We start from the raw sequence: 134,967 nt of genomic DNA on the forward strand, positions 1-134,967 counted from the left end.
GCTTGCTTACGTACGTATGTATGTATTGTTTATATTAATTAATCTTGCCCTCTCTCTATAGACCCCTGGAGTGATGTACATAATGAAAAAACGTATCACAATAACTCTTCATATGTTTCAGAGCTACAGGCACAGGGAGGGGTAACATCTGCAAGAGTAATGCATTCCTGTCTTGTGTTAACCAAGAAAAACCTAGAGGTAAAACTGGCTGGAAAGAACAAATGGGATGAATGAATTGTTTGCTTTGGCCAAGCTCTCAGAAAGGATGGTAAACAACATCTTTGGAAGCCAAGAAATCAGCAGGAATAACTCAAAATCTTCATGAATAAGGAAACATAGTGCTATCTGTTCCACAAACTCTAGTTACAACCAGATCCTGTGCATGTTTTTCCCAGAGATAAATTCCATCATCTTGATGGGGGCTTACTCCCAAATAAGTGGGCACAGGGCTGCAGGCTTAGCTTTTTTTTCCAGTAATGTGCTGCTTTCATTTTGCTTGATTACATGACTCTGCTTGAGTGGTGTTGTATTAGCGGTGTGGACATACATCTACATTTTGAGACCTGAGATGAATGACTGGTGTTCCTCTAGAAGATGGAAAATGTGGAGATGCATATCCGTTGGGGTCAGCCTTCCTGCCTTTCATACTCAACAAGCACAGCTGAATTTACTGAGCAGACAGAAAAAGAAAAAGAAAAAGAAAAAGAAAGAAAAAAGGGGGGGAGGAGGGGAAATATGAAACCAGGCAACAGAAAAGGGATCATTAGTAACAGTCGGAGACAGCATTCACTGTTCAAGCCTGAAAGTAAGAAACAAGATTTATCTGTAAATAAACAACCATGCTTTCACACAAAAGGGGACAAGCCAAAGATGGATCACCTATGATCAGCCAAGGGTGTCTCACTGCTGGGAAATCAGCCCTGCTATGATGCACGTCTTGTGTGCATTAGGATAAGTGTTATTTCCCTAGGATCATTTTGCATAGGATTGATAACAAAATAGAAAGCACTACCACGCTATTATGCAAATACATAGTGCATCCACATTTTAAATAATGTGTGCAGTTCTTGTAGATCTTCCTCCAGAAGAATGTTGGACACATGTGCTCCACACAATACATATATGTGCAATCAATGTGAAACTATACACATTATTTAAAATGTGGATGCATCATAGATCTATATCTCCCAGACAACATCCTGTGGTCCTGTCTCTAATCTCCGTATATGGAACATTTTGTTTTCTGTTAGTTCAATGACATGGTGGTGGCCATGTCACTGTATTGTGGGTCTGTGGTGTACATGATTTGGATGGACATACATGCTTTCTTTTACAGAACATATTCTGTGCATGCATGTGTGCATGCACAGTGAATATGTGTGGTGTGTGGGCAATTTTCACAACCCTCAGTCAATAGAAAGAGATTGGGGTGGAGATGAAAGTACCAGTTCTGCTCCTTCCCTTCCATACATGGATTCTACACATTTGTAATGGAAAAAGAGATGGAAAAACATGAAAACCTCAAGGCACTAGTCTATCTTCCATTTAAAAAGCTGTCGCTTTTAAGGCTTTAGAAATTATGTTACAATATCCAAGCTGAGATATGATTGATGTTTTGAAATTATGGATGGTGTAGAGAGAACAGTACAGAAAAAAATATTCTCTCACTACACTAGCACTGATTATTACCCGCTGAACTTGATTGGAGGGCAAATCAGTTTTAAAAAGAATTTACATTTACTAATTTAAAGAATTCACTATTGCAGGCAGAGGCTCCAGTATCAATGTCTGCAGTCAAGATAGTCAAGAGGATCCCCTCTTGTGCACATGGCCATACACAAGGAGACACTAAGTAAAGGGAAATCACAGAACCTGACTTCTTGTTTATTAGTTAACCACTTACCCAAGTGTAAAGCAATAGTCATGGCTGTTCTTTTGACAGCAGTGCTTGCAACCTCAGCTCCTGGCAGCTGGAGGTTGAGAAAGTGGGCAGGAAGTTTAGCAAACATGCCTACTGCCAAATATTTTGGTTTGAAGGGAGGGAGGTATTGGTTTGGTGCTTGCTGTGGTTGGTTGTCTGCTTTGGGAGTAGTTGCTTGCTTTTGGAGTAGATTCTGTTGCTCTGTTCCTGCATTTTTAGAATATAATTTGACAGTTATTAAGTGTCTTCTAGTACCTGAAAAAATGAAAGGAGAAAACATCCGAAATAACCCCAAAGTGCCAGTCTCTTCTGTGCTTAATGGCTGACTGGCACATGGAAGATATGAAAATAGTAGAGGAACCTTCTCCAGAAGCTGAAATTTAAAAATAAAAAACCCAGTTGTGTATATTCTTAATATTGTTCCCCCTACATATTTTTATTTCTTAGAAGCCAGTCCATCTGTATTTATTGAAATATCTGTGGTTTAGGCAGTGTTTTTGAACAGCAAGAGCAAATCCTTATAACTTGCGCCTGCTCAGCTGAAGCTTGCCAGGAAGAACAATGGATTCCTAAGCATTCTTATGCCCTTACTTCTGCCCATGGCTGAAGACTCCGAAGGAGATCTGGGTTTCACAGGCTTATTGTCCTTAAAGGATCCTCTGAAAAAACCTCTGGACATCATTATCGAATCAATGCTTTAGGGGCAGAAGTAATGGACAAGGAATACTTTAATACTCATTCTTTCTGTGTCCGCGGCACTTCTTTCCACGGCACTTCTTTCTTTTACTCCTTCTCTTTTTCTTTCCATCACCCCTCTCTCATTCTTTCATTCTCTCCACGCCATGGCTATTCTCTCTGTGTATTTATTTGTTCAAAGGCAGTGAGGCCTGTGGTAAGATTGATGTCTCATTCCACCATCTTGACCAGCCGTGAGCCCCATTCACCTCAGTAAGTCTCATTAGCTTCCCGAAGTACTGGCAAGAACTTCTGGCGATGGTTACAGAACACTTCAGTGAGCATGCACAGCTACACTTTATGAAAATCTTCCTATGTAACATAAGAAAAATTAAAATATATAGAAGACTAGAGACAGGCATGAAATGAACCATGAACAAAGAAACCCGAGCTGGTGGTTCATTTTACAAACCAGTTTGGGGGGCCCCAGTTTGGAGAAGCAAAACGAAACACCAGACTTTTTTTTCTCATTGGCATTTCATTTGCTTTAGCAAACTGAGACTGCCCAAACTGAAAGCAAATTTAAATATTACAGTGTGTTTGGCTTTTTTAAAAAGCCTTTCAGTTACCACAGACCTTGGCACTGATTGCGGCTACTGTGGCCACTTCACACTGACCCACTCAGCAGTGGCTGGACTGAAAGTTATTATAATCTAACAACAAGAGGTGGTAATAGCATTTGCCTTATAGTATTGCCATTACATAGTTTCTCCATCTGCTTCTCCACTGTCGAGGCAATTTGGTCACATGGCCAGCAGATGGAACACTTTCTCCTGTTGACAGACGGTGATCGTCCCAATGTGTGGAAATGTTGATTAGCAGGCCAGTAATTCAGTCAGTGTAAATAAGTGTGCATCTTGGTAGAAATCTAAGGAACACTGAGTGTGTTTCTCTCTCTCTCTCTCTCTCTCTCTCTCTCTCTCTCTCTCTCTCTCTCTGTATTTGTGTGTGAGAGAGAAAGAGAGAAGAGAGAGATACGAGATTGCACCAGTCTGTATCTTTTGAGTTTTTGTATAATGGATTTCAAGATGAACTGTGTGCAACGCTTATAGAAATCTGTCAGCATGTCTCTGCTTTATACCCTTGTACAGTAGACTGCGTTCTATTGAACTTCAATATGCAGTTTTAAAAAAACCCTGGCAAGGGTATCACAAAGGAATTAGCTTTTGCTTTTTTTAATGATTATAATATACTTTATTATTTTTAACATAAAACAATAGTGGCTGCTGTTAAAAGAGATCTCAGGACAGCAGATGTAAATGGTGACAACAACAAGGTGATAACCCACAGTCTCTCCCTCCCTCCCTCCTTTATTAAGTAATTGGAAAATAAATTGAGGAAGAGATTTTTTTTTCTTTTTAAAAGGAGCATGATTGCAGACCTCAAATGGTAGGAAACTAGGGCAAATGCCTCCATCTCATTCTAAATCTAATTATTTTTCTGGGACTGCAAAACCATGAAAAATACTAGCCCCGACAAACAGAGACAACACAAAAAAACAAACAAACAAAAACACTAAACCGTACAATACTGGTATAAAGGAAGAGTTGAGCTGTACAATCTGGTGCCCTCCAGATGTTTTGAACTACAATGCCTATAAGCCACAGTTAGTATAGTCAATGAATGGGAATTGTAGGCATTGTTGCACAGAACATCTGGAGAGTAACAAGTTGCCTATCTGGATTATAGACTTAGATGCATTAAAGGAATGGGCTAAAGCCCAATCTGCAAAGGTTACTGGATAGCCCTGGCCTCATCCCTCTTTGTAATTCCAACCTCAGTGCATCTCTGAGGTCAAAACTAGTAGAGGGAAGCACCTGATGCAGCCAACCGAACTTAACATAGCATCCCTGTTCTCCCCCACCTTAAAGGCTACTTTAAGTTCTCCTGGCCCTTAGAGGGTGTAAGGGGTCTGTTTCAGATTTTCGGGGACGGGGGAAATAGGGGTGGGTTTCACAAGAGAATGTGTGACCTGCGACATTGAGCATTGCGCATGTGTGGCCCTGGGCTTTTGGAGATTGCACATCCCCGGTGTAAGAGGTGCAGTACAGACAATGTGCCACATATACCTCTCTACTCCAGCTGAAGGGAATGGACAGGGAACTCTGAAGGGAAAACAGCCAAGGCTCAAGAGATGGTATTGCTGCTCCCCTAGCATTCACCACCAAAGGCAGCTGCCTTACTCTTTATCATGGTAGGGCTGGTCTCTCATTTGTGTTTACACTCTTCATCTGCATTTGTGTCAGTGAGACCATTGCCATTCTGTCCCAATGGTGCATTTAAATAAAAATTCTTCAGTCACCATCCCATGCACTTATATCAAGGCACAAAGTTCTATAGACTTCAATGAGTTAAGCAAGTATATGATTAGAACCTAAACTACAAAGTACAAGAACTACAAAGCATGTGAACAATCTTTGCTGAACACATTTAGTCTATATGACATCTTAAACAGTGTTCTTTTGCAGTATGGCTTTCTTTTTGCATTTGTTTGAAAAGATCTGATTTGACTAGTTTTCCGTACATTTAAGAATGGAAGACATTTTCACCTGGATGTGATTTTTCCGCATCTTTTCCGAATGTGTGTACAGAAGCACACTTTGTTTTCATAGGCAAGTAAACACCCAGACACCACTTAGTGAAGGATGCTGCCGATTGCTAGAGGCAACTGGTGAATGAAGAGTAAACTCCAGGGCCCAATCCAGTGCCCTTTGGGGCCCCTTCAGTATTATTGACAGATGATGTAGAGACAGTCAAGGTGCATCAGATTTCATGTCATGTGTTATTTATTTGTTGTTGCTATTTGCCATCACATCATTTTTTGGGGGGTCTTGCAAGCTACAGTGCATGGTTGCCTTCATACGGTCAGTCCGTCTCCGAACACTGAAACGTCTGTCAGTCCTTGCCTCGCAGTTGGAGAACCAATGGCTGAAATCCAGTAGTAAGTTGCAATTAGAGTAGGCCCAATGAATTGGGCGGGGGAGGGATTTAGTCATTCAATTCCTCTGAAAGTTCCATTCATTCAATGGGCCTACTCTGGTTGTGACTGAATTTCAGGCAATGTCTGTAGAGTAGAGATGGACACGAGCAGCCAATTCAGTGGCTTTTGTCAGTTAGTTTAGCAGCTTGACTTCCCTGTTCCGCCTCCTCTGGGTGCTGCTTCTGAGTGGGCGCCCAGAAGAAGAGGTGGGCCTTTGATGTCTTAAACACCGATTTGGCCAATATACTAACTGGCACATTGGTGTTTCATGCCCATCGCTACTGTAGAGGCAAAAGAAGCAGGTTTGTGCAGATATTTTCCCTCTGCAGGATTTCTCTGTCTGGGTATTTTCTGAATGCGTATGGCTAGGGGAGATATGAATGGGAAGACAAAGAATTTAATTAAGGAAGTGATCCCTGTTCAAAATTTCACCCTACTTACCATTGCTATGGCATCATACTAATTCATGAGGACTAGCGATGAATGGAACAGGGGCTGACTTTTATTCTGTATCTGAATGTATGTGCTCTGGAAGTAGCGTGCTAAAAGCACTCTTAGAATCCATTATCTTCAGGTCATTTTTATGTTGCTTATGTAATAACATAACTTAAATGCCAGTGTGAGAATGCTGGAAAAGAAAATAGTCCTTACCTCACCTGTTGGAGGTGGAGAATGTATGTTCAAAGCAGCAATGTTGTTCAATCATCTATAAACTAAAACACAACGAATAGCCAATTCAATCTGTTTTTTTTTTTGCTAAACCAGAATGAGAACTGGTTGCCCAGCTCAACCTGGAACTGATTTTAAAATAAAAATTATGGGAACTCTATTTTTCTCAACCGTGGCAAGAAAAAGATACCTGAAACTGCATGCGTAGCAGCTTCCACTTGTGTAAAGAACGCAGGTGGCATTACGCAAGTGGAAAAATACAAAATATTATTTGGTTTTGGAATCGGTGCTTTTCATATCAGCAGCACTACTGCCACAAAGGACCGTTTGAAGCATCTTGTCTACATAATAGCTCAAATGAGAATTGATTCTGTGTTGAATGAGCACCCAGGGGATAATTCTGTTTTGTTGTGTGTTTTTTTTCCCTGATAATAGCATATGGGCGCTGCAGAAGCTTGCAAAGCCTCCCGATACAGCAAAAATCCTGCCACTTGTCTGCTGTTTTCATGCCACCTATGAATCTGGTAACGCTCTGATTCTGGCTGCAGAGCCTCTTACAAGTACTGTTCAAAGATTTATGGAGCTCAGTGGATTTAACCATCAGTGGAAAACAATTTTGAAGAGAAAAAGAAATAAATTGATATGTCTTGGGAGATGTGCTAGGAATTTGTGGTCGATAAGACTTCCCTCCCTGAGTAGGTTTTGTGGATCCACACATTTCAGCAGATCCAAAATGCAACAGCCAGATTGCTTACTGGGGCTGGTCACAAGGATTTCCTGGCAGAATTCAAAGTGGTGGCTCTAACGCTTAAAGCCCTAAACAGCTTGAATTGTTGTACCTTGCTGCCCTTAATGTGTTTTGGTGTTGGTTATGTTTTTTAGTGTAATATTTGTCTCATTTTTTTGTACAGTGGACCCTTGACTTACAGACGCCTTGACTTACAGACTTTTTGAGTTACAGACTTCTCTGGCCGCAAAATTTAGGTTTGACTTGCAGCCTGAGAATTGACTTACAGACCAGAAAAAAACCAAAATGGAACAAAAACGGCCTGTTACGGGATTAATCGGTTTTCAATGCACTGTAGGTCAATGGAGACTTGACCTACAGACTTTTTGACTTGAGAACCGCCTTCCAATACGGATTAAGTTCTCAAGTCAAGACCCCACTGTATTTGGATACTCACAATTATTAGCTTTAATCCTGTCTTTTAATGTAAGCCTCCTTGGGCCCTTTTAAGGATAAAGGTGGAATAAAAGTTACCAACAACCAACCAACCAACCAACCTACCTCTTTAGTACAAACCAGGGCAAGGAACTGTTCTTCGAAAAGCCTTTTGCTGGCCAAATTAGAGATCTTAGTGATCCAGTTTGTGAGTGTTCATTTATTTGTTTTATTTATTTACAAGATTTTTTAGCTGTGCTATTACCAATGGTCTCTGAGCGGCGCACAACAATATTAAAACTTTAAAAACATTAAAACCATTAAAAATAGGCAATATTATAATAATATCCTACATTAAAAACAATCATTAAAACATTAATATTAATAAATCCTGCTACTCATATGGCCAGCTAAAGAATACTATTTAATTCAAATGCTGGCTAAACAGGAAGGTCTTTGTTTGGTGCTGAAAAGCCAAAAGTGTTGAAGCCAGGTGGACCTATATAGGGAGAGTGTTCCAAAGTTGGGGGGCAAGAGCTGAGAAGGCCCTATTTTGAAATGCTATTCCCCTCACCTCTTTCAGGGATGGCACCTTCAGAAGGGCCTCCTGGCCTGATCTTAGAGGACGGGCAGGCTCGTATGGAAGAAGGCAGCTGCTGTCGCCGCACCATCTTCAAAGGCTGCCCCATGTACGGTGCATTGCAGTAGTCCAATCTGGTTGTTACCATGCATGTGTGACTGTTGTCAGGCTCCGCTCATCCAGGTTTATGATATATTCTCCGCAGCTATAAGAAGGCACCCCTGGACACCGAGTCCACCTGGGCTTCCAAGGTCAGACCCGGGTCACAGAACAGTGTACCTTTTCCCAAGGGGACACGGAGTCTGGAAAAGTGGAAGGAATCCTTGTAGACTATCGCCACGCCTCCTCCCCGACCCTCCAGGCGACCCTGGTGTTGGACCAAGTACCCAGGGGGACACAACTGAGATAGAGGAACTCCTCCTCCTTCTCCCTCCCGGGTATCAGTAATGCATGCCAGGTCGACCCCCCTCATCCAAAATGAAATCATGGATGAGGGAGGTCTTATTTTTTTGCCGACCTGGCATTTACCAACAGTACCATGTGGCCCAGGGGGGTGGCTGATGTGGTCACCTAGTACCGTTTGGCTAGGAGTAGAGCTAGAAAGGGGGATAGGTGTAAGGTATCTAACCTCCTTTCTCCTACACGGGCATCCTCTACTCCCACCGCCATATCTTCCCCTGCCATATATTGTCTCTCTTGGTTGCCCTAGAGGCCCCTCAACACCCCCCCTGTTTCCCAGCTTATTCCCCAGCCAGTTCCCTCAGGGAATCTGGCAGCCGGCAGCAGCCCAGCCACAGTCCCACTGTCTCTCTCACACAGTGACCTGTAGAAGGCAGATCTTATTCAGCTCACCTGAGCACAGGGGATGTTCATGAAGCCCTCTTGTTTCTCAGGGAGACATGCCAGGGCCCAGCTTACCTAGAACGGCACAGTAGCTTCAGATGGCAATGCTGAGTATCATTAAAGAGCAAAACATTTTAAAAGTTATTTAAATTGATTTTGCTGTAATTTTTATTTCTATTTTTGGTGGCCCTCATCTGTGGCTTCTGTCCAATGCACATCTCTACTCAGGTATAAGTTACAATGATAGGAATGATCCAACTGGACTGAGTACATGATATGGTCCCTCCAAGGCTGAGTTCAGTTCCATTAAAACATATTTTTTTTGTCTGCAAAACTCAGCTCAGTTCTATGCAGGGCCTCTCAATGTAGAGCTATTAAAAACCTCTTGTCCTTGTTCCTTGATGAGAGATACCAACAGCAGAGGCTTAATGGGCCAAATGGTTTCCCACCCTTGCTCTGCAACACCCTCTCTGCACCAATTGTTTCTGGCATTCTTTGGCAAAAGAGCAGGATGTCTTACATGTTCTTTTGTATCGGACGATGAAGGTCATCGATTTTATGACAACACTAGAAAAGTCATGAGATCGACCTGTACATTTTACAGGAAATCAAGTGCTTGGTTTCATTCTCTCTTTCCCTCCAGAGTGCTCTTTTAATTTATAATAAGAGTTTCTACCTGAGAACATATTACAACTAATTAAAGCATAAACCCTGAGGGTGTGTGTTGTGGGACAAATATTTGCTTCTCTGATTAGACCTCCATATGCCTGGCTTGTGACTGAAAATCCAGGTGCTTTCACTGTTTGCTGCCTCCTATATACTTCCCCCTTTTCCCACCCGCGCAGACTTCACTTGTCTTAATTTCCTCTCAATTACACCCAGGCATTAACTAATACTGCCTAACTACAGCCCAAAATAATTATTGCTATCTGTTCCCTTTGTAAATATAACTCCAGAGCTGAGTGAGAAGAATAATGGCATATTTACAGACGGCAGCTAATTAAACGCAGCTCCAATTGCCTTTGGTTCGCCAGAAGGAGCCATTTTCGCCAGGCAGAGGGAAAGATGTACGGAAGCTTGAAGGTACGCTGGGAACAACACAGCGGAACATCACTCAAGGTTCCCAAGACAAAAATTCTGTTCAAGACAAATTTACACTGGCAATAAAAATCTCATTAAGGAAGATATGACGATATCACAACTACAGCCTGACAGTTAAAAGAGCTTTTCATCCTCCTCACCTACCCTGTTTAGTTAAGGAACAGTATATATTTCATTGCTCTGTACCAGCTGTAGTTAAATGTGTCTTTCAAAGTCTCCTCACTTTAGTATGCTTGCCTGATATTGGGGCACCTTCAGGATGTGACGCCTCTTTGTTAGCAGAATGGGGGCATTGAAGGTAATTAATTCGAAATAATTAGTTACCTCTAAAACACTGGGAGTTTAAACAATTATTTTTAAAGCTGCTAGTAAATGATTTCATATCATGAAAGAAGATTTTGTTACTTCTCAATCTTTGCTGTTTCAATTAAAAAGCTGCTCTTAAAGACTCAAAAAACAAACCACAATGACTTCCACAGGTTGAATAATGATTAACCTTCCTGATGATTTTAATTTGTTACTTTAGGAAGGTAACTTGGGCAAAGGGCAGTTTGAAGTTCTGGGTCCGGCTGCTTGATCATTTGGTTGTGTTTGAGGAGCGTGAGTATTTGAAATAATCATTTCATGTTTTCTTCTCAGTGTATACCTTGCGGTGTCTAGAGTAGAGATGGGGACAAATATAAAAACAGATTGGCTTTTTCCATGAAAATAGCTGATCTGTTAAATATTCGTTGATCCGAATCTGTCAAATTTTAAGTCTCAACGAATATGGATCAATGAATATTTTCCCCGTTTTATTCTTCTCCGTAAATTAAAAAAAACATTCTGCCTACTGACCACTGATCAGCTGATCAGCGGACTGACAGGCAGCCACCCACCCCACATCCTACCCCCTTCCTCTCCCTGCCTTAGCCCACCCGCCCCTGCCAACAGCCCCTTACCATAATCGCTGCTACCAAGGTCTCCATCTGGCCTCTACAGCCATGGTGTGTAAAAAGGGAGACTGGCTGCCTTTTGCAAAGATGGCAGCTGCAGCTTCATTTAGGGTAGTGAAGCTGCAGCTGCCATCTTTGCAAAGGGCAGCTTGGATTCCCTAAAGGCAGGCCATGTGGTGGTGGGGGTGGCAGCAGGTGTGTGGGTGTTTTTTTTAAAGAACCCCCTATGAATCGATGAATAACTTTGTTATTCATTGTTTCATGGGGGCAACTTCATGCTTTGTGAGTCATCAAATTCTTGTCCAGATCTATATCCTCCTGCTACATATTCATTTTGTATTTGATACTGAAATCTGGTGACTGCTCGATGGGGGGTTATTGGAGTAGGATGGATAAGCTGGCAAAGAATTATCAGAATTTATGAAAAGGTTGATTTGCTTCTACACAGCTAGCAGCAGAGGCAGCAGTAGACTGTTATCTTCACCATTATTTACATCTGCAAAAAGGTGGTGGTTATTAATTTCAGAGCAATTACATGGAATTAACTCTTACATTATAAGAATGTGATGCAAAAAGACCCACAAGTTTTTCCGTAGGTCCTGTATCTGAATGCGACAATGAACACCACAATTCTATTAAATTCCATTCAGAATTTAAGTTGGGTGTAAGTCTGAAGCCTAACAGCTCAACTCTGAGCATGTTTATGCAGAAGTGTATGCAATGGGTCTCACTGCTGGATAAGTATCCATAGGATGGCATCCAGTATATTTCTATCTATCTATCTCTGCCTCTGAATCCGACATTTCTTTTACCCTTTCTTGGCAGCTATACTTTTAGCGGGCATTGGGTCTCTTTCCTCCCACCTCCTTCCAGGTTCATCTAATCCCTTTAATTCTGAGACAAATGAGCATAATGGGAGTAAATTTTGCTATTTATGTTAAATTGATTGGCAATTACATTTTGCACAGGAGGCTTGGCTTTGCACACCACCCCAGATCTCTATTCAGGTTTTTGGCACATCAGAAATGTTCCTCGTGTGGAAACAGACAACATGCATTAATGATATGCAGTCAAAATGGATGTTGTTAGTCGGACAGCAGGCCCCTGTATTTACATCCTAACTGGTTCCCTGTCAATGGTTATAACGTGAGCCATTGTAAATTGAAATCTATTTCCCTTATAGGCCCAATGTTAATATAGCTTCAGAAAAGATTTATGCCTTCAAATCAGCAAATAAATTTGACACCCCCAGTCACCTCACTCCATTCTAACCAATCCTCTAATCTCTGCTTTGGTTTTGGAAAGCAAGTGGAGCATACGTAGGTTACTGTTGGAATGGCTTCAGAAGTGTTTTATTTGTTTTATTTTTTTATTGAATGTTATTAATTTTTCAACAACTATTATATATAAAAACAGAACTAAAGAAAATCTACATATACACCTAATGTGTTCTCAGCACTGAGACCAATGGAAAAACTTTATTGCCTTCCTTTTATGGAACCCATTCCCCTTTGAGAAATACATTGACACTTGCAAAGGTGCACAATCCTTCCCCTTTGCTAATATACCAAATCAATAATTTCCCCTCACATATCTCTAAACATATTCTTATTTGACCTTCCTTTTCTTACTTTCATATTACATGTTAATTTATCATTAATAGCAATATTCCACACTTCTTTATATCAAATTTGTTGGGCAAGGTGTTACAAAGCAAGCCTGCAGTCCCTTGTATCTATTTTCTATACGATTCCGTCAAAAAGCACAGTACAGAGTTATTTTGACCCAGTAGATTGAGAATAGGCTGGCTGTAGTCTGAACAAATCTGTCCATTTCAATTTTGCTCCGTTTCTCATTTTCCTAACCATACATTTGTATGGATGCACTTTTGCAATTTTTAAAAAAGCCTAAATGCCTATTTGCATGTATTTTGTATGCATATCTTCCCACACTGACGTACATCTGTCATAGTACACACAATGCACATTTCATCCCCTCCCCTCCTTTTAATGTATTTGACATTTATTACTTCTTTGGGTGATATGCTTCATGTGATTCTCTTCAACCATCCTTACTAATTTTGATGTTCTAGAGCAGTGGTCCCCAACCTTGGGCTTCCAGATGTTCCTGAACTTCAACTCCCAGAAATCCTGGCCAGCAGAGGTGGTGGTGAAGGCTTCTGGGAGTTGTAGTCCAAGAACATCTGGAGGCCCAAGGTTGGGGACCACTGTTCTAGAGCAGTGGTTCTTAACCTTGGGTTACTCAGGAGTTTTGGACTGCAACTCCCAGAAGCCTTCACCACCAACTGTGCTGGCTGGGGTTTCTGGGAGTTGCAGTTCAAAAACATCCAAGTAACAAAGGTTAAGAACCACTGTTCTAGAGCACAGAACAGAAATAAGTGGAAAACTGAAGCAGAGAAATGACAATGCTAAACCCTTTATTACTTATTTCTTTTGTTTTATCTTATTAGACATCTACTCCGCCCATCTAGACCAAAGGTCTACTCTGGGCAGCATTACAAATTTTAAAAAACAGTTAGACCAATAAACATATACTATAAATCCAAGATGGCAAAAATGTAGATTTTAAGATACAGCAGGAGGGAAAGCCTGCCCAAATAACCAGGTCCTAACTTTACTCCTGAAAACACCCAAAGAGGGAGCCAGGCGGATCTCCATGGGCAAGTTGTTCCATTGTCAAGGAACAATATATATTAATGTATTAATGAACAATATTAATCAATACATATTTGATAAAATGTGTTGAACACTATCAACACATACTTTTCTTAAAATATATTGAGATGCTAAAAGAAAGATACTTTTTAATGAGACAAGAGATACCACCAAACACAGCCAGTCTTGTCTCAGACACTAAGAGAGATCTGGTTGGTATTTAACAATGGGACGACCACCAGGGAACATCAAGGATCATCATCAGGTATTGCTAGGAGAGAATCCTTTCTGAAGCCCAGGACAGCCCATGTTGCCAGCTGGAGTTGGTAATACCGACCAAGATAGACCGTATGTAGGACAACGTCCTATGGACCTTCTTATTTTCCAAAGCTTTGGACATGTTCAGACATACCAAGAGGCAAAAGAGTTAAAAAAGGGATGCTGCCTCTCTTCATTTAGTGGCTAAATTCATAGAATTGTTTGCAAATTTTTTCCACTGTCTTTCTGTCTCGGCATGGCAAGTCCTTTTCATTCCCATAGTGGCAATGCTCAGCAGCCCTTGAAATTATTTACCAAGTGAAATGTAAGTTTGAAAATAACAAAGCATGGTGCGGAAGAGAAGATTCTGTTTTGATTTTTCTTGGTTAGAAGAATGCATCTCAATAGATGGGTGTGCTGTCAACTGCCCAACACATTGGAGAACAGCCAAGATTTTCCCCCCTTTAACTGATAGATGGAAATATTAGCTGGAACTGCAGATAAGAAAGGTACACTTAAATATGTCCTGTACGCACTCACCTGGGAATAAGTCTCACTGAATGCATTGGAGCTCACTTCTGGATATACATGCTTAGGACTACACTGTTGAAAGAGGAAAAAAGATGGTCTGAAAATGCCATAAGACCAAGATTCTACCTGATGCAGAATTATTTGTCTTTCCTTAGAGCCCCCCAACTTGCTTTGCTTTGGTTTGAAATCAGGAGCACACTTGGTAGAGGCTTAGAGAGCTCTGGAACATATTTCCAAGAGTTCTGATCATATTTTTGAGTGTTCAGTGACTTGGAATGACAGTTCTCTACAGTTGGCTTTCTCCATATTCCCAGATGAACCAATCAATGTGGCAAATGATCAAGTGACATCGCCGATTTCTAAAGTATTAGGGAAATACGAACCCAGGGCTATTAAACTTGCACAAAGTCTTCTTTATGTTTAATCTTTCCTCCAATGAGCTCAAGGCGGCATACAGTGGTGCCTCGCAAGATGATGTTAATTCATTCCGTGAAAATCGCTGTCTTGTGAAAACATCGTCTTGTGAAGCGCGGTTCCCCATTGGAATGCATTAAAATCTATTTAATGTGTTACAATGGAGAAAAAAACATCTTGCGGAAGCAACGGTCTAAAAAAAAAAACCATCTTGCAAAGCATAGGCCCAAACATTGTCTTGCGAAAATCATCTATAGGAAAAACCGTCTTGCGAAACGCAACAGTGATCGCAAAAAAACATCGTCTTGCAGATTAATTGTCCTATGAGGCAATCATCTTGCGAGGCACCACTGTACATCCTTACCATACTCTTACAACAACCCTGTGAGGAGGGCAATTAAGACAGACAACCCCACTTGCCCGATTGGTGGGTGTCATTAGCTCACAGCGGAATTCCTATTTAAGAGAATTTCCTCTTCAAATTGGCTTTAACTCTGGCTCCCAAACTGTGTGTACCTAGAGAGGAGTCCCAAATGCTGTTATTTTTTCTTGATCCATGGAAGCCTCACTGTGAGTTCCTGGGATGTGGTACAGTACAGAAGGTTGTCACGCTGTGCTGTTTATTGAGAGTGATGGGAGAAGGAGGGAGGAGAGAAACAAAGCTGCTGTTGAAAAGCTCATTAATAATTTGGCGGCAGTTTGGTTTAATAAGAAAGTTATTGATCGGCCATAACATTTTCCACCACCAGTAGGAAAATTGCATATAGTTTGCAAATGTCAGTTACCCGTGATTTCAGTGAATTAACGGAGGAATCATAGGGAGCGCCGTCAAAATCTTTAAAGCCTCCCTTACATATTTTGCTGATGATTTATCACTACCTTTTGTTTCTCCATCACTCTGGGCGGCAGACTAAACTGTGCTGATTCAAGCATCTCTATAGTCAACAAAGCTTTGTGCCTACGGAGAAAAATCCTGCATGCCTTTGCTCAGGTAAGATGCTCTCTTCTTATTGCTCCACGATATTTATTTACACCCGTTCTGAGCTGTAGCTTAGAATTTATAAGGATGGGTGAGAATGGCTGGCAAGGATGAACGTTCCGGTCTATTTTTCACTTTATGTCAAGTGCACATGCCTTGATTCATCGCCCTGTCCCATTCCACTGCCATGCTAATTTGCAATTTTGGGTTGAAAAATCAACACACAGGCATTCATATGAACTTTACCCAAAACTTAATGTTTCAACAAGCGCCTTCTTGGAAACTAGACCTTTTTGCAAACATTTTAGTAAACCATTTACACAAAACTGTTACTTACTCATTTGAAATGTACATTTCAATCCATTTTTTCCCTCCAGGGAGTTCAAGGTGGTTTCCATGACTCTCTCCACCCACATCTCTTCATTTCCACACCAACCGTATGAGATAAGTATATGGAAAGAGAGGGACAAGCTCAAGTTTACCAAGGGAAATTCACAACTCAGGGCCTGGTCACATGGACCATTTGAATAATTTTTCCCTCCCTTTTTATATCAGTATATAAAGTCATGTGGTATATATATATATATATATTGCTGGGCCTATTCACACAGCTGTCATTTCAATCGGTATATTTCTTGTTAGGTGTACTGGTTCTGTAGGCTATATGTATTTCATATAGATCAATTCATTTTCTGTTCACTTTCTGAGTTCCTGCTGCCCTAATATGTTTTTTTTTAATTCCTAAGTGATATATCGCTTAAGCGGCATATACACACACAGATAGGAGGCACGACTGGACAGGCAGTTACTCCCACATGTGGCACCACTTCTCCTGTTGCAGTTGTCAGGGAAATAGTGGCATTATAGCTTTTAAAAGCCACCCATGTGGTTGATCTGGGAGAAACGAGGAGAGGCAAACCGTCCAGTGGGACTGAGGGCTGGGCTGTGGCCTATCTCTTCCTCTTCCTCTAGCTCTGTCAGGTGAAGATGACGGGGTGGGGGAAAACACAGCGGGGGGGGGGTATGTTGACCTTCCTTTTCAGGCAGGCTTCTCTTTCATGTTTGGTGATCTGAGAGGAGTTTTAAAGGTATTGTTGTGCCCTGTTGCTTTCAATGTGTTTTAATATTGGTTTTGTTTACCATTTTAATATGTGTTTAATTTTTTTTAAAAAAAATGTTTGTATGTTTCTTGTTTTTAGCATTTAAATCCTCTTTTTTTTTAAATGACGTAAGCCATTTTGGGGCCTTTTCAGAAGAAAGTCGGGATAAAGATCTTTTAAATAAATAAATAAATGGTGAGGCAACCAAGATGCAAATAAGGCCCCCACCAGAGACATCTCTCTCCATGGCCACCACCCACGCTCCTCCTTTTTCTCACTGCTGACTTGAGGGCAGGAGTGGGGTTGGAGAGCAGCAAAAGGCAGGGAAGGTCATTCTGCTCCAGACTTTTGCCAAAGATGGGGAAAAGAACCCAAAGCCACAGTTCTCTCTTTCCAACCTCACTCCATGCCATCTGAATCCCCGAATAGACAATCACTCACCTTGTTGCAACTTCCGGTTGGGCAGTGGCGGCTGCAGACAGCTTGTTACTGAGCACCGGGGAGTATAAGGTTTATTTGCATGATATAAGCTTTTAGCCTCCCTTTTACTGCCTGGGAAGTTTATTGCTGTCAACAAGATAGTACCTATCAAAAGAGTGCTTTTTCCCTTTGCTCTTGCTGGCTGCTGAGAGATGAAGGTCATAAGGGAATGCCTGCAATAACAAGGCACCGAGCCAATTAAGATGGGCAGACAGTTACAAACTCCAGAATTCTAAGAACCTGAAGCTATATGGTTATAAGGATCTACCCATTTTGGATTAAATTGTTTAGGTCTGAATAGCTATTTGATGCACCATCACCTGTCGGCTTTCTTCCTCTTTGAAGTATATGACTTTGACAGTGGTTTGCAGAAAGAGGCCGGGTTGTGTCTCTCCAGATTGCTGGACCTTGTGTGGCTATAGTGCACTGAGATTGTTTTTGCAAGACTCAGCCTAACAAAAAAGCAGAACATTTGGTGTCTGGGAAGGAGGAGCAGTTGCTGGTTTGTGGACACTGGAGAAGCTGGTGAAGAGGACTCTCTGGAATATTCTACAAGATGGGTTGGGGCCATTTAAGAAAACTGAGAAGGAATACAGTACTGGAACAAGAGACAGAGATTGGATGACAGTTCACTGGAGGATTTAAAACTCTCCCCAGAGCTGATGAGAGACTGTCTGATCAGGCATTTAGAATATCTTACCCCTTACTTTTTTTCCTCATTTTGCTTTTGGTTGTTTTCTGCTAGCATAAGATTTGGTACTTTTAAATCCTCATTAATTTAGGATTAATTTGGGATTAAGGGTCTATTGGCAAGTAATATGTCTTTAATTTGGATTGAATTCATTTCTGAATAATGGTATTCACTAGATAGGAATATAAGAAACTGGGAATTATTCCCATACATAACATTACATTGGGACAAAGAAGTAGGAGGCAAGATAATATTACTAATGTTTTCCCCCTTAGAGAGGGTGGCATTACCAATAACAAGGTCAATAATGATGATAACAATGATCTTCCCACATTCCCAATTTAGACTTGTCGATTGATTATAAAGGTGGTATATACGGAATCGGGCAGGGAGACTCAGAAACTGATTTGGCAACGGAGCTGGCCACTGCAGAAAATAATTTGGCTTGGGACAAGATATTAGTGAGCAGAGGTAGAAAGGATTTGGATGATTTCATGATAGCTCAGATACAGGAATTAGAATGAGGGTATATTCAGCCAGACACAGAGCCTCCCTCAAAAGTAACTGAGTAGAATGGCAAGATAGATATTAGTACATCTTTTCAATGGGTAGGGTTATTTTAGATAAGATGAAGGTAATAAAATTATTTCTCTATGAATCTCTATGAATCTCATGAATTGCTAAGAACCCTAATTGAGTTAGGGAAGCAGACTAAAAACAACAGTGAACAAACTAACTTAGCTGCTGACACTCCCCAAAAACTGCATCTCAGAGCGAAGGAAAAGTCCTTAGAAAAAAAGGCAACTAAAAATAGAGAAATGAAAATGAAAAAGAGCAAAAATATAAAGAATTCAAAGAAAAAGAAACAATTAGGTCATTGTTTATCATAATTTATTTAAATTGGTAGAGGTTAAATCTAGAAAGAAGGAAAAGGCATCCGGTCCTCATAAAAAAGATAAAAGGAGGAAAAGTCATAATGTCCCTACAGTTATACATTTGAAGAATGCCCTCCCTGATAAAGAGAATATCAAAACAGGAAATGACCCATGGGATGATGTCCTAAATATTAGCACTGAGAGTGACAACCAAAGAACAATACAACGAATGCAACCAAGGACCAAAGCTCCTTGGAAGCTAAAACTAATGGACAATATCTTAATATTCTGTGGATACCCAAAACGGAAAGGTACACTGTCTCAGAATGAATGCAAGTGGAATTTAATCAAAATTCTACAAAGTTCAAACCTAGATCATCTTTCACCAACCAAAATCTTGAAGGTGGAATATTTGTACTACAGCTATTCTCATGCCCGTGCGGTAGTTACATTTAAGGACAACATAATAACTAATAGGATCTACAGTAAGAGAAAAGAATTACAGTGGTGCCTCACTTGACGACGTTAATTTATTCCAGTGAAATCGCTGTAGAGCGGAAACATCAAGCGAAATAAAAATGCCCATTGAAATGCATTGAAAACCGTTCAATGCATTCCAATGGGCTGAATACCTGCTTGTCCAGCGAAGATCAGCGAAGAGCCTCCATATGGTGGCCATTTTGGGGTGCCTGTTAAGTGAAAAATGCCTCCTAAAAACAGTGGGGAGCCATTTTGAGCAGCCGGCGGCCATTTTGAAAACCTGTGATCAGCTGTTTGATCGTCGTAATGCGAAGAATTGGTTCCCGAAGCAGGGAACCGATCGTCACAAAGTGGAAAAAAACCCCATTAAAATGTCATTTTGCGATCGCAATTGCGATTGCAAAAACATTGTCGTGAAGCGGATTCATTGTTATACGAGGTAATCGTTAAGCAGGGCATGACTGTATTCAAGAGAGATATAACAATTGTCAGATACTTTAGAAATACCATGCACCCTGCGCCCTTGTTAAGTCTGGAGGATAGAATGATAGACAGGATTAAGCCAGCTTTTGGTATTGAGCTGCCTAAAGAAGATCTCATCAATCTGGAGGCAGAGCTCAGTGGGCAAACGATAGAAGAGCAATATGGCAATAGTGATCCCATAGGAAATAAACAGGATAAGAATTATTTTATAGACAAGATTAAGTCAGATTTTAATTGGTTAGAACGTGACGTAGAAACTAATCTCCTCTCGACTTTTGGAAATTTACCAATAGGTGACCAAGCTTTTATGATAAACTGATTCGAATATTTGGAGGCTACATTGAAGGATTTGCAGTGGGGCTCCTCTGATAAGACAGGACCAGGGAGCCATCCCCTTTCCACTCACAGGTCTCCAGAAAATATACTGGAGGAGGTTAAAAACTACACTCGTCTGGAACCAACTCTATTAATAACCAAAGGTGGCTTAAATTCCAACTTGATTGTTCCCTCTGACGACCCAGCTCTTAACAAGATAACTGAGGAGATGGTTCCATCTTCGGCTATGTCTAATAGAAAAAGGGCATCAAAGGATATACAAGGATCCATATTAACTTTGAACCAGATGAAAGGGAATGCTCGGAAGACAGCAAGTGTCATTGCAGAGGCACAATGACGGGTACCAGACCAGCATACAAATAAAATTGCCCTCATATCATGGAATATAAATGGATGGATTAGACTCTTCCAGGACCCTGAATCAAGAGAGTATCTTTCCTCTAAGGACATTGTATTGATGCAAGAAACTTGGGTCCAGGAAAAGGTGTTAATCAATGGGTTTCACTCACACTCCATCAGTGCAGCCTTTGGGGTAGGCCGTGGAAGATGCAAGGGAGACTTAGGAGTGTTGACTGCCACATCCTTGTGTGTAAACACAAGGCTGCTGCCATCCTTCAAGCAACACTTTGAACATCTGGATTTGCTGATAATAAATGTGTATTTATCCCATCCAAAGATGAAATCACAGACTCTGGCGATATGGACAGAATTTGAAGCCTATCTAGCGGAGCTGCTTCATTCTTTTCCCAACACATATGTGGTTCCGGGAGGGGGCTTCAATGCTCGTATGGGCCCTAACAATCAAACCCTATACTCTCAACATAAAGCATACCCTCCTACATCTGGCCTAAATGGACTTCCATTGGTACATTTTAGAACAACCCTACTGGTGACATGGAACCCCCCCCCCCAATAGGATGGCCAATGTTACCTCATGTGAAAAGAATTTTTTTAAAAAAACCTGTTTAAAATAACAGCACAGGTGACCAAGCCCTCATCAAGGATTATAATCTGGTTCTCTCAAAGCCCAGGCCAACACTACAGCCACTACATAGCACTGCCTCTCTTTTAAACTAAAACAAAAAGCGTTACAAAATTTAGAGAAGTACAAAATTACCTGAACATTAGTTCTGAAAATATAGTCACGTCACTTCACTTCCCAACTGAGTTCTCAAGAGTCTCTAACCCCCGTTTTCAAGTTTTCCCCTTCTCTCACATTTTTTCTCAAGAAAATTGCTCTTCCTTCTCTTCTTGGAGAAATCCACTGGCCTATCATCCTATTTATTATTATTCTCACAGACAGATCAACGCCAAAGACAACCTTTCTTTCTCTGCCGTTCACCTTCTCGTTGGGCCCACGGAGGAGACGGTACAACAGAGGCACATCCAGAAACCTGATGGCCTGCCTGCCTGTCTTTTTCTTCCTACCATTTAGTTGTAGTTAATTTAGAATTAGATTATAGCTTGCTCAGTCCCTGCATTCTAACGACTTCACACTGCATTGCACTCACAGAGGCATCAAGCAAAGCAGAGGTGACCCAAAAGCCTTAGGGATCAATTTTAAGTATTGCTGTATAATGAAAAACATATTTCCTTAATTTTTTCCCCCATCGATTCCGTACAAACTCTTCTCTAATGTGCCTTTGGCTTTGATAATGCAAAAGGAAAAAGAAAAAAATGGGGGGGGGACTGTCAGTGGCTTCTCGTTTTATTGGTTTCAGGAAACAACAGCACCCATCTGGAGAAGAAATGTCATCATGATGTTCACTGTGTCCAAACAGTGAAGAAACAGAGAACAAAGTAATGCCTTTGTTTTTGATTCAGACTGGACCTCATTCAGTTCCTTTTGAATGATGGACTGTCCTCCCTAAAAGGGTATGTGTGGCTACCCTATTCCAAAGCCACTTGCTCACAGTGCCTAACTCTTGTGGCTCCTGTGGACAAATTTCACTTTTGGGGACAAAAAGGGGCATCCAAAGGGGACTGGCCAATCTTTAAATTAAACACTTGAACTGGGAAGGGAAGCATGGGCAATGCCATCACCAAGGCCCTACTGCAACTGCTGTCACCTTCCATCTACACCCTTCCTCCAATCCTCACTTGTTTTCCTTCTTTTCTTCCCCGTTCTGCTGCCTGATTGTTTTGCTCTCCATTTACTTACTTACTTCTCCTTGATCTATCCACCTGCCAGTCCTTAGGAAGGAGTACTGGCTACCAAAACCAGCTGGCAGTGCTTTCCACTGATCTAAAGGTGCAGCAAATCTGTGGCTCTGAGTTGCCTTCAAAGCCAGGCATTGTGAATAGGCAGCTTTGGAGCAAGGTGGACACACATACCCTTTTAGGGAGGGTCCTCCCTGTTTGTGTGTTTGTGTCTGTGTGTGAGCCACTTCAGTTTGCCCAACAGGCACATTGGCCCTGGAAAACAAAACAGATATGATAAAAATAGCAGATGGTTACTTTTGACCAACGGGCAAAACAAATAAACAGGGATGGCTTAGTGTACTGTATTCTCAAAGGCTTTCACAGCTGGGATCTGATGGTTGTTGTGGGTTTTTTGGGCTCTTAGATGGCTTAACTAACTACCATGCTTCCTCGGGAGGTTCGACATGTCCTCATGTTACCACTCAATTCTGCTGGAGGCAACCTTGAAGACAAATCTGAATCACTTTCTTTGGGGAAAACACTTGAGAAATCTAAAGGAACACTTCAAAAATTTCATACACGAGTGGCATTTTTCAGCATTAACTCCTTTTCCATGGCTATCCATTTCATTAAACGGAAACATTTTTCTTCCTCTTCTGCCTGTCCTGTTTTTCTATTCTACCTTTCCACCAAAAGTGGTCTCAAGTTTATTAAGAACTAACACAGCCGTAAGCCTACTGGATTTCGCATAAGGTTTGTGTAACTTGCTGCAGACAATTTGACAAGGGTGTAGACCATATGCCTGGTCACACACCCAACTACACAACCAAGATTGTCCCGACAACTTCTCAATTCGCTGTAAAAGTCACACAATTCGTGCATGAACGCCAGCAGAATTCCAAATCTAATTACAGTAATTTATTGTCATTGTAAGTCTGTACATAGTATACACATACGACGAAATTCACACAAGACACCCAGAGACCAGACCCACATGCACACACATAAAAAATCCCCAAACACTCCCCACTGACTAAAAATCCCCCCTCCTAAAAATACAAACATCTACACCACAGCCAACATATATGAAAATGGATGCAAATTAAATTCAAGATGTAGGACGGGCAATAGTAAATAGTTCAAATAATAATCAAGTTCAATAATGTGGCATAGTCATTAGAATTATTAGGTTCAATACACTCTCAGCTATAAAACTCACTGGGTGAGCTTGAACGTATTTAGTGGATCTCTCTATTAAACAAATTTACCTTGAAAGTTATTATGAAGATATAACAGTATGTGGAGAAAATGTATATTCCCACATTCCCCTGGAGCAAGTGTAAAGAAAAGGCTAGGGAGAACAGCATTTTCCCCTTAGATGAGTAACTCACCAGATGTGAAGCTTATTCATAAGATGGTAGGTTACAAAAGTGTCCTTAAAAATGTTTGTGTTTGCTGCACAGTGGTGCTTGGAAAACTTTCACACACTGGGCACTCCTACAACACAGTGTTTGTACCCTTAAAATAATAAATCAGTTAAGGGTTCTGCACATTACCCTTGTCCTTGCTGAGAACAACCACAGGAACTTCTCATTTTATTACCTCTTAAGTGAAGTACATTTCAAGTGAAGTAATCTCACTGACATCAACTCAAATGGCATCAACATCATGATATGCTAAGACTATAATGTTTTTAAGTGAAGCATAGCTCCCATTCATATATCAAGATGAATATGCATTGACCCATGTGAGCCGTCTACTTGCATAAGCAATGTCATGTTGAATCTCTATACTTTTCAGATAATTCAGGCATTTGCAGTTTGCACCAGACCCTGTTCATGGGTACTTGCTCACTTTAAAATGTTCAGGGATGTGTAAATCCTTGCTTGTCTTGGCCTATTGCATGAGAGCAACACTAACAGATTTCAGTTCTAATTGCAGATGTTTATTAACAGTTTGACCCTGAGATCACAGGAAAAGTTGGATCCGAATCAGGGAACTTTCTTCACTCTCTCTACAGGCTCTGTGACTGGGGATGAGATTCCCGCCCCACCCAACAAATTTCAACCACCTGCCTTTCAGTTGTAGAATTTTGGTCAAATAATTTAGCCTTTTTTCCTTCCAAATATCCAGCATCTAATGCTGTGCTTTCAGTGCCAGCCAAAAGTTCTTCTTGTACTTTCTCAGCGAAACCTCCTAAAGGAAGACAAGAGGATTCTGAAGTCTGCTGTTTGCTCCATGGACAGTCCAAATGGCTACAAATCCCATCATACTCTCGTCTCAGGACAGATATGTTTCTCCATGTATGTGCAGAATGGGCAAGTAATATCAATGTAAGACCACACTGACTGTGGGATTCTGGGAGCTAATACAATTAATTATCTTTCATCACTTTAGGCTTTCCCATGCCTGATGTCAATGCCCCTTCAAATCCATTCCCGTATGCTTTTTTCTTCATGACCACACTCTTTCTGGCTACTAGTATATTCCTTCATGACAAACCCTTCAGTGTCTTCATCTGCCTTGAGTTTCCATCTGGAAACTATTCCCATCCATTCTCTCAGGGTTATAAAATTTGTTAACCCTACCATTAGGACTGTATACTGTACTTACTAGATAAGGATGTTATTTAGAAGCTCATTAGGTGGACATGCAAAAGCATTTACTTGCCTAATATCCTCCTTTATCACTATGGCAAGAACAAGGCATACTAAGAACCCCTCTTATTAGCTAAAGTTCCAATCTAGCATGCTGCTTATATTGCTGTAGAAGAGAACTCAGCAGGCACAGCAGATAGAGTGTTGGGTTTGGACTCACGACCCCTGGGTTCAAGTCCCTGCTGAGCCACAGAAACTCACTGGGGTGTGCTAATGATAAGTCACTCCTTGATCATCATACATATATCAAAAACCCAATTAGAGTCTCCATAAGTTGGAAGTGACTTGACAGCAGAGAGGAATGCATCCTTTGGGCTCCACCATTTGATAAGGAATGCCAGCCCTGTGCTACCAAATTTGAGGACTTTTTAGCCTCCTGATGCCATGCATTCCCCAGATAGTTTTCATAAACATCTTTCCCAAATGAAAACCATATACCTTGGCAAAAAAAAGGTGGCAATTTAATTTCTTAAACCTGAAAATTAAAAGAGTGGAATTTCAGATAAAATGAACATAGCTGATTTAAACTGAATGTTTTCCATTATAAATGAATGGATTGTGGTTAAAAATGCACAGAAAGCCTAACAATTAGTAGATCACAAATGCATCTCCATACCCCAAGACAAGGACATTCAAGAAGCATCTACTTAACAAACGTTGACTTTTCAATAACCGGGAAGCCCTCCTCTCTTCCCCTCTTTTCAGAGCAAAATCAACAAACATAGACATGTTTAAAGTTTCAGCATTGAATGTGACAGGGTTAAATTCAAAACAACAACAACAGCAACAACAACAGCAACAACAACAGCAACAACAACAGCAACAACAACAACAACAACAACAACAACAATAATAATAATAATAATAATAATAATAATAATAATAATAATAATAATAATAATAATAATAATAATAATAATAATAATAATAATAATAATAATAATAATAAAAGTATGCCAGATAATTATATAAGGAACAAGAGAACATACTATTTTTGCAGAGGACACACATAAAGAAAGCAAAGCGAAGTTTTTAGAACCAGTGAAGTTAGCTAACTAGCAATAACAACTGCAATGTGTGTGCATCTCTCTCTCTCTCTCTTTTTTTAAAATTATTTTTAACAAGGGGGTGACAAAAAGGAAAAGGGGAATTAAGGTTAATGGGGAAGAGGAGAAACAATAACATACTAACGTCCATTCTATACCTATTGCTATATCAAGATTCCAAGTTACTCTATTTACTCTTTTCTACCTTCCAGGTTTAAGTTCTCATTTCAATATATGCTCTTCATGCGCTGCCTGTTGACTCAGTCCATTTGTAGAATAAGTTCCATCTTTCAGTTGCCTTTTATAAAGAACAATCCTTCATCACTTCTGATAAAATGTCCATTTCTGCTGTTTCCCGTATCTTCTCTATAAGATCTTCTTGTTTCGGTACCATCGGACTTTTCCAATTTTTGTCACAGAGAATTCTGGCTGCAGTAACTATGTATATAACTATATATTCCTTTGACTTATCTATGTTATCAGGTATCATACTCAATAAAAACAGTTCTGGGGTTAATGGCACCTTACAGAGCAATATTTGTTGCAACACAGCATGTACTCGTTTCCAATACTGTTTCGCTACACTACATGACCACCACATATGATAATAGCTTCCCACATGTTCTGCATATTTCCAACACACATTTGATACATCTGTACACATCTTCGACAATTTTTCTGGAGTCATATGCCACCTGTAAAACATCTTGTATATATTCTCCTTAAAATTAACCGATCTTGTAAGCTTTATAATATTCTGCCATATTTTCAACCACTGATCAATATCAATATTATGCCCTATATTTTGTGCCCACTTAGTCATACATTCTTCAACCATTTCATCTTGCATTCTAATTTCTAACAGATAGTTATACATTTTCTTAACAATTTTGTCTTTTGAACCTAATAAAAGCTTATCAAACATTGTTTGTTCTGAGTAGAAACCTTCTATATTGTCTTTTATATATCTAGACTGCAGCTGTGCTCTGGACCACCAGTCTGTATAGATATTCTGTGACTCTAGCTCTTCTTTAGACCTGAATTCACCATCTTTCTTAAATAAATTTTGGTATCTTAAAAGTTTTGCTTTTGTATGAGATTAGATTGTGTAAAAGCCACTAAATGTGTGTGCATATCTCACGGACAAATAGAACCAGTTGACTAAGAAGCAACATCATGATAGTCATCTGTCAAAACAACCTTATAGTGATTTTATATTTAGACCATCCCTCCCCCCTTTTCCTAATCATTGCAGGGATGGTCATTCTAAGCACTGCAGATGAGCAGTCAGGAGGGTTTAAGAAACATTATTTATGAACTTTTTGCTGGAGGGTTTAAGAAACATTATTTATGTTTCTATTGTTCTGTTTGTTGCTAGCCATGTGCAGAATGGTCCATTCACCCATCGTTCCTATTTTGGCACTGCTTGCACAAGAGAGTATCCACTATCCCTTTGTGCAACTGTAAAACCCCATTGTTTGCAACAGAGCAATCTCCAGTTTGTGTGACTGGAAGCCAGAGAATTGCCAAGCCTCTGGCTTGCATCTGGAACTGTCTGGACACAAAGCTGTTACTTCCTACATTTGTAAACAAAATACTGGTCTGCCTTTCGGAGAGTAGTTCCTATCAGAATTTGGCGAAGTGGCTTCCCTTAGAATATGATGGTTGAACTGGAACTGCCATCATTCGTCACCATTGGCTGTGGTGATGAGGGCTGATGGGCACTGTAGTTCCATGAAATTCTGCAGGGGCGTGGTTTACCCACTAGTGCTTTAGAGAAGGGGAACATGAAAAGGTCTGAAACAGTTTCCCAGTTCGAGTTCACAGAGTGAAGGAGAGTTTGGAGTTACTAGTTGGAACTGGCTGTGAAAAAGATTTGGGTGGATCAAATTCTGCAGCACAATAATTGCCAATATGGTGCACAATTGGAAGTATGAAGGAGCATTGCAACTTCTACTGGACTGTGTTGCATACTTCTAAAGAAAACCATAACCAGAGAGAACGTAACTGGTGGTCATTCTTGTTGGGATATTCTTGGAATTGCAATCTAAAAGAAGTAATCTTTCGATTTTGAGTAACGGCACCCACATCTGGTAATTTTACTGAGACTCCAAGGAACAGTGAAGCCTACAGAGCTAATCTTACAATTCCATTATGCTCAAGGACAGGAGGAGGCATTTAACAGTATTCAGCTGCCAAGCCATCCTACATTCTTCTTCTAAAAACTCCCTTCTTTCAATCACTCCCTTCCCACTGAACTATAATTTGCTGAGAATCAGAGGCAGCTCAAACTCTCCCACTACTTTATGTGGGAAGCAATATGCCACCCTCCAGTCATTCTCTCCATAGCTTCGGAGAGAAAGGTAATCCCCACCGCATGGCATTAACTTCCCACTTTTCCTCCCACTGCTGTAGAAAAAGAAAAGGTTGTTAGAGTGGAGGAGCAACTGATTTGAGATAGAAGCTGCTACTTTTTTATATATAGAGGGGTCCCTGTAAAGTTCAGGCAGATGTTTCACACAACACAGGCCTTGGGTCTGTGAGGACTCCCAGGAACCCAGCTTTTTTAAAAAAAGCAGAAACAGGCACTAATTCAAATACGGACAATGCTGTCTGTATTTGTTTATGACAGACACTGACTTATCCATTTTTGTAAAATTATTGTTCGAAACCATTGGTTCAGTGAGATGGGACACAGGAACCAAGGGCCATGAGTTGGATTCCTCAATGAGGAATCAAGCCTGCGTGGTCTTGGGTAAGCTATATAGTCTCAGAGTATCCCCAGAAGAAGAGAACTGTAATCCTTTTTATTTAGAAAATGCTGGAAAGGGTCACCATAAGTGGGAACCAGCTGCATACCATGTAATTATTTGATTATAGTTTGCTACAGACAGTCAAGTGGATGAAAGACAGGAAAAGTCTGCTTGTTTTTCACCATGAGCATCTTCCTTTATTTTATGTCGGAGCAAGTGTTGCTTTACATGTTGTGCAAAGCTGTAAAAGAATTTTCTTGAGTGGACACAAGTCCAGTACACGTCATAGATAGCTTCCATAAAAACTTGCCTTCTATGTCTGAGGAATATGATGGGCCATGGAAGGATCATCCTGGAGACAGCAGCTTCTCTCCAAGTCTAGAATTATAGGAGAAGACCTCGACTTTTACTGCAGGAATCTTGCTGTGCCTACTGCTTGAACACTGAGAAATAAAGCAGCAGCACAGCACTATTTATGATATTATGGATATCACATTTCATTTCTTCCCTCCAAATGCTTATTCACTAGTCATAAACAGAGCTAGCATGCAGCTAGGTAGCAGGCCATGGCCAATAAAATTCAGAACACAGAGAGATCTAGAAGAATCAGCTGCAGGATCCACTGTGCCTACATCGGTCTATCTCCTTGGATGACTGTGACTTATTATTATTATTTATTATTATTTATTTGATTTATACCCCGCCTATTTGGACTACCAGACCACTCTAGGCGGCTTAGGCATTTTCAGTGGGCAAAACCCTGTTGCATACGTTCGCACCTGACATATCTTGGATCAGATGCCAGAAATGTTTAATGAACACTGATAAAAAGTTTCCTCCCCCTCCACTGTTTTAGGTTCCAAGGCTCTCTAGGGCTCCCTTTTGCTCAAGGGAAAGCTATGAGACTTTAAAAGTAAAAAAAAAATCACCACTGGATCACCACCACTGGTGATTACACCAGGCACTTTCTTATGCGATAGAATTTTGCCCACTGTTTATCTATTCACTGGAATTATATCTCTTTCCTACCATTTTAATTGACATAATTCCTTCCTAAGGAATTTTGAAATTTTAATTTTGTCTCTGCTATAGTTCAAGAAAATCCAGAAGCTTAAGTACCTCACCAAACCACAGTTCCCAGGAGTATATGGAGTGGGGCCATAACAATTGAAAGTGTTATCAAAGTATGTAGAGATTTAATGCAGATACACCTCATGTTTAAAAACCAGGTGAGAATCCCAATCAACCTATCACTTTTCTTCAGGAGATGAATATGTCGCCACCTGCCCTAAAGCCTTGTTCAGATAAAGTTGTATCAGAAACCAATTGATGATTTTGGATGGTGACAATATGATGACGTTGTTGTGGGTTTTTTGGGCTCTTGGCCGTGTTCTGAAGGTTCTTCTTCCTGACGTTTCGCCAGTTTCTGTGGCCATGGGCATCTTCAGAGGACTAGAGTAGGAACTCTGTCCAGAGAACTCCTGTTCCTCTGAAGATGCCGGCCACAGAGACTGGTGAAACGTCAGGAAGAACAACCTTCAGAACATAGCCAAAGAGCCCGAAAAACCCACAACAACCATTAGATCCCAGCTGTGAAAGCCTTCACGAATACAATATGATGACAATTTTTTTAAAGGAATTATTTTACCAGCCAATTTAAATCCACTTCTTCAGCTAAGGACACATTTTTACCACCTCTAATTTTCAAAAGACGAACTTCCTTCTTGAGATTTTACTCAGAGAGAAAGCGCAATCATGTAGGTAAGAGGTCGCAGTTATTCTAAACCACTGCACACAGGTTGCACAAACCAGAAAATATCCTTTGAGCCAGGGCAAGAATGAACTGGAATAAAGACATCAACTTGGAAGGTCAAGAAAGTGTGGAGGTGAACCGCTTCTCCAAAATACATCACAAACTGGTTACAGCAGGCTCCTGACATTCAATTGGTCTCTCAGTGTGGGCACACATGAGTAGACATGAGTGTCAGAGTCGTGGAGCCCATTATTTACAAAACAGGAAGTTCTAGATTCAATCGCTTACATCTTGAAGTAGGACTGAAAATCTTGAAGAGTGGCCACCAGCAAGTGCTAGATGGACCAGTCATATAATTCAGCAGAAGCAATTCTAGCAGATGACTGGCTTTGTATGAATGACATGACATGGCAAATGTACCAGCATCATCACAGAGTAGTCTCTGAAGTAAGCCTTTGCGAATATAAGTCCTCATCCTTGCTCAGCCATCCTTGTTGGAGACTTTTCCATTTCTTTGGAATTGTTCCAGTTTCTTGTTAAGCGGTTCCCAATTTTGTGTAACCCAGGTGTTCTTGGCCTGACATTCCCAGAAGCCTTCACCACCAGCTGTGCAGCCCAGGATTTTGAGGAGTTACAGTCCAAGAACACTGGATTACCAAAGGTTGGGAACCACTGCACTACATCAGGTACTTGCTATAAGATGTTTTCTTTTTTTTGGTGCAGGAGGCTGACATTTTCTTCTGCAAGTTCCCTCAATCCCCATATGCTATGTCCAGGATAATATAATAGTTCTCCGACTATGCTACTATTCTCTCACCTTTCCTCCCTCCTTCCCTCCTTCTCTCTCGGAAACAAATTATACTTGCACCTCTCTGACCTGAAGTGCTCCGTACTTCATTGTTATCCCATTGAAGGAAAGTTCAGTTGGCAGTGGCTATTATTGTCTATTTCTCTCACAAATGTTCTGCTGCAACCTTATTAATTATTAGCCTCATAAAACACAGGTTAATTTTACCCCTTTAATAAATCTGCCTCTTCATTTACTTAGGTGATTTTGGTAGTAATCCCCAAACGTCCACTACTTTCCTCATTCTTCATACACTGTGGTTGTACAGCGTGAAGTGGTGTTCAATTATAATTGATGGAGACCATAATTCAGGTCAAATTATAACATATAAAGCCATATGATCATTCAGGAATATAATAGATTTCTGCACTTAGGTGTCATTTGGATTGATTGGTTCTATTTTCAGAGCCTTATTAAGGGAGAGGTTTAGTTCAAAATGAAGGTTTTCCCCTTCTTTGTCTTTACTTCTTTGATTTTTCAATGGTGTCTGTGCAACTTATATCTAAATGTAAGCCTCTTATGGAATGACTATTTGTAATTACATGTAAATCTGACCTCTGTTTATGTCTATAATTATAAGCATTTAAAAATTCATCAGCTCTTTGACACGACATCCTGTTTTCCTTTTGTTGTTGCCCATCAACAACCTTATAGCACTGTAAATCTGATTATATGTGACAGCAACTGACAGCTCACTTATGTGTTCATGTCTACAGGTGATGTCATAGCTGCTGAGCAATGATGTATAGTTGATCACCAGCTATAACAGGTGATGTAACTTGGCATCACCCGCCTCTAAGACCCTAGCCCCTAGTAAACAGCAATATGCCATGTACAATGAACATGTGGACGCAATGTGGTATTGCAACCTGTGGGGGTCTAATCCTAGCAATCTATACAGAGCCTACCTGTGTTTGAAACAGTGCTTGGAAAGCTGCTTTTTAAAAAATAATTACAATCAGTTGCTATAGTCTATAGGAGTTCTATCTCCTTGACCAGGCTTCCTATCCCTTTGAGAGGAGGTCTTGAGGGCCTGTATTGTGTGTTGGGCTTGCAAGACAGATTAGGGATTCTGTTGGTGTACCGCCCACCCTGCTGCGTACCAACAGTCTCCCTGCCTGAGCTGACGGAGGTAGTCTCGTACCTGGTGTTGAGGACTCCCAGGCTGTTGGTGCTGGGGGACCTCAACATCCATGCTGAGGCTGCCTTGACTGGGGCGACTCAGGACTTCAGGGCCACCATGACAACTATGGGGCTGTCTCAATGTGTCATCGGCCATACCTTGGACCTGGTTTTCTCAACGAGACTGGAAGATGGTGGTTTGGATGTAGAAGGGCTGGTTGTGACCCCATTGTCATGGTCAGACCACTTCCTGGTCAAGTTTAGTCTATTAGCTTCTTTTCCCCTCTGCAAGGGTGGAGGATCTATTAAGATGATCCGCCCTCAGAGACTAATGGATCCAGATGGTTTCCTGAATGCTCTGGGGGATGATCCATCTGATATTTTCGGTGCTCCTGTCGAAGCTCAGGTCACCCTATGGAATAGGGAGATGACCCGGGCAGTTGACATGATTGCGCCTAAGCACCCTCTCCCTGCTCGCCGAGCCCAGACAGCTCCTTGGTATACTTCTGAAGTGCGTGCGATGAAGTGAGAGGGGAGATGGCTGGAGCGCAGGTGGAGGAAATCCCGCTGGGAGTCCGATCAAACACGACTTAGAGCCCATTATCAGGCCTATTTCGTGGCAATACGGCTGGCGAAACAGTAATATTTCTCCAGCCGTATTGCTTCCTCAGAATGTCATCCAGCAAAGCTGTTTCGGGTGGTCCAGGATCTTCTTCAACCAGGAAATCTGGTGGAGGTCCTGGACTGCTCATCAGCTCGCTGTGATGAGTTTGCCATCCATTTCAAGGGAAAAACCACTCAGATTTGCAGTGGATTGGACTCCACAGTTACTGCAGAATCAGAGGATGTGTCCAGTGCACCGTGCTTAGGTCAAGTATTAATGGATGAGTATCAATTGTTGAGACCATTTCCCTGCCCTGAATGGGGTTACACTCCCCCTAAGGGACAGGGTCCGCAGCTTGGGGGTGCTCCTGGACTCCAGTATAACACTGGAAGCCCAGGTGGACTCGGTGGCCAGGGGCGCCTTCCTTCAGCTGCGGAAATTATACCAGCTACAGCCCTACCTGGATGAGAGGAGTCTCATGACAGTTACACACGCACTGGTAACATCCCGCATAGATTACTGCAATGTGCTCTATGTGGGGCTGCCTTTGAAGATGGTCCAACGACTGCAACTGGTCCAGAATCGAGCAGTGCGGCTGGTGATTAGTGTGGCCGCCAAGGAACATATCAAGTTACATTGGCTACCAGTTGCTGCCCGAGCCCAATTCAAAGTGCTTGTTTTGACATATAAAGCCCTAAATGGCTTGGGCCCTGGATACCTGAAGGACCGCCTCCTTCCATATGAACCTACCCGGCAGTTAAGATCTAGCCAGGGGGCCCTTTTGAAAGAGCCGTCCCTCAAGGAGGTAAGAGGGATGGCTTGTAGACAAAGGGCCTTTTCGGCAGCTGCCCCCACACTATGGAATGCCCGCCCGACTGAGATTTGTCTGGCGCCGACACTAATGACATTTCGGCGCCAGGTCAAAACCTTCCTGTTCCAGAAGGCTTTTAATTGAAATAATATTAGCTGAAAGCAGACCGCCGAAGAATTGATGCATTTGAATTGTGGTGCTGGAGAAGGCTGTTGAGAATCCCCTGGACTGCAAGGAGAACAAACCTATCAGTTCTAAAGGAAATCAACCCTGAGTGTTCACTGGAAGGACAGATCCTGAAGCTGAGGCTCCAGTACTTTGGACATCTCATGAGAAGAGAAGACTCCCTGGAAAAGACCTTGATGTTAGGAAAGTGTGACGGCAAGAGGAGAAGGGGACGACCGAGGATGAGATGGCTGGACAGTGTCTGCGAAGCAACCAACATGAATTTGACACAACTCCGGGAGGCAGTGGAAGATAGGAGGGCCTGGCGTGCTCTGGTCCATGGGGTCACAAAGAGTCGGACACGACTAAACGAACGAACGATTCAGCCTAGAGTTTTTTCATATTGTGTTGAGAATGCCTGATTTAGAGAGCACATTTTAAGCAGTAAATGCCTAGAGAGCCATGGGAGTTGCTTTGTATTTGAGTGAGAAGTGGTTCTATTGACCGAAAAAGGAATCAGGTTCTGATATTTTCCCTTGGTTGCTGTCTGTGAATAGGAACAAACACAAGAGGGGATCTTATAGACCATCTTTACTACTGAAATTGGGAGTCACCAAATTCTGTTGGCCTTTCCAATGTGAAGCTTTCAGCATTTTTCCTGCTGGAACTAACTATAAGTAAGTACTTGTTCATCGGGACTTAAATAAATTTGGTCTCAGTGGTCAAAAGCTGAGAGATTAGTGAAAGTAAAAGCGACCCAGGTCGTTTGGGTTTTACATAAAAAACCTATGCATTTCTGGGAAGCTGGTTATCTGATTATACTACCATTCTCTCACCTTTTAACAACGCATTTTGCATGGACATTTTTATGCTCAGACCCAGCTTGGAAGCAACAAATTATGATCATATGCATGTGTTATGTGCTACCATGTTGCTTCATGTACTGTCATTGCAAGACAAGACAAGACCATATCCTGGTATTTTGAACTGTGGTCACAGATGTAATATCCCACATTCATAAACCAGATGTTTTTAAAGGATGGAATTAATAGAGAAGTGACTTGATTGAACATGAGTTGGTAACAATACAACATGTGACGCAACATGCCAACAAGGTAAGTCAGGCAATTTCGTCCTTGATAAGCTTTCAGTGGACAGCCGAGACAGTACAGTTTCATGTGGCTACTGGTGTCTGAAAGTTCTTTGTTGGCTCTTTAAAGAACGTTAGCCAGAATCCTGTTGGCTAGTCATGCTGGCATATGCGCAGTGACTTAGACTGAAGTAGCAAATTGCCTCTGGCTAACAAACCCATGCTTGCCTTCTTGTTGCACGCCCATTTCATGGGTTGGTATGTAATGAGGGATACAAGGGACAAGCTGTTAAATGGCAGCAAATTCCCACTGGGGAATCAGTTGGATTCTGCACTTTGGCTTTTGGATTTTTTTAAAATTGTCTTTTTATCCACTTTTAAAGATGGTTCTCCTTTTATTGTTGTGCATTGCTTCAGGAAACCTCATGACTTGAAAAGCATTAACTAAATGCCCTTTCAAAACTTACTTTGGGAAGGCTTGGAAGCATAACTTTAACTTTTTTAAATTGAAAATCAGGTGTGTTTTTTTTTAAAGGAAATATAGTACTAATTCTACTATAAAAGTAACTTTTCAAGCTCTGATCTGGGAACTCACAGCCTGTGTGACACAATTAAAGATATGAACAGATATATCGCGTGCGTGTGTGTGCGTGTGTGTGTGTGTGTGTGTGTGTGTGTGTGTGTGTGTGTGTGTGTGTGTGTGTGTGTGTGTGTGTGTGTGTGTGTGTGTGTGTGTGTGTGTGTGTGTGTGTGTGAGAGAGAGAGAGAGAGAGAGAGAGAGAGAGAGAGAGAGAGTTTCCAGATCAGAGCTTGAAAAGTTACTTTTATAGTAGAACAGATATATATATTTGCACTGTTTAGGAAATAACTGATTTTTGCTGCCCAGGATCTTTACATTTTTACTGTAATGAACAACTCCAATAGCAAGCTAAAATTCAAGTTTTAGGGGAATCATCTCGTTTTACATTTTCTTTCCCTAAATATAACTTTGATCAGCACATGGGCTAATGAAAGATTTTTTTTCCATATCATAACAAAGAGCTCCTAAAAGATTCAGCTGGAATTTGTCCTCTTTAGCAAAAAAGTGTTTTCAGCTCATGTAAACTTTGATTACACACACACACAACAGGCGGTGCGTGCTTCTGAGCTGATGCAGGATTCTGACAGCCTTTTAGCAGGTAAGAATATAATTGCTGGAGTTTAAGTAAGACTTTAGAAGGTTGTAAGTTTTTACTATCAAATGGAAAATGGGAGTATGGCAAAATGTAAGAATCTATGACGAAAGGTTATCTACTGTAGTCTACCAACCCTACAGTAGCAACTGCTTCTGCACTAAACTGAAAAGGAAGTTTAAAAAAGTCAGTCTACCGTGTACTAATTAGGAAAAATATCTCTCTGTATCACACCATCAAGGGCTTTGCTTGCAGGCCTGACAGGGAGTGAGATCATTGGGCCAGACATGCCCAATGTCTAATTTAAAGAATTTGCTTAAAAATCATTCTTGCATATACAAGAACTGCTGTGAAGAGCACCAAGCTCATCCCTCATCTCACAAGGAGAGAAGAAAAAAATGAGCACAAGAAAGAGACAAGCCAGAATGCATATTCATACTGTATTGGAGAAATACTATGTTAATTTCCCCACCTTCCAAACCCTACTCTTGACATGATCATGTGGAAGTTACAAGGAGAAGTTGTAAGGCTTGGTTTGTTTTTCATTGGGGGGGGGGGAATGAGAATTTAAAGGGCAATAGGACTTAAATGTAAAATAACACATGCATGTTGTGCAGAAGGTGGAAAGAGAGACCCTGTTTCCATTCCATCAAATAATGCCAGCATCTTGGGTCATTCAAGGAAGCCAAGAGGTGGGCATCCCGGACAGATAAAAGAAACGCTTTTTCACATGGTATAGTTATTCAGTTTCCAGAAAGGTAGACTCCTTCAGCAGCAGCAGCAGCAACAACAACAAAACCAAAACAGACAGAAATGAGAGCACTGTGATGTCTTCAAGACAGCAAACCTATTTCAACGTGAGCTTCCATGAATGACGAATCCCTTCTTCAGATGCAGGGAACCCGGTCTGTGTGTGATCCATACAGAGCACGATGGAATTCCATCAGCCAAAAACGCAATGACAACCCTAAACTTGGGCAGCTTTGAAAGGGGATTAGATAAATTCATGGAGACTCTTAAGGTTCTGAAGAGCTGCTTGTCATGATGGCTATATATTCAGTTTAGACAAGGCAGCATGAATTTCAGTACCTGTTGCTGGGCAACACAAGCAGGAGTGTGCTGTTACACTTGTTGCCTGCTGTGCATTTCTTCAAGGCATCAGGCTGGTCATGCTGGGAGCTGATCCAAAATGAATTCTAGCCCATATGGAAGGATTCACAGTCAGAGATCTTCATAGAGTGGTAGAGTCCAGAAAGAGTTTAGCAACTTAATAAAATGTCGGTACGCATGAACGGGAATCGAAAGAATGCATACAACTTCCCCAAACAGTTTTTATTGCCCCCACCCTCCTGACTGGGCCGGATAGCTCACTGGTTTAGGTATCTGTCTGCAGAGTCAGAGGTGGGGTGTTTGCTTTCCCACTGTGCTTCCTAGAGGGGCCAGCCTATGTGGCCTTGGGCAAGCTGTACAGTCCCAGGGCACCCAAGAAGGGTCTCATGAACCACTTCTGGGTATTCTCTGCCTGGAGAAAGGATCAACATCAATCAGAATTGACTTGATAAGGTAAAGGTAAAGGTTCCCCTTGACAATTTTTGTCCAGTCGTGTTTGACTCTAGGGGGCGGTGCTCATCCCCGTTTCCAAGCCATAGAGCCAGCGTTTTGTCCGAAGACAATCTTTCCGTGGTCACATGGCCAGTGCGACTTAGACACGGAACGTTGTTACCTTCCCACCAAGGTGGTCCCTATTTATCTACTTGCATTTGTATGCTTTCGAACCACTAGGTTGGCGGGAGCTGGGACAAGCGGCGGGAGCTCACTCCGTCACGTGGATTCGATCTTACGACTGCTGGTCTTCTGACCCTGCAGCACAGGCTTCTGCAGTTTAGCCCACAGTACCACCATGTCTCTATGATTGACTTGATAGAATGCAAATATTATTATTGCCCTCCTGACTGGGAAAGAAAACCCAAACCAAGTCCCAGACAGAGAACTGCAGTTCCTTGAAGCCTACAGGACTATCCAGCTGAACCTTGCTTTAAAGGGAAGTGGTGGTGCTGGTGGTCCTAAGGCTATTTGTTTGTTGTTTTTCTTTTTTTAAAAAAACCCATAAAGACATCAACTTCATATATTTGAAAACAAAATGTGAAAAGAAGACATTTCTGAAGGTGTGTAGCTCATGCCAGCTTCTTGGGGCAAAACTGGCTCCTCGACACTTACAGCTTGCTCATTTCTGGGTCTTAAAGATGCTGATGGGAGCCTGTAAGTTTTGGGTTCTTTTTTTTAAGAGGAGATGTCAATATACTGACATGAAACAAGGAGGCACTTCTTGAAAGTTGAAAACATATTTGGGTTGCTAGGAAATGCTTCTTCCACAACCAAGCAATGTGAACTTCTTGGGGAAGGGTAAAAAACTATTAATTAAAGCAATTTAAAAATCAGTTTTTAACTTTCACAAATTAATTGCAAACGTAGGTGAAATGGCCCTGAAATCTGTGCTCTTCCCTTTCCTTTGGTTGTTGCTGTTTGTTTAATTGGATGTTAAGATGTTTCAGCTGAGGCCTGCAAAGGCATAGCTGGGGAATAATTACCATTGTCCTCCTACTCCCCTTCTCCTCCTCTTAACATGTTTACATTATGCTGAACCCAATGAATCAACTTACTTTTGCAATATGCACCATGTATTCATTTGTCATGAATTTTCCATTAAATCTTCAGGTCTAGCCTGAGGAAGATGGATTTTCTTTGAAAGCTAGCTGTTTGTTCAGTTTTTTTTAGTTGTCTAATGAAGGCATCACTCACTCCTGAATGCTGAATAGGGGTTCTGGAAGTTATAGTCCAAACTGTTTTCCCCTGCAGCTCTGGTCATAACATTTTTGGTCTCTAAACAGCAATTAATGTGAGTTCTTGTGAGATGTCAAAGAAATCTCGATCCAGGATTTCCAATAGGCAGACTCTGGTATCCTAATGATCAGCCTTGCAGACAATGTTTTAAGGATGTTTGCTAGTGCACAAAGTACTTGAATGCATACTTTGTCAACTGATTCCTGGCTACCAAATGCTATAAATCTTAGCATGGTCCTGAATCTGGCCAATGTGACTTAGCAGAGAAAACTCTGTCTGGTTATGCCCTTGTCTGATGCTTTTTGGCACTGGGTGGTTGACCTGGGATTACTTTATGCTTTTGATCCTTTGAATTTTGCCTTTTTAATGTGACCTTTTGTCCTTGTTAAACTCTGTCATCTGTTATTCTCTATGATCTTTAAACCTCTGCTTCTGAAACTTAACCCATGTCTTCCCTGGACCTGAATGGACCACCAGTTCTATGAACCAAGAAACCTAATAGGATAGAAGTTTGAAATGCGCTGAGCCCTAGCAACATCTTAGATCAGAGCTAGTACAACAGTAATCAAATTTTGTGAAATCCCTTGAAGGGACTTCTGAGATCTCAAGCTTTTTTCCCTTATATTCTTTGACATAGCAGTGATTTGTGGTTGTGTTACATCATAACTGGATGATGGAGCAGCAGACATAGTACGAGCATCTTCATCAGAGGCAAGTACGGGTGGTGCCTCGCTTAATGATGTTAATTGGTTCCCAAAAAAACATCGCTATGGGAAAACATCGCTAAGCGAAACACCATTTCCCATAGGAATGCATTGAAAACCGGTTAATCCGTTCCAATGGGAATGGATTACCGTCCTTAAGTGAAAATCCCCATAGGAAACATCACTAAGCAATACAATGTTTCCCCCACTGGAATGCATTGAAGCCTATTCAATGCATTCCAATGGTTTTGTGATGTCCGTTTTTGCAATTTTAAGTGTGTCTTAAAAGGTTCAAAAACGGTTTTAAATGCTTGGGATCGTTAATGCACCTTCTAAAACCTTTGCAAACTTTTTTTGGGTTTGTTCTGAGTCTTCGTTAATTTTTGGTGAATTTCCCCCCCATTGGAAAGCATTGAACTGTCGGTTTGACAGCTGTCAAACCTGCAGTTCAATGCATTCCAATGGGGGGGGGGAATTCACCAAAAATTAACAAAGAGTCGGAACAAATCCAAATTAAGTTTGCAAATGTTTCAGAAGGTGCACTAACGATCCCAAGCATTTAAAACCATTTTGGAACATTTTAAGACACTTTAAAAATAGCAAAAACGGAACATCGCTAAGCGAGACAGGGGACCTAAAACTGTCATCGCTAAGCGAGGCAAGGTCCCGAACATCGCTATGCGAAATTTCCCCATAGGGAACATCGCTAAACGGAGCGCAAAATCGCTCCAAAAACCTCATCGCTAAACGAATACATTGTTAAACGAGGCTATCGCTAAGTGAGGCACCACTGTATGAGTAAATCAAAGGTTGTACTGTCTAGGATGGATGTTGGTCTATCTAAGGTCTCAAAAAATGAAGACAGGATGGGGATTCACCAGGATGGAGTCCTTTGACCTTGATAAGTCATGTTAAGCTGTTTCCTGTGATTTTAAAGGACCTGAAAAACGGGATTGGAGTTGTCTTGTCTAAGGTATCTGTAGCGGTCACCCCTGGCATGAATTTGCATGTACCAAAGTATTTGCAGTGCATTTTTATGTACCAATGAGAGCTGTTGGGAGGTGGAGCCAGAGAAACTAGAAGTGTGGGATGAGTCAGAGTCTAGTTGGTTCAGTCAGAGACAGAGAAGATAGAGATTGGAATGAGAGGCAGATAGAGAGATAGACAGATAGATAGATAGAGCTGGTTAGGAAAATAAGTAGAGAAGGTGGTAATGATATTGCAAGCAATTATAACTATGCACTGAGAGGACTGTTGATGATTTGCTTATGTATAATGTATATATGAAAAACTTCTGTTATCATTCAATCTGCTTCACTTTAATAAATAAGTTCTATTTCTGTTCACAACACAAGTGATCTGACAAACATCATTTATGTTGTGGATTGAGGTAATCCACTGGTGACAGCGAGAAGAAAATGTGACATGAGGCTTTGTGAGGGAAAGACAAGCAGGGGCCACTAGGGCAAATGCCACAATTGGTGGCAGTGGCAGGATCCAAAATAATCCAGTGAAGCCAAAGTTTAAAACTGAATTTTCTGGAGTTGTGGGTACCTTTTAATCAGAGGTCTGTGGTAAAGAAGTGGGTGACCTGCTAGAACTTTTGTGGAAAAGCTTAGTGGTGGGGCTTCTGAACCCAGATCTGTGGGAACTAAAGATAGAGAACCAACTCTAAAGGAACATTTCTTTTTTGTTTACCTCAAGATTTGAGAGACCCAGTGAGCTAGCTTGAAATCTAAGGCTCTGAGAGATAAGGGAGCAGTGTTGGATAAAAGTGGAAGCCAGAGTCAGAGCAGATGTGAGGTGATAGAAAAATAAGAGCAGAGGCTTGAAAATAAAATTATTTTGGTGTCTGAGAGGAAGAATAGCTCAGATATTGAGAGATAGTAACTAAAAAGTTGTTAGCTGGAGAACAGCCAGAAAGAGCTGCTGAGTGAAGCACAACAACATAGTTACTGGAATTAACAGCAGAAAGACAGATCCTTTTTAAAAGCAGTACAGACGTTAAAGACTAATTCACTCAAACATGCGACCCAAACATAGCCAAAAAGGAAGTAAGGAGGCAGAAAGTTTTCAGGAAGTGGAGGGAAATGGAGACCCTTTAGCTCCAGGGGAACAGGAGGAAACTGATGAAAATGCCTCAGAAAGACAAGGTGTCCTAAGCTCCCAAGATTTTGAAAAATGGAGGTTAGAAAGGGAACTCGGGCTTAAAGAACTGGAGACGAGAGAAAAAGTGAGGGCTGAAGAAAGGGTTAGGGAATTAGAAATTAAAGCTAGGACTGAGGAGAAAGCTCAGGAACTACAGTTCAAGGAATTAGAGACTAAAAAGAAGGAGAGGCTGAGGTCAGACAAATGGAATTAAGAGAAAGGGAGCTGAAATTAAAGCAAAGAGAAAAGGAAAGGAAATTTGAGCAAAAAAACCAGACAAATGGAATTTCAAATACAGATGAAAAAGTTAGAATAAGCTGTTCAAAATAACAATAATACAGTGGTGCCTCAACTTAATAATACAGTGGTGGCTCGACTTACAACCATAGGCCATTCCAGAAGATGGATGTAAGTTGAAATGGTTGTAAGTCGAAGCACCATTTTCCATAGGAATGCATTGAAATGCAATTAATCTGTTCCAGCCAAAGGGAAAAAGAAACACCAAAAAAATCACTGGAAGAATAATTGGAAATGTGATTAATCCTTTCTAGTCGAAGGGGGGGGGGAGAGGAAAAGCAATCAAGCATGCAAGATTGCAGGGTTTGTTTCCAGTGGAAATGCACAGAAAAAAATGGAGCAGATCGGAAATGCACAGAGAACAAAGGGGGCAGGTCAGAAATGCAAAGAAAACAAAGGAAAAAGCAAGGGAAGCATGCAGGACCCATTGGAAATGGGGGAAAACCCCAAAAGAACCAAACCCCCCAAGACCCATTGGAAATCGGGGGAAAGCCAAGAAACAAACAAACCTCCCAAGACCCACTCCAAAAAACACTCCAAAAAGTAACAACCCCCCAAGACCCATTGGAAATGGGGGGGGGGAACCAAAAAAACAAACAAATCCTGCAAGACCCATCACAGCACAGATATGTAACCCCCCCAGCTCAAAACCATGCTGCAAAAACACCCAGAACAGTTTTTAAAAAGCAGAAAACACCACCTTACCTTACCAGGCAGCCCAAAGCCTCCCTGCAAACACACACACACACACACACACACAGAAGCAGAAGGAAGCAGTCTGAAGCCCCCTCCAATGCACACTCTCTAACTGCTGGTGCGAAAGAGCTACAAAGAATCAGCCTCGTCTCCACCTACAGTTAGAAATTTGAATTTCCCGCCTTTTCCTGTTCGTAAGTGGAAGCTCTCATCGCAAATAGAAGCAAAATTTTGTGGCCAGAGCTGGATGTATCTTGAAATGGTTGTAAGTAGGGACGTTTGTAAGTAGAGGCACCACTGTAATAATAACAACTCTAGTGAGGGAAATCTCTCAAAAATCAATCTAAAGAAATTTCCCCAATATAGGAAAGGAGATTGCCCTGAATCTTTCCTGATTTCATTTGAGAGCGCATGCTGGGACTTTGAGATTAAGGATGATGAAAGGTTGATAGTTTTGAGATCACAAATAAGTGGAGATTTAGCAGAGCTTTATTCTCAGATGCCTCTGGAGCAAGCTAGAGATTTTGGGGCATATAGAAAAATAGTATGGTCTAGATTTGGCACAAATGCAGAACACCTTGGAAGAAAATTTCATTCCCTTACTAAAAAGCTTGAAGAATCTTATGCCCAAATGGGGGCTAAATTGATTCAATGTTTGGACAAATGGATGGAACATGAAAATATCACTTCTCTAGATCAAATGAAGAATGTAGTTGATTTAGAACAATTTTATTCCATTTTGCCTTGGGAATTGCATTATTTGGTCGAAGACAAAAATCCTAAAAATGTATTACAGGTATCTGAATATGCTGACTCCATTAGTGAGATTAGGGATCCTAAGTTTTCTGAGGTAAAATTTTACAGGCAAAACTGGGACAACAGTAAGAAACCCTTCAATAAAAATTACAAGAGTAAAATGTCAGGGAAAGATGGCCAGCTTAGTACCTCACCCAAGTTGCTAGGGCTTAGTCCACCAAAGCAAATGAACCCTGAGGAAAAGTTTGACAGATCTCAATATGATCAAAGGACTTATAGACAGTGTTATAACTGCGACAAGTTTGGGCATATTTAATCAAATTGTATGAAGAACAATAAAAATAAAAATGGAAAAGATGATAGTCAGACCAAAAAGGTTTATTGCATAAAACCAGCGGAAGTCACTGAAGGAGGCTGTAACAATGGTTCTGTCTCCATGGCAACTAGCACAACAGAAAATTCTGATCTGCAACAAGCCTGTCACATTCCCGGGGGGTTTCAACAGCAAAGCCCAATAAGCCACTCCAATATCAGAAGTTTAGAATCAATACCAAAATGCCAAAGCCAAATCACAAACCATAATCTGAGGTCAGGGTCCAAAGCCAAATCACACAATGTAGTCCAGGGTCAGAGTCCAAAGCCAAAGGTCTAGGAAAAAGGTTCAAAGTAGTCAGGAGCATGGCTGCAAGCCAGAGATTTGACTTGTTGCTTCCAGGAGCTTCCCAGCAGTCTGGGAGCTGGTTATATAGCAAAATAGTCATTGAACTGCTGGAAGCCTTTCATTCTGTCAAAACTCAGGACTAGCTGACCAGATGTTTCTGCAGGCAGCATTCAGGTGATCCTCTGATCTTTGCGTCATAAGTCTTTGCTGAAGTCTAGCCCTTACTCTGGCTACTGGGGGAAGAGAATCTGATGGTGATTCAGCTGTCTGTGCTTCTAATTGCTCAGCATTCTCCTCAGCTATAGTTAACCCTTCAGGTTCCGATCTTTGGCTGAACTCATGACAAAGCCAGAGTCATTCAGTGCTTTCTTATAAAGGCAGATAATATTTCACTACAGAACCCTAGTGAGAAAATTCTTATTAATGAGAAGTCTTATGTGGGGGTTGTTGATTCCTGTTCCCACATAACCCTGTCTCATCCTGATGTGGTTCCTAAAGAACAAATACAAATCAAACTGTTACAATCAAGGGAATAAGTTCTAAATCAAAAATAAGTGACTTTAGAGTCTATAGAGACTGAGTTGGAATTTGGGATGTGGCAATTTCTGATCAAATTCCAGCACCTTGTTTGATTGGATTAGATTTCATTAGGCATATGCAGAGTGCTTTTGTAGTAACATGTTCCCAGTGAGAGCAGTTAAGAATCTCTGAGGGAAAACTGGAATCCCTAACTTCTGAAAGTAACCTGGAAGGCACCAGTTTAAAGGCAAATTCTGGATGAAATGGCAGAATTTATATTTATGAAAAACCCTAATAATTCATCATTTGATAAACAACAGAAGGAGGATACCACCCTTACACAGTGCTTTGAGAAAGCTAAGGAAACTCCCTCTTCATTAATGCATGAATGCCCAGAGAGATATATAATAGATAAAAATCTGTTATATAGAGGAGTTTTGTTAGCACCTCAGAGGAGATGGAAACCTCAACTTATTGTGCCTGAAAAATATAGAGGCAAGAGCTTAAGCAAGATGCATAGTGATGCTTTTGGAGCTCACATGGGAATATCGCGTACCAAACAAAGGGTTGCAAGGAACTTTTACTGGCCAGGAATGGGCCAGCAAGTTAAGCAGCTTTGTCAAACGTGCTATATGTGCCAAATGAGTGGTACTGTGGAGGACAAGACAAAGACTAAGCTATGCTCATTGCTAGGGATCTCGACCCCTTACCAACGCGTAGGTCCGCAAAAATCCTTAGCAATAGAAGGGCAAAGCTGGAGGAGTGCTCATGAAAAGCCTGGTGTGATGAAAAGGCTGGTGTGATGAAAAGGCCCGGGAGCTTTCTGTCCTGAGGATGAAGTGGGGATGCTGAGACCCATAGAGGGGAGTGAATTGCAGTTGGCATGGTCACGACCTGTAGATGTGTCACAAAAGAAATTTGCATAGAAATCTTGAGGTGACCCATGATAGTGGTTCCCCACCTATTGCAGCTAAAGTACTTGTGGGCAAGTTTGTGGGTGAGAATGAAAGCAAGAGCAATAAGATCACAAAGAAGGACGCAGCCATAGATGTTCGGGAGGAGGAGAAGAAGCTGCCTACCCTTTCCCCAGCTGAGAAAGTGAAGCCATGAGCCAGAAAGAAAGCAGGTTTCACCCAGAAAAGGTGAGCAGAGGTAATCCAGTGGATGTCAGAGTGCCAGGTGACTGTCGATGGTTGGAAGAGAGTGTGGACCTCAAAACCAGTCTTTGTTGCACCGAACTCAAATCGGGAATTCCTCAGCTGTGTGGGTGCATTGAGCACTGGACTTGGAGCTGGGCTGTGCCAAGTGGATGACAGTGAGAGTCTATGCCCAGTGACTTTTACCAGCAGAAGACTTCAACCTCGGGATAAACATTTGTCTGCCATTGAGAGGGCATACCTGTCTATTGTATGGACCTGGAAGAAACATAAGCCATACAGATGGAAAAGAAGGTTTGCCCTGTGCACTGACCACTCACCTTTGAAATGGTTGAGAACTTTGCAAATGAACAGTAGCAAATTGACCAGATGGTCCTTGATTCTCCAAGATTATGACTTTGAAATTAAAAACATCAAAGGATCTTTAAATGCGGTAGTGGGTGCTTTGTCCAGAAGACCCAATGATTAAGTGTAAATGTAAATGTTTATGTTTTTATCCATAATGCATGATTTAATCTAGAGAAAATGTTTATGAATGTATGTTTTTCAGGACTGTATAATATGGTAAGTTTAAATAGTAAATGTATTGCTTGATAGAAGCTCATATGGCAAATATTGGTAAGTTGTTGTCATATGTGCATGTGCATAGCTGTTTGTTTATGAGGGCAAGCTGCTGGGTTTCTCCTCATAGAACAAACTTTTTAAGGGGGGGAGGAGTTGTAGCGGTCATCCCTGGCATGAATATTCAGCAGTGTATTTGCATGTACCAATGAGAGCTGTTGGGAGGTGGAGCCAGATAAACTAGAAGGGAGGGGTGAGTCTAGGAAGTTCAGTGAGAGATAGGGAAGGAAAAAAAAGTTTATGGGGTTTGAGGCGGAGAGAGTGTTTAAGGAGTGATTAGTCAGAGTGTGACCTGTATTAATTAAGATAGAAGAGGTTAAAGTAAAATTCTGAAGCTTTGTGTAACTTTAAGAATGTGCTTAAGAACTAGTCCTAAAACAACTTGTAATCATTAAACCTGTTTCTGTTTAAAAGTTGAGTACTGGACAACCTCAGCCGTTCATAAGAATTATAGGTTGATAAAGAAATCAACTGGTGGCAGTGTGTTAAAGGGCATGTTGAGATACTCGGGTGAGCTCTGCTTGTTGATACAAGCAGGGGCTAAGAGGTAAACAGCACAGTATCCTTTAAACAAGGCAGGGAGTTGGGATGGTGATCTAAGGCCATTAAACATGTTTGAAAAGTGGGTAATAAAGTCCCAACCCAATTATTTTGGAAACAATGTGAAGATAACAGCAGGTCTTGCCTTCAGGGAAGTATTCTGACTGATTCCCTAAAATATGGGAAGTAGCTTGTTCTCTTTTTGAGTCATGCCAACTTCATATCCTTCATCTGCCTCTAATTCACCCAAATACTTTTGAACTCATAGATTCAACCCAAAGATTCTGAAACTCTCGTTCTGGTTTTCTAGCATACCTATTTGCAATGGAATGATGTTGGCGTTCCAGCAGTGATGGTAAGACACCACAGGGAAGAAAGAATGGAGAGAGGTTTAAAATTCAACCCAGGTAAGAGTTTGCAGGCTATAACGTTCATCTTAAATAAGAGGTGAGCATTATGAATCCCTAGACACCTATTTCTGAGCCAGAAATATGAGTCTCAGATATATCACTGCTTTAGGCTCTGCGATCACCTGAAGTTTGATTTCAGCTGTACAGCTCCAGCAAAACCCTTAATTATTGTTTGTCTTTAAGCACTTTAAGTACCTACTGGACACTGGTGTTTTGCAACACTGAAGAAGAGTTTCCTTTTGTTCTGAACAGAATATGCAGCAGGGAACAAATCCCCGTTTCCAAGCCACAGAGCCAGTGTTTGTCCATAGACTGTTTTCGTGGTCACGTGGCCAGCATGACTAGACATGGAACACTATGTACAGAAGGCTCCAAAGCCAATCCTTGGCATTTCTGATGGGGAAAAAATAGCTAAGCTTGCTAATGAAAGGGAAAGGCCACTGTCTCTGCAACTGACTGAATACACAGGGGAACCACCTGTCAGTGGTTCTGCGGTGTGGGTTATTTCAGTTTCCTAGCCTTCATCAAGTTGAATCTGCAACATTAGGACACCCTACCCAGGTGAGATGAAAAGGAGAATGATGGGGTGACGGAAATGCCTTTTGCTACAGATCATGTACCCCTGAATTACATTGAAAGAAATCCAACCTTATGCTTCCTTTTAATAAAATACCTTTGAAAGAATTGGTAAATTAGCAGGAGAGATGTGCTGGTCCGTTAATTCATGATCCGTCACATGATTTGCAAATGGGATGATTCAGTAGATGTGACTGCATGGATTTGAGAAACCATAATATGAAAACCCTAAGAGGGAGAGAATTGCCTGCTTGGTGCATAAGGGGAGGGAGGACAATGAAAAGAGGGAATGGCCGAACAGGTAGAGAGAAAGAAGAGCCAATGAAAAAAGGAGGGGGGAAAGAGGGAAAGTGAAGAGATGAGGAGACAAAGTGTGCGGGTTTCTCATCCATGTAGATCTGATGTTGCTTGATTAGTTCATTGGTGAAGAATGACAAAGACTGTAAAATGGGCATATCTGTGTGTCTGTCTAGAAGAAATACTGTCACAAGGCCTCTAGCTGGCTGACACAAGCTCCTCGGGAATAAGAGGCTCCTCAGAAGTAAGAGAAATCTGTAAGTGTAAAGGTGATGGAATTCTTGAAATTCTAACCAAGTTTATTGATAGTTGAGGGTGGACTATGGAGAACAAACTATAAAAGCCTTCATCTTTCCACTGGTGGAACAATAGGTGTGGCACAGAGATGTAACTCAATTGTTTGGTGAATCCTGATTGTTTGTGATTTCGTATGTATGTATGTATGTATGTATGTATGTATGTATGTATGTATGTATGTATGTATGTATGTATGTATGTATGTATGTATGTATGTATGTATGTATGTATGTATGTATGTATGTATGTATGTATCTCTCAATATACTCTATTACACATTCTATTATATAGGTAGGAAAGGAGAAAAATGGAACAAATAAAAATCACAGTGGTTTAGCTAACAGGTTTCTAAGCTGGGTGAAGCTGGGCATGTTCTTCCATTTGGCACACATGATCCTTGTTTTTCTGGAAATACATTCTCAGAAAAGCCAAATGGCACATATCAGCACTGATAATCTTCCCAACAACAACACAGTGGATTATACAGCAGTTGAATGCTGTGGGCAACCAAGCTTAATCTCCCTTCAGTTCAGTTTCTGTCACAGATCAGTTGATAATGCTAGAAGCACAACAGAAGCATGAAGAATTATAGACACTTCATGTACTTTGCAGATGCCTGATACCGAAATTAATGACAATGCTATCCAAATAATCAGTGGGGAAATGATTTCACACTGCCACCTATCATGAAACTCAGGAGAAGAAGAGAGAAACTGGACAATGAAGTTGGCAGTTTTTATAATCTAGAAATTAAGTCTGTTTTGAGGGTATTTCTAGAATGCTCAATGGTGGGAATTATTTAGAAGGCTGGAGCAGTTTACTTTAAACAGAATGGAGGCTTACTTTGAAAGCTTCCTAAGCTACTCACAAAGACACATTTTTGGCCTACTAAGTAACAAATGCAGTTCTACAACTATAATGAAAAACTGCAACATTAAATTGTGCCTATGTGTAGCTTTTTTATATGAAAACAAACAAATTATTTATTCTTTACCAAGGGTCAACAAATCACCTAAAGAGCTGCTGAAGGGACGAATTCAATATGAATTCATTTCATTATAATTATCTATCAGCTATTCTTCTGAACCTTCTTTCAGGCCAATCAACTAGCGCTGATATTAACAGAGCAGAGGAGCATGTGTGATCTTGAAGACAAATGGAAGATGGAGAAGGATGATGAGCATGACCTTCAACCTGCCTGCCCCTGACATTTGCAATGGCCACAGAAAAAAGGAAAGGCCAGGGTGCACTTTTAGTTGTGATATTTCTCATTCTCCCTCTCTCTGTCTCTCTGTCTCTCTGTCTCTCTCTCTCTCTCCCTCCTCCCAAACAATTTTTGGACAGTTTTCTGTAAAGCAAAACAATCCAGCCAACCTGCCTTTCACTTTCCTTGCAGCTAACACATGCAGCAATAAACACCCTTTTAGAAAAGATGGTACTATTCTATTAACGGATCTCGACAAGAATGATTGATGAAAGACTTTCAAAAAGGTCACCTCTTCTTTGTTGTATGCATTAGAATTATCTCTACTTGTTCATCACAACTAGAGTACCCGGGGTGGATAAAAATCAATGGTTTTTAAAAATCAAATTGTCAAAAATCAAAATCACAATTTAAATTGCAAAAAAATCAATTGTTTTGATTTAAATCTTCAAAAATCATTTTTTTTAAAAAAATTAAATTGTCATTTAAATCAAATTGGGCTATTTAAATCAAACTGATTTAAGTCAAATCCATCCCGGAAGACCCACTGAATCACTCACCTTGGAAGAGGATCAACATAATGCTAACTTCAATGCAAAGGATCCAGGATAAGAATAGGAAAATTAGAGCCGAAAAAGCTTAGGTAAAACTGATAAAAGGCAAGATTTAAGATACAATATTCAGTCACATAGGCGCATAAGATCACTGAAGAAAAAATCAACATAGCTTCTGGAAAGAATTAATGTTTTGCTCATGCACTGTTTTGTTGTGGGCTTCCCACGAGCATCTGACTGGCCACTGCTGGACCAGAATACAGCATTTGTTCTGTATAAGCATGTCTGGATTAAATTACACCTATCATTACACCAATAACATATTTAGTACTATATACAAATCATCTTTCCATGGACAAAGTTCCTTCTCCTGTCCTCTGAAGATGCCCATGGCCACAGAGACTGGCGAAAGGTCAGGAAGAACAACCTTCAGAACACAGCCAAAGAGCCCGAAAAACCCACAGCAACCATCAGATCCCGGGTCCATTCCTAAGGCCTTCAGATCCTGCTTGCAGATCTCCTTGTATTGCACCTGTGGTTTCCCTCTGGGGTACTTTCCCCACACTAATTCTCTATACAGGAGATCTTTTGGAATCCGGCCGTCAGCCATTCTCACTACTATTCATAGTTTTCAGTATCCATGGGGAGGCTTGGAACCAATGCCCAGCAGATATGCGGATCCTACTGTACTGAGTGTTATTATCATGCCTGATTTACTGGCTCTTGGGACTCATGTTAATGCTTGATTTTGGTATGTGTCTGTGTTTTGACTCCCACTTGGAATCTCCCTGCCTGTTACTCATTTACAACTGGACCCAGTTACATCCCACACTATTATTGAACTGTGATACTGAAGCCTCATACATGGAGAAACAGGACAGTCCTTGCATATGCATCAAGCAATTGAAAAAGTATTCCCCCAATGCTACACAAACACACACATACACAGAGCACGCAGGTATGTTACACCCTCAAGTAGCTTTCCATGCTTGGCACAGCACTTTGTGACCACTTGAGTAACTAGCCTAACGTGATCAATTATGCCAGCCACAGCACAGCATCGAGCAGTTCACTGTTCAGTTTTCCTTCATTCGGTATCGCCTCTTTCCAGGGCTACTTGTGTGGCATAAAAGAAGTTCATGATGCTAGGGGCGATTAAATTAACAAAGAGAGAAACATGAGCTGAATTTTCCATGGATGATTATTTAGTAACTCCCGGCCTCACTTGAGGGGTATTGTGTTTTGGTTCTCTTCTGTTTCTGGCGTGTAACTTTCTGAGGGTGAGGTAGAGGTTAGAATGCTGGGCAATTCCCTTTAGATCCCACTCTAATTAAAAAGTCTATCTGGATAAGGATTGGAATATTACAAATGAGCAATAAATTAAAGAGTGCAACTTGTGTTCTCAAGGCTTTGAGCTAAACAGATTGCTGTCTCATGTGAAGTGAGAATATCATTAAATACTTACCTGGTGCCAAAATAAATCAGTTCTTCAGAGAATGTGGGATATTGTGCTTCTTCTGTAGCCATAATTCAAAAAGCCAGGAAATGGCTTGATATTACTGTACAATATTATGTCCATGTCAATAGCAGGTAAAAAGGATGCAAAGCTTTACATAGCAAAGGGCAGCCTGAATGTTGACAACACCAATGGCAGTAGTACAGATGGTCTACAGGATCCCATCTTCTGTTCACTACCTTTCAAAAAGTGGCACCAAGGGAAAACCCCAGAAGCTGATATATATAATATAACATGGAATTTATATATTTGGCAGAATTTGTCTAGCAGCAGATATCAGGATAACTGATACTTCATGTCTCCTTGAAATTTTTGCAATTTGTTTTTCAAACATTTCTCACCTATGTCTTCTCCTTAATTGGGTGGTCAACAGTAGACTCCAAATACCATGTTGCTTTTGTGGTGGTTTTTTTCCCCCAAAACTATATTAATCCAAATGCTCTTGATGGGACAACCAAGCTCTTCCTCCTGTATTTCTAGGCAGGAATATGTTTTTTTTAACATATACTGTGACTTTATATCTTTTTCTATTATTTCTCTTCTTTTTGAACAATTTAGACCCTTTAGCTACTGTATTCCAATCATGGGAGTCATCCCATCAAGTTTCAGTTATCCCTATCAATTCATGTTTACTCTCGTGAATTAAAATTTCCAGTTCTTCTTGTTTGTTTGTTATACTCCTTGAATCTGTATATAGACGCTGGAGATTGTGTGATTATTATTGGACCCCATTAGAACTACTTGGTTTGTTCCTCTAAGCTTTCATTTATCTTTACCTCTGAGCTTGCATCTCCCTCTCCCTTCCATTTCAATTTAAATCCCTGAAGTTATTCATGTTGTGGCCAAGCACAGTCTTCCCAGCTCTTGTGAGGTGCAAACCATCAATTGCCAGCAGCCCATTTTTCAGGAAGCATAGCTTGTGATCACAAAATACAAATCCCTCACATCGACACCATCTTCATAGCCAGTTATTCAGTCAGAGTATTTTGCTTTTCTATTCCTCCTCTGGTAGGACTGATGAGAAGACTATCTGGGCCCCAAAGTCTTTGAGTTTGCTTCTCAGAGGTTTTATTTCTTTGTAGTTCCTCTTGGCTGTGTTTTTCCTTTGGATGAGAAAATGAGGTATGCATTTGTGGGGTTTATGAGTGATGACAATCCTTCTGTTACATTCCTAAGCCATCTTCCAGGAAGACAGCATACCTGGTAGACCCATAGATCTTCCTGGCATATTTCAGCTTCAATCATACACAGTAGGGAGTCTCCTGCTGCAACTATTATTCTCTTCTTCTTTTGTAAGATGAACGTTCAACAACTTTGCTTGGCTGAGCGTCAGCCTCTCTCATGTCCTCCGGCGAGGTCTCCTGTATGTCTTCCTCTGCATGCTGTCTGCCAGACTCCTTCTCAAGAATCTGAAAATGGTTTTGCAGTTCCACTGGTGAAGAGTGTCTTCTTTTTTTGCTCCTGACTGTGACTCTTTTCCATGGTGCTTCCTTCACTGTATTTGTTCTCTCCTCATCCTCTTTGTCTTGCGGAACTTCCAGTACCACCCTTGGCTATTCTGCTTGAGAGTTCAGTCTATGTACTCCATGTACTCTGTCTTTTCTAATCTCAGCTCCCAAATCATCAAGTGAACTGAAATGTTCACTGTCTTGGATTTCCATTTTTCAGTCAAAGTGGACATACAAAAATGAGTACATTTGGCAAATAAATAAATAAATAAATAAATAAATAAACAAATAAGTAAATAAGTAAATAAGTAAATAAGTAAATAAATAAGTAAATAAATAAATAAATAAAATCCTTATATTACCAGAAATTACATATAAAAGTGCACTTTATAAAGTGAAATAACAGAAATATATAGAGCACAGAGTGCTGTCCTCGGAAGATGCCGGCCACAGAGACTGGTGAAACGTTAGGATGAACAATCTTCAGAACACGGCCAAAGAGCCTGAAAAACCCACAACAACCAGAAATATATATTATTTATTTATTTATTTAAAATATTTTTATCCCTCCATTCTCCATAAAAGGACCCAAGGCAGTTTACATCATTTAAAAAGATGGCTAAAAACAATAAAGTGTTTGAATATTTAAAAAAGAATTAAGTAAACATTTTATTAAAGAATGTTAAATGAAAGCATTATTAAAATTGATGAAAAGCAACAAAATATTAACCATTCCAATTTTAAAATCCCTGTTACACAGCCAGTCTCGAAGGGAAAGCCTGCCTGAAGAGAAAGGTCTTCACTTGCTTGCAGAAGGACAGCAAAGATGCGGCCAGCCTCGCCTCCTGTGGGAGGGAGTTCCAGAAGCTGGGAACAGTAATGGAGAAGGCTCTCTCCTGTGTCTGTAGCAAGTGGAACTGTGAGGGTGGTGGGATCGAGAGCAAGGCCTCTCCTGATGATCTTAACACCTGGGCAGGCTCATCAAGGGAGGGAGACAGGGTCTTTATGACAGCTTGGACCCAAGCCACGTAGGGCTTTATAAGTTAAAATAATCATCATGCACAGAAATGGATCAGCATCCAGTGGGGTGGTTGTAACAGGGAGTTTATATGAACTCTGTAACCAGCTCCAGTTAACAAATCTAGCACACTAGCTTTCACTAGTGCAAAGGTACCCCTGGCTTTTGCTGAAACCTGGGCATCTAGGCTCAGAGACATATCCAGGGGCATCCCCAAGCCGAACACCTATGTTTTCAGAGGGAGTATAACCCCATCCACCACAGGCTGGATCCCTGTTCTTTGATCTGCCTTTCAACAGACCAAAAAACTGAAAGGAATTGAATTCTGAAAATGAAGGAAGTGAGCAATACTGAAACTGACATGTTATTACTCATCTCTACCCTAACTGCTGCCCCCAGGTGCAATTGCAGTTAGGCTACTGTCCCATTGCCCGTGTTGAAACATACTTCAACTACCTGTCTACTCAGCTCCTATACATGGCATGGGACAGGAGCAACCTATTGTTGTCTGCCTTAAGTGGCAAAGTATCCTGTCTTTGGCTAAGAACAATGGTGTAATTGTAAATTTGGAAATACAGGTGCCCAATCGTTACAGCCCCTATAACTACCTTGCCCCTTAAGGTGAATGGAAATATATAGGCTGCTGGATGAGGGCTTATCAACCATTGAGGAGCAGGTATTCTGTACAGTTAATAGCTCTTAATTGTTCATTGAAGACCAAACTACCCTCAAATCTTTTGCCTTCAACAGGGTTGTGTACTGCTTGCAACAATATGCTCTTCCTAAAAATATCTTTTTTTCTCCCAGCTACTTAAAGTATTACAGCTAAACATAGAAGGAACAAGGAAACCTGAAGGAGGTGGCAGATTAGAATGCCATGGAGCTTTGACCCCTTGAGCCTTGGCTTTACTACACTAACCAAGAATTTATTTTATTTTTTAATTTTATTTATTCTATTTATACCCCGCCTATCTGGTCAATACGATCAAGAAGAGAGCTTGGGAAGGTTATTTTTTTAAAAAAAAACTTTTTATTTTTGCATTTTTAACATACTGTATATACATATGTATATGTATAGGTATATATACTGTACACATACACCTATACTTAGACAGACAGACATATATGTATAAATTGAACCAACAAAGAGAAAAACAAAAGACAGAAGTGATCCCCCAGCAAATACAATAATGCTAGTACTTACTATAAACCACCCTTATAAATTTACAATATAATTTTAACTATCACTACATACATCTCAAATTCTGCATATAAATCAGTGCAGGTCTTCCAGATGTTCAACTAAACGTCCTCATGAAATTGGCATCTGCCTTGTAACTTGTTCAAATGTAGCAAGTCCTAACAGATGCCCCAACCATTGTGTAGTCAATGGTGGGAGTTCATCTTCCCAAGCTTGGAGTGTAAGTCTCTTAACTACTACAAGGGCTTGTAAAGTTCCATTTCACTGCCCACTCATTAGACCCCACAGGACAAGGATCTACGTAATGAAAGAGAGCATGAATATTTGCAGATATCAAAGATTTCCCCAATACTGCATTAATACAAGAAATGATTTCAATCCAAAAGAAATGAATTGCTGGGCAAACCTAGATCATATGTGTCTAGGATGCATTTCCAGTATCATATCTCTGACATCTGTCAGAGCTTGATAGTCCCTTCCTATATGCTCAATGCATTTTTGTGTGTGTGTGAAATCAGTCTCAGTTTCAAGTCTAAGGAAACATCTAGTATAGATTCTCTAATACAATTTACATTGTTTAGATTGTGTGCTACCCTTCTAATTCTCCATTCCATCTCTCTCTTGGAAAGGGTTTTTTTTTTCTTTTCTTTTTTGGTGTGTGTGTAGGATTATAGCTTCCGGAATCCTTCTGTCAGCATAACCACTGGATTTACAGTCTAAAAATAATTTTCCTAGGCTCTGCCATGAAGAAGACAGCAGAGAAGGTCTTCAGCTTGCCATTTTTGGTGATGACATTGCCCAGAATGTTGCCCTCTTTATGTACCAGAACTTGTTTGGGAAGATTTTGACCAAATACATTTCCCTTCTGTTTTACAATTAACTTAACCTCTAGCTCAGGAAGTGTGATTTCCTATTTAACTCTTCAGGTTTATGGTTTCCTGTCTAGGGTGTGGCTGTACAATACTTGTAACAGGACATAATACAAACATAAAACATTTGTATTAAAAACATTCAATGAAAAATCACTGTGGTCTGTTCTCTTTGCTCTTTCTTCCCTCCCACAGCTTAACTAGAGGCATACAGGTTATATGAAACAATGTACATTATTTTTCATTTGGAAAATTATGCAGTATAGGCTCTGTGTATTACAGTCATTAATCTTTCTATTTAAATGCAAATTTTTCCCTTTCAACTCCAAACTAAAGACATGTTTTATATAACTAATAAAACACAACTTTGATCTTCCAAAGTATCCGTTGGGGAGATGCCTTATTTAGAATGCCTCTGTGCTTGAATACATCATTCTTTTGTGTCTACATTAATGCACAAATGTAGGGAAATCTAAAGCAAGCCAAATTTTTTTTTGCCATATCTGTGTTTAGTGCATACACCTCAAATAACTTGCATAAGCTTTTTTGCATCTAGAAGCCAGTGGCTTCTATTTTGTGTCTCGTTCAGTCCTTCCCTTCAAAAATACTTCTCCATAGAAGAGATCCTTGTTTCCTATTTTTCTGTCAGTCCTTTGTTATCGGATCCTTCATAAAATAAGAACAGATTTCTCATTGTAAATGTGTAAAAAATCCTTATAATTCTGGTCTTGGCAACTGGTCCACAGTACCTGTATATGCAAACTCTCAAAAAGGAAAAGGTTGCAGATCAATTCTAGAGTACACACTTCCAGAGATTAAAGAAGTTACTTTTTATTTATATACGTCTTTAATTTTTATACCACCCCATTAGTGCAAGTGGACTACTCTAGGCGGTTTACAGTTAACTAAAAAACAAGTAAAAGTAAAACAGGGCATATAAACGTATAGAACAGTGGAAAACATATCAAACAAGATTGCCCCAAAAAGTCTCTCTATAAAGCAATGTTTTTAGACATATTTTAAAAGTTGGGAGGGAGGGAGCCAGGCACAGTTCCACTGGCAGTTGATTCCAAAGCACTGGAGCCACAGCAATGAAGGCCCTACGTCTAGTAAAATGTTTCTTGGCCTCGCTTGGAGTGGCTACATTGTGGGTCATGGCCTGGGAGGACCTAGTGGTTTGAGTGGGTGGCTTTAAGGAAAAGACACTCTGACAGGGAACGTGGTCCCAAACAATGAAGAGCTTTAAAAGTGGTCATCAAGCATCAACTTGACTACAGCTTCCAGATTTCTCTAGCCATTATGTTTGGACGCCATTTTGGCTTGGGCAGTATGAAAGTCAAAGTCTTAAAGACTAAGCTTTTCAAGCTCCGTAGACTTTCTGTACAGAGGTCCCCCTTCCTGGTATCTCCAGATAGAGCTGGGAAAAACATCCAAAACCCTGGATACCTGCTGCCAGTTAATATTGTTTTGGGAGTAGGGGACTATTTTCCTATTGGAGTCTGCATTGCCTCCATCAGATCCTTTCAGGATCTGCTTTTGAGCATTAAGTGCCTAGAATACAAAGTGGCCAATGGCAGAACCAAAGTGGGCTAGGTCAAGGTCCATATGAAACAAGCCTGAAGCTTCTATGAGGACTTGCCTTTTCATACACTATCCTTAGAAGAGAAGTTCAGATTTTTTTCCCTCAAACATCTTCTTCAGTATTTTGTTTTAATGGCAGCTGGCTCTTCTTTCCCCCTTCAGCCTTGCATGGGAAAATGTTCCAGAATAATTCTAGGTCCAAAACATTGTGGAAGATGCAAAATGTTAGCTAGGCTGCCAACATAATTGCTGCTGTTACTATTTGTGGCAAAAGCAAGGATACACAAGAAGGAAGGAATTAAAGACAAACTACCACACCTCCTCCAAACAGATGGGGACTTTTTCCTCTCCTTGGGCAAGTTCAGTGAAAGATGGTGCTTCCAATTTCAATTCCCAGCAACACAATGGATTTTGAGAGGTAATTTGCACATATTTTAGTGCAGCCTAGGCCCTATTCTTTCTCTAACTTTTTCTGTTTTGCTTTCTACTTTGACCAATGCTTTCTTTCGCCACCTATTTTTCCTTTTAATTTTTTCACTTTGGGTTTTCACTCTTCATTCACACTTTTTCTTTTTTGAAAATATCCTTCATGGAAAGCAAGGCTTAATGAGTCAAAGCTTCCGTGAGAATCATAGTTCACTGGAAGCTTGTAATGACCTGGGGATAGCTTTGTCAAGCCTCTTAAGCAATCCCTTCTCAGATTCAATAGACAATTCCTATGAAGTTATCTTGAATGCAATCAGATAGTATCTTTCTTTTCTCCTCAGGGAAGCAAAACATTCCAGCTGTCAGCTATTTACAGGAAAGCTGTAAAAAGGGCAAAGCTAGAAGAAAAAAAAAGATTTTAAGACATGTAAAGAGATCTTTACATGTCCAGGGACGTGGTGGCGCTGTGGGCTAAACCACAGAAGCCTGTGCTGCAGGGTCAGAAGACCAAGCAGTCGTACGATCGAATCCACGCGACGGAGTGAGCGCCCGTTGCTTGTCCCAGCTCCCGCCAACCTAGCGGTTCGAAAGCATGCAAATGCGAGTAGATAAATAGGTACCATCTCGGTGGGAAGGTAAACAGCGTTCTGTGTCTAAATCACACTGGCCATGTGACCACGGAAAGATTGTCTTCGGACAAAACGCTGGCTCTATGGCTTGAAGAGCGGGATGAGCGCCGCCCCCTAGAGTCAGACACGACTGGACAAAAATTGTCAAGGGGAACCTTTACCTTTACTAAAGAGATCTTGCTTAACCTCTAAAAATATTGGTTTAGCCCAAAGGGGTGGGACTAAGAAAGTACAGAGCTGTTAGTAAGAGATTTGAATCAGAAAGAGTGTTCCATTGTCAAGTCTTTTACTTCCTGCATTGGTACATGTTGTAATAACCTTGAAGTCTCCAGAACACATAACTTTCCTCTCTCATACAGTTTTTCCTCATCTCTATCCATCTCTTCTCTCTTATTACAAAAAGGACTGAGTTTTGCACAGATCAAAACATCCCATGATTTAATGCATCAAAGATCTCATGCAAGGTTATGCAGCTGCTGCAATTGGAAACAATTGGCCTGCCCTCTCTGAGGGAAGCCATGGATGTTGAGACCTCTAGGCATGCTACCGCCAGGATATATTGTTCATTATTGCCCATGAGGGATGCATTCCATAGGTTGTATCTGAAAGGTAGCTGATCTGTAGAATGCAGCCACTCTATACTTTTGTATCTGAAGCTTCCTGGTGTGAAGACTCTAAAGAGGCGTAGAGATTGAATGTCCAGTCATAGACACCATTATATTTCTATTAGTTTTTAATGAAGGAAGGAATAGTAAGATCTTCCCAGCACATCTATAAAATAGCGGCATATATATGTGCCTGTACTAGTTTCTATGTCATCTTCCCCCACCCCTTACAGCTAAAGGAACCTTTGTTTCAAGCAAGCAATGTATGTGTGTCTGTGTGTGTCTGTGTGAGTGAGTGAGTGAGTGAGTGAGTGAGTGAGTGAGTGAGTGAGTGAGTGAGTGCAACACATCCTTTTGGTCTCAAGATCCAGGGTGTACAAATTCCAAACCTTGCTACTGAGACAGCAAGGGGTCCAGACTCACAATATAATCTCTCCCCGATATGTAACATCAATTTCTGGACAATTTTTCTACACCACCCATAATGGAGGCATATTTAGAGCCCGAGGAAGTGAACATCATCTACAAAAGCTTTCTATTTGTCTTAATTGTTTAATTTTTAGTGGTCCAATCAAAGGTATCATCTCTTCCTGCGTTTGTATAACAGTCTCCAGTGTTCTATGGATGTTTCAGTATTTCAAGTGAATATTACAAATACAGTTAGAAATAAAGTTTGCGTTTAAGAAAACCCAGAAGCAAATTTGGAACAGCTATCCAAACTTATCTCAAGCCAGATATTTTGTATACATATGTCCCTTAAATTCTATGTATTGGAAAGGCACTGTTGCGAGTGTTTATTGAAGAAATGTCCCACAAAATATCTATAATTCCAAAATCTAGAAGGAGAGTAGTTTTTTTTTAATCTCCAAAAACTAATCTAATGTCCAATTTACAGGGAACTCAACACCGGGAATAGATAAAACTTTAGAACCCTGGAATACCTTAACAAGCCCACAAAAAGAACTTGTATTTCCATTCCCAACAACACACACACACACACACACACACAGAGAGAGAGAGAGAGAGAGAGAGAGAGAGGTGGAGATTTGTGTTTTTTGGACTACAAAAACTCCCAAAATTGCTGTGTTGCCTGGTTAATTCTGGGAATTACAGCCCCAAAACACAAATCTCCATACCTCTAAATCAAACCCCAATAGCTTCCCCCCTTTCTATTCCCCATCCACTGAGCTAGACCATTTAGCACACATGGCTTATAGGTCCATGAGAAAATGTTGAGGCTAGAACTATTAATGTCTGGCTTTCCACGCAGCTTTGTGTGGTGAAATACCACAATTATATATTGAAATACCTTCCTGGCTGAGAACTATTTTGAGTGCTTAGCATGGACCGTGGCAGACCAGGCCCTATCAAAGGAAGCTTTCCTATACAACAGAAGTGGCCAACATACAGCTTACAAGCCACCCAAGACCTTGTTGGAGAAACAAATGCCTGCTCCAGAACCAAGTCTGATTTTTTTTTGTTTGTGGGGGGGAAAGTCATTTTCTGCTCTCATAATCCCTTGGGAGCAGTCTTAGTCACCATCAGTGATGTGAAGAGACCATAACTGCCCTACAAATCCAAATCAAAGCAGAAGTAGATTTCCAGCAGCTTTTCAACTTTTTTAAAAAATCACTTTGTGTGTGGTTGTTCCTGAGCACAAGGAATGTGACACTCTAAAATTACCAGATCCCCTTCCTTCCTTCCTTCCTTCCTTCCTTCCTTCCTTCCTTCCTTCCTTCCTTCCTTCCTTCCTTCCTTCCTTCCTTCCTTCCTTCCTTCCTTCCTTCCTTCCTTCCTTTTTAAGGAAAGTTTATTTTTGAGGACTGGGGCCCTCAGGATCTTCCTGATTCTGATATAGTTCTCTGTATAATTCTCTGTATCTAGTTCTCTGCACCATTATGGCGGATCATGGGGAAAGAAGTCCAGGGCCCTAGTCAACAGAATGAGATAGACTGCCCCGAAAAGGAAATAATTTAGCTGATTTCTATGGAAGCAAATGTATTTAATATGCAACTATCCAAATCACTGGGTTCTAATTATAGCCTGTATAATTAACTTGTAAGCCACCCAGAAAGTGTTTTAAGCACTATGGGGCAGTATATAAGCAGCACACTTTGCTTCCCCCACCCCCTTTGGGCCTCTGAAAAAGGGGATTGCTAGAAGATTATATCCTGAATCACCCAGTCTAAAATTATATTGCTACATACCATGACCTGGATTGATCCCTTCGTTCTCACTCTCTGGCTCGCCTCAGCCTAGGGTGGCAGCATGTCCTCTTTTAGGCTGAACACTTCTCATTTGAAGGGCTGTCAGGAGACAAATCCTTTGGTTAAAAGTATCCTCCATTTGGAAGTCTGCTCACTCCCAACTTTCAATTTAAAGATAAAGAACCATAAGTAGGGGGTACAGTGGCTTTGATGCTACCACACATATTGAGCACCTGGATCTTGGACTCAGCAGGCACTGGGCCAGAATCTTTCCCACTCAGATGTGATATGTTCTAAGTAATCTCTTCTGTCCTCTTTTACGGAGAGACAAGTTCTCTGGTTTTTGCTAAAGTGGCCACCCTAGCCAGACTGGGCAGTCTTCAGGGGTAGCCCAATGTGGGCAGACAATTGGAGGTTTCTTTACAGCAGAGAGATGGAGGCCAAAACAACATCCATTTCCATAGGAAAGATTACAAGAAATTGCCATAAATTGCAGTGCAGTAGCTGGCTGTCACATCCTCCTCATCTTGACATGCTGTGCCTTTGATACTGCTGTGCCTGAGAAACTAAAAAAACTATATATAAGCATGTGCTTTCCCTCTTTTTGTGTCTGTTTCTTGGACTTGCATTAATATCAAGTTTATTCCTGAAAGCCTTTAGCTGGCATCAAGAAATGCCAAACAAGCTTGAACAGTGAAACATGCTGTGCATGAATGAAGCCGACCAAGAGGAAAAGAGGCATGATCTAGCGGACGTAAGTGAGCCATGCCATAGAATATCATGTATTGCATCTGTCGTTGTAAATAGGTAGGTGGTAATCAATTCTCAAATGGCATCAAACAAATATCTGCAAATCGCGTATGTCAGTGGGAGCCATTCGCTACTTCCTAATAAAATTCATTGCCACTCTATCAACAAGGTGTTGCAAAATTACCATAAAGGTATTCACTCGCTTCTCTCTGCCTGGAAAATCCAAATAGGTGTATATTAAGTTATAATATGAAGGTAGGAGCCCGCCATGCAATGCATTCTTGTCAAATTTGTATTGCAAAGATGCACATTAAGCCCTTGAGCAAAACAAAGCTTAGGATGCCACCATCTCCCAGTGACAGCTTTGTTTAGGGGTGACTTTATAATAGTGGATCTCAGCAGAGTATTTCTGACCGCAAAGCCAACACCACATTCCCTGGTCTCATTCAATGGTTTTCCCTGCCAGAAGAATAAGAAGTTTTTTTTTCTTTGACAGATCCCATTTCTGGCAATCTCGTCTCTTGCAGGGCAACAATATCCATCTGCAGTTCCACCTACTGCAGGGAGTGAAAGAATCCTGTCTCTGCAGCTCCACTCATCAACAGGACCAGTTACCCGCATTAGTGCATATGCACCAACACTGTCGTCTACAACAGAAGTCAAATACAAATTCTACGACGATCTGGCAGCTACTATCAAAAAAATCCCTTAGAAAGAGCCACTGTTCATTCTCAGAGACTTTAAAGCAAGAGTTGTTGCTGATCACAATTCTTGGCCCACTTGTCTAGGCCATTTTGGCATTGTGAAGATGAACGAAAATGGCAAAAGCTTGCTGGAGTTTTGCTGTTATTATGGTCATTCTGTTATTTGTGTCAGCAACATATTATTTAATATGAAGCCTCAACACAAAGTTTCCTGGAGACATCCAAGATCCAAGCATTGGCATCAGCTCAATTTGATCCTCACTCAATGTTTTAGCCTTCCTATTATTACGATCACACACAGTTACCATAATGCTGATTGGTAGAGTAAAGCTACAAACAAAGAGATTGTATCACACAAAAAAGGAAGGAAGACCACATATTGACATCAGCAAGACTCACGATCAAAGAGAAGTGGAGGAATTTGCCCAAGCGCTTGAGGAAACCCTTCCAGGCCCAGCTGATGCAAATGCACCTGGACGATGGAAACATTTCAAGAACACTATTTATAACACCGCCTTGTCCACATTTGGCAAGAAGACAAAAATGACAGCAGACTGGTTCGAAGACCATTCAGAGGAGTTGATGCCAGCCATCAAGGATAAACAGGAAAGCTCTAGCAGCATACAAAGCCTGTCCTAGTGAGTACAACTTGCAAGTTCTTCAAGCTGCTCATAACCAAGTCCAACAGGCTGCCAGGAGATGATGTTCCAATGATTATTGGCTTCAGCTCTGCTCTCAGATATAGATAGCAGCAGAAACAGGTAACATCAAAAGAATGTATGACAGTATCAAGCAGGCTTTAGGTCCAATACAGAAAAAATCCACTCTCTTGAAGTCTGCTGCAAGCGTGATCATCCAAGACCAAGCACAGCAGATGGACCACTGGGTGCAGCACTACTCTGAGCTATATTCCAGAGATGTAGTAACCGAAGAAGCATTAAATAACATTGAGTACCTGCCTGTCTTGGAAGAGTTGGACAGCGAACCAATCTTAGCAGAAATAAAAGTGGCCTTGGATTCCCTCGCCTCCGGCAAGGCACCTGGAAAGGATAACATTCCTGTTGAAGTGCTGAAGTGCTGTAAAGAGATCATCACCACTGAACTGTATGAAGTATTTCATCTTTGCTGGAGGGAAGGTGGAGTACCACAGGACATGAAGGATGAAAACATCATCACATTGTGCAAGAACAAAGGAGACAGAGGTGACAACTGTGGCATCTCTCTTCTCAGCATTGTAGGGAAGCTGCTTTCCCGTGTTGTGCTGAAGAGGCTCCAGGTGCTTGCAGACAGAGTCTATCCAGAATCACAGTGTGGATTTCGAGCTAATAGATCCACCACTGACATGGTACAGTGGTGCCTCATATAACGAGTGCCCCGTTTAACAACGAATCTGCATAGCGATGCGGATTTTGTGATCGCAAAAGCGATCGCATTGCAATGTTTCCTATGGGGAAATTCGATTTGCGATTTCCCCCCATAGGCCCCATTTTCCCCCAGCTGACCGGCGGGCGCTTCCGAGCGCCCGCGGTGAACGCTTCCAAGCACCCGCGGTGGACGCTTATCCAAAGGGGTCGCTCAGAAGCCTGTGCCGCCCAGCTGGGGAAGTGTCCACCACGGGCGCTTGGAGGCCAGCACCGCCCAGCTGGGGGGAGAAGGTTCAGAGCACCCCTGGTGGACACTTCCCTGGAGGTTGCTCTGAAGCAGGCTTCAGAGCAACCTCCGGGGAAGCGTCCACTGCCGGCGCTCGGAAGCCAGCTCCGCCCAGCTGGGGGGAGAAGATTCGGAGCGCCTGCGGTGAACGCTTCCCCGGAGGTTGCTCTGAAGCAGGCTTCAGAGCAACCTCCGGGGAAGCGTCCACTGCCGGCGCTCGGAAGCCAGCGCCGCCCAGCTGGGGGGAGAAGGTTCAGAGCACCCGCTTTGGACGCTTCCCTGGAGGTTGCTCTGAAGCCTGCACTGCCCAGCTGGGCAGCGCAGGCTTCAGAGCTACCTCTGGGGAAGCGTCCACCGTGGGCGCTCGGAAGCCAGCTCCGCCCAGCTGGGGGAAAATGGCCGCCCGCAGCGTTTTCGCGCCTCGCTTACCGAGGTGGTGAAAATGGCGGCCGGATGGGAGATTCTTCGCTTACCTGTGAGTTTTTCCCCAATAGGAACGCATTAAACGGATTTTAATGGGTTCCTATGGGTTGAAGAATCCGGATATTGAAGAATCCGGATCGCGACATTAATCCTGGAACAGATTAACGTCGCTATGCGGGGTACCACTGTATTCTCCCTCAGACAGTTGCAGGAGAAATGCAGGGAACAACAACAGCCACTTTTTGTGGCCTTCAAAGACTTTACAAAAGCATTTGACTTGGTTAGCAGGGATGGCCTTTTTAAAATACTTCCCAAGATTGGATATCCACCTCGTCTCCTTAACATCATCAGATCCTTCCATGAGGGAATGAAAGGCACTGTAGTTTTTGATGGCTCAACATCAGATCCCTTTAACATCCGAAGCAGAGTGAAACAGGGCTGTGTCCTCGTACCGACCCCTTTTGGGATCTTTTTTGCTGTCATGCTGAAGCATGCCTTTGGAACTGCAACAGAAGGTGTCTATTTCCAGACTAGATCAGATGGAAAGCTCTTTAATCTCTCTAGATTGAGAGCAAAGACCGAAGTCCACCTGAAATGCATGCGGGACTTCCTCTTCAATAATGATGCAGCCATTGTTGCCCACTCTGCTGAAGACCTCCAACAACACATGAATCGTTTTAGCAAGGCCTACCAAGATTTTGGATTAACAATCAGCCTGAAGAAAACACAAGTCATGAGCCAGGGTGTGGACTCACTTCCCTCTGTTACCATCTCCATGCAAGAGTTGGAGGTTGTTCATGACTTTGTGTACCTTGACTCAACGATCTCTGACACACTCTCCCTAGATGTTGAGCTGGATAAATGCATTGGCAAAGCAGCTACCATGTTCTCTAGACTCACAAAGAGAGTATGTCTGATGGCACGTACCAAGATCCAGTTCAATACAGCCTGTGTCCTGAGGATACTCCTGTACTGCAGTGAGTTTGGGACGCTTTGTGCATGGCAGGAGAGGAAGTTGAACACGTTCCATATGCGTTGTCTCCGATGTGTTTTTGGTATCACCTGGCAGGACAAAGTTCCAAATAGAGTAGTCCTAGAACGAGCTGGAATTTTTAGCATGTATACATTACTGAAACAGTGATGCCTACATTGGCTTGGGCATGTCATGAGAATGGCTGATGGCTGGATTCCGAAAGATCTCCTATATGGAGAATTAGTGCAGGGAAAGCACCCCTGACAGAGACCAGAGCTATGATACAAGGATATCTGCAAGTGGGATCTGAAGGCGTTAGGAATCGACCTCAACAGATAGAAAACCTTGATGTCTGAGCGTTCAGCCTGGAGGGAGGTGGTGCATCATGGCCTCTTCCAATTTGAAGAGACCTTTGTCCAGCAGACCAAGGTGAAGAGGCAGTCCCGAAACCAGCAAAACCAGGGAACTGGACAGGGAACAGACTGTATTTGTCTTAAGTGTGGAAGGGATTGTCACTCTCGAATTGGCCTTCTCAGCCACAGTAGACGCTGTTCGAAGTCCTCCATACAGAGCACGTTACCATAGTCTCTCGAGACTGAAGGATGCCTGCACACATATAATAGCAGAAGGATGTGAATCAAAAGTACCTCTCCTTTTTTCCAGAAGTGTATGGAACAATTGAGTGGCTATTCAATCCTTAAAACGCTGTTTTTGAAGAAAACATGATATTCCGATAAGTAACACACTGCTGTATTCTCAAATCAAGGACCCACCACTTTATCTTGTAGGCATTGAAAAGTGTCATTTGATACCTGCACACCTACCAATAAATCATAAAATGTGCATCCTCCATTTTAGGATTTTGTTGAGTTGCTGATCTTGGATTAAACGTCTTGCCAGTTTTTTTGAATTTACTGGCTTTCTTCTCCTCACCATTTTTTAAAATACCACTGAGCCTGATAAGAATTTCAGCAGAAATGAAAATCTTCTTTATAATGGCTCTGCATTAGATTCAGAGAAATGGCAAAATACCAAGTGAATTAGCCTTGTTTCTGCTGAACCAGGTCTGCTGCAGATCAGAGCAAATACCCCTGGGTTGGTCATAGTGTGGATTGGGATCCTCACAAATCAATCACAAATCAATCTGGTTAAATCTAGAATCTAGGGCTTACATTTTAAAAAAAGATTTTCATTGGGTCTGTGACCACCCAATAAAGATGGATTGATGGATTTGGTTTGGAATAAAAAAGATTTGATGCAATGAAAAGCAAATGAGAGGGGGGGGACAGAGAATAAAAATACATATAAAGAAGATACAAATCCAAAAAAACAAATCAGTTCATGGCTTGTTTTTCAGTTTGCTTTTCAGGGTGCGTGTGTGTTTCATGATGGTGGGTAGCCATGAATCATAAACCATTACAAACCACTGGTTTTCTTTTCTTTTTTCTTTTTAATTTTCCAACAGAAGACTTAAAAACATAGATATATAGCACAATGCGCATTTAAACAGTAAACATAAAGTGTAAGAATCTCTAATAGTTGAAAAATAAACAAAGATAATCTAAATGCAAAAACGAAAAAAAAGCCTAAGGCTCAACATAGAAGCAATTCTGTATATTTGAATAATTCTTCTGATGAGATCCTATTCATGACATCCTGTTTTGTATTCATTCTCTTTTCCTTTACTGTGGGATTTTTACTTTCCACCAATTATAAATTCCAGCTTAAATAAAAAGATGAGTCTTCTTGTCCCTTTAGCCTCTTAGTTAACCTATCGATTTCTGCACTTTCTAATTTTTTTGATGATCACATCATCATTTGGTGGATTTTCATCTTTCCAAACCTCTGCCCATAATAACCGAGCTGCTGTCAAAACATGTAGTATTAAATAATAGATTTGTATATCTACAGTATTTGGTAGTAATCCTAACAAAAATATTTCCCGTTTAAATTCTATTTCCTGTTTTGACATTTGCTTAATCCACATGTGGATTTTAGCCCAATGATTTTTTGCTTTATCATAAGTCCACCATACATGGTAATGTTGTAGTGTTGTCCAGTTTTACCTTGGGGAAGACCACCACATTTCATTGCACCCACTTGTGAGCGCAATGACAAATAAATTTCTTATGTCTTATGTCTTATGTCTTAATAACTTCCTTCATGATTTTTACATTTCCAACACTTGTTTGACATATTTGGGAACATTTTTACAAGTCTAGCTGGTGACAAATGCCATCTATACAACATTTGATATAAATTTTCTTTGTAGGAAGTTGCTAATGTTAACTTATAATATTTTTTCCAACAACAACAACCGGCTAAAAACTGGACTCCACAGACAATAGCCTCTAAAAGAGGAGTATTGCCCAACCCAGATATGCCTGATGTTATATTGTAAATCCGGAACCTGGACTGGGTCTTTGGATTGTTAGAGAAATATCCTGTAGGTAATTTGTTTATTTATACAGTTCCCGAGATCCGACTGGATCTTAATATATTTATAATACCAAAGTTCAGTTGAGTCTATAAAGGATTAAAAAATAACCCACAAAAAAACCCCAACTAATCAAAAGAAGAAGAAATGTCCTCTCAAAATAAAACAAAAAACAAAAAAGCAAGCCAAGCTGTGTTCGCATTGTATCCACTAGCTCAATAAAGAATAAGAAGGAAAGGTAATTGTTATTTATACAGTTACAAAGACCCCAATTAGTTCTGAAGAGAAAAAAACTCCAGAATTCCAGAAGTGAGCCACAAAAATCAACTTTAAGAATTATATAATTTATATAGTTTAAAAGTTAGATTCTTTTTAGATTCAGGAGAAATGTAGATTAAGGAGATCACCAATAAAAAAATTAGGTCCGATATATCCAGTGCGTTCAATATATATTCAATATATCTGAAGAAAGTTACACTAACACATATCTTCCGCAGATTTATCAAGCCATTCTTTCTACACCCACTGTTATTTTCTACTGCCCTCCAGTCGCTTTTGTTACAACAAGTTGAAAACTCTTTCTACATTACCGAATGGCAAGTGATGAAAAATATACACAGTATGTTCATCTCAGGAATGACTTTGATGTTCTTTGAGAAGTTCTTTGGATGTTTACTGATAACCAAAAAACAAAGAATATCTGGGCAGTAAGTGCTTTGCCAAAATGGTGCTTCTGCTTTTTATGCAAGAGGAGCACCAAGTTTAGTTAAACACATCACTGGTTGTTGTGGGTTTTTCGGGCTCTTTGGCTGTGTTCTGAAGTTTGTTCTTCCTAAGATTTCACCAGTCTCTGTGGCCGGCATCTTCAGAGCTGTAAAGATAAAGCCAAAAAAGGTCTCACCAGAGGATTCGCTTATTTTTCGCTAGTTTGCAGTCTTCCGCAGTCAACAGAAGGTATTCATTTAACTCCTCCCCTTCACCACCATGGGGTAGAAAGAGGCTACTGGGTCCCTCGTGAGTCGCTGCTGCGCTCGCAATCTGGAATCTGAAATTGCACCTCTCCTTGGAGGACTCTCCAGGCCCACCTATGTCTCCTATGGACATCTCTGACTGTGGGGTCCCCCCTCACCACTCGGAGCCCTGAACTGGAGAAGTATCACTGCGACGAACCCGGAACGGGAAGTCACAAACCACTAGTTTTCCAGTTCGTGTCCATCTCTAGTCATATCACAACTTATAGCCAGAGGGAAAAGCATATTTCAATGGCTGACAAGGCAACACAAGGTACCTAACACCTACGGCATTTGTTGTCCTCCCTGTGTGGCCATAGCTGTGGCATGCATGATGAGGGAGGCTTTTCAGCCCTTATAGTGCTGCTGTGACTTGCAGAATGCTCATCAATCAATCAATCTATGGTCAGTTTTTCCGCCAGGCTCTGCGCTGCTGCCAATGCAAAAAGAAGTCTCAAGAGTCACCAAGCTAAGACTCCACCCCCTACTTTGTTTAAAATGGCAGAATGGCCCTTGTACTTGCATCCTTAAAGTTCTTCTCTAGTCCTCACCCCACCTTGATTTTTTGCTGTACCAATACTGCATAAACATCACACCATGCAGCACTGATGAGCTAGTGAGCCCTGGTGGCAGTAGCGGGGAATGGGTAGAGATGGATATATTAAAGCCATCTCAGAGATGAAAATCAAACTTCTCCTGCAGTACTGGTCACCCTGGGGTATTTTTTTTTCTCCCTTGGAGACTTACAGAAACACACCAGTTCCCTGAGGCTCCAGTGAGACCTTTTCTTTTCTCTTTGTTTATGTCAGAAGCAATCTAGTGTTGCTTCTCAAGTGGAAGGATCAGCTGGCCGGACACTGTTGTTGCTCAGGGGACATGTGAATGTTTCCACAGTCCTCACATTCTTCAGGAAAGCTTCTTCTTTACTTTACTTTACTTTTATTGTATTTATACCCCGCCCCCCTAGACAAAGTCTACAGGAGGCGGCTTACATAGATAAAACATAACAATAGACATACATAATAAAATCCTACAATTATTTCTATATACATTACCAAGATGGGGTAAATTAAAGAAACAGAAAAAGAGTTAATTGACTGGAGGGAAGGCCTGCCTAAAGAGCCAGGTTTTTAAATGGCTTTTAAAAATGCCCAGTGAGGGAGCCAAACAGATTTCCGTAAGGATGCTATTCCATAGCTGAGGGGCCACTGCAGAGAAGGCCCGGTTTCTTGTTCTTTCCTTCTGGGCCTCTCTCAGTGTTGGGCCCCTCAGCTGTCCCTGCTGGCTTTGTTGAGTGATTCAGGTAGACCTGGGTGGGAGAAGGCGATCTGCCAAGTACCGAGGTCCCAAACCATTTAGGGCTTTGTACGTCATCATTAGCACTTTGAAATCAATGCGGAAACGAAGCCAGAGTGGCTGACATATGCTGATATTTTCTCACTCCACTCAAAAGCCTGGCTGCCGCATTTTGCACCATTTGAAGTTTCCACATCAATCTCAAAGGCAGCCCCACATAGAGTGCATTACAGTGGTCTAGTCTCGAGATTATGAGCGTGTGGACAAGAGTGGCGAGGGCCCCCCATCAAGATATGATCACAGCTGGGCAATCCGCTGTAGTTGAAAATAGGTGGATCAGGCCACGGATGCCACCTGGGTTTCCATGGTAAGCGCTGGGTCCAGATGTACCCCAAGCTGTAAACCATGCTCTTTGTGATAAGGGTCATCCCCCGAAAAGTAAGGGAGTCACCCAGACTGCTGATGGAGGGACCACCCACCCTCAAGACCTCCGTCTTGTCTGGGTTCAGCTTCAACCCACTCATCTGCATCCATTTCAGTACAGTCTCTAGGCAGTGCTGAAGGGACAGAATGGCATGCACTGAAGTTGGTGAGAAGGAGATGTAGAGCTGTGTGTCATCAGCATACTGATGGCATGATGCCCCACACCCCCTGATGACCCCGTCCAGTGGCCTCATATAGATATTGAACAGCATTGGAGAGATAATTGACCCCTGCGGAACCACACAGTTGAGACTCCACGGGGCCGATACACTCTCCCCAAGCTGTACTCTCTGGGGACAGTCCTCCAGGAAGGACCGGAGCCAGGCAAGTGCCAGGCCACCGATTCCCAGCTCAGAGAGCATCCCCAGGAGGATACCGTGGTTGACGGTATCGAAGGTAGCTGAAATATCAAAGAGGACCAACAAGGACATATTGCCCCCATCAGCCTCCCTCAACAGGTCATCCAACAGTGCGACCATAGCCGTTTCTGTACCATAGCGTGGCCTGAAGCTTGACTGAAATGGGTCCAGAGCATTGATTTCGTCCAGAAGCGTCTGAAGCTGGTCTGCCACCACCCTCTCCACCACTTTGCTAAGAAAGGAAACATTGGCAACAGGCCTATAATTGCCAATTTCGTCCGCCGCCAAATTTGGTTTCTTCCTAATGGGCCTAATGAGTGTCTACTTGAGGGCAGGGTGAACCTTGCCCTCCTGGAGTGGCCCATTGATTATTGCCGTGGCCCATTCTGTTGTTACAGGCCTGGCTGCTTTGATTAGCCAGGCCGGGCAAGGGTCAAGGGAGGAGGTGGTGGCCCAACAGCGGTCAAGTGCTTTGTCCACCAAATCTGGCATCACAGGCTGAAAAACGTTGAGAATTACTGGGCAAGACGGAGCGCTGGACATCTCTGCTCGATCCACTGTATTTAAAAAAGGAGAGAGGTCGCGGCAGATGGTCTCCACTTTTGATTTTAAAAATGCTGCAAATTGGCCAGGTGAGATATTAGTGGGAGGCCTATCACCCCAACCAATTCCGGATAGATCGCGAACTATACGGAAGAGTTCTGCCTGCTGGTTGGAAGCTTTGCTTATCTGGTCAGTGAAGTGAGATAGTCTAGCAGCCCTTACCTTAGCCAGGTAACAGTTAGTTGCGATCCTGACAGCTATCTTATTATAACCCGTTGGTTCCTTCCTCCAGGTGCACTCTATCTGTCTCCGGATTTGCTTCATTGCTCTTCCATTTCACCTAGCCAGTGCCCTGGGATCTAAAAACCTATCCATAGCTGTATGATCCACTGTATAATTTTTCAAAGATTCAAAACAGGAAGGGGAAAAAACATGTTACAGAGAACACATCCCTTGCCTGGGTTTCACATTGTTCTTGTTTGCTTGAAAAGGTCAATGGCTAGCCATTGTAATAATTCTAATGCTAGCGATATGGAAAGAAAGAAAGAAAGAAAGAAAGAAAGAAAGAAAGAAAGAAAGAAAGAAAGAAAGAAAGAAAGAAAGAAAGAAAGAAAGAAAGAAAGAAAGAAAGAAAGAATACCCACTATGTTTTCAACATTCTGCAAAGCTTTTGTACAGGATAATGTGGAATGGATTTTTTTAAAATGACAGTTGTGGAAACAATTTGACCATTTTTTGCAAAATGATTTGCCAAGCTTTTGTTATTTTGCTGGTTTTTGTAAATAGACTTGAAAAAGAGCAAATATGTTCTGGTTCTCCTTTTCTTCTGCTTCTGTCTTTGGATGAATGGGGTCCATACATGCAGTGAGATGTATAGAAAAGCCCTTCCTGCACCTTTCTTTTCAAAACAGCATTTGCTGCTATCTAAGGAAACATATAGAATTAAAGCTGTATGAACAGCACTGTTCCCTCTAAGGCCCTGAACCCAGATGCGGTACTATAAGTTGTATTATTTATGAGATAAAGATCCTGTGTTTTTTAAAGCAACATATGCTTGACAACCACAGCATTGATATTGTGCTGATGTTATCATAATTCCTGATTCAATTTCTTATTCTTGTGTTAGCAATGGAGTTTTCTTCCAGTGTAATAAAAACATTATTAACTATGGGAGTCCAGGGTTGCATGCTTGCATGCTTACTCCCCTGTCCCAGAATCCTAAATTATTTGTTATTTTAATGTATAGGCTGAAATCATGTTCATAGTGTAATTCCTGGAGTGAACCAAATTGTCCCTGCACTTTTCTGAGCCCCTACCAGGTGCTTCTACTATTTTGCAGTGCGGAGGATTGCTCTGTTTTGGTCTGTTTCCAGCACGTGTGATCACTGGAAATGCATCCAAAACAAGCCTTCTGGATGTCAGTACTTCTGATATTGTGAAGTGGCTTAATAAGTGAACCACTTCAGGATGATGTCACACTGTGAACACTTCCTCTGCTCCTCGGCAGAAGGACAGGGGAAGTGATTTTTTATTTTATTTTTAAGATTGTAGTGCACCATCGCTGATGTGCTGCATCACTTTTTCCCCCTTTGCCTTCTCTGAAGACCAATCAGTAAATTGTGTACAACTGAATCCAGGGCTGAATTGGCATTCATTAGAAGGGAAGTAGCCCTCCATGCTGTGATTTTCCCTGCTTTGGCTACAGAGAAAGGAAAGAAGTCTCTGCCTCTTGCCTCTTCTGCATACTCATCCTCAAGGTCGGAATCCTCTTGATGAACTCCACTGGTGCATCAGGAATGGGGTCACAAGCAGGAGTAAATTGGCAGTAATTAAAGAGTTCCTTTAACCAATGTCAAAGTACACGCAATTTGGATTTGTTGCACCTTAGTAGCGCGCCCCAAAATTGAAAAAGGAACTCTTTAATTAGTGGCAATTCTCCACTGTCAGTGACACCAATACCACCGCACTGGCAGAGGATTCTGGCTAATCTTTATGTGGACTTGGCTGCCAAGGATTGAAAGAAGGGGTGTGTGAGAAACATTTCCCTTATTTGCTAATGACTTTCATTCCAGTTTTTTCAAGATCTTTTCAGTTTTACATCTATGTCATTAAAATACTTGCTTACTTATCCACACATTAAAGTCACAAAGATAAAATTACTCCTGTGCATTTTTGTTTCTTTTTTCTACCAGTTTTCTTCCCACCTCCATATTGAGTTGGTGAGTTTCCAACTGGCTGGAAGGAGGGGGCAGGTCATAGTGAGTGATGAGGTAGCATCATTATGTGCTTGGTTTCAGGGTAGAGGCTGAAAGGCAGATAAGGCTTCCCTACCCCAAGAATTTTTTTTTGACTAAGCCAGACAGCCTGTTCACCTTAGCAGCCAATGTAAGCTTCAGCTAGCAGGTTTGGGCCCAGATAGGAGTTTCGGGCCTAGATTTCCTTCATTCCAGTAGTTATACTGTGTGATTGCATTGGGTTATTGAACAAAAAGGGATTTGGAATATTGTGCCTATCCTACACAAGGATTCTTTTGAGGCTTTAAGGGCTCGATACTGGTTAGATAGATAGCTCAGTGGTTTAGTCATCTAGCTATGGAGCCAGAGGTTTGGAGTTCAATTCCCCAATGTGCTTCCTCTGAACACAGCCAGCCTGTGTGGCCTTGGGCAAGCTGCACAGTCCCAGGGCGACCTCTGGTAAATCACTTCTGACTATTCTCTACCTGGAAAATGCTGAAAAAAGGTCACCATAAGTCAGAATTGACTTGATAGCACATGGTTTTTTTTATTAAGGACTCATAGCAAGGCGGTAAAAAGTAAAACAGAAATTTATTTATTTATTTATTTATTTAAAATATTGCTACCCTCCCCCCCTTAAAAAGGACCCAAGGCACCTTACATTATCAAAAAGATAATATTTAAAAGCTAAAAACAGTAAATATACAAATATTTTAAAAGAATGAAACCAGTAGATTAAAAAGTTATATGAATTCTATACTTAAAACACATTTTAAAAAGTGGAGCATGACAATCCATTTAAAAGTCCCTTGAAGAAATCTAGACAGCCCAAATTCCATATTTTAATTACTGCATCCCACTGGATCTCATGCACCTTAACCTTTGCCTGTGGTCTTGCGTACAAGACTGAATGTTGCAATGTAATGTGTGTGTGTGTTTAGTCGTTTAGTCGTGTCCGACTCTTCGTGACCCCATGGACCAGAGCACGCCAGGCCCTCCTGTCTTCTACTGCCTCCCGGAGTTGTGTCAGGTTCATGTTGGTTGCTTCACAGACACTGTCCAGCCATCTCATCCTCGGTCGTCCCCTTCTCCTCTTGCCATCACACTTTCCCAACATCAGGGTCTTTTCCAGGGAGTCTTTTCTTCTCATTAGATGGCCAAAGTACTGGAGCCTCAGCTTCAGGATCTGTCCTTCCAGTGAGCACTCAGGGTTGATTTCCTTTAGAACTGATAGGTTTGTTCTCCTTGCAGTCCAGGGGATTCTCAAGAGCCTCCTCCAGCACCACAATTCAAAGGCATCAATTCTTCGGCGGTCTGCTTTCTTTATGGTCCAGCTCTCACTTCCATACATCACGACAGGAAAAACCATAGCTTTGACTATTCGGACTTTTGTTGGCAAGGTGATGTCTCTGCTTTTCAAGATGCTGTCAAGATTTGTCATCGCTTTCCTCCCAAGAAGAAGGCGCCTTTTAATTTCAGGGCTGCTGTCTCCATCTGCAGTGATCATGGAGCCCAGGAAGATAAAATTTGACACTGCCTCCATATCTTCCCCTTCTATTTCCCAGGAGGTGATGGGACCAGTGGCCATGATCTTAGTTTTTTTGATGTTGAGTTTCAGACAGTTTTTTGCACTCTCCTCTTTCACTCTCATTACAAGGTTCTTTAATTCCTCCTCACTTTCTGCCATCAGAGTGGTATCATCTGCATATCAGAGGTTGTTGATATTTCTTCCGGCAATCTTAATTCCGGCTTGGGTTTCTTCCAGTCCAGCCTTCCGCATGATGTATTCTGCATATAAGTTAAATAAGCTGGGGGACAATATACAGCCTTGCCGTACTCCTTTCCCAATTTTGAACCACTCAGTTGTTCCATGACCAGTTCTAACTGTTGCTTCCTGTCCCACATATAGGTTTCTCAGGAGACAGATAAAGTGGTCAGGCACTCCCATTTCTTTAAGAACTTGCCATAGTTTGCTGTGGTCCACACAGTCAAAGGCTTTCGCATAGTCAATGAAGCAGAAGTAGATATTTTTCTGGAACTCTCTGGCTTTCTCCATAATCCAGCGCAAGTTAGCAATTTGGTCTCGAGTTCCTCTGCCTCTTCGGAATCCAGCTTGTACTTCTGGGAGTTCTCGGTCCACATACTGCTGAAGCCTACCTTGTAGGATTTTGAGCATAACCTTGCTAGCGTGCGAAATGAGTGCAATTGTACGGTAGTTGGAGCATTCTTTGGCACTGCCTTTCTTTGGGATTGGGATGTAGACTGATCTTTTCCAATCCTCTGGCCACTGTTGAGTTTTCCAAACTTGGTGGCATATTGAATGTAGCACCTTAACAGCATCATCTTTCAAGATTTTAAATAGTTCAACTGGAATGCCATCACCTCCACTGGCCTTGTTGTTAGCCAGGCTTTCTAAGGCCCACTTGACTTCACTCTCCAGGATGTCTGGCTCAAGGTCAGCAACTACATTGTCTGGGTTGTCCGGGATATCCACATCTTTCTGATATAATTCCTCTGTGTATTCTTGCCACCTCTTCTTGACGTCTTCTGCTTCTGTTAGGTCCCTCCCATTTTTGTCTTTTATCATGTTCATCTTTGCGCAAAATGTTCCTCTAATATGTCCAATTTTCCTGAACAGATCTCTGGTCTTTCCTTTTCTGTTATCTTCCTCTATTTCTTTGCATTGTTCATTTAAGAAGGCCCTCTTGTCTCTCCTTGCTATTCTTTGGAAGTCTGAATTCAAGTTTCTGTAACTTTCCCTATCTCCCTTGCATTTTGCTTCCCTTCTCCTCTCTGCTATTTCTAAGGCCTCGTTGGACAGCCACTTTGCTTTCTTGCATTTCCTTTTCTTTGGGATGGTTTTCGTTGCTGCCTCCTGGACAATGTTACGAGCCTCTATCCAAAGTTCTTCAGGCACTCTGCCCACCAGATCTAGTTCCTTAAATCTGTTCTTTACTTCCACTGTGTATTCATAAGGGATTTGGTTTAGATTATACCTGAGTGGCCCAGTGGTTTTTCCTAATCTCTTCAGTCTAAGCTTGAATTTTGCTATGAGAAGCTGATGATCAGAACCGCAGTCAGCTCCAGGTCTTGTTTTTGCTGACTGTATAGAGCTTCTCCATCTTTGGCTGCAGAGAATATAATCAATCTGATTTCGATATTGCCCATCTGGTGATTTCCATGTATAGAGTCGCCTCTTGTGTTGTTGGAAAAGAGTGTTTGTGATGACCAGCTTATTCTCTTGACAAAACTCTATTAGCCTTTGTCCTGCTTCGTTCTGAACTCCAAGGCCAAACTTCCCTGTTGTTCCTTTTATCTCTTGGCTCCCTACTTTAGCATTCCAGTCCCCTAGAATGAGAAGAACATCTTTCTTTGGTGTCAGTTCTAGAAGGTGTTGTAAATCTTCATAGAACTGTTCAATTTCAGTCTCCTCAGCAATGCTGGTTGGTGCATAAACTTGGATTATTGTGATGTTGAATGGTCTGCCTTGGATTCGTATTGACATCATTCTATCATTTTTGAGATTGTATCCCATTACAGCTTTTCCCACTCTTTTGTTGACTATGATGGCTACTCCATTCCTTCTACGGGATTCTTGTCCATAATAGTAGATATGATAATCATCTGAGCTGAATTCGCCCATTCCTGTCCATTTTAGTTCACTGATGCCCAGGATGTCGATGTTTATTCTTGCCATCTCCTGTTTGACCACCTCCAGCTTCCCAATGTTCATAGATCTTACATTCCAGGTTCCTAAGCAGTATTTTTCTTTGCAGCATTGGATTTTCCTTTCACTTCCAGGCACGTCCACAGCTGAGCGTCCTTTCGGCTTTGGCCCAACCACTTCATTAGCTCTGGAGCTACTTGTATTTGTCCTCCGCTCTTCCTCAGTAGCATGTTGGACGCCTTCCGACCTGAGGGGCCCATCTTCCAGCGTCATATCTTTTAGCCTTTTGTTTCTGATCATGGGGCGTTCTTGGCAAAGATACTGGAGTGGCTTGCCATTTCCTACTCCAGGTGGATTGCGTTTAGTCGGAACTCTCCACTATGTCCTGTCCGTCTTGGGTGTCCCTGCACGGCATAGCCCATAGTTTCTCTGAGTTACTCAAGCCCCTTCGCCACGACAAGGCAGCAAGCTGCTCTTCTCTTCTGCTATGGGTTTCTTGGGAAAAACAAAACATATCCCTTTGAAACGGGGCAGGTTTTGTGGATAAGGCTTACGTAAGATGGGCCTTCTCGGCGGTGGCCCCTCGCCTTTGGAACAATCTCCCTCCCGAGATTTGCGCGGCCCCTACGCTAGGTACATTTAAAAATCAACTAAAAACATGGCTCTATGTCAAGGCCTTCCCTCCTACCAGCGTTTAATCTAATTTAATTTATTTTTCTCTTCTTTATCTATTTATTATTTATGATTTTTGTCATGTTTTGTTAATTGATATTTTGGATTTATACTACTATAATTGTATACATTTATACGTGCCTGGAAGTGAAAGGAAAATGTATACAATTAAAAGGCGCCTTCTTCTTGGGAGGAAAGCGATGACAAATCTGGACAGCATCTTGAAAAGCAGAGACACCACCTTGCCAACAAAAGTCCGAATAGTCAAAGCTATGGTTTTTCCTGTCGTGATGTATGGAAGTGAGAGCTGGACCATAAAGAAAGCAGATTGCCGAAGAATTGATGCCTTTGAATTGTGGTGCTGGAGGAGGCTCTTGAGAATCCCCTGGACTGCAAGGAGAACAAACCTATCAGTTCTAAAGGAAATCAACCCTGAGTGCTCACTGGAAGGACAGATCCTGAAGCTGAGGCTCCAGTACTTTGGCCATCTAATGAGAAGAAAAGACTCCCTGGAAAAGACCCTGATGTTGGGAAAGTGTGATGGCAAGAGGAGAAGGGGACGACCGAGGATGAGATGGCTGGACAGTGTCTGCGAAGCAACCAACATGAACCTGACACAACTCCGGGAGGCAGTAGAAGACAGGAGGGCCTGGTGTGCTCTGGTCCATGGGGTCACGAAGAGTCGGACACGACTAAACGACTAACCACACAATTGTATACATGTTGCTGTTAGCCGCTCAGAGTGGTATAAATGTACCAGATGGGCGGGATATAAATCAAATAAATAAATAAATAAATAAATAAATAAATAAATAAATAAATAAATAAATAAATAAATAAATAAATAAATAAATAAATAAATAAATAAATAAATAAGACGGGTGGGCATGCTGCAGAGCTGCGACCTGATAGCATTAACACACCCACACATATCCCTTTCACATGATGAGCAGAGCAACAGAAGTGCAAACATGACATACTTTGCCACCAGCACGGAGCCGTCGAGGGAGAGATGCATTAAAAGACATCTTCTGTCTCCTGTTGTGAGTATGATCCTGCCCTGCCAGACTTTTCAAAGGGCATCCCTCTAAGATTGTTCTGTGATATGCAATATGTCCATATGCACAAAGCAGTGGGAAAGAGCCTGCATTTTAACAGCTTCCTCCTTCTGGGTTCCCCTTGGAGTTCTTCCAGCAGCCCCTGCCAATGTGTCATCCTTTCAGCCTTCTCTTGTTTGTTAAGCAATTTCCTTTCGTGAACGTGGCTTTGCTTTGTTTTTTTTACTTCTGCTCTATAATATTGTCTCTCACTGTCATATGCCAGAGGGTGTGGTGGTTGTTTTCCCCCCAAAGGATACACAAAGGAAAATTTAGGCAGTCTTCAGAGCCAGGCTTTATAACTCTAATTTGCCTCTCCTTTTTCATCACATATTCCTTTTGACCTGTTTCATCTCCATCTGGCTCTTTTGCTTGTTTTGGAATAGATTTAGCTACAGAACAAGCCAGACTAATAATAACAGGCTGTTGGGGCCACTGTTCAAGACATAATGGCCCTGACAGCTGAATCCTGAACTTTGCAAAATGTTAGTATGCAGAACAATCATACTGATTCAAATTCTAACCGGGCTCCTGAAGTGACTTTGCTCGTGGATCATAATAGGGAAATGCAAATCAAGGATATTGTGAACCTGGGAAATCTCACAGGATTTCATAGAAGTGCAGTTTTTCCTGGAAGAAATGTAAATTGCATTGAATTATTACAATTCCTGCCCAGAATGGAATCTTTATTATGTAGATTTCACTGGAAAAGGCATTAAGTTGCACGGAATGCGGCCATTTCCTGCACAGAACCAAGAGCAAAACACACACAGACATGCACATGCATGCGCGCACGCACGTACGCATGCACGCACACTAAAGGGAAAAGGAGAAATGCAGAGAGAAGTCTTACTGGAGACATTTGACATGTCAAAACAATAAAATTGCTGAAACTAATCGTTTCTACAAATATTTGTCACATCCTTGGATACAGAGCAACGCTTTGTTTACTTTTTATCTACAGTGTTTTGGAATGGTATATCTTAGCAAAACAACAGGGAACAAGAGGTAAGGCACAGCAAGCAGACAAGCACTAGCTCATTGGTAGATACAGGGGTTGGACAATGTTTCCATCTTTGCCTTCTATCACCATCTGGAGTGCCATGAGGTCCTCACCCTGATCTATTCAAAGGCCCATTTAGTCCAACATCCTTTTTTCTACAGTGACTGGAAAGAGATGGGTGTAGCCCTTTTTCCAAGGCATTGAAAGCAACCCCAGTCCTGTGTTCTCTGTTGTTGGTACCTGACACTGAGAAGCACATTGTCCTTGAAAGTAGCAAATAGAGCACTCGATTTAGTTATTACAGCTAACAGTCCTACCATGCATACCATCCAATGAGGAGGAAAGAGGGTCACCCTTCTGTCTGCAGAGGGCTTGCCCATAATCGCAGAAGGTTTTGAAGTATACACTGTAACAATGTGGCTGGCCAGGTGGGACGGTGATTGGCAGTTCCTAACCCTGGGGACATTCTGCCAACTCCTGCGACGTTGCTGGAACCAGTTGTATTGGCTCTTGCCTTTCCACTGGACCATTTCAGCGATGTGGAGAGGGGGGATTTGCTGCTTGGGTAACAGCCTATTCTCCATACTATTTTACCCAGGCTTCGTGCTCTGGAGAGGACACTCCAGCTTCGCATACAGCGTCGAAACAACACGGGAAGTAGCAGTTACCGGTTATAAGTCTCTGCTCAATTGGCGTAGAGCAGGACGCCAGGGGCTACTTCTGACGGTGGGAGAGGTCATTGCACCTCACTAGGTAGATACCGCCCGCCTTAAGCTGGGCAGCCCCCAGCCAGTAAGGTGCTACCTCGCCACGGTCTGTTAACCTCACGGGGTGCGTGGGGTTTAGGGTGAAACCCGACAAGCAGATCGACAACCGTGCACCATGCAACAATCATAAGAAAACTTCTGCCCTAAAGCTGGGCACCTGGAATGTACGGACAATGACCCCTGGCTTTCCTGACTACGGCTTTCCTAACGACCTGCAAGAAATAGACGATGTGCGCAAGACAGCTGTCATTGACATGGAACTGAGTAGACTGCAGATGGACATTGTTGCCCTGCAAGAGACAAGACTGCCAGACTCGGGATCTGTCAAAGAAAAAAACTTCTCATTCTTCTGGCAGGGAAAACCATCGAATGAGACCAGGGAATATGGTGTTGGCTTTGCAGTCAGAAACACTCTCCTGAGATGCATTGTTCCACCTACTGTGGGGAGTGAAAGAATCCTGTCTCTGCAGCTCCACTCATCAGCAGGACCAGTAACCCTCATTAGTGCATATGCACCAACACTGTCATCCACTCCAGAAGTGAAAGACAAATTCTACGACGATCTGGCAGCTACTATCAAAAAAGTCCCTGAAAGAGAGTCACTGTTCATTCTTGGAGACTTTAATGCTAGAGTTGGTGCTGATCACAATTCTTGGCCCACTTGTCTAGGCCGTTTTGGCATTGGAAAGATGAACGAAAATGGCCAACGCCTACTGGAGTTTTGCTGTTACTATGGTCTCTGTGTCAGCAACACATTCTTTAATACGAAGCTGCAACACAGAGTTTCCTGGAGACATCCAAGATCCAAGCATTGGCATCAGCTCGATTTGATCCTCACTAGACGTTCTAGCCTTCCTAGTGTTACGATCACACGCAGCTACCAGAGTGCTGATTGCGATACTGATCACTCCCTGGTGTGTAGTAGAGTAAAACTGCGAACAAAGAAATTGTATCACATGAAAAAGGAAGGAAGACCACGTATTGACATCAACAAGACTCGCGATCAAAGAAAAGTGAAGGAATTTGCCCAAGCACTCGAGGAAACCCTTCCAGGTCCAGCTAATGTAAATGCACCTGAACGATGGGAACACTTCAAGAACACTGTCTACAACACCGCCTTGTCCACCTTCGGCAAGAAGACCAGAAAGATGGCTGACTGGTTCGAAGCCCATTCGGAGGAGTTAATGCCAGCCATTGAGGATAAGAGAAGAGCTCTAGCAGCATACAAAGCCTGTCCTAGCGAGTACAACCTGCAAGCCCTTCGAGCCGCTCGTAGCCAAGTCCAACAGGCTGCCAGGAGATGCTCCAATGACTACTGGCTTCAGCTTTCCTCTCAGATACAGATAGCAGCGGACACAGGTAACATCAAAGGAATGTATGATGGTATCAAGCAGGCCTTAGGTCCATTACAGAAGAAATCTGCTCCCTTGAAGTCTACTACAGGTGTGATCATCCAGGACCGAGCACAGCAGATGGAACGCTGGGTGCAGCACTACTCCGAGCTATATTCCAGAAAGAATGTAGTAACCGAAGAAGCATTAAATAACATTGAGTGCCTGCCTGTCTTGGAAGAGCTGGACAGCGAACCAACCCTAGCAGAAATAAATGCGGCCTTGGATTCCCTCACCTCTGGCAAGGCACCTGGAAGGGACAACATCCCTGTTGAAGTGCTGAAATGCGGTAAGGAGATCATCATCACCGAACTGTATGAAATCTTTTGTCTCTGCTGGAGGGAAGGTGGAGTACCACAGGACATGAAGGATGCAAACATTGTCACGTTGTACAAGAACAAAGGTGACAGGGGTGACTGCAATAACTACCGTGGTATCTCTCTTCTTAGCGTTGTAGGGAAGCTGCTTGCCCGTGTTGTGCTGAAGAGGCTCCAGGTGCTTGCAGACAGAGTCTATCCGGAATCACAGTGCGGATTTCGAGCAAATAGATCCACCACTGACATGGTATTCTCCCTCCGACAGTTGCAGGAGAAATGCAGGGAACAACAACAGCCACTCTTAGTGGCCTTCATAGACCTTACAAAAGCATTTGACTTGGTTAGCAGGGATGGCCTTTTCAAAATACTTCCCAAGATTGGATGTCCACCTCGTCTCCTTAACATCATCAGGTCCTTCCACGATGGAATGAAAGGCACTGTAGTTTTTGACGGCTCAACATCAGATCCCTTTGACATCCGAAGCGGAGTGAAACAGGGCTGTGTCCTCGCACCAACACTTTTTGGGATCTTTTTTGCTGTCATGCTGAAGCATGCCTTTGGAACTGCAACAGAAGGTGTCTATCTCCGGACTAGATCAGATGGAAAGCTCTTTAATCTCTCTAGATTGAGAGCAAAGACCAAAGTCCAGCTGAAATGCATGAGGGACTTCCTCTTTGCAGACGATGCAGCCATTGTTGCCCACTCTGCTGAAGACTTCCAACAACTCATGAACCGTTTCAGCAAGGCCTGCCAAGACTTTGGACTAACAATCAGCCTGAAGAAAACACAAGTCATGGGCCAGGATGTGGACTCACCTCCCTCTATTACCATCTCCACACAAGAATTGGAGGTTGTTCATGACTTTGTGTACCTTGGCTCAACCATCTCTGACACCCTCTCTCTAGATGTTGAGCTGGATAAACGCATTGGGAAAGCAGCCACCATGTTCTCTAGACTCACAAAGAGAGTATGGCTCAATAAGAAACTGACAACACATACCAAGATCCAGGTCTATAGAGCCTGTGTCCTGAGCACACTCCTGTACTGCAGCGAGTCCTGGACCCTTTGTGCCCGGCAGGAGAGGAAGCTGAACACCTTCCATATGCGTTGCCTACGACGGATTTTTGGTATCACCTGGCAGGACAGAGTTCCAAATAGAGTAGTCCTAGAACGAGCTGGAATTTTCAGCATGCATACATTACTGAAACAGCGACGTCTACGCTGGCTTGGGCACGTTGTGAGAATGGCTGATGGTCGGATTCCAAAGGATCTCCTATATGGAGAATTAGTGCAGGGAAATCGCCCCAGAGGGAGACCACAGCTGCGATACAAGGATATCTGCAAGCGGGATCTGAAGGCCTTAGGAATAGACCTCAACAGATGGGAAACTCTGACATCTGATCGTTCAGCCTGGAGGCAGGCAGTGCATCACGGCCTCTCCCAATTTGAAGAGACCCTTGTCCAGCAGGCTGAGGCAAAGAGGAAGTCACAAAGGAAGCAAAATCAGGGAGCTGGACAGGGGACAGATTGGATCTGTCTCCAGTGTGGAAGGGATTGTCACTCTCGAATTGGCCTCCTCAGCCACACTAGACGCTGTTCCAAGTCCTCCATACAGAGCACGATACCATAGTCTTTCGAGACTGAAGGATGCCTACTATTAACCCTGGGGTTGTCATGTCCAGCTTCACGTTCCAACTTGGGAGTGGGGAACTTTTGTACCTCCAGATGTTTTGATCTGCAGCTCACAGAGGACCCAGCCAGAATGGCCAGCGTTATGGTCTTACTGGAAGCGTACTCCAAAATAAGCAGACAGGCCAAGTTTCTTTAACTCTACGGTGCTCATTATGTTTCAGAAATATGAGTCCTGCTCTTTAAACTTGGTGGAGGAATCGCAGCTGGGAGAAAAGATGAAAAGCAATATCCAGGCACCTGTGATACGGCACCGGAGCCAGAATGCAATCCTGGCTTTGGGAAATGCTGTTGTAGTATTGAGCTGTCTAGTTCATAATGGATCCCCAGGCAGAACATTGAGCAGTTGGCTTTTCAGTATTTTGGAAAAAGCTCAGAATAAACTTGAAACTTCAGAACAGCAGCAACAACAACCCACCCACCCCCCCATGATTACTCCTATTCACAAGCCAGAAGCAATTGAGTTTCTATTATTCTTATGGCTGGTGGTGAGGAGACTTATTGTGGGCCATGGGGAGACATATATACTCATGACTGCATTAAAAACCTTGTGTGATTGCACCTGGGAGAGCAGCTATGTCAAAGATGTAGGGGGGGTGGCATTTCCATTCACCTGCATATCATTTTGATATGCAGGTGAAATGGGATAAGGAAGCCAAGCCAAACCACTACGCTTGTTGGAAAAAAGAGAACTGGGCCAACTGCAAAACCCAATTGTTAATGAAAATGGCATGCCAGATTCGCAGGGCAACTCTTCTGCCAATTTGACAGGTTCACAGAAGAAGCGACTCATAAAGAATATTGACACATTTCAGTTTTATGGTACAACAGAAGCTATTGTATGGCAATGCCAACAATAGCTTAATAATAAGCTTTGAACTGCCGAGCTGGAAGGGATGCTATGGATCATTGAATCCAGCCATTCCGAAGGAGGCCCAGTGGGGAACTGAACTCCCAACCTCTGGCTCCACAGCCAGAAACCTAAACCAATGAGTTGCTTCTGTGTTTTCCTCAGAAGCATCTAAAAGGATAAAATATGGGAAGCTAGCCTTGACAAAATCATGTACTTTAACATTTAGAGCAACAACAAGCAACATCCTGAGGTCCAGCAGCCATGCATGCCCCTTTCTAGACCTTAAAGGTCTTAATCCTTTCACATACCTCCAAACTGCCCCAGTTTTTAAAAAACGTATAGAGGCTACTTGTATCCTCTAAGGAGCTTGAGGAGAAATTCTGCCATGCTTTGGTCTCTTAGGTTGGCTGGGAAGCTCAGCAAGTTAGCTATCCAAGTCTGTGGAGAAATTCTCCATTGTGTGTCCCAGGAGATGAGCCGTCCTGTGAGGCCTTGCTCAAGCTGCACAGTCCCTAGAAGAAGGGAATGATGAACCACTTCAGAGTAATTTATAGCTTAAAAAAACTCTGGAAAACATCATTTGAACCCAACTCTACCCACTCTTCCTATAGATCATGATGATGATGTGAAAATCATTCCATCTGTAGTGTGTTTCATTCCTCCATACCACCTCTGACTTTTATTCCAGTTTTTGTTTTGTATTCTGTTGTAGTCTCTGGTTTTATTTCTTTGGGACATTCCTTTACCCATTTTAAAACCTAATATTTTCATTCATTTTTCCCTAATTTACACATTTCCTCCAATGTGCATGGTTTTTCAATTGTACACCATTAAGCCACTCACATGCATGAAGTACGTGCATGGATTTATAGGCACTTCCTTGATTTCCAAAGTGTCCTGCTAAGTGTCTTAAATGGGCATATTCTCAAGGTTCTTCTCCCTGTGAATCTGAAGAGTCTTTCTTTGTGTGAGAAAAGGGCTCTTCTGTAATCCAATGCTCTGCTACTGAGTGTATAGCCTAAATCTGGAGCAATTCTAAAGATTGCCTCACTACATATTATCAGTGGCCAGCCAGATAGTGCTAGAAGCTCATGAGCAGGCCTACATGGAGGATTGTAAGAAACAAAAGAGAGAATGTGTGGATGAAGGTATTCACTGAGTTCATAACTAAGTTGAAGCTTAAACTTCAGCCTGGCATTCAACCTCTGTGTATCTATAGGCTACAAGCATCATCTGGGTTCCCCTCTCACCCTGTTTACAACTGAGATTACCAGCTAACTCATCCAGATGTATCAGGATCAAATACATCTCCCACAGCACTGTGTGGAACATATTTTGGCAACATTACCATGCCTTCTGGTAATGATACCAGCCATTGCTGGTTCTCAGATTACCAGATCTCAAGGTGCTGGCTGAAGTATCTGGAAACTATGAGGATAGACTGCAGAAACTGGGCATGTTTAGCCTTGGGAAAAGACAACCGAGTCGTAATTGGATATGTAACGATGGGCTCAAGCTGCATGAAGCCAGATTTAGGCTAAATACGTATCAGGAAAAACTTCTTGACTGTTAGAGCAGTACAGCAATAGAACCATTTACTTCAGGAGGTGGTGAGTGCTCCAACGCTGGGCGTATTCAGGAGAAAATTGGATAACCATCTGTCAGATCTGCTTTGATTTGGACTCCTGCATTGAGCAGGTGGTTGGACTCCATACCCTTATAGGCCTCTTCCTATTCCATGAGTCTGATTCGATGAACTGAGAAGGTTTCTCAGTTTTCCAGGTAGAGAGGCAAATGTCAGGTTAAAACATGCCAAAGGAGGTAAAGGTTTGGTTATATGTGATGGCTTTAAAGTAACGGGGGGGGGGGGTGGTAACCACAGGCCACTTGAGGTCCACTAGCCACTGATTTTTTTAAGATAGTGGAGAAAAACGGCCACAACTGCATTTCCAGTGCGAAGTACCACGGTGCTGTGGCTCTTCTGTTGCTTCAGCAGCTCCAAAAATCTGTAAGCAATATTACACATTTTACAACTCTATTCTTAAGACAAAATTTTGTCTTTCGTAAGTCGGGCACCGATAGAGTAATTAATTGCTTAATTGACCTCAGAATCACAGCTTTACTTCATTCTTCTTTGTTTACTTTTGTATGAATAGGGAAAGCAGATGATTTCCCGTCCTCTAATCTTACTGATTAGTGCTATCTAAGAACAAGAGAATCAAAGAGCTCTTATTTTCTGATGCCACTTTTATGAACCGCAGTAATTACAGAGATTTGTTTTGGAAAGTTGCATTCTTCTTTATTTGACTTCTGTTTATATCTGCTTTGATGGGAGAGGGGTGAACACCGTAAGAAATACACTGTTATGGTGGGGATTTTTAAAAAGAGGAATGAATGAATTCTATATTTCCAAAAACAAGCCAAATAAACAGACAGACGGGCGGACAGACAGATCTAAATATCTTAATATTCTATTTGGTAGTACTTCTCCCTTTCTAGCTATGTTGCTCTGGGATGCAGCATTTGGAGTATTAGCAATTTTTTTAAAAATTGTACTCAGTCCTTGGCCCAATTGAAGCAGGCAGGATCAGGCTTACTCTACTGTCATTTTACCTCCATACAATGAAATGAAATGCCATCTCCAGTACACATACTAATAAAACACTCAAGAACATCGCATCCGTAACATGAAAACATAGCACATTACACATGAAACACATGTGTGGTGTGATCATGCAAGGATTGGGTGGTTTCAGGTTAGGATACCAAACTGCACCTCAAGTGACCCTGTTTAGCAGGATAGTTAAGGGTGTCAATTTGAAACTTCCTGTGGAGGGCAGGATGTTTCTTTTTAACAGCTCTGAACTTTGTTTAAACTGTTGTCAAACTATTGCTGATTCACTTTATGGGTTAGCAACAAGAGATGGGCAAGAACTGTCCCGCCTCCTCCAGCAGGCACCTACTTTGAAACTGTGACCAGAGGAGGCAGGGCAGGGAAGCCAGGGCGCTGTCTCTGAGTGGGCACTTGCTGGGGGGGGGGGATGGGGCTGGGAACCACTGAACATCTGTTTGTCCAAAGGATGAAGTGGCACAAACCACCGGAGTGGGTATATGTGTATTTATGTGTGTGGCTGAACTAAGCATTCAAAAGCTGAAAGAAGTCAGCTTCCAAATGCAGAATGAATGTGATGGATCCATATCCGTGGGTGGAAGCTAGTCGGTGTTAGCAGTGGAAGCTCAGAATTGAGGTCACTGCTCAGAAGGCAGTAAATACACCTGGTTTGAAGCTGGCAGATGGTAGCAGATGAGCTGGCCAATTTACCATGCTTGTCCTTTTTTGCTTTGCAAGGGTGGGAAGGTTTGTCTCTGAACACATCATTGGTTGCTTGGTTGACTGATTGATCTGAACACCCATGATGCAGCCATTTTATTGCACCTAAGCAGATGTGGGTCTGGCTGGCTGCTGTTTCCACTTTGGTTGTTTACTTATTACATTTGAAACAACCCATGTAAACACCCTTTGAAAAGTGGTGTAAGAGTTCTTACATCATCCTCATCATTTAAGCATGAAAAGCATCGCCTTTATTACTTTATGGATTGCTTTGTGGCTTGTTCCTTACTGAAAAAAAGAGAAAAAAAATATTTTGCCCCACAGACCTTACAATCTAACATTTGAAAAATATGAGGGATGGAAAGCATATTCTTCCCTCTCTTTACAGATGGAGTCCCAGTAGGCTGTGAGAAGATCTGCCTGGCTATAAACCTTAATCAACGACAAAAGAAGTCGGTTGGTTACTTAAGTTCCAAGTTTTATAGTGTTGGTGAAGACCGTGAATCATCCAAATGGATTGGCTTCCTGTCTAGGCCTCAGTGGAGTTCTCTGTACAGCAGGAGGCAGGAACTTTGGGGCTGAAATTGCAGTGGTCTCTTGTGATTCCATACCCCGTGCAAGGTGTTCTGTCTCTCAGTTTGCTTGGGTTTCTGTGTATATGAAGGTGGGTGCCCAGAACAGAATAGACATTCTATTGGTAGAATCCCACTACTCAATAGTCTACCTACCTGTGCTTATCTGACCTAGCTGAGCTAATCTATGCAGTAGCATCGGAGTCCCCTCAACATGCACATCAAGACCTTATCAAGAGTGGCTCAAGATTCAGGACTTCCATTACAGCAGTGAGTCTGTCCCAAATAGTATCTGGCCCACACACGCTGCAGAACACACTCTGGACCTGGTTTTTGTGCTGGGGAGATCTGCTTGTGGAGGCGTTTTTTGTAGTTCTGTTATGACCACTGCTTGTTGGGTTTTTCAGTTACTGGAACTCAGAGCCCCTGCAGTGGTGATGGGGGCAATTAAGAAGGACTGCCCGAGGAGGCTAATGGATCTGGAAAGTTTCTTATAGCTCTTTGGGAATGTTCTGCTGCCTCAGAAGGTGATCCTGCCAAAGCCGTGTTGATCACTGGGAGTAAATGGCCAGGGCAATGGATACAATAGCTTCTACCTGTCTTCACTAGTGGAGGGGGTGCCATCTTTGCTCCTTATTTGCTAGGGAAATCTTAATTGTGACACAAATAAGACAGAGCCTAGAGCAAAGATGGCAAAAAAACACACCTCCGAATGTGGGCTAGAGCTCATTGGAAGCCTACTTCATGGCTAGGGCTGCAGCAAAGGAACCAGTCCTTTATATATCTTCATTATATTTGCTGAAAGTCATCCAACAGAGCTATTTCATATGGCCAAGAGCTGATTATACTCTGGCCCACAAGAAAAGAATGAAAACCACTTGACAGCCCACCATGAAGAATTTGCATAACACTGTGCAGGAAAAATCACTCAGCTGTGCTTTGACTTGCATGCTTTAATTCACACAGGTTCAGTGGACTTAATTTGGTCCCTGCTTATTCCATTATTGGAGAGGTGAGCCATGAGCTATATGTTGTTCCTTGCTCTTTCTCAATTATGAAAGTAGCTGGGGTTGGTGACGGTGGTTAAGTGTGTAAGGGTAGTGCCAAAAAAAGAGGCAGTAACAAGATTGCTGCTGAGAAAGCTTTCTTTGAAACTCCCTATATCAGGCAGCCCCTAAGAATTCCCTAGGCATACTTGTGGGACTTGCAGATGACAGACATAAAATTTTCAGATCTCCAGATTTTGCCCCCCCCCCAGAGACGGTTTCATGACCCAGTTCAGGAATTCTGTTTTGTCAAAGCAAAATGAAACACGGAACATTTTTTCCCTTCGGCGTTTCGTTTGCTTCAGCAAAAGGGGATGCTCTCCTGCCCACTGTCCCCGTCACTTCCGCCTACCTGCTCCTGCCACCCTCTCTGCTGCTGTGGGTGCCGTCCTCAGAGGCACTGGGTCTGGCTTCCCTGCCGGGAACTGGAGCACGAAGGGGCTCCCCCGGGCATGAACCACAAAAATAAACTGTGAACCAGTTCATTTTTCCAGGGATTCATGGTGGTTTGTGGTTCGTGATTAGCTATGAATCATCAACCGTCATGAACCACCAGTTGTCTTGTTAATGCCAATCTCTACTCCCTGCTGAACTACAGAAAGGTTTGTGTGGTTGCCTTTTGCACACTTCTAAGATGTATGCACAGTATTCTTCTACATACACACTCCCAGCCCTTGATATGTTCCCAAACTGACAAGGCCTTATTTTTACACTTGTGTGCTAAATCTCCTAAGAACTTCTGTAGACTGGTGCATCTCTTATTTTAATTACATCCTCCATACCCATATGTTACTACTTGAGTTTCTGGGCATGTTATCTTGGCTACAGCTGCCAGACTGGCTGTTTTAAGACCCTCGGGGCCAGGGTGTGGGGTCTAGAGACGAATAACTATTGTTGCAAAGCAGACATCTATGCTACATGGATGCAGGTCTTGACTAAAACAACACCCCCATCAGCCAAAATGCAGAAACCCTTGACAATAAACACACACACATGCATGGAAATTGAATTATTGAGAGAAGGCCACTGAGGAGGGCGGTGGGCATACATTTTAATGAAAGGAAATCAGGCCATCATACCAAGAGTCCTTGTGGAGTTGATCTTTCTCCAAGATGCAATTACTAGGCTGGCCTGAACACTGGGAATTTAAATGAAACTGTCAACATGAGCAGTTCAGATAGAACTTGCCAATGAGGAGACGTTTCACACGGCTTTGCTCCAGATTATCTACATTGGGGTATTGTGTTTGTGTATGTGTGTGTGTGTGCGCGCACATACATTTCTTGGCATTACCCCACAAAATACACATACACATACCATTGTCTACAATCGGAACAGCCATTGCCCAAAATTGCATTGTGCACAATTCATAAGAACAAAGCAGCAACTTTAGGTTATGGTGAGGAGCAGATAGGAAAGTGGGGAGGTGGTCCTTACACAGGTTCAAAACTTATGTACTTTCTCTCCCTCAATAGAGGTGGTGTTTTGTTTTCTTTTACAGGCTTCGGGGCGACTACCACCCGGCTGCGAGTTGTTTTGTATGCCCACAGTTCTATTCATTAGGCAGCAATATATGCTTGGCGGAATGGCTGGGGCCATAATCTCCTTCATTCCAGAGCCTTGGAGCTCTGGAATGAAGGAGAGGCATGCTTCAGGCTGAGCTCTTGGTAAGAGCCTCCCAGAATCTTTCAAATCCGCCCCCTGATGTATTGGTTGGTCACTTGGGAGGAAATGACTTGACAAGTGGTGCAAAAATTATTTCATCTCTCTGTCAGGTGGAGCCAATGGGGCATCTGAAGAGAGGTGGTTTTTCATAAGGGGACCTCTCAGCCAACAGTTCATCTAGGGTCACGAGACTCAGTGGGCTGAGACGGTGCGGGGTACCCCTATCACAGGGCACCTGAAGACAAGCTGTACAGTTGACAGCACGATTCAGGAATAGGAGCTCACCCTGCTCTAGAATGGTCCGGAGGTCAAGGCTATGCCAGATTTGAAAGAATATCACACTACGTTAGGCCCCTTGTAATTGTGTGATTTAGTTAAATTGTTAATAAACTTGTGGCCCAAGTTTTCACCCAACAGCTTGTGTCTCGCCTCTTTATTTCCAGCCTGGGAGGGCAAGGCCACATGCTCAGAAGCAGCAGCTGGCTTCACTGCCACGAGCCTCCTACTGACTCTGAGCATGTGCGGTGGCAGCGGTGGACATGGCAGGAGCAGGTAGGGCCTCCACCCAGCCATGAACCCTCTATTTCCCTGGGTCTTCCTCCCCAGGAAGACTCGTCTGGCTGTCTGCCTATTTTCCATGGAAGCAAGGGGGAGACAAAAGAAGAACCCATACAGAAGTGTTCTTCAATAAATATTTATTGTGAATATATTTATTTTCACCTCTTCATTTCATTGCATGGAGCAGGAGGGCTGGCCCCATCTTTGCTGTTCTTCTGCAAGCAGGAAAAAATCTTTTCAGCCAAGCTTTGCCTTAGGGACTGCCTGTCTAAGAGGGTTTTTTAAAAAAGAGATTGCTTGTACTTTTGTGGCTTTTAAATCTGTTTTAGTAATGCTTTTTTCCTACTATTTTAATATGATGTTTAATTATTTTAAAAATATTCTAATAACTTACTGTTTTTAGCTTGTAATATTGTTTCTTGTTAATGATGTAAGCTGCCTGGTGTTCTTTCTAGAAAAACGTAATGTAAAATATTTTTTAGATAGATAGATAGATAGATAGATAGATAGATAGATAGATAGATAGATAGATAGATAGATAGATAGATAGATAGATAGATAGATAGATAGATAGATAGATAGATAGATAGATAGATAGATAGATAGATAGATAGATAGATAGATAGAGCGAGCTTCAGGCAAAACTATTGACGTTTACATTCCAAATGTAATATTTGGTGTATATATTCAGTCACACACCCAGAGGCAGACTAGAGGCGAAGCTTTATTTATTTATTGACCCATAATGGTTCCTGACTAGAATCGTTTCTAGCTGAATTTTCACAACAGGATGTATTTTCTGGACATGTTGAGCTGGTGTTTTCAGGGAATTGGAATCAGCAACCTCTTTTTCTACACCTCACTGGATGCCATGACCTGAAGTGCGCCTACTTGAGATAATGAGTCCCCAGAGATGATCCTGAGTCATGGGGTAGCAGCAGGCCAGCCAACCTCCTGGAAGTCTCTGGCAGGTCAGCATAAGACAAGCAAACCCTTTAATGAACTGCACTTTGACAGGCAGTTCATGGGGATACCATCACCCATAACATGGTCACCATCTTCTACATTCCCTCAACTGCCCACAACCAGCTTTCTTAAAACCTATTGAGCTCATTGGGGAGAGGAAAATCTTTGAGCAGAGAAAATGTGGAATTATCCTGAAATGATGTTGAAACAGGTACAGCTGTGGCCTATGTTCTTCCACTCCTTGACTCTACTACAGAACAGCCAGTGCTAATTTGTGTTGAAATTAATTTGTGATGTTTTTAGAAAAAAAGTAAGTGCCTCATTACTGAGCTTCTGCTAGCAAGGCCAGACAAAGACATTTTGCTGACTGAGGCAGCTAAGCAAACGTTGTCCCTTCCTCCAATCAAGGTGCACAATTCTGAAAGCTTGCCAATTTTTTTTGGCACACGAAACAGAAACTCCACAATTACATCTCCTCCTCAGTTGCACGCAGTGAGACCAAACCGAGTATCAAACCATTTGTTACTTTTTCAAGACAATTCAGATCAGCTGCTAGAGGCAATGGCCTCACTCTGCGTTATGATGGAGCTAACCCCCCCTTACTACTAATTGAGAAGTGTTTCCTGTCTTCAGGGATCACACTTACTTGAAAAGATTGTTAGCAGCAGAGATAAGCCAATACTCATGAACATTTTTGTTGTGATGCTGCACACCATGTTACGATCGGCACAGAGTTTTAACAGCTGCCTGGTTTATTAATGCACAGAAGAATTTTGCATTTACCAAAGTCATTCAATGCGAAATACTCCTAACCGGTCTATGTGTAGCATCTTTGCATGAGAAATCAACACTGCACATTTTGTTGGCAGTTGTGGTAGATAGCATGGTAACATTCATTTGGAATTATGCTGGAAATAAATGTTCTCTCTGTTTTTTAAAAAATAAAACACCTTCTCTCACCCTCCCTTCGTTCAGTGTCTCATTCCCTCATGCATGCGCTCTCTCTTCTCTTTCACCCTCATTTACTCCCTCTGTAATCAAGAAGTGAAGCAGGTTGAACCATGTTTATGTTCTAAACTCCACCACAGCTCACAAGGCAGTTTTTTTAAAAAAAATCATTAATTCAGCAAGTATTTACAATGCATTTTAAATCAGTTTTCCTCTTTACTAGCTCCCTGCTGCACCTTCCATTTCCTGATCTGATGAGCAATCCATAAACAAGTTCCTAAGGTCCGCTGGGGCTTTCTGCTGGTCAATTAGAAATAGGAAATTCAGCATGCTGTTTTATTGTATAATGACAGCAGTCAACTCTGGCTCTGTGTTGCTTTTAAAAATGCTCTACAAACTTGCAGGTTTTGAAATGATGCCGCAGACGTCTGAGAAGAGGTGAAAACAGTTCCCCTCATGCCAGCCTCGTGAACAGATTACAGTGGTGCCTCGCAAGACGAGCGCTCCGTTTTACGATGAAATTGCATAATGATGAAGTTTTTGTGATCGCAAAAGTGATCGCAAAATGATGTTTCCTATGGGGGAATTTTGCTTTGTGATGATCGGTTCCCTTCTTTGGGAACCGATTCTCGCAAAGAGACGATTTTCCTACAGCTGATCAGCGGTTTCAAAATGGCCACCGGGTAAAAAAAATGGCCGTCTGCTGTTTTCTGGGATGGATTCCTCGCTGCAAGGGCAGCGAAAATGGCCGCGCTATGCAGGATCTTCACTGGACAGTGAGTTTCAAGCCCATAGGAACGCATTAATTGGGTTTTAATGCGTTTCTATGGGCTTTTTAATTTTGCTTTACGATGTTTTCGTTCTAAAGCTATTTCGCTGGAACGAATTAACATCGTAATGCGAGGCACCAATGTATCTTCCAGGACCATGGAGTGTCTGTGGTGTGACACAGCAACCTAATGGCACTGAGGCAGAAGTTGTGGCTGGCTGGAGCATTACCATCACTACTGGGCATGGCATCAACCAGCCCTACCAAACAGATGTAAAATCTGTAAGTTGGGAGAACGTTATTATTAAATTTAGAAGGATCTTGCTTTTGAACTCCTTTGAGTACAGCTGAGTGCGGCATGCACTGCACATCTGGTTCTAAACTATAAAGCCCTAAATGGCTTGGGTCCAACCTATTTCAGGGACCGCCTCTCCCTTTATGAGCCTGTACTACTGTTAAGATCATCAGGAGAGGCCTTTCGCTTGATCCCAACACCCTCACAGGTACAATTGGTGGGCACATGGGAGAGGGCCTTCTCTGTTGCTGCTCCCAAACCTGGAGCTCCCTGCCACAGCAGGATAGACTGGCAAAAGCAAAAGCAAAGTGTGCTGCTTATATACCAACCCATAGTGCTTCAAGCACTCTCTGGGCGGTTTACAAGTTAATTATGCAGGTTACACAAGTTAATTATGCAGATTTACAAGTTAATTATGCAAGGACACTAGAGATGGCTGCCATCTCCACTGTCCTTGCAGAAGGACACTAGAGATGGCCTCATCTCTAGTGTCTTTCTGCAAGCAGGCGAAGACCTACAGTATCTCTTCATGCAAACTCTCCCTGAGTGACCGGCTGCCTGAGCAGGGTTTTGAAATGAATGATTGTGCCTTACTGCTTTGAATATGTTTTGGTGCTGCTTTTGTTCACTTTCTTTTAGTGTGGGAACTGTTTGTTCCTTTTTTAGTATTTGTATACTCAACTGTTTTTTGCTTTAAGTATTGTCTTTTAATGATGTAAGCTGCCTTGGGTCCTTCTTAAGGAGAAAGTGAAGTAAAAATATTGTAAATATAGAAGCAAACAAGATAAAGTGGCATAGTACATCGTTATGAGATGTGTATGGTCAACATGTTTCTATTTATTCTGTTTCAGGTTTCTGCTTTTTTTGTATTCATACTTTTCATGCACCAATCCTTCCATTTTAAATGAAAGGAATTGCCTCTTTTGGGTCACTTCATTTTGTGTTTCCCGTATTCATATTTTCTGGCGCTAGTCCAACCCCCCCCGAAGAACTATTCCAAAAACCAGAGGCGAGAAACAGTATCAGTTGACTCGAAACGCAAACAGTACATAAGAAAAGAAAAATCACTATCAGAACTTTGTAGATACTTGTCTATATTACCAAATTCAAAACAAGAGTATAAATTTAGTACCATCCACCCAGAACAAGAGCCCCTCTGGGCCTGTATAGCACAATAAGAAGGGGGGGGAACCAAGGAAGCAGCTAGCCAGCCAGGCACTAGCTGCATGGCACATGCAGAGGACCAATTCAGCAGAGGAACCAACCACAATGCAACACCAAGAACCATAAGAGAGAATTGCCACATTACATAATGTTCCAGATCTTTGCTTAGCAACAAAACCGTTTAAAAGTGTCTTATTAAAGATGTTAACATGTGAGTAAGTGCATACAGAGAAATGAGAGCCTCAAGGAAAATCACAAATAGATCATTAGCCAATGTAAATGGTGTAGCACATATATAATGTGGTCATTGCACCCACTTCTAGTCAATAACTGAACCACCACATTGTGGACTAACAACAGATTTTATACCATCTTCTAGGAGAATACTGTATATTTAAAAACTTAGTTGAATATCCACCTATAGAGGGATTTCTTTCCATAAATGTGGGCTCACCTTGAAAATGGTCCTGTTTCTATTTCTTCCTGATCTACTAACTTTTCACAGTTGGTGGGCTGTGGATGTTTTCCTCAGAGACGGGTCTTATAGAATCATAGGATAATGTAGTTGGAAGGGTCCTATAAGGCCATCGAGACCAACCCCCAGCACAGGGCCAAACTCCAAATCAAAGCAGATCTGAGAGATAGTTGCCCAATTTTCTCTTTAATGCCAAGGCTTGACAGGTATGGATGGGTGGAGGCATTCAATCGAATAAGTTGGTCTGGAATTAGAACCACTGAGAACTTCAAAGGTACCCACCAACATGTGCCAAGAGTAAAAAATGGCAGCCAGTAGAGCCGATCAAGAATTGTCAATATGTGCTCTGATTGATGGCCCCACATGAGCACTTAAAGGCACATTTACTTAAATTCCAGTGTTGCCAAGTGACCACCCAGATAAATGTGTTTGCCTTCAAATCCCCACCCCTGTAAAAGAACAGGCTCCTTTCCCTCACCCATATGTGTCTCACAGCAAATAGAGAAAGAGAAAATGATAAAAGGGCCAGGGGGCAAATCCTAAGAGAAGCCATATCTGTTTCTGGGGAATTTGTGGAGATTTTTAATTTTATTTTTGAGAATCCTGCCTGGATGAAGAATTTTTAAAGGAAAACATACTTTTCCACTGTAAGAATCAGGCAATCCTATTTATGCATGAATAAATCAACATTTTTTAAAAATAAAGCCAGGGAAACAAACAAACAGTCACAAAAAAGGTTTGTGGTGGTGGGACTTAGAAAGGAAAGCAGCAGTCCATTATTTTATTGATTGTTCACGGTGTATCATTATAACAGGTTCTCACTCCACTTTCACAAGCACTGTTGATCAATTACATTGCAGTCACAAAGAGCAGGGGGGGGGAGAGAGAGAGAGAGAGAGAGAGAGAGAGAGAGCGCTCCCCCACACACTTCATTTTTGAAAGGTTTACACAGCAGCTACTCAAATTAATAGCACCACCCTGCTGCTAACCACTGGTCAAGATTTTTTATCCTTTGACAAGGCCATTCTCAGAAATGCAGTTTCTCTGTGGGAACCATCAAGGTTCTGGAAGCAAAATGTTGGCACAGTTAAAGAAAGAGATGGGCATTTAAACTCCCTGACAGACAAATAAATAAAGATAGCCCTATCATGCAATTAGGATCCTTACAGCACCTCCACTTTGGCACAACATCACCTCCACTGTGGCTCGGCCTACCTACGGAAAGAAATGATACAATGGGTGGACCTCTTAATATTTCTCAAGGAGGTACTCTAATGACATAAACTCAAGTCCTTTGGGGAAGGCTGTACAACCGATGTTGTCAGTACGCGGCTTTTCTCTCATTTTGCAAATGGAAATCCGTATGCAGTCAAAGGCACAGAAGTTGGACCAGTGTGAGCTGTGATGAAGAGAAAGCTTCAGAATGTTTTGGTTTTTGAACATTAATAGTATTTCCGACACAATTAAGAAGGAAATCATGAACCAGATGGGGTTCTTTAAGTCATGGGAATCCTGACACTACAGAGAATTAAAAGGCAGGATACAAATAGATCTAAGAAAACTACAAATGAGGTTTTTGGAATTTCTGAACTACACTTACCTTAACAAACACCTTACATATATATAAAGGTGGCTTAGCTAGGCCAAATTCTGCCCAAGTGCCTCACGAGATGACACATCTCCATGCTCAGCTGTTGATTGGCCAGAAGAGCAGGGAGGCAAAGAAACACCAGCCAGATTTTGTCAGAGATTGGCATGAGGAGCAGGATACTGGCTGTGTGCACTGTGTGGCAAACCATAACTGGACGGGTTGGGTTCAGGGAGGTGGAACTGGAGATCCCGGCCACCTGGGTCTGGAATATTTCTATTCATATCGGAATATGAACATGCCATCTCTATTTGCTATCATTCACAAAGTGTCACCAAGTAAGGGAAAATCCCAGAAGCTGGCTCCATTTTCCCATCAGTTGACCGTTTCTCACCTAAACACAAAGCAATTGTCAAGGCTGTTTTTCAGCAACTGTGAATGGGAACCCCTCTTTTATGAGTTGAGTTACAGAATAGTGAATGCTCCTGCTGCACAATATCTATTGCTGCACACTTGTGCAGCAATAATATATCACTTAAACTACTAGAAGTCTGTCAAGCACAGGTTTGTACGAAGTCAAATGTTTCAAGCATGGTTAGTTTATTCTACATATATGTTTTACAGCAAGCATTCTTAAAGTTTTTATCATGACCGAATGAATATTATTTCATCTGTTGGCACACACAAGGGAGAATACCATTCACAATCTGTGCGGGTTTTTTATGATGTGCTTGAACGACTATGTACAAACTCTCATATATTTCAACAGGGAGAGCTCAAACCCTTCCAATTTAGGCCTTTTCTCAGGTGCGTCAGACTGAGGTGTTTGTAAGGTCTCTCTAAAAATCGCAAACTGGCATTTGCAATCCAGAAAATCCAAAAATTCCATCCTTACTCCAAACTGCAAAGGTTAAAGACATGTCTTAGAACCTCAACTCCAGAATCCCCTTAGCTGGTATTTTTCTCATACTCTGCCCAATTGCAAATGTGGTATTTTGGAAAGAATACAGCCCTGTCCACATTAACTCATGATGCTGTTTCTTATCTATATTTTTAATTATCCTTCCATCTTTCCTGCACTCCCTGACCTGACCCTGTGATTAGTGGCCATTTTGTGGGGCAAGCACATTTGAAAGTATATATAGAGAGACTGCTATTGCATTGCTTTAATTTTCAGGAGGTGGAGCGAGTGTGCATTGGAGAATTTCTTTTCTTCTTTGCTAATCTAAGAACAGGATCTAGGCTATCTCTAATACACATGACTCTTTTGTACTTTACTTTTTCATAGGCCTCCTGCTGGCTTTTATTTTTGCAGCACTTTGCATTTTCCTTTCACTGTGTGTGCCTGTGCTCCTAATGGGTGGGCGACAAACTTGCCAACAAGGCGGTCATCAGGCACTCCACCTACTTTGAGGTATTCTTTCCCTCTTCCCCATACTTTATGGTTAACTGAAATGAGAAAACTCCAAGTGGGAGTGAGGGAGGGATGGAAGGAAAGGAAGCTGGTGGGAGCTTCGCCTGCATTCTAGAAGTCAAGCAGCAGTTGATGGCACTGCATTTCACAGCAGCCCCCAGTTCAGGGCCCTTTATTTGCTCCATGTTCATGTATCTCTCTCTCCCCCCTCCCCATTAATTCAATACAGTTATTTACAAATACAGTGGTGCCTCGCATAGCAATCGCTCCGTTGAGCGACGAAATCGCTTAGCGATGGAGTTTTTGCGATCGCAAAAGCGATCGCTTTGCGATGGTCCCTATGAGGTTTTTTTGCTTTCCAATGATCGTGGGGAAGCGATCATCGCAAAGCGACCCTTTTTTAACAGCTGATCGGCAGTTTCAAAATGGCCACCGGGAAAACAAAATGGCCACCTGCTGTTTTTCCTTGCTTAAGAGGCAGCGAAAATGGCGGCGCTATGGAGGATTTTCGCTTAAAGGTGAGGTTTTAAGCCCATAGGAATGCATTAATTGTGTTTTAATGCGTTTCTATGGGCTTTTTAATTTCGCTTAGCGATGTTTTCGCTTAGCAACATTTTTTCCGAAACAGATTAACGTCGCTAAGCGAGGCACCACTGTACCTTGAAGTATTTGAATAATCAAATTGGACAGGCTACAGAGTTGTGTTCAGGCTGAATTAAAACTGATGGTATTCACACACCCATATTTCCTACCTATTTTCAAATGCTAATTTTTAAGTGCATTTTAAGCTATTTTTAAAAGACATTTTGAGAGGATTTTTTTAAGTTTAGTGGGAGGGGCCATGCATTAGTGGGAGGGATCGTGTGCACATGTGTGCCGTGCATGGGAGGGGCCTGTGTGCATCCATGTGTGAGTGGGAGGGCCCATGCATGGGAGGGGCGTACATGCATCTGCGCATGCAGGGGGCAGGTTTGTCTCTGTGGCCAGGGGGTTGGGGACCCCTGTTATACAGCATTCGTATAGTCAAAAAGATGTCATTCAAACTGAGGAAAAGAGAAACTGAAATTGACACATCAAAATTAGCTGCTGCTTTCAAAGAAGACAGACATCTCTCTCCATAAAGCCCAGGATCTCCCCTGGAAATTCAAAGTACTGAGAAACTTGGGAGGGCTCTGACTGAAGTCATGGCACAGTGTATATATATTCTTGCAGATGCTCTGGCAGCCATTTTGAAGGGCTGGAGGGGGAAGACAAGAATTTGCATTTCTGTTTAGGTCACATATTTGCATTCTGGAATATTCTTTCTCTTTGTTGTCTCACTCAGCCTAGTTTACTAAGTTTTATTGACTTATCATTACACTATTAGACTGTGTGCATGATTGTGGAAAGGTGACTGTTGTGTGAGCTTTGAGGGAAATAGTTCATATGATTAGGGCTCTGTGCAGCACCTCCCAGGTTATAGCTGTTTGCATTTTCCATCATTTGCAAGAATTTCTCTCTATTTTTTTTTTAAAGCAAAGATTTGGAAATGCACAGATAACGTCATGGGCCTAGGAACAGAGCCGGTCAGAATGTCCCTCAAAGAGTAAAAGGTGAGTTGACCCTAGTCTGTAGGCTCTTTATTGTGACACAGAATTTGGGGGACAGTCTACATATTCCCATTTGTCCCATTCAGCCTTCTTCAATCTGGTGTCCTCCAAACATATTGGACTACAGTGTCCATCACCCTTTGTCATCATGCTAGTTAGGCAAGATGGCAGATGGAATCTGAGGGATATGGCAGGCATTAGCTAGGGAAAAACCTATTTGGGAAGGAAGTTGAATCCTATAAACTTCAGCACTTACACCGGCCTTGTTAACAAAGCATGCTTAATGTGGCAAAATAAGGACAAAATGAGGACAATAACAGAAAAGGGCCAGAAAATAGGGTCTCTTCCTGCCGTAATAAATACAGGTCACTTTGAAGACCAGACAATTCAAAGTTTATTCTGAGTAAATCGGTAAAAGGTGTTATTTAAATTGAATTTATGAAGCATGCAGAAAAGCAAGGCCTCACATAGAAGAATGAACATGTTGTCTACAAATGTAAGCCCTGACTTGCTAACCTTTTAGAGTTGTTTTGAGAGTGTCTATAAACATGTCAGCAGAAGGGGCTTAAACATATGGAGGATAAAACTCCTAATGGCAAATAGTTATGATGACTATATATTACCTCAGAGGCACTGCATTTATCAGTATCAGGCAATACAAAGGGCTCATATTTCATTTGTGGCCTTCCTAGAGGCACCTCGCTGCCGACTGTGTGAACAGAATGCTGGGCTGGATGGGACTTCCTATCTGATCCATGGTGACTTTTATTTCCTTAAAGAGGGGCAGTTCCCTCATGTGGACAAGTGCCACACAATTGAGATTTTAAGTGGCTAATATATAAACCCAAATTTACTTTGCATACACAGACAACAGGTCTGCAGCAGAAACCCTATATTGTCAGCGACAAGTCCTCTATCTATGGTTGCAAGCCTTCAGGCAGACCCTGACCATACATCTCACATATTGGGGCTGATTTTCTGTTTTTCAGGTTTTAGTCCTAAAATCTCAGGGGTTGAGATCCTGCCAATGTAACTGTTGTCTGATTTGGGGATTTATCCTTGAATACTGTAGCTCACCCATAGATCCCATGAGTAAATGCAAATAGACTCTTCTTTCATCTTTCATTGAGAAAACAGCGACCGTTTCCTTTGAATAATGCACTTCCTTCTTACTGGTGTGTGCTGATATTCATCCTGCAAGTCTCTTCCCACAGTTTCTAAGAGGCAGACCTTCATCTTTACATTCATTGCTATGTCTCCGCATTATCTCTCTCTCACACACACACACCATTATGTACATAGTGCTGGTGGGTCTGCCCCATATCATTTCAAGGGTGCACATCTAGGTCTGAAGTTTGAGCCCTAAAATCTCAGAAAACGGGATGCTGTTGACTGGGCAAACCTGTCTCTGTCTGAAGACATGTCCCATGCAAGTTCAGTCTATAGACAAAAATAGGAAAGGAGAATGAGCTATCAAAAGGATAAACATATAATGTAGACAAAAAAAATCCAGGTCAGTGCTGGTCACAGATTCCTCACTATGGTAAGATGTGGGGATGTGCCACTGCATTCTTTGAACTCCAGTTTGAGTTCTCCAAAAATTTCCCAGGCAGAATTCTGGAACTTCCAGACTACAGACCCACACCTTCAGCTAAACCTATATTTCACTAACTTGGAGAAAGGCATAGCTAGAAGATTCCAAGGCATATCTCTGGCCTAGGTTGCTTTAAAAAGAAGAAGAAGCTGCCCTAGTACTCCCTAAGAGTCATAGACCTTCCTAGAAGGTGTGATCTTGCTATCCATTAGGGTATATAGAAGGCAATATACAGTAGAACCACTGTATCCTTGGGATCAGCACCCACATTGTCACTTATTCAGTGCCTGAAAATATTAAATAGAACCCTCCAGAAATACCTTATTTTTCCATATATAAGACATCCCCATGTATAAGACTTTTCTAACCCAAAATTTTCTTCGAAAGAAAGTGGAGGGGGAAAGCAGGAATCATCAAAGAGCTTTGATTCATGCTTTCCCCCTCCACTTTCTTGTGAGGAAAGTGGAGGGGGAAAACAGGAATCAAAGTACTTTGATGATTCCTGCTTTTCCTCTCCACTTTCTTGCGAAGAAAGTGCTTTCTCCTTCCACTTTCTTTGCAAAAAGTGGAGGGGGAAAGCAAGAATCAACGCGCTTTGATCCCTATTTTCCCCCTCCACTTTCTTGCAAAGAAAGTGGAGGGGGAAAGTAGGGATAAAAGCACTTTGCTCCCTCCTTACTTCAGTGCATAAGACAACCCTCAATTTTTAAAGATTTTAGACAAAAGTATCATTTTATACACAGAAAATACGGTATGTGTTTCAAAGGTGTATTACCAGAACTGGCCATTAGAAAGAACCAGAGGTTTGCTATATAGAGATTTTTGATAGCCATGCTTTTCATCATCCACAGGATGTGTGTGCTTGGGAACTTATTCCGCACAGATACCACGGTCCTATTGTAAATGTTTTCTAGTCAAATGATAGTCTATAAAGTAATGTGTTTACATGTATTTGTATTTGCAAATGTTGTGCCAATAAATTGACCTTTTGTCTTATTTGGTAAAATATTTTCTTTGTCCTCTACCTGTTTCCACTTTGGTCATAAGTAGCCACCCTACTGAGCATTCAGATCTGGGTTGAACCTCTGCAGTCCAAAAGAAAATGGAAAAGAAAGGAATCATTTCTCTTCAACTTTTACAAATATATCACTGCCATAGGTTCAGGACTGGCCCAAAACTTCTTGGTGCCTCAGGCAAAGTTTATTGATAATAATAACCTTAGAACTGCAGAGCTGGAAGGGACCCTACGGATCATTTAGTCCAGCCACTGTCAAGAAGGCACAATGGGGAATCAATCTCCTAACCTCTGGCTCTGTAGCCAGATACCTAAACCACTGAATTATTCAGCAAGATGGCACCCTCATGCCAACATTCCATGGATAGAAAATGGCTGGACAGGGATCTGAATCTAAATTCAACATTGCCAGTAGGCCTAGATTGCTCTCCACACCTAAGGGCAGTAGGCTATCTTAGGATTTATGCCTCTTTAGTCCGACATGTCACCGCTCTTCCTGCCCCTTCCACCATCTGCTGCCTGAGGTGGCTGCTTCAGTCTACCTCATGGCAAGGCCTGGCAAAGCGCAAGCAGAGGCGAGCTAAGTGTTGTCAGCTAAATGGAGCAGCAATGTTTTTGTTCAGATTTCACCACTGAGGCTATGGAGTGCAGCCTGGATTGCTCATAATTTGAAAATGAAAGAAAGAAATGAGTTCTCTAAGCTTCTGCTCACTCTTTGAACAATGAAAAAGGGAGGGGCTGAAAGGCTTTCGTTACATGCTTTGTACATGGTGCCATATATGTGTGTAGGAGCTCTCGGCTGTTCTGCCAGCCGTTTAAAATGAGAAATTTCAAGGGCTATTGAGTGCTCTGTGAATTTTCACAGGAGCTAAGCACAAAGTTATTTAGCCCAGGTGTTTGGGTAATTGTGATGCATTGGGAGAATTTGTAGTGCTCAATGGTCCTCAAATCTCCACCTGCTTGGGGTGGTGGTTTAAGTACTTGCACAGTAGATTATCAGAGGGGAAAACACTGCCGGGCTGGTTCGCTCCACAACTTTTCTGACACTGGTTATCTTTCTTTGTTTTTCAATGTTGCTACAATGGGGCTTCCTTCTCTGAACTCTGAGCAAAAGTGAGAGGTTGAGTACATTTAGACAAATGAACAAATTGGACTTTTCGCCAAGCTTGCTTCCACAGCACAAGATCTATTCAGGTCCACTAATGTAATCTGATAGCTTGGTTTTACATTTGGCAGCCAGGAGGGTGCTTGTCTCTCCAATGGGGAGCAGGACATGGTGCTGTTGATATCTGTAAGTGTGTGACAACCTTATACAATGTATGATATTTCAAATGAAGGTAATATATATATAAGAGAGAGAAAGGGAAAGGACGTGTTCCACTAAATGGAAAAGAATGGGGAAAAGTTTCATTTTAGAATATAACTCCCATGGTAACAGGCTCTGAATTGAGGAGTGTCCTCTCCAGAGCATAAAAGCCTGGGTAAAGTAATATGGAGGATAGGCTGTTACCCAAGCAGCAAATCCCCCATCTCCACGTTGAAATGGTCGAATGGAAAGGCAAGAGCCAATACAACTGGTTCAGGCAACATCGCAGGAGTTGGCAGAACGAAACTAACTGCCTTCAGGACTCCAGCTCCGGATTTTGCCTCTAGGTTAACTACTAAAGCCTTATCCATGAGTGGATATAGCCACAAGGTAGTGGAGGTTTGAAATCGGAGTTTTCCTTCTCCTAGATGGGTTGCGTTCCATGGCTGACAAGCCCCACCAACCCGGCCTGCTCTTCAATAGTGCGGAAGTATGATCCAACCCTTAGAACTTTCCTGTCTCTCAGGTGTATGCAAATCTAATTGGCTTTCCTATTTACCATATTAGGGCCAGAGTTAGAATCAGAGAACTTGAGAATTTCGTGTGCTGTTAGATGTGCTGTCCTGGGACACACTCATTTAAAGCAGAAATCCCCACCCCTAGGCCCCACCTCCAGGCCATGTGGTGGCAGAGACAAAAAGAAAACCCAGGGGGAAAAACTCAGCAAACATCCGTGAAACATACCTGGCCTTCAGCCTCAGCCCAGCTTCCCAGGGGAAAAGGCCTAGGGTCCTGGGACACGCTCATTTAAAGCAGAAAGCCCCACCCCTAGGCCCCACCTCTAGGCCATGTGGTGGGGGAGACAAAAAGAAAACCCAGGAAAAAAACTCAGCAAACATCCGTGAAACATACCTGGCCTTCAGCCTCAGCCCAGTTTCCCAGGGAAAAGGCCCAGGGTCCTAGGACACGCTCATTTAAAGCAGAAAGCCCACCCCCTAGGCTCCACCTCCAGGCCATGTGGTGGGGGAGAGAACTCCCAGAGCCCTCCAAATACTATGACTTTTCCTGTTCTGACTGAAGCCATAAATAAAATAAATAAATGCTGACATTAATTTTTATTATACATGTGTATGGGCTGACAGAGAGGTGAGAAAAATTACATTTCTAGACTACAGCTCCCAGAAATCAATAGCTCCAGGTCAAATAGCCAAGCTGGCTGTGGGATTCTGGAAAGTTTCTTCTTCTTCTTCTTCTTCTTCTTCTTCTTCTTCTTCTTCTTCTTCTTCTTCTTCTTCTTCTTCTTCTTCTTCTTCTTCTTCTTCTGTGCTGTCAAGTGGCCTCTGGCTCATGGCAACCCTATGAATAGTGATCTCCATACTCTTCTGTCCCCTACTGCTCTTCTCAGTGAACTCAGGTTTGTAGGTTCTTTTAGGGAGCCATTCTACCTTGTATTTGGTATTCCTCTTTTTCTGCTGGCTTCCACCTTTCCCAGCATTATTGCCTTTTCCAGAGAATCTTGCCTTCTCATTATGTGCCTGAAGTAGGACAGTTTCAATTTCAACATTTTTTGTCTCCAGAAATAGTTCAGGCTTGATTTGCACTAGGACCCACTTTTTAGTCTTTCTGGTAATCAAGGAGTATCTGCAAAGCTTTCCTCCTCCACCACATTTCAAATAAATCAATTTCGCCCTTTCAGATACAATCCAGAAAAAACTAAATGTCCTCATCCCTGAGCTATCTGTAAACACTAGTCTTCCACCGCTTGCTTTCTTGCATCTGGAAAAGGACTCTGCCTGACTGCACTGAGCTTCAGTGGATTTGTAGATTATTAATATTTTGATGAATTTTTTGGATTATAATGTCCAGGCTATCTTGAAAACTTTGACTGCAAAACTTGGTGGATTGAAGGGGTGGCAAGAGGGAGGAAAGCAGCAGCTGTTCTAAAAAATACATAGAAGCCCAGAGGGTTCCCAGGTCTCAGGGTTGAGCTTGCTTTGAATTATTCTCTTTTTCTAACCCTGTTCCCTGTGCTCTTCTGCTACGCTAGGAGGGCCCCTTGAGGGAAGGACAATCTCTCCTGTCCTCTCATGCACAAATCAATTGATTAAAGATGGTTTCTGGGTTCACAACAGGACTACGGATGAGAGATTTGCAAGGAAACAGCTTTTCTTTGACTTTGACACTCCCGATGAAATAATAACATGGCCAGCAGCTCTCAACGAACTAATGACATGGGCCATAATTAAAAGATAATTAAAATACAGAAAATAATTGTTTCACCTCTGGCTCTTCAGTTTGCAGAACTGAAACTTGGAAATCCCTTCATCCTGTGGTTTCAGGGAAATAGATCAAAGCCAAAGAAGCACAGCAATTGTTCGGGGAAGCCAAACCTGTCGTGGAGCAGTAAAGCTCCGTTGACTTCAGCTGAACTTGCCTGAAATTGGCATTTCAGAAACCAACACGGTACTTAGAATTTTTCTCTCACAGAGGTGGAGGATGGAATTCTTCTTGGCTTAGCTGATCCATTTTACTGCATTCCTCCGACCTTCAGCTAGCAGAATCATAAAAATGAGGGAACAATAAGATTCTGCCCCTTTGGGTTGCAAGGTGTCCTGTTGACATGATCATGCATCACCCGCCCATCTACACCTTTGATCTAGATGGATGGGGTAGAAGTCTAATAAATAAATAAAAATTAAATAAATAACAAAGCGTTAAGAATCGAGCCCAACAAACACAGATATAGATATAGATCTATATAGATTTTGACCAAACTCCAGGAGGCAGATGAAACCACTGGATGAGTTCCTTCCATGTCTTCATGCAGATGTTAAAAAACAAGATGTGTGAGGTAGAATCTCAAGCTAGTCTCAAAACCGATAGCCTTGGTATGGAATTGGAGTCCACCTTCTGGTGCACCCTTTCAGAAAAGAATCATCTCCAATTGTCTCCCCTCCCCACCATCATGCTTGGCATTCCGTAGGAATATCATGGCCAATGGTGGGAAAGGCTGCTGAGATGCCTGGATGAACTTACTGAGCTGCACCATCCCTTGTCTATTCTCTGAGTTAATCATCCACCTGAATGACAAAGCTTGGTTCCATCCAAAATTGAAAACAAGGCCAGAAACCAGTTTAATTACAGGGAATGAAGAGAGAGAATGAGGGCAGGAGCAGAAAAGTATACTTTTTCTGGAACTTGCACAATAAAGAATGAAGGAATACTTCTCTAACTTTATCTGCAGCTGGTATACAGCCAGTGCATTGTAGTGAATGGAGTCAAGTCTAGGACTCAGAAGACCTCAGTTCAAATCCCTGCTCAGTCCTAGAAACTCACTGTGTTTGTGTGTGGTAATGGTAAAACCTTGCGCTTAAGAACAAGACATTCCTAACCATTGTCCTCTGAAGATGGCCATGGCCACAGAGACTGGCGAAACGTTAGGAAGAACAACCTTCAGGACACGGCCAAAGAGCCTGAAAAACCCACAACAACCATTAGATCCCGGCCGTGAAAGCCTTCGCGAATACAATGGTAAAACCACTTGTTAAATATCTCACATCTCTTGAAAACCCTAAAAGGGTGACCATAGGTTGGTTGTGATTTGATGACACATAACAACAACAACCCCCCCCATAGACAATTTGGGGAAGCACTTAACTGACAGCTGATTTGTCTACAAGGGGTTATTTGCTGGGAGAAGTGTACCAACTGGTAGATCACTCCTCTCGCCCAATCCACCCCACACCAAAATGGCCAGACTGGACTGGCCCAGTGATTGAAATCCAGTTAACATAGTTACGCCACATAAGTCTGATCACATAGTGAGCCACAACCATACTTTGGTAATTCAATACTTCTTATTCTCCTCAGGATGGGTTAGGGAGTCTTAAATGTCCAAAAGTTGCTGCCACGGGTCCAAGAGCAGCATATAAATAAACCACAGAGAGATTATCACTTTGTTCCTCAGGAAACAATCATTGCCTTCTGGGACTTTAAGCATTAGCTTGCTAACCCTTCACAGCACACAGTGAGCAATACACTAAATAATTATTTGCAATTTGAATAACAAATGCTGGAATTGGTGATGCAACACATAATCAAAACACATTTGTAGTTTATGGCTCAGTGAACAAGCAGAACCAGCAGAGTTTATTCTGAAATATATGGAATGCTATGCAATTAGTAGTAGTTTCAATTGATTAGAACCTATAATGAGCAGCCTTTAAATCTGGACTTAATAAATGCATCATGGCAACAGGAGCTGGGATGCAAATGTCTTGTTCTTGTTCTTTTCCAGAGAATCTTGCCTTCTCATTATGTGCCTGAAGTAGGACAGCTGCAGTTTCAACATTTTTGTCTCCAGAAATAGTTCAGGCTTGATTCGCACTAGGACCCACTTCTTAGTCTTTCTGGTAATTTATTTTATTTATTTGATTTATACCCCGCCTATCTGGACCGATGGACCACTCTAGGCAGCTGAAGTATCTGCAAAGCTTTCCTCCACCACCACATTTCAAATAAATCAATTTCCCCCTTTCAGATACAATCTAGAAAAACTAAATGTCCTCATCTCTGAGCTATCCGTAAACACTAGTCGACCACCGCTTGCTTTCTTGCATCTGGAAAATGTCTTGTTCTTAAGCGCAACAACAAGAAACTAAAACTCACATTCAAGGGAGTGAGATATTTTCTTTCAGTCCTGAATGCCAATTGTGTAAAGCTAGAGTAGCTACTACATCATTTCATGGACATTTAGGAAACAAGAGAAGAGGATGGGTTCTTTGCATGATTTGGGATAATCATCTAGTCCTTTTGTGCTTGTTGCATGTGTGTACTTTGCTTTGCTTTGCAAAGGGAAAGGATGCTACTTTTGGGCACAGACCTTTTGTGGGAAAAGCAGTGAACCTAATGAAGAGAAGTGTTCCTTGTCTCTCTCTTGTGCTGGAGGTGAGCAATTTCACCAGGCTGGGATATTCCTTACTGGTATGTCTCATCATCACATTGAGACATCCTAAATCTTCGAGGACAAGACATTTTGTGAGTATTCTTCCAAGTGTAAATAGAAGATTACTGTAACAACTTCACACACACCCTATAAAATGTTGCAGTCTATTCTACGTGGAGCGCTTCTGTTTATAATTTTATGAACTGGGTCAGTTCAAGGTTCTGTTTTTAACTTATAAAGCCCTCCACAGTTTGGGACCTTGTTCCCTATTGGAGCGCCTTTCCCTGAAAACATGCACCTGCACCAACAGATCCTCAGGCCATGCTCTGATGGATTGCCACATTGGGAAAGGCAAGAAAGACTTCCACCAGATGTCAGGCCTGCTCAGTTAACACACCAATCCTTTGGACCAGCTTCAGGTTAAGCTGCGCTTGCCGTCCCCCCCCTCCCTTTAAGAGATAGTTGTAGACAATGGTCTTTACTGAAGCTTTTCAGAGCCAATGTGTGTTTACCCGCCCATCTTCTGTTCTTGAAGTTGATTGATTTGTTAGCTCTATGTTGACTTTGGTTTGATTTACTCTATTATATTTTTGTCATATTATATTTCTTTTATAGATTTGTTAACCGCCCTGAGCCTTGCACTAATTGGGTGCTATAAAAAATCAGTCAGTATATAAATGAGGTCAAGAAATCAAAATAAATTTTTCTCTTAACGATCTGTCAAAATGGAGGCTGTAGCAAAGAAATCAGCAGCAGATTGAGATTTGGAAGGGGAGCTATGAAAGAACTAGAAAATACCTTTGGGATAAGGATGTATGACAGGAGACCATGGCCAAGACAGTCTGTTGTACTATGGTATTCACAGCTACGATGTACTGGTGTGGCTCAAAGACTAGGACTTGGGGGAAGCCTCACCCCAATTTCTGGAAAGCACTCCTCTGCCCCTATCACAAGACGTCTATGTTCTTTATGGATGTGAGAGGCAGACACTGAGATGTTGGAGGAGACCTTTATGAATACCATAGACCATCAGAAAAGCAAATAAGTGGGTGCTAAAACAAACCTCCAAAGGAGGAGAGGGTTGGACAGTGTCACTGAAGCTACCAAGATGAATTTGACCCAACTCTGGGAGGCAGTGGAAGACAGGAGGGCCTGGCGTGCTCTGGTCACGAAGAGTCGGAGACAACTAAATGCCTAAACAACAACAAAAACAAATTGAGGTGACCTCTCTCTCTCCAAGCAAAAATGACTATATTAAGTCTATCACACTTTGGACATAAGGAGAAAACAAGACTCACTGGTAGAGACAAAAACAGAAGAAGACCAAACCTGTAATCAATTGACTCAATAAAAGAAACCCCAGATTTTAACGTGCCAGACATAAGTAAGACTACTAATGATGTGACCTTTTGGATGTCATTAATTCTTTGAAATATTTATTTATTATTTACTAATATTATATATGTGCTGCTTTTCTTCCCAGAGGGGGACCCGTCATTTGGAGGGGGTTTGTAAAAATAGTAGTAGAGAGGCTGAGCCTGAGCCATTCTGCCCCTGATGCTGAGCAGCAAATGATGCCCCTGAAATCTGGGATCCTATTGCATTGTTTCATTAAAAAAAAACTTTTGCATGCAGAAGCGGAATTGCAGAACCCATTGTGATGAATGGGAAAAGTGCCAGACATGTGCTCAGTCATGCAGTCAGCCAAGATCTTACACCTTATCACTTAGCCGCAGCTGGCTGTGGCTGTTTCCACAATTCCCCTTCTGCATTGGCAAAAATACAACAGAATCCAGGCTACAGTATTCTGAGCTAGTCAAAGTGGGGCATGTCAACCCAACAATAATAAAATAATTCACTGACAGTACAGTGGTGCCTCACAAGACGAATTTAATTCATTCCGCGGTTAATGTTTTCTTGCGAAAAATTCATCTTGCGAAACATGTTTTCCCATAGGAATGCATTGAAATCTAATTAATGCGTTCCTATGGGGTGGAAAAATCAGAACAAAGTCAAATTTGGGTTACAAAGGATTTATTAAGTGCTCTTTAAAGCCACACATATTGTGCAGATGATTTTAAAAATTTCAATCAAAAAGCTTTAACTTTTTAAACATCATAGAAAGACATTTAAAAATCAGCAAACATGAGGCAGGAACAAAAACTGGAAAACATTCATCTTGCAAAGCACGGCCATAGGAACATTTGTCTTGCGGGTCATCAACCCCATTGCCAAAACCATTTGTCTTGTGAGATTTTTTGTCCTGCGAGGCATTTGTCTTGCGAGAACCTTTTCTTCAAATCGGCCACCTGTGGTGGGTACTTCCCTGTGCTTCATAGTTGGACTGGCCTTACTATTTTCAAACTCTGGTATGAAAACTCTTTATAACTCTTTTACTTAAATATATATATATATTTACTTATATATAGAAAACAAGCCATTAACTTCGAGGCCACCTTATATATATATATAAAACGTGGCCTCGAAGTTAATGGCTTGTTTTCTATTTGCAGTCATGGCAGATAAAAGCATCCATGGCTATTAACCTATAGTTAGCTCACTCTGGCTGCTTGTCATTCAGGCGCTGCTGACGTATCTTTTCTTAATAGGTGTCAATATAAGATTTCAAAGGAAGCCTCAAAAACATCTCTGTGTCCTTTCTGCTTTCCTTCAGATTGGCCCTATCGAAATTCTGGGAATTGGCTTCCAGTTCTTTCAATGGCACGAGTTGAATCACGAACCCCTGCCGCTCTCTTCATCACACCTCCTAAGAACCTTGGTAATCTGTTGTCCTGACACTCTTGGCATTCTAATCTCTTTATGTAAATGTTGGCAAGCTCAGACAGAATCCCCATCATTGCCACAAAAGGAAGGTGTAGCAGGAAAGCATTTAAGCTCATACAGTTCTGCTCCCCAGACTGAAGTGTTGATCTGTCCTCGGTATTAGATTAAGATCTGTCTTTTGAAGAGAAAGGAGAAAATACATCTGAAGTTTCTGTGAAGTTTCAGAATACAAATTAGAACCGAAAAGCATTAGAAAGACATAATAACCTGCTTCTATTCATATCTGATAAAGGGGTATGCTAATTATGAGGTCTGCAGTTAGATCTTCTTTAATTGATATGAATACTAGCTACACTCAAAATTACAGGTAACCAGTAATATTTCTTTAGGTGACACCACCAATGTGTGTGGCATTTTACTAAGGATAGCAGGATAAGGCACCAAAGAGTGTGCAGTGTATGTTTACAGTCTTAAAAACGCACAATAAGACAGCTTTGGCCTTCCAGATGTCTGGGTTATGAACTCCCATAATTATTCTGTATTGGGTTTTGGGGCTTCTGGGAAACAAAATATAAAACATCTGGAAGACCAAAGGTCTCCCTTTCCCCATGACTAAGGAACAAGACTTGCTGGAACATTCATAACGCCGTACCATGGGTTTTCTGCAACATCTCTCTCACAAGTGACCTTGTATTAAATATAATGGATCATTTCATCTGTTCAAACCCCAAAAATCGGGGAAATGACACCTTTGTTTCCTGAAAGAAACATGGGAACTACAGAACTCTGCTATGTGCTGATTAAAGTCTAATAAGAAGTTAGAGCCCCACCAGCTTTTTCAGCTTCCCACTGCACTCCCGCCCTGGTGTAGTCCATTCATCTTTCTGGAAATGGTTCTTTTCACTCGATGACTTGTGCTCCCCAGGAATAATTTGAAAGTTACAATGGAGGGACATTCAAATGTGGTGGATTTTGTTTTCCTTGGGAAATAAACATGTGTTGTGACTTTTCTTCTTTTTTCCCTCTCTCCATATTGAGAACAGCCTGGTGACAACTACACATTAATCATTAGAACTCTTGTGGCGCTTGTTGGTCTTTTTCTTTCATTCATTCTTCTTCTTTTTTTAAAAAATAGAACAGCAGCAAAATGTGAGATGGATTCTGGACGTTGGTTCTTGCAGACTGATGTGGCAGTTTTCAGTAAAATACAGGTTTGAAAGGAAAGGGGTGGATAACAAAACATCCTATAGCACTTGCAGGTCAGATATGTAAAGAAAGATTCTGTGACCAGCCTCAAGTATAGAAAAGATGTGGATGCATACCTTTTAAGGAGACTTGTGTCAGTGAAGACTGAGGAAATCATAGAACAGTGAAGTTGGAAGGGGCCTATAAGGCCATCAAGTCCAACCCCCTGCTTGATGCAGGAAGTTTGGGACCTGTGGTTTAAAGGAACCAGGTCTTAAAGGGATGTTGCAATATCAGGTATCACATGTTGTTTGATCCTGAATGGCCAATTCTGAGCCATTAACTTTGCCAAAGACCAGCTCCTTTTTTGTTGATACAGTATGTACAGATCTAGCAAACAGCATGTTTGGAGTCATTTTATAAGATGGACTGGCTAAGGGAACTGTCACAATTAACTCCTGTGCTTCCAGATTTACAACTACACCACTGATTAGGAAATTGATTGATTGATTGATTGATTGATTGATTGATTGAATGATTGATTGATTGATTGATTGATTGATTGATTGATTGATTGATTGATTGATATGCCGCCCATTCTACCCAGAGGTCTCTGGGCGGCTATGATGCCTATGAGGTTCCATTGCAGCCTTCTTTGGCTTTTAAGGTCTGTATCTGATAATGTATCTAATATTCTGAAAATAATTACATAATAATAATGTATCTGATAAGGAGATGCAAAGATGACTGCTTGTTTTGAAAAAGAATCCTGTGATTAAGAACCTGCAATTTTAGAAAGTGAAGTTAAACCACTTGGAAGAAATCAACCAGCAGGAATAGATACATTCTAGGTACAACTATTCTAAGCTACAGAGATGAAATCTGTCAGAATAATCCAATAAATATGCAGAATGAAGCAATGTCACAGACTAGAAAAGTTTAATATACATTCATATCCTCATGTAAGATTTGAAGGATCAAAGAGTGCAGTCACTATAGGACCATTGCATAAATTTCCCATGTGAGCAAAGTGGTGCTCAAGGTGTTGCAAGAAAGATGTTTTACCTTATAAGGAGTTGCAAATATTTATTTATTTATTTATTTATTTATTTATTTATTTATTTATTTATTTATTTATTTATTTATTTATTTATTTATTTATTTATTTATATATCCCGCCCATCTGGTCTGTACAAACACTTTGGGTGGCTAAGATAAGTCTATGTTTGTAAAGTACTGGAAAGCGTTCCACTGTGTGGATCACACAAATATATGTGTTGTTCTAAAAGAAATGGGTCTTCAACAATATTTGATTGGCATGACGTGTAAGCTATACTGTGGACAAGAAGCTACTGTTGAGACAATGCAGAGAAACATAAAGGTTTTCCATGGGCAGAAAGGTCAGGAAAAGTTGTATTTTATCTCCCTATCTGTTCAATCTGTATGCAGACTGTATCATAAAAAAAGCTGGATTAGATAGAGATGAAGGACGAGTGAAAATTGGAAACATCAATAATTTAAGATATACATATGACACCATCTTACTGCCAGAAAGCAGCAATGACCTGAAATGACTCCTGGTGACAGTGAAGGAAGAAAATGCTAAAGCAGGGCTGCAGCTTAGCATTAAAAGAGAGACATTGTGACTACAGAAGAGCTACATAACTTTTTTGCTCACACTGAAGGAACGGAAGTAGTTAAAGGTTTGGTATATCCCTTGGTTCATTGAAATAGAGATTGCAGCCAAGAAATCAGAAGAAGATCAAGTCTCAGAAGATACTTAGCTATGAAGAAACTAGAAAAGATCATGAAGTGTAAAGATGTGTCACTGGAGACCAAGGGCAAAATAATTGGGACTACGCTTTTTCCAGTTGCTCTGTTTGGTTTTGCAAGAGGCCTCTGCGAATACTTTGGACCTCCAGAAAGACAAACAAGTTCATTCTAGTCCCAATGAAGCCCAAATCTCTCTTTAGAGCAGGTGAAATCTCATTGCATTGAGAGGGGAAAAGAGAGAATCCCATTCTCAATTTCTCACCAAGAGTGACAAGAGTGAGAGGCTACCAGATTTCACATCCCTACTGTGTGTATATCTACTGGATCCCACTAACATAAGACGTGGCTCACCTGAGCTAATTTGCTCAACCCTCCCCCCAAAATTGGGAGTCACAGCTAGAAAGGATTAAATGACACCATTTGCTTTTCACCTAACAAACAAAAAGAGCAAGCTTCTTAGCATTTACTTTAGAAATAAACAGCATAGAGCAAGCTAGTCCCGTTATGTTTACTGTACTGCATTATCCTAAGTGACAGAATGTTAAGAAGAAAAAGATCCATATTCGGAGAAAGTTAAAGTTCATGTTGCCACTGTAATATGAGAGTGACGGTTCTATATGTTCATCTTCCTTCTCTGCCGTAATGTTTGGAGGAGAGTGGGGAATTCAGTTTTCAGGTTAGGGACTGGTCTCTTCCTCTTATAGTCCTGACATCTCCTAATCGACAGCCAAAATGAAACATTCCAATTGATCGGCAATAACAACAGGATTGCCTTCATGATTCAGGAGGCATTTTCCAACACTTGAGGTTTTAAAAAGTATCAGAGGGCTAGAGTAGGCCCAGGGCCCCACCTTCTTACTATCCTGTCATGACTAGAGATGGGCATAAACTTGAAAAAGTGTGGTTTGGGATGGTTCGTGATTCTGGTTTGCCACAAACCATGAACCACAACCCATCATGAACCAATTGGAAAACCAAACCAGGGAGGAGGCGGCAGCTGCAGCAGCAGCAGGAGCAGATAGGCAAGGCAACTGGGGTAACCGGAAGGTGACCGGCAGGCCATCCCAGTTTGCCAAAGGGGAAAGAAGTTCAGTGTTTCATTTTGCTTCAAACCTCAAACTAGCCCAGTTCATCAGTTTTTCTGGTTCACTGTTCAGTTCATGCCTATATCTGCTCACAATCTGCACGGCTACAGCTTTTTCCATTTTGTTGCCACAGCATGGGATAAACCCATAAGAACGTGACTCCTGCACTTCTGCTGAATCATAGTATCATGAAGTTGGAAGGAGCCAATAAGACCATCAAGTTCAACACCCTGTTGAGTGAAGAAATACAAATCAAAGGATATCTGCCAGGCGGTTGTATAAAGTTCTCTTGAATGCCTCCAGTGTTGGAACACTCACCACCTCTCAAAGTAATTGGTTCCATTGCTGTGCTGCTCTAACAGTTAGGAAGTTTTTCCTGGTATTCAACTGAAATCTGGCTTCCTGTAATGAGCACATTGTTCCATGTCCTGCACTCAAGGATGATTGAGAACAGGTCCTCCTCCTTCTCTGTATGACACCTTTCAAGTATTGAAAAGTACTGTCATATCTCCCCTCAGTCTTCTTTTCTCAAGGCTAAACATACCCAGTTCTTTCAGCCTTTTCTCATAAGGCTTTGTTTCCAGCCCCCTAATCATCCTTGTTGCTCTCCTCTGAACTTGTTCTAATTTGTCTGAATCCTTCTTGAAGTGTGGCATCCAGAACTGGACACAGTTCTCAAGATGAGGCTTAACCAGTGCCAAACAGAGGGGAACAAGTACCTTGCAGGATTTGGAGGCTGCATTTCAGTTAATGCAGCCTAAAATAGCATTTGCTCTTTTTTTGTAGCCACATCACACTGTTGGCTCCTATTCAACTTGTGATCTACAACAATTCCAAGATCCTTTTCAGTCATAGTATTCCTGAACCAAGTATCCTTCATCTTGTAACTGTGAGTCTGGGTTTTTCCCCACTTGGTGTAGAACTTAATCTCTATTGATTCTATTGTTTTCAGCCCAATGCTCAAGCCTATCCAGATCAGTTTGAATTTTCTTTGTCTTCCAGGGTATTAGCTATTCCACCCAAATTTGTGTCATCTGCAAATTTGATTAACATTCCCTACACCCCCTGATTCAGGTCATTAATAAAAATGTTGAAGAGCACTGGGGTTCCCCACTTGTTACTTCCTCCCAGTTTGAGAAGGAGCCATTAATCATCACCCTCTGGCTATGGTTTTGTAACCAGCTGTGTTTCCACCTGACAATTGTTCTATCCAGCCCACACCTAGTTAATTTGCTAATCAGAATATCACGGGGCACTTCGTCAAAAGCTTTGCTGAAGTCTACAGCATTCCCTTTGTCTATGAGATCAGATTAGTCTGGCAGGATTTGTCCTTGAAACTAAAGCTGAACTAAAAAAGTCTCAATGCTTAGAGGTCATAAGACGATTTGTTACTTCTTTTTTTAAAAAAATGAACAAGGGCCAACATGGGTCAACATTTTAGCTTTTTAATTATCATGAGATTAAATTTTTGTCCAATTGATGGTTACTAGCCTTGCTCTCCCCATGTTCTCTTGGTACCACCGGCAGATGGAACAACATCAAGAGCAGAATGTCTGTAGAAAGAGAGAGAAAACCCAAACCAGCCCAGCAATTCTCTGTTAAACACATTCTTAATTTTCTCTCTTGGTGGAATCAATGGGACTTTAAGATGGTTCACTTTAGCGGGATTGTGCCCATTAATTGTGTCTCAACAGAACCTTTTTACAGCAGGAATTTTAAAACTTCATTGGTTTACTTTCTGTTTAACTTAGAAATTCCCTTTCCTATTACAGATATATATTGCAGGACTTAATGGGGAAGCTGCCTGGAGAACTGCAGTGCTATGAAGCTGTTTTATAACCTTGGGGGACCAGCTCTGCATACAGGCGCAGTGGCCATAAACAACATTTACCGCAAGGCTCTCTGCAGTGAAAGCTGAGATTGTTCAGGGCCAGCCAGGCAGCAAAGGATGGATTTGGGAATGACTAATTCAGCTGCAGCTAGAGCTGGATAACGGGGAGAAAAACCTCCATGAGATTTGGAGCTGGCTGAAGACCAAAATGGGAAACTCTTACGAGTTACAACTTCCGGGGAATGAGAGATGGACGCACTACGATGTAAGGCACAGATGGGGAACCTTCGCTCTGCAGGCCATACAGTGTATGGCCCATGTGGGGTTTCCTTTGGCCTGAAAGCTGTGAAGCCTTTTCACAGGAGCTCACCTCCCCATAGGTGTGTTTATTGTTGGATTGTGCTGTGTGTACGCATTGTGGGGAATGTCTAAATTGGAAAGAATTGCTTTTGGTCTCGCACTTCTTCTGCCCTTGCACAAAGAACTTATACAAGCTGTACAGATTATGCCTGCATCATACAGTCAAAATGTTGGTGTGTCTACTGCAATATTAGCCCAGACTGGTAGCAGTTCACCCACAGGGGTCAAAAAGCAAAAAAACATGCACTGTATCATTGAGATACTGCCATTCTAAAAACCTTTACTCTATCTGGAAAGTGTGTACCCTAAAAAAGGTGGCGGTGGAATTTGGTAGAATCTATATGGAGCAGCTCTATGCAAAATAAATCATCATCATCATCTCAATGCACGGAGGCTGGGGTGAGCCCAGAATTGCAACTGTGCTCCCTATATCATCCATTGATTTACTCTACATATTCATCTATGAGGATTACAGTTTCCTTCTTTATCATGCCGCTGGCCTTACACTGATATCTTCACTATGTATTAAGAGCTCAGAACAACATGCACCATCTTCTTTCTCCTATTTATCTTCACAGTAACCCAGCCAGATAGGTTAGAGACATGGGAAGCTTCCTTATACTGATTCAAACTACTGAGCCATCCAGCCTGGCATTACAGATGCTGACTTCTAGTAGTTCTCCAAGGATTCAGGCAACCTTCTCAGCCCTACCTGGAGAGCTCTGGCTGCTAATGGGGACTAACATAACTTAGCTTCTGAAGTCAGACAGATGGAGTTGAATGTATTAAGGCCAGTATGGTGGTAGGCTAAGAGATGGTCACCAATCCAAAGTCTTAGGACTCATGGGGGATTTGAGCCCTGGACTCCCTACCACTCTATCACTCTACACTATCTTTCTGATTTCCTCTTATTTCTCATCAAGTATTTCAACTCTGTTCCTATCCCTGTGGCCTTACGTGTAGGTAGAGGACATAGGTAAAGGTAAAGGTTGCCCTTGACATTTTTAGTCCAGTCGTGTCCGACTCTAGGGGGTGGTGCTCATCCCGTTTTTCATGCCGTAGAGCCAGCGCTTGTCTGAAGACAGTTTCCATTGTCATGTGGCCAGCGTGACTAGCGAACACCGTTTTACCTTCCCACCGAGGTAGTACCTATTTATCTACTCGCATTTGCATGCTTTCGAACTGCTAGGTTGGCAAGGAGCTGGGACAAAGCGCCGGGAGCTCACTCCATCGCGTGGATTTGATTTTACGACTGTTGGTCTTCTGACCCTGCAGCACAGGCTTCTGCAGTTTAGCCCACAGCACTACCACGTCCCTATGGGTAGAGGACATACATTTCATGTAAAAGCCCCATGTCTAATTCCCTGCATTGCCAGAGAAGGCAGAAAAAGACTCTTCCCAGAAAGCCAGGAAATCCCCTGCCAGTCACTGTAAACAGTATTAAAAGAGATGGACCCATGGTTTTACACAGTATATGACAGCCTTATAATAGTCTTCAGATCCTTGTCCTGTTTCTGGTACAGACAGTTAAGCAGCTAAAGGTTTAGGATTGTTAACACCAGAAATCAGGAACATATTACCCTTTATATGCATTTGATTCCCATCCTCAAAAGTTCCAGACAGCACGTCTAAAGGGGCAGAAATAATGTTCAAACAACATCTGGAAGTACACACATCCCACATCCCTGGTTTGTGTCCTGTGCTGTCAAGTTGGAACTGACTTACTATGACCCTAATAGGAATGTCAAGGTAAGTCAGATATTTAAGGAAAGGCTTTACCGGTTTCACTCCCTCAGTGAGTTTCTGTTGCCAAGCAGGGATTTGAACCCTGTTCTCCTAAATCATAATCTGTTTATCTACTATACTGAGCAAGTCACCCTAGTTTACATCCATGTAATCTAATTTGCAATTATGGTACTGAGACAACAGCTTTTGCTCATTTGAATACATTGGAAGTTTTCCAAGATTATTTGAAATATGAACAGAATGTTGCACAGATAGCACCATTTGGTTTGAATTTGAATCTTTGTGGTGGTGCTTTATGGATGCTTCGGGCCCATAATGGTATATCCTACTGAACCTTAATTACTTCTACCAATGAAGAACCCAATATTGGTTGGGCTCCCAATTTGTGATGGGGGGCTTGATGAGAACTGATTGTGTAAAAAAAAAAAAAACCTTTGAGAACTCTCTGTAAGTGTCACTACATGACCTTTTTCAGAGACTATATCAGCCTTTGAACTGCACCAAAGTTTCCAGTTTCTACAATAGAAATTCTCCTTCTTAAGACAGGTTTCTTTTATATATCCTTTTTTGTGGTAGCATATTTGAACATGGAGTATCTCATCCATCCTTTCTCTTAAATGGAAATGTTGGTTTATAATCTTCTGAGACCTCCTAGTCTACAGAAGGGACGGGGTGGCGCTGCAGGTTAAAGCACTGAAGCCTCTGTGCTGCATGGTCAAAAGACCAGCAGTCATAAGATCGAATCCACGCAGTGAGCTCCCATCGCTTTTCCCAGCTCCTGTCAACCTAGCAGTTCGAAAGCATGTAAAAACGTGAGTGGATAAATAGGTACCACCTTGGTGGGAATGTAACGGCATTCCGTGTCTAGTCAGACAAACGCTGGCTCTATGGCTTGGAAATGGGAATGAGCATCGTGCCCTAGAGTCGGACATGACTGGACTAAATATCAAGGGGAACCTTTATCTTTGGAATCTACAGAATGCAGCCTTCCCTTATCACATGGACACTGTTATTCCTCCATACTTCTATTTGTCAAACCAAGGTTTTCTGTTTTGCCTGTTTCCTCATTTTTAAACCAAACACATCCTTTCCCTCAGCAGCCTGCTTTGCCTTCTCTCGCTAGCTCAGCAGTGAGTGACAGCTGCTGCTTCTACAATGAAAGCAGGCCCTATCAAAGGGTTCGCTCAAAAAGAAGAGGTGACAATAAGCTTTACATTGGTTGCAAGATGTCCCCATCAAGGTAGTGCAGCGTGGGCCAAATTAAGCTGAGATGGAGTACTTCACAAAGTTTCTCTTTCATAACTATGGCTTCCTGTATCTTGTGATAGGCTTCACAGATGGGATTTATACCCCCCCTGTTTTTGAGACACAGTTGGAAACCATGACCTTCTGAGGTCAGCCAGAGACTTAAACCACTGAGCTATCCAGCAATTCTATATCCCACAGTTCAATATGACCCCCAGTTGTGCTGGGTGTGGTATTCTGAGACTTGTATTTCAAAAACCAACTTCTCTTTTCCGTGGTTCTGTCCCCAAACCCTATTTCTCATCCACCCTGTTTCTTCACATAGGTTTATTTAGTTTCTCATTTTAGTAGGGTACTAAATGCATTTTCTGTTAATAATGTAATGTTGACCTGAACCTAAATTAATTCATCAGAATACTTCTAACTCTTCTCTTTTCTCACTCACACACAGAAGCATTCCTAGAAAAAGAGGGTTGGTTTGCAGAAGTGTCTTTAAAAATTCTCCATTCTTCTGCAGTAGCTACCACCCTTCTCCTCCAACACACACTCAATGTTCCCTGTGGGTCACTAATAGGCGCAGAGTCCCCGAGTGCTCTCAAGCACTCACAACAATGGCAAGGACAGCAGTACAGGCTTGGCTGCTTGTACTTGCTACAGCAGCAAAACAACAGTCACAAAACTGGCTGGGAATGAGAAAAGTAGCTCTGTCATGGCACCAGCTACTTGTAAGCCCCATTCAGAGTTTGAATTCATTGGCCACACTGGCCAGATGTTCACAAGTATATTTTCTAGGTTCTAGCTCCACACCCTGAATATTGGTTGAGGATGTTCAGGGAGGCCCGTACTAACCATTCAGCCACACTACCTTAGCTGCCCTGTTGTGAGCGATGCCAAGAAGGCCAAATGCCCTGAGATCTCCCAACCTCTGGCCCCCATTTTTATACCTAAAGCTTCTACTTCTAGATGCTTCCAGAGGCTCTTCCAATCAGGCATTGAATTCTGGCAAACATTCACAAAGCCAAGAGCCTTTTCTGCCCCATCCTATCACTCAGCTCACACTTATCTTCCCAGTTAGTTCAGGACCAAAAAATGAGTTAGCCTGGGCTTGGAGGCTGCTCTCACACTGATAAGCTGTAGGCGTTAGTCCCTTCCAGCTGCTGGTGGGCATCACCCTCTTCTCTCAGCCAGCCTATGCCAGTCACTGATTACAAAGCCTGCATTTTTCTAAAGAGTACCAGAATCCCAGGTCCCTCAGTTTTCCAATTTCTAGACACAGACTGAAGTTGAGATACTGGTGATATTTGTACAGTGAGTAATTGGTGCTTCTGGAGGGGAAGTATAAACCAACAAAGTCATTGCCCATTGCCTGACTGTATTCACATTCTTCAAAGAGGCTCTTTCCATGTTCCCCAACTGTAGTACTGAGCACAACTACAGGAATGGAGGGGCCAAGACTGAGAGGTGTGAGAAGAAGAAGATTTAATGGTTGTTGTGGGTTTTTCGGGCTCTTTGGGCGTGTTCTGAAGGTTGTTCTTCCTAACGTTTTGCCAGTCTCTGTGGCTGGCATCTTCAGAGGACAGCATTCTGTGCTCTGGAATGCTGTCCTCTGAAGATGCCCATGGCCACAGAGACTGGCAAAACGTTAGGAAGAACAACCTTCAGAACACGCCCAAAGAGCCCGAAAAACCCACAACATCCGTTAGATTCCGGCCGTGAAAGCCTTCACGAATACGCAGAAGATTTCTTCTTCTGATCAACAACTGAGCACTAGTCCACCAATGAGAGATCAATAAATTTCCAACGTGTAATAATGTGGCTGATTAACTGTTCAGTGGAGTTCAGCAAAATATATGGGCTAAATCCAGTTGTTAGTCCCATCTAGAGCTGACCCACAGAATTAACAGGATTAATTTAATCAGGACCATTCATTCAAAGGGTCCAGTCTTCTTGGGACTACTAATGGGGTTTAGTTCTAGTGCTCCAGTCTATTTCGTATCATTTGCAATATGAAACTGTATATTACTATATTCCATATTGTTTGCAAAAGCAAATGGTTGACACAGTCTAGGATTTCCTAAGCCTGATATAATTCATTGGAATTACATGAGCTCTTCAGTGGAAAAGTACCAGTTTCCAGGAAAGCAGGGTCTTAATACGCTTAATTATTGTCAAGACACTGGATCTTTTCTTAATCAATGATGGAACCTTAACTATTTTTAAACTAATTTTCTGTTTCCTGTAGGAGAAGGGCAAGTGAACCTCTCTTTGTAGCAGGAGAAAGAAACATACCTATTCCCCAATGAAAGCTTTCTGGATTCAAAGTCACCTGCATAGTAAATGTTCCATCTCTTATGCATTTAATGTCACCATGATAGAATATTATTTGTATGTGAATTCTTCTCTACTACACCCATGTGAATTGGAAGGGGACATGATAGAGCAGGGAAGGGAAACCTGCCATATGGTAGGGATGATGGCACTCCAGATTTTGTTGCTCTTCACAAATATTTGTTCCTGTAAGCTTTCACAAATATTTGTTCCTGTAAGCTCAGTATGAGGCTGGAACAGAAAATCGGCCAGGTGACTGGATTGACAGGTTTAGCATGGGGGGGCATACAAGTGTGATGAGATCTAAGCTCCAGGAAGAAGAAGAAGAAGAAGAAGAAGAAGAAGAAGAAGAAGTAGAAGTAGAAGTAGAAGTAGAAGTAGAAGTAGAAGTAGAAGTAGAAGTAGAAGTAGAAGTGGGAGGAGGAAAGAGCATACAGTGGGGTCTTGACATGAGAACTTAATCCGTATTGGAAGGCAGTTCTCAAGTCAAAAAGTTCTCAGGTCAAATCTGCATTTCCCATAGGAATGCATTGAAAACCATTTGATCCGTATCTGCTCTTTTCCGTCCATAGAAATTAATGGGAAGCTGCTATTCCTCCTTCAACCACTATAGGTGGATATTTTGTTTCTTTTTTTCTTAGGTCAAGAAAGGTTCAGGGAAGGCAGGGTAAATACAGTCCAGGCAGTACAAGTGGACCCTTGACTTACAGAATTAATCCGTATTGGAACGGTGGCTGCAGGTCAAAAAGTCTGTAAGTCAAGTCTCCATTGACCTACAGTGCATTGAAAACCGATTAATCCCGTAACAGGCCGTTTTTGTTCCATTTTGGTTTTTTTCTGGTCTGTAAGTCAAATCTCAGTCTGCAAGTCAAATCTAAATTTTGCAGCCAGAGAAGTCTGTAACTCAAAAAGTCTGTAAGTCAAGCCGTCTGTAAGTCAAGGGTCCACTGTACTTCCAGAGTTGCCCTCCTGTTTTCCCAATGCCATCCAAAAATAAAATGGGAGGTCACGTTTGGCAACTTTTTCCAGGGCAACTTTTTCCTGTTGCTTTTCTTGACAGGAACTTTCCTTGCAGCTTCAGGGCACTAGGGAAAAGAGGATGTTCAATGGAACATAGTCCTATTCTGAGGTGATGTACCGTTCTGCGCATTATCATACTCCAGCCCATGTCTTGGTGCAGAGTGACAGGCAAAGGTGACATAAATATAATCATCAAGCGATGCCACATCCATGTGGCACAGTCCTCCTATGCAACACCCATTAGCTTGAATAAAGGGTGCATTGCACAAGTAATAGCAAGGAAAACATTCCTGACGGATTGCATCCTTGATCATGGCCTGCAACAGGGTGCTTTATTGCTTTGAATATGCCCATCATCTGGCCTTCAGTTCAGATTACGTTTCCCTACACATGATGCAAACAGCTCCTTAGACCTAATATGTTGTCCCGTATTATTAAGCAATAAAGCAACAGGAATGGAACTTACTTGACTATTCGTATCACAGGAATGAAATGTGGTTGTCGTTAGAAAAGAATAGAGAAATTATTTCCCAGCATGTGACAGCAGGCAGAGAACATTCTCCTACCTTTTAAATTTAACCTACCACGGTGTGTTCTACTTGTGATGTATATCCTTCATATGGATAACAAGCCAAGAATGATATTTGCCATTCTATGTTGATGGCAGAAACTAACGCTGCCACAGGCACAGACAGGATTTGTTCCAAAGGAAACTTGGATTTCAGTCCCTGGTCAGCTTTGTATGGTTTATAACTAGTCTTATGTACCACATAGGATCACTGCAAATATAAGATGGGGAAGTCACGATCACTCTCCATCTTGCGAGCACCATATGTTGCCATGACTACTTCCCTGCTCGAAAAAGTCGCTGTTTTGAATACAACTCCCAGAATCCCCTTGGCCATCTGGCTGGGGAATTCTGGGTGCTGTGATCCAGGAGGCATTTTTCCTGAACATTATGCAAACAGTGTACAGCAAATGGGTTCTATGCATGTGCCAACCAATGTAGGCATCATCAGAGATGAGGAGATGAGCAGTCTCAACTAGTGATTTTTTTCACAATATCGTATCACTTAGTTTAGTGATTTATGAAAGTGAAGTTAACCCCTGAGAGAAAGCTTGTTTCTCACAGAAACATGAGAGAAAGCTTGTTTCTCACAGAAAAGTGAATGGCTTCTTCAGTGTCCCTTGTTCAGTCTTTTACTTGTGCCAGCCTAAAAGCTGGTTTCGTGCACCTCTTCATCCTTTGTGCCAAGAACATTGGGTGGAAACTAGAGAGCGGGTGTTCCAGTGGCTGCTTTTGGGTTCTTGAAGTCTTGCTGAGTCAGATTCAAGCCCTAGTTAGGCATTCTAACAGGGTTTAAATAAGCCACCAGGGAGGGAACTGGCCAGCTCTGCCCCTTCTGCCCTGGCTCTCTATGAGTGAGAGAGCTAAATCTGAAGAGAGTGACCATCCCTATCAATGGAGCTTTTTTTACACCATTGGCAACCCTCAGTTACCCAGATTTCTGATCTCAGGGAAATGCTCCAGGGACAGAAATGGTTCTTTTCAGATTTTCAGACTTAGCTTTACATGTGTTGAGAGCTAGACAGAGGAGGACAAAGTTATCATGCTGCTTCCTTTGTATGCTTACTTTAACTCTTTGTTGTATGGTGTGGAATGGGTTCCACATTGTCATAGAAGACCTGGCCCACAACTTTTACTTATTTAGATGGGTCCATACATTCACTTATAAACATATTGTGTTGGTTTTCATTAGTTGCTTCCATTGAATGCACTGATATCTTATCTTGTTCTTTTTATTTTTTGCATTTTAAGCTTTTATTTTATTTTGTTGTTTTGTTATATTATTATATCTGTATTAATGCAGTTAGCTGCCTTGAGCAACTGGTGGAAACACTGGTTATGAATGCAATGAACTAAATATTCTTCTTAAAGAAGTCAACATCCCCATAATTCAGTTTTCAGGAGATGAAGTAAAGCAAAGTGTGCCACTTATATACCACCCATAGCACTTAAAGCACCCTCTGGGTGGTTTACAATTTTTTTATGCAGGCTACACATTGCCTGCCATACTCATTTTACCAGCCTCAGAAGGACAGAAGGCTGAGTGAACCTTGAGCCAGCTACCTGGGATTGAACCCTGGGTCACGAGGACAGTTTTAGCTGCAGTACAGCAGTTTAGCCCCTGAGCCATAGGACTCCCGTGAAGAGGGGGCTTTTCATTTCCTGCATTTTCTTGACCAGAGAGCAAATTACTGGGATTTCTGATAATTCCAAGGAGCTGGAAAAAAGATGCTGTGTCCGTGCAACCCACTTTGAAGAAGAGCAGTTAAATGCAACTTATTTGACATAGGAGTTATTATTCTTCCCTACCCTGAGGCTTTCCAGAGGGGTTGGACTGCAATTCCCATGTTCCACTGGCTGAAGATGTGTCATAATTCAGTCCATTTGTGGGACACCAAGGTTGAGAATACTAGTATAGATTATTTCTACAATATCTTTGAGAAGACCTCGTGTTACCCATATCATTAATCACAAATCACCTCTGAATGGACATTGCCCATATTTTGTTGCTTAAATAGAGGGGAACTGAGACCTGTCTTAACATGAAAGTAATATACCGTCTTATCCATCCTTCCTCTCCGTCTGTTCCATAAGCCAAGTAAAGATGAACTGGGTTGTTTTTTCTTTAATGAGTATGTGTGTAGGGAGTTATCTGTAATTCTTACAATTAATATCCTGCTTGGATTTTTCTGTATCAGGAGGGAGAATGTATAATTTATGAGCTGGTGGAGTGTCTTTAATTAAAACCGTATTTTCTACGTTTTTGACTTCATTTAATTTTGAGCTAACTGGGAGAAGCAATCTCAGCCCAATTCAAGTTTCTTCCTTAAATGCCATTCTTGTTATCCGAGGGGGCTTCCGAACAAATAAGATAGATGATTTTAATTTCTATGTTCCCCAGTGTAACACTTGGGGTCAATGTTTGCATACTTATCATCGGCAGCTTACAATTGACAACCTCTGCACTTGCTCAGCTTTGCCTGAGAAGGAACTGGATTGACTATTATGCACTTTATTTATTATGCCTCCTCCTAAAATATAGGTGATTGATTATTCCATTATTCTATTGACTGAGGCTGTAACAAGCGATGACAAATATGTGCCATTAGACTCCGTAGCCAACTCAAAGCGGTAATTAAATCAAGGGGGAGAAGTTTCAACAGTCCCATGCCCCGGAAAAGTGTAACGAAGAGTTTCTTTAGAAAGTACCTGGAGAAATTGGCCCGGCATTTATGTGCCCAAGAAGGGAGAAGGGAAAGGAATGATCAATGTGAGCTGAACAGTTCACAACAAATACAGGCAATTCTTCAAACCTGGTGACGTTCAAACTGTGTGCTGAAGAACCCCAAGGGCTGTGTAAAAGTCAGCTCAGGTGTCAGAAATTCAAAGATGTGCATTCATGATTGTGAAGTGAGGAATTCTTGTTCAGGTTTATCTCCAGTAAGCCTGAGAGCAAAGACGTTTGCAAGGTAGGAACAGAAACAGTACTGTTACACACACACACACACACAAACAAACAAACACACATACACAGAGAGAGAGAGAGAGAGAGAGAGAGAGAGAGAGAGAGAGAGAGAGAGAGACTCTCTTTGGTATTTGCTGCAGGAAACATTGACATGACTTGGGATGTAAATTCACACCATCCAGATTTTGTTGCATTCCTCTAATCCAGTGGTTCTTAACCTTGGGTTACTCAGGTGTTTTTGGACTGAAACTCCCAGAAGCCTTCACCACCAGCTGTGCTGGCTGGGGTTTCTGGGAGTTGCAGCTCAAAAACACCTGAGTAACCCAAGGTTAAGAACCACTGCTCTAATCCTTTCCTGCATTCTTATCATAATAAGTTGGAAACGAAGGCACATAAACAGAATTGCTGGATAGCTCAGTAGTTTAGGTATCTTGCTGCCATGCCAGAGGTTGAGAGTTTGATTCTTCACTGTGCCTCTTTGACAGGAGGTGGATTCAATGATCCTATAGATCCTTTCCAGCTCTGCAGTTCTAGGATGATTGAAATCAGAAACTGACTCTGGAGAAAGCTATAGAAAATGGGTGGGGGAGGAGCTAGATGTTATGAACATACATAATCATTAGATTGCTGTCTTTCATCCTTCAGTCCCTATCTTTTTAAAGGACCTGGACAGGGGTGAACAATGTGTCCCTAAGTAGACTACAAATCCTAGCACACTCCATCATAGGCTATGCTAACTAGACTACTCGGAGTTGCAGCCCCACAAAATATTTGCCCACCTCTCACCTATTTGTAAAGAACTCTGCAGAACTTAAACGCTTGCACACTTTAGAAGCATATTGACTGATCCTGATCAAGTGATTTACCAATAGTGCTAAACAGTGGATTCTGTTTTTAAAAAATAAATAAATCTAATAACAGGTGTATCCAGATGTCAAGTGGCTGCCTGTATTGCTCTTCACCGTCTGTATCACGGGCAATGAACACTCCAAAGATATAATCCAAGAGGGATAGCTGTATATTGTCTGAGAGAAAAACTTTCTGTGTTCTAATAATCTAACAGAACATTAATAGTGACTGCAGAAAAATTACATAACTTGGGTGTTAACCCTGAAGAAATCAAAATTGTTAAAAGTTACTCATACTTTGGTTGACTTATCAGTTCAAATGGAGTCTGGCCAAGAAATCAGAAAACAGTTGAGCCTAGGAAGTGCAGCTATGAAGACTCTGCAGGAGGAAAGATCATTTCTACATTAAAAAGAATACTGTCCAATGTTGCTACCAATTCAACATCTCCTTTACTTTTTCAGCCCTTTTCTTCACTTCTAATTGTGATGTATGAATATCAGATTTAATGTAAGAGATCCCGGAGGGTGCTGCTCCACCCTGTTAATGCCTCTGGTCTCTTTGCTCTGCCCCATGGTTGCCCTGGAAATGCACACATTTAGCTTTACACATTTGTCTGAGGATGGTACATCTCTAACAGTAACTAATTACTTTAAAAGAAAGAAAGAAAAAGATTGCAACTTCCTCTATTCATGTACCAGGGCAGTACTGTAGAAATTGTCACTGCTCCAGGCCAGCAGAGGGACACTTTGGTCCATCCTAACCCTCTCTGGACAAACATCTGGCACAGTTCAGGAAGAGACCACAGTGTCCCGTTTGAAAAAGAAAAAAGTAGGGAGAGCAGCTGTTGGTTTGTTTCATCAGCAGAGAAACTTGAGAGAAATGATTCTGGTAGTGAATCTTGTGACTCCTCAGGATTCAGCTCACATTCTAGTCTGAAACTGCGAAGTGAACCTGGGTGAATGACTTTTGGAAAATAAAGTACATCACTGGTTGCTGTGATTCTTCACAAGACTCTAGGATACTTTACTGGAAACGGGGCTGCTCTGAGGCATTTGCCCAGGACATTAAAAGGGTCAGCATTTGACTGGAATAACATGATCCAGAACAAGTACAACTCACCGCATGGTGTGTTAATGAGATGTTCTTGCATGTAGGTGCAACAAGACAGAGTGCAAAAGAGGTCTGCTTAGAGTAACTTGATGGACACCTCTGAGTGTTAATGAGCTTCATGCAGGGCTTCTTGGTACAACATGGTGCTCTTCCAATTGAATTATCGTTAAGCTACTGTATTCCACCTTTCCTTTCCTTCCCCCCCCCCTTTCTTCTTTGCAAGCTTTCATACAAGGATGAACCCAGTGCAGAGATGGTGTTAACAAAATGGTGCTGAAATCTCAACTGGAAATTAAATCCTAATCAACAATACATTTGCTCCTCGCCTGTCATATTAGTCTTTAGGATGTGCGGGAGCTCTTCATTTGCATTTTAATGTGAGCTTAGCTTGCTACCAATTGAGCGAAATGTTGTTATCCAATCAGCTCACACGTGATTACATCAAACTAATGCCTTTATATTCCTTGATCCATTATAATTAAAATCACATTACTGATTTTAAGCAAATGTAAAATTTAATCAGTTTGCATATGCAGCTGTCTTTAAAAATATTTTAATAAGATCTGTGACTAAGTAATGACATTAGAACGAGTTTTGGAGTTTGGTTTTTTTGTTCAGCAAATCAGAGGAGAAAATGCCAAAAAAAAAAAATTTGCAGGAAAAAATGCAACTCGATTAGTGCAAGAAGGTTGATTACTCTCTGCTCCCCTGATTAAATCCAGAAGCTTCAAAACTGACAAAAGCTAAATGTCCCAAAACCAATGAGTCCTGATTACACAGAGCTTGAAAGGTCTCCACATTTATGTCACCGGGGGGGGGGACCCATAAACAAAACAAAACAAAAGAATAAAAACTATCTGTTTTGGATCTAAATGGCAAATTGAAAAAATCATCCTATACCTCTACTGCTTTCCACATTGAGACATCACACATTTCCAGATATGGGGTCTATGAGGAGGTTCGAAAAGCCACAAATAATTTGGGTCAATATAATGACGATGTCTGGACTTTGCTAAGAGATCTTCTGGTGGTTTTGGTGTTGCCTGCTGTGCACTTGTTAGGGAAATCTACAAAGGGGCTCAGAATTTATTTATTTATTTATTTATTTATTTATTTATTTATTTATTTATTTGTTTGTTTGTTTGTTTGTTTGTTTGTTTGTTTGTTTGTTTGTTTGTTTGTTTGTTTATTCGATTTTTACCCCGCCCCTCTAGACAACGTCTACTTGGGGCGGCTTACATAATTTAAAACACATTAAAACAGCAGAACACATTAAAACACCAGAATCAAAAGCACTGGCTCAGTATTGACTTCCTACTTGTTTCATCATCAACAACAAATAAGTAGGAGTATTGTAATTAAACAAAGGCATGGATGTGAAAATCTTTGAAACCTGTTTATGCATTCTGCTGAGGTAAGCTTCAGTTCTGTGTAAGAGTCCGACAAATTCACGTTTCATTATTCTGATTTAGAAACCATTTTCTTTGGCAAAACCATTGACTCACTGATATTTATTTCCAGTTCATTTTCCTCTTGATAAAGTGATTCTCACACCCATTTCAGACAAGGGTGCATTTCCCAACAATTTGGAAAATTAAGTATATATAATTTCCAGGATAAATTGCACAAGGAAATGGACTTAACTTGCCAGTTTTCTTTTCAGAACAATTCAGAGCAGCTTTGTGCAAATGGAATTAAAATTATAATAAGAAGCAATTCTCTGATTATTAACTTATATTGTCTCTTTTAACAGGTCTGTATTGACACTCCCTTCTAACATGGGTTGACTATACTGATAGTTTTTGCAGAACAAGGGAGAAGAGTCATAAAAAAGAGGACAGACCTGCAGCATTAATGGTTTCATAAAAATAGAGAATTTCAGCTTCCATGATAAGCTGATAACTGACAATTTAGGTACTACATGTTGATTCCACTTCTACTGTGAGTATAAAATGCTTTTAAGGGATTTCCCAGTCTCTCCTGCTGGTGGTGCTCTGGAACTATGCAGTTTGCTCATGTCTGTGCAGGTGAAAGTCCCTGTATCCCCATCAGCCACACAATGCCACAGGCTATTTCTATTGGCTCCTCTCCTAGCAGGCTCATTGAGGATTCAAACTTTAGATCCCTGGCTCTGCCCTTGGGTGAGGGAAACTGTTGTATTCCCCAGGTGTATGATCTGAAGACACTTTTAGAAGCTGAGCAAATCTAGGTCTGGTAGTTGCCTGGATGGAGACTGCCTTGGAGCACATTCCTGAGATGTATTCGCGAAGGCTTTCACGGCCGGGATCTAATGGTTGTTGTGGGTTTTTCGGGCTCTTTGGCTGTGTTCTGAAGGTTGTTCTTCCTGACGTTTCGCTAGTCTCTGTGGCCATTGGCATCTTCAGAGGACTGG

At 41.9% G+C, this 134,967-nt stretch overlaps 3 long non-coding RNA genes across 3 annotated transcripts; 2 read left to right on the forward strand and 1 right to left on the reverse strand.

Moving 5' to 3' along the window:
• Positions 1-13,373: 13,373 nt before the first annotated feature.
• Positions 13,374-25,813, reverse strand: LOC144587633 (uncharacterized). The gene is made up of 2 exons (XR_013542802.1): positions 16,121-25,813; positions 13,374-14,462 (listed from the first exon to the last, which is right to left on the reverse strand). It is a non-coding gene; the product is annotated as an uncharacterized LOC144587633 (long non-coding RNA).
• Positions 25,814-29,566: 3,753 nt separating this feature from the next.
• LOC144587631 (uncharacterized) lies at positions 29,567-32,474 on the forward strand. The gene is made up of 2 exons (XR_013542800.1): positions 29,567-30,010; positions 31,146-32,474. It is a non-coding gene; the product is annotated as an uncharacterized LOC144587631 (long non-coding RNA).
• A 3,596-nt stretch (positions 32,475-36,070) lies between these two features.
• Positions 36,071-53,780, forward strand: LOC110070680 (uncharacterized). Its single transcript, XR_013542376.1, has 2 exons — positions 36,071-47,737; positions 50,008-53,780. It is a non-coding gene; the product is annotated as an uncharacterized LOC110070680 (long non-coding RNA).
• The last annotated feature ends 81,187 nt before the right edge of the window (positions 53,781-134,967 follow it).

This window comes from Pogona vitticeps, chromosome 2 (genome assembly GCF_051106095.1).
Source record: "Pogona vitticeps strain Pit_001003342236 chromosome 2, PviZW2.1, whole genome shotgun sequence".
In the NCBI taxonomy this organism is placed as follows: domain Eukaryota; kingdom Metazoa; phylum Chordata; class Lepidosauria; order Squamata; family Agamidae; genus Pogona; species Pogona vitticeps.